Genomic DNA, 136,282 nt, shown 5'->3' on the forward strand with positions numbered 1-136,282 from the left:
GAATGGTTTCCTGAGAATCCCAGGGGAAACACAGACCAGGGCCCTGGAGCTCTGCTTGCGCTAGTCCTGACTTTGTCTTGCAAGAAGCCTCTTTGCCTCTGAGTCTTGTTTTTTTCATCTTCAAAATAGGACTGTTCCAACTAGGGCAAGAGATGTGAAAGCACCCTGTGAACTGTAAAAGATCATGCTCTTGTAGATAATAATAGCGGCTGGCACTGTGAGGTAAAGGATACCTCGAGGTTTACCTGGCGCTCCCAGAGCTTCGTAGACTCACATGACTCTGGACCTCCTGTAATCTGCTCCTGTGCTGCCACCTTCCGGCCAGTGTCTGCAATGGCAGCTCAAGTTCTCAAGTCCTTCCTGCAGCACAGGAGGGAGATCCAGGGCACCTGAAGGCTCAGGTCCAAGCCGTCCTGGCGCTGACATGCCAGGCTCCAAGACAAGAGTGCAAATGAAGGGCCTGGATCCCTCTGCTTCATAGCTCCTTGCCATTTTCAGCCTTACTACCAAGCTCCTCGCATATGCCCTGTAGAAATGCCCTCTGGCCATCTCACATGCCAGCAGCCAGGATAGACCCAGAAAGCAGCTGGTGCCGGAATTCTGAAGCCCAGGCACTCAGAGCATGGTCTGGAGAGGACCGTTGGCTCTAGAAGTCACCCCCGCCAACCCTGCCCCTGGCCCTGTGGAATCAGGCCTTCATCAAATACAAATTGGCACTTGCCGTCAGTACTTGTGATCTAGCTCTACAAGGATTAAATCATGCGCTGCTGCAGCTGCTGATTTTTAATACTCCTTGAAAGGAGTTTAGGGTGGAGAGCAGAAATTAGGAACTTTGTGCTCTGGGAAAAACTGGCAGAACAGGTCTTCAGATTTTTAAGATATTTTTAGGTGCTGACTTTATGAGCCCAATTCTTGTATCTCCTTTTGTCTAGAAAAGCACCAAAATCCTTCATGGTGACAGCTGCTCCTCGTGACTAGCAGAAACCTGCAAAAGATATGTGCTTGATTGCATGTACTCCCCCTTCACCAGAATCACATATATACTGATTTCCCCCTCTACTACTTTGGAGCAGTTTCTCAGCGCTATCTGAAATGTCTCCTTGGATATTGTCTTCATTTTGCTGCCAAATAAAACTTACCTTGCAACTCTCAAACACTGTGCTTTTTTTTTTTCAAGTTACATCTCTTAGGTGGGGGCATGACCTACAGTGAGCAACTCATCTGTTTTGCATGAGACCGTCGGGTTTTGTACTGAAAATTCATGTCAGCAATGAATGGTTGGTCACCCTGTCATGGCCTGAGGGGGCCGAAACCTCTATATCACCACCCTGGGTCAGCCTGACCAACTGAGGGTCAGGGAACCAACTAGCCTCTAATGTGGTAGTGGCCTCCCTTCCCCCAGTGGAGCCTTTCCTCCACTCCTTTCTCCAGCCCCAAGGCCTCTGCCCTAGACTCTAGGTTCATATACAGTCTATGGGTAAAGAGACCCTTCCTCTTCCTTCCCCTCTCAAGGCTTCTGGGGCCTGGGGCCTTGTCTGTGAGGTTGGGCAGAGGAAAAATATTGGGTAGGGAGGGATTTCTGGAATAATTCCTTCATTGTACAAGGAAACCAAGGTCTGGAGGAGAAGAGCCTTGCCCCAGGTCCCTAAGAGAGACTTTCTGTTGGTCATTGGTGGCAACTCATTGCTCTTGTTAAGGGCACCCCAGCCCCATCCCTGGCTCTAAGGCTAGGACACACAGGCCCAGGCATAATCCCATAGTGATTGGCTCAACCTTGAGCTTGTGACCAAGTTAGTCCAATCAGAATAAAGACCTGGGTCTTTATTTTGCAACCAAGAGGAACTAGAACAGGAAACAGACATACTCCCCCAGTGCTCTGCTTAACCAAGACAGAGAGACAGCAAGTGCACAGAAGTTGGTAGCTATTTATTGCACTGAAAACACCAAGAATAAAACAGACACCCCTTCTTCCCCCCAACCCCACAATAGCAGAAAGTTTGAGCAGTGGTCATTCAAGTTCACAGCCACATATTTTAAAAAAGAACTGAAACAAACCCCCAAACAAATAGTAACAAAGATACCAGCACGGGGAGTCTGGCAAATACATCCCCTAAAGGGTCTCCCCTTGAAGGGAGACAGGAGCCCAGGGGTCAGGATCAGCGCTTGCTGGGCGCACACACAGGAGAATGCTTTCCCGTGGGTGTGTTTGCATGCCGGAGCCTAGGACTTGTCTTAGGTCTGGATTTTTTTGCATCTACAGGATGTTTGACTGTCTGGTGGTATTGGGCTCTGGGCCACTTTGTCTGCCAGTCTCCCTGCCTGCTGTCTCAGGATCACGCCATGCCCTGTGGTCCACACCAGCTGGCTGCACACCCACAGGCGTGGCCTTCGCAGTGGAGCCATCTCAATGTGGGGCAGGGACCAGCCTCCACTTCTCCGGCATCCAGAGAGGGGTACAGTGGACAGGAGGCGTGTCAGCAGATAAAAGGCAGGATGCTGGTGTCCTCCAGCTCAGCTCCCTCTGGTGGGGAACCGAGGGGTGAGCAGGGAAAGGACTTTCCCAAGGTCACACAGCAAGTCTGGTCAGAGCTGGGAATGAAATCCTAATAACCCCCCAAACGTGGCTCTTTCCCCCGCAGTCCTCCGCTGATAAGCAGAAGACAGGCACAAAGATGGGGCTGAGGGGCAGCTGGGGAGAGCAGGTGGACTGGCAGGCCCAGAAAAGGACAGGAATCCAGCCAGTGACTCACCCTGTCGATTCTCATGGGTGTATTCAGGGTTCAGTCTTCACCCCAGTGTTCTGTCTGATCCCCCATCAGCCCTGTAACATAGGCTGGGCAGCAATATTAACCCTTTTAACAGAGGGAGAAACTGAGGCTGAAAAAAGGACCAGACTTTGCCTTGGTAATGGCAGCAATCCGTCACCTTTGGCTTGGGGATGGCTGTGGGAGCTGGCAGCTTGCAAGGGAGGCAGACAGTTTTGCTGCTGGGACACTGGGATCACTGGGCCTTACTGGGAAGCCCTCTGGACCTGGGACAGACCAAGTGCCTGCCCTGGGCCTCGGCAGCAGGGTCTCTGCCAAGGAGAAAGGCCAGTGATCAACCAGTTTGGAGACCAGGAGGGCTGGGTAGCCTCTCTCCTGACCTGCGGCCCCTGCCCAGCCTGCCTCACCTGTCTCGGGGGCAAGAGTGCAAGAGAATGGGCCCAGCAGACAGCTCATGATCAGGGAAAACTCAGGAAATACTGGGTCACATCCCATTAGTCCTGCTCCACTCAACACCCAGCATACCCCAGAGGTTTGGAGGGATCAGAGAGATTCCTCCAGATCTTTGGAGATGTGGCTCTTCCTCCCCTAAAATCCTCCAGAGGGGACAGTATCTCATGCTGGCAAAACACGGCCACACAGAGGCCAAAAGCACAGAGAGGCAGCAACATAATTCCGAGTCGGACACTGAGAATACAACCTCTATTTCTTTTTTTGTCCAAAACATGTAGATTGGTTTTGCTGAGTGTTATTTCTTCTTCTTTTTTTTTTATTTCAACATACTTACTGCATATAAAGTCATGCAAAGAAAACAGTGCAGACAGTAGATCCAGGTGGACGTGCCAAGGCATTCCACATCAGAGTCAATCCCAAGGGAAGAGGGAAAGAGAAAGGAAAAGAGAGATGCAAACCACAGCCGCAGCAGGAGGTGTGAAGAGGAGAACTCCCAGTGTTCTTTTTGGACCCGCATGAAGACACATGCTCGTGAACCCCCCAGAGATGGATGGGGGTGGCGCTGAGGGTGGTGCACAGATGTAATGAAATCCTGGGCAGCATGGTAGAAAGGATCTCAGTTTGGGAGGCAAGCAAGATAAAGTCCAGATACTGCCACCCTGACAACCTCCCCCACTCTCTCTGCCCAGATTTGCTATTTCTTTATCAGCACTAACATCTGATGCTTCTCCAGTCCCCAAGGGAACCTGGGGACTGAAATGTCAGAGATCCTTCCCTGTCAGGCTGAGTCCACCTCAGTCCCAAATAACCCACAAGTGACAAAATCCATCTCAGAGATGACAAAAAAAAAAAAAAAAAGACCTAGAACAGGAAAAGAAAAACTACCCCTCAGCCCTCTTCCCACCTCCCTTCCCAACCCAAACCTTCTCACAATAATTTGAGAGGTCTAGTTATTACATAAATATCCATTAACGCGAAATCCACTTACGAAACACACAGAAGTTTGGCTATAAAAAGGCATGCGGTCCGAGTAGAAGCGATACCTAATGGTTGTTTTCTTTTGCCCTCGAAAAGCAATCAGATTCTCCCCTTCGGATATGATGAAGCTGGAATTCTCTAGGCCGGATGGATGGGTGGAATGGGCAGCTAGTGTTGGAAGTAAACATCGGCAGAAGGAAGAAAGGAAGAAGTGGGGGCACCCTGAGAGGATCGAGCCCCCCACACTGAGGGAGGAGGGTCGAGAACAAGAGGGCAGGACAGGATGGGAGAAGAGTTAGGACGGAGGTCTGAGGCAGCAGGCTCCTGACATCTTGCTCCTCTTTTGCCCTCCCCCACAGGGGAGGTTGGTGCAGGGGGCTGGCTGTTCTGCCCTTCCCCAAGGACCCAGAAGAGGGGAGATCAGGGAGGGGATTCTGGCGGATGCCACCTTCCTCCCGGCTCTGCCCCTCCTCCCCAGCCCCTGGGTGAACACGCAGCTGGGACCTTGGCCTCTGGCCAAGGCAAGACCAGGCCAATGACAGCTGGGAGGGGAGTCCTCGGGGCCAGCACCCAGGGCACCTGGGCCTAAGGAAGCCCGACCCTGGCAGGGGACAGAGAGCAAGAGTGACAGGTGGAGACGGGGAGATGTGGCCATTTGCTCTGAAGTCGTGATGGCTTTGCGAGTGGACAGGTTTTCTTGACACAGGTATAAAGGTGATGGTGATAGTGGCGGTGGTGGGATGATGCAGTTGGGGGAATTCCAGCAAAATCCAAGTGGGAGAACCAGCAGCCACATTCCACGACAAAGAGTGGATCTCTGCGGTACAGCGCCTCCAGCCTGGTCCTTCAGCTGCAAGACACGGTTGACACAGTGGGTAACGTGGGTGCTTCTCAGGGCACCATGCCCACCTCCTTGGATGGAGTTCAAGTTGCCTCCCGTGGGTCCCACCCGCAGCTCTTCCCCCCACCCCCTGGGACCCACAGGCCTGGTCTCCTCCCAGTGGTCTTCCCACCTCTGGCTCAGGGCCCGTCCAGCAGCCAGGTTCCCCAGCGTGTACCACCTCCAGATCGACACCACCCCGTTCATTTAGATCGTCAGAAGGAGGGGCTCTTACTGCGGCAGGACGGAAGGCGCCCCAGATCTGTGGAAGTGGACGATCTGCCATTTGCCATCCCGGCGGTGCCAGACGCGAGTCTCTTCCGACTGGGCCGTGCGGGGGATGCCGCCGGCGTCCAGGTACTGCGTGATGCGGATGTAGGCGATGCAGGCCGACTCGTCACCCATCAGGTGGATGTGGGGGTTCAGGATGGTGGTGTGCACAGGCTTGCTGTTCCGGGACCACACTGCAGGCGGGGACGGGAGGGGGCGGAGGAGTTGCACCTGGGGGCCTCCGGTTCTCTTCCTTCCCTCCCCCACTTCTCAGCAACCGCTTCAGCAGAGCACCTCTGCCTGCCTCATTTCCAGAGGAGCGGGTCTCTGCGACAGGGCTCAGCTACCTGGGAGTCAGGGCACAGCTTGTAGATGACTAGATCAGACCCCAGGGGAGATACAGTGGACTTCAAGACAAGGTGAATTCTTCAAACGCAGGGGAACGGAATTGAGAATCATGGTATCTCAGACATAACAGGTGAACGTAGTGTCAGGTGAGCTTAGACCAGAGTCTCAACCCAGATCCCTACAGAGAGCAGGAGAGTACACAAACGAGGGGCTGAACTGGCCATGATATGCTAGATGGCTACAGACCCTGTGTCTCGGGGTGAGGGGCCAGTAGGGAGTGGTGGAGACAGTGGCGAACAGGGCACCGTGTCCCTTCTGAGGAGGCGCCCTGTGGGCAGCCTCCTTGGCGTTTGCTATGTAAGTGGGACTCATGTTGCCACACCTCATTTTTCAAGAGAATCTAGAAATCTGGATTTCTATGTCAATGCCTCAGTTTTAATGATGGCTTTCAAATTTAAAACATCACGCAGACTGTATGAAACATGTGTAGTCAGACACACCTTATGGGCACCTCATTAGCCACCTCTATTCTCAACGTATAGAATTATGGAAACTTGAAGAACATTAAAACTGTAGAATCTTGGCATTGTAGGGATGGTACTGGTGGCCATGGGATGTGGTCGTGGAGCTTTCCAGAGTTAGGGGGAAAGGCACAGCTCTTATAATCATGACAGAACTGACAAAACCAGCCCTCTCTGTGTAATATGTGAGCCACAATTATTACTATCATCATCATCACCAGCTTGGTTTTAGGAACTCTCAATTTTTCTCAGCAAGACAGAAAACAAAACACAGGAAGACAGTCACCTCGGGAGGGGCTGGACAGGGGTCACTAGGATCTTGGGCTTCAGTGGAACCCTCACAGCTTCCCTCAGTGTAGCCCAAAGGTGCCCAAATCCCACAGGAGAGCTCATGCAAAATATAGATTGCCCAGCCCTGCCTTTGGAGATGCCAGTTCAGGAATCTGTCATGTTAAAAAAGCTCCCTCCCCTCTCCCATCCTTTGATTCTGATGCCCAGCCAGGTTTGTGAGCCACTGATTTCCTGAAAAATGTAAAAAAAAATTTTTCTTTTCACAACTTCAGAAAGCATCCAATAATATCTGCACCTAAATATGATCCTCACATTATACCCAAGTTTTAGATAAATGACCCCAAATCACCGAGTCTTGGATATGTAGACTAAGAGGCTTTTATAATTCTGGGCTCTTGTATAGCAAGAGTGAAGAGCTTTTGCATATAAGCTTTGGAATGACCTCAGAGATCAGAGGTCACCCTTTGGCCCTCCCACAAAATGCAAGGAGGCCTCTGTGAGCATCCGCAACAGCATTCAGGGCTGGAGGCTCTCAACACTGTTTAGTTCAATGCATCCATTTAGCAGATCTGGAAACTGAGGTCCAGAGAAGCAACTGGACTTGTCCGAAGCTGGGCCAGTCTCTGAAAGAAATGCAGTAGAACCTAAAGAAGTCAGTCTCTATGTGGGACTGAATTAGGACAATCTAAAACAATCCCCAAAGGGATAGAATTTAGCACCGTTGAGGGCACTGGGCCTTACTGCTGTCTGCCAGGGCTGGGGTCCTGAGAGTCATTTGTAAAGCAATGGTCACCCTAACGTGGCATCTCTTGAATGGAAACTAGGCTCCCAACATCTACCCTCATGGATAGCATGGGAGAAAGGGCCAGGTCCTCCAGCAGGAAAAAGCAGCCAGGAGGGTGAGACTTGCCCCAGGGCAGGCAGTTACCCTGTGTCTTGCTCTTTTCGATCCTTTGATGTGATCAAGTGTTCAAGCCCAGAGTCCGGGGAGCCAGTGTTATGATGGGACTCACTGCCAGAGTTTAGGTCAAGGGCTTACACAGCTTTCCGTGTCTCCTCCCCCTTTTGTGTCCCTGAGTCTTAAAAGCCAGCTCAGCCTGATCTCTGCTCTGTGGGGCTTGTGGTGTTCATTGTGGGGAACCAGCACCCCCCAGAGGACAGACCAGTAGAGAGGTGCCCCTGGTCATCAGCTAGGGAGCTCCAGGGTGGGCGGGACTGACTGTAGGGTCCAGCCACCTCTCTTCACACTCTACTTCTGTTGCTAGCCTTGGAAAAGCAATGTTTGATTTGTCAAAGAAAATGTAACTTCCTTCTTCACAGCTTTTTGGGGGTGCTCTTAAGCCCTTGTACTCTGCAAGATTCCGTTAGTCTGTGTGCAGACAGGAGAGGAATGCCCAGCTCTGGTGCCCAGGTGAGGGGATAACACAGGGAAGGGAGGAGGCACTGGAGGCAGTCGGGACCAGGTTCTGTCACCAACAATCTGGGTCCTTTGGACAAGTCGCTTCCTCTCTCTGGACCTCAGTTTCCCCTCTGTACAATGAAGAGTTGGACTAGAGCCAACTTCAGTTGCTTAAGTACTACCTTTGTTATTACCATCTACCTGTACTTACTTTATGGCAACCCACTCTAGTATTCTTGCCTGGAGAATCCCATAAACAGAGGGGCCTGGTGGGCTACAGTCCATGGGGTCGCAAAAAGTCGGACATGACTGAAGCAACTTAGCATGTGCACATACTTACTTTATGAAAATATTTCCTTAAATCGATTCACTTTATTAATGTAGATACATTTATTTTAAAAGACAACTTTCTAAAACAATCATTAATGAATAACCAGTCTTACAGAATACACTTTAACTAAGCCCAATGAAAATAAAATCAAATTATATAATCCTAGCTCCATGCTCTTTCCTGCAAGGCACCTGGGCCTGAGACCGCTCTCTTTTTGATAAAGAGGTGAGTTAGAAAGTCAGTAGGTATTTAAGAGAGACTGACATTACACTGAGCCTTTCCTCTTGGCAGAGCCAGATGTACTGTTAGAAAGGGACCAACTTGCTCACTGTGTGAACCAGCGCTGTTTCAATGGGTGCCCACAAGCACCGGATCCCAGAGCGTTGCCTCAGTGCCTCCCCTCTGGGGGACCTTGGCCATGCCTCTTCTCAGGGCCTCCCTCTGGGTCCTAAGCTGCATGAGTCTAACCTGCGTGTGCATTGGTTTATCCTTGTCGGACCCAAGGCCAAGGCGAGACACAGACGCAGGCAGAAAGCGCCCTAGGTCAGGCCCAGCCTCAGCCCCCTGACAGCCCCGGGGTGCAAAGCTGCCAGGGTCTCTCCTGCAAAGAGAGGCCTGGGAAGGACAGACATGCGGACAGAGACCTAGACAGACAGGCAGGGCACAGCAGTGTGAGCTTGGTCCCCCTTTCTCCCCCAAGAGTGCATTTCCATGCCCACTCATCAGGGCACCTGCAGGACAGCAACCTACATGCCAGTTTGCAACCAGCTGGTCAGCTGGGGTGGCCACAGGCATTTAGGTGACTGTAACTTGGGGGTGTGCCCCTGGGGGGGGCTCCCTTATCTGTAGAAAGGGAATGAAGTTCTTCCCCAGGCTCTCCCAGGGTCATGGGCAGGCGAGGGCTGGGAGGGCTTGTCACACTGATCCAAGGTCCCCATCTGCAGCCACAGCGGTTGGACGGACCAGGCTTAGGAGAGAGAACCAAGGCGGTACCAAGCCCTGTCCACACGGGCCCTTCCTCCTCACTGGCTCCTGAGCCGCCCCGGGGGCCCTGCCCGTCACCCTGCTGTGCCATCTGGCAGGACACCGAATAGAGCAGACAACAGGCAGCCCAGAGGGAAGGGATTGCTCACGGTTTTCAAAATAGAATCGATGGAAGTCCAGGCCCTCGACCAGGTTCCCCAGGGCCTCGGGTTCGAAGGCCGTCATCCCAGGGTCACACATTTTCCTGGGGGGAGGAAGTCAGAGGAAAGATGGGCTGGGGTGGCCTCTCGGGTGCCCCCTCTAATTCCAGGGGCCTGGACCCCAGGAAGGTGAGCCTGTGAAATCAAAAGTGACAGCACCCACCTCATAGGATCAATGAGGCTGCGGAGGGGACAGGGCTGGGACAGGGACAGTGTGGACGCTGCTGACTGGCAGGTGCTACTGGGAACTGGGAAGCCTGGGTCCAAACCATGGCTCTGCTGCTTACATGTCATGAGACCACCATGCCCCCTGCCCCCTAACATCTCTGAGCAAGAGGGCCATACCAAGATGCCAGCAGGGATAACTCAGCCTGTACAAAACTCTCCAGATTACATCACACCCCCCACTTCAGGCAGCAGATCCGTCCAGAGGGGGCTTTCCTAATCTGTCTTCCTTGGGCAGGGGGACCTTTTCCTTCACTTTAAATTGGCTTCTGTTCACAGCAGGCGTCGCCCTGGAGGGGCGCATTTTGCTGCATTAAATGAAGGCATCCTATTGTTGGCAGCAGCGTCCTCTGGGAGCCGCAGCTCCCTCTTCTGTGAGATGAGGAAAATAGCCATCCAAGAAGCGGCGCCTGGGAGGAAGGAGCCGGGGCGTGGCTGAGCAGGCCCTCTGCTGTGTTGTGTTTAGCTCAGTGCTCCCACTCACGTCTGCTTTCTGGGAGACCCTAATAGCCAGATGGAGGAAGGAAAAAACTGTCTCCCCCATCCCTAGGTCTCTGAGATCGTCTATGACACAACGTGGACCCCTGTGGCAATGACAGTGAAGCCAGGGACAGGAAGTGCCCCAGGACAGACAAAGATCCCAACCTGGGGAGGGACTGAAGATAATGGCGGGGGGCCCAGCCTCATGTGAGCCGGAGCTGTGGTGAGTGCAGGGCGCCCTGCCCTTGTTCTGCCCTAACCGCTCTGTCTTCGTGACTCCAGACAACTCGCTTCTCCACTCAGAACCTCAGGTTCTCCTGACGGATTGGCCAGCGGGGTTGTTCTCAGATCATGTGGGATTCCCAGGATCCTTCCAGATCCAGAGTCCTTTACTGTGGGGCTCTGAGCCCTGACCATCTGGAAGACTAAGCACCACCTCGCTCTCCCCAAGGAACCCCTCTGCAGGAGGTCTCTGGACCTCTGAAGGGACTCAGAAACCATCTGCTGCAGTTCCATTGTAGGGAAACAGGCTCGGTGAGACGAAGGGGCTTATCCAGGGTGACACAGAGTCAGACTCAGCACCACAGGCCCCAGAGGTCATAGCAAGGGGTCGAAACCTAGGCTACAGAGGAAGTGGTATCGCAGAGGTGGAAGACTCGGGGGGTTTGGGTCAACAGGAGACACCTCTCCTTCCCTCCCTCCCTATAGCTTTGTCCCCAGAGTCACTCTCAGGCTCTCGCATCACTGACTTAATTCTTTCCAGGGCCAGATGCAAAATCTGTTCAACAGCGCATTTCCGTGTTTTTATGCAACCCTCAGGGGCACACATGCACACACACCCATGCACACCCCTTATGCACGCAGTCACAAACGTGCATGTTACACTCACGAGTACATGCGGCCTCCGTCTCACACCTGCACCTTCCAAGGTCCTTGTTTCTCCAGAGATAATCAGCAGATTGCTGGGGCTTTGTCACCCGCTGCTGCTGAAACCCTCCCACGACCAGGATGCACCTGGCCCGCCCAGCCTTTGAGAAACAAACTTCAACTCCTGGGCATACAGCAATTACCAGGATCAGGCTGCCCAAGGAGCAAAGCCCACCCAGGTCATTCCTACTTCACCCAACAGGCAAGGGTCATTCTGCCCTTAGTTTGCAGCTTTTGTCCACCAAAAAGCATAGGTGGGGTCTTCAGACCCCGGGCCTTGTCAGCCCTGGCCAAGACGTTGAGGCCTCAGCCCAGAATCCTGGCTCTCCTGGGGGCCCAGTGAGGTCCGCTCCCGGCCTAGACCAGCAAGGCTGAAGATGACCACCAGGGGGCGCTCCAGCCCAGTCTTTGTACACTGGTCGCTTCTCCAAGGGCTGGCCCAGGTGTGTAGCGAATGTGTCATACCATTTGTTTCATATCATGCTATTTTTGCGCACTCTGCCTTATCCCTGGATGGCTCAGAATTGCTTTTTGAGGTTCTTTTGCTCCCTGCCTGCTCACTGAAGTTTGGTTTCCTGCCTGCTCCTGCCCATCTGTGGTCAGAGGAAGTCCAGTGTAGCCCAGGCCCACATGGTCAGACTGAAGAAGGGCCTGCCTCCCTCCCCTCCTTCCCAGCTTATCTCCCGAGGAGGCCCATGTTGCATTGGAAGCCACCCCCTCTTCCCTTGGGGAAGGAAAAGAGTTTTGTTGGAATTCTTCCTAGACAACAAGATAGGAGCAGGAAGAGGAGCAGGACTGAGATATAGACAATTACTGTGAGCAAAAAACTTAATGAAAGCATAAAGTCAGAAGGCACACCAGACTGAATGAGTTCAGCCTGATTCACAGCACATGCAGTGTGAGTGAATGAGGGTCACAGACAAAGACCCCCCAGCGTTAGCCATCAGCGCCCCCGATTCAGGCAGGACATGCAGGATGCACCCAGTCGACTCACGTGTAGGACTCAAAATCTCCATTGCTTATGGCTTCAATCAGCTGCTCTGTCACTTTTATGATCTCTTGTTTCCGCACTGGAAGGCAGGAGGGGACACAGAGAGATAATAGTGATCGTGACGGAGGTGTGGCGCCAGCCACCGGGTCCTGAGCCCTTGCCACGCACCAGCCCCATCCTGAGGGCCTCACATTGTCTCAGCTGTCCTCATGCTGCCCCTGGGTGTCATCACTCCCGGTTCGTGGAAGAAGAAACTGAGGCTCAGAAAGGTGGCAGGGTGTGAAAGTCCCCTCGACCACAAAGGGCAGAGCCTGTGTCTTAGTTGGCAGCCTCTGCTTCCAGACAGCGAGTATGGTTCTGGCTCTAGGTCTGATTTGAACCCAAGTCTTGACTCCAAAATACACCTTTTCCATCACCTTGTTTTGCCACCTGAATCCAAGCAAGGTTACCTGTGACGATCACCACCAGCAGCCAAAAACTAGAGGTTCCCCTGTGGTCCAAACCGGGGGCACTAAGGAAGGGCTTAGGGCTTATTTATCCCTTGGATCTGGGTGAGTTTTTATTCCATTTGCATACCTACAAGATTCAGGCATGAGCTTTCCAGAACTTTCCAGGCATAATGAATCCCAGTTACTGACACCTGGCCTCCCCTGTCTGCCACTGAAACACCACAAACAGCTGCTGTCTTTCCGGTAGAGGAGTAGATATCAGTTTTCTTATTAGGTGTGTGACGTTCTGTGCCCTAGCTTTCCCATCTGTAAAATGGGGATGCTATCACCTCTTATACACTCAGTGCTGAACAAGCAGTGTAAAGAACCCAGGCTTCAGTATCAGCTAGCCTTCATCTGAATCCCAGCCTGGGTCGTTATCAGCTGCTCAGCCGTGGGCCACAGGTTGTTTTCCCATCCATCATATGGAGACGATAATGCACTCATCCCAGAGTTGTTATGACTACGGGATGAGACGCTATGCCTGAGACACTTGGATCAGAGCCTGGCGCACAGTAGGTACACACCGTAGGTCCTGCTTCCTATATCCTCCCACATGCACTGTTGTATCTGCTCCTCACACCCTGGGGGTGGGGGGAGGCAAGGCCAGTTTCCTCCTGTTTGATACATGAAGAGACCAAGCCTCAGCAATGAAGGAACTGGAGTCACATGTCCCGGCTTCCAGGAGGGCTGTCCTGCCAGAAGCCTGACTCAGTTTCCCGGGTCCTCCTTCCCTTCTTCCCCAGGCTCAGGCTTGGCCTCAAACCTGGTCAGTGAGCTGGCTGCAGCCTCAGGTGAGATGGGGGACATACTGCCGGGCACCGGGCCGGGAGCGCGGGAAGGAGGCTGCTCCTGTCAGAGCCCTTGACCCGGCTGCCCCTCTCCTCACCAACTGCAGGGGCCACCCTGGCCCACCTCACACGGGGAGCTCGCCTCAGGCCCAGAGGACACAGAATCACAGAGCACCCGAGCTGCAAGAACCTTGGCGACTGCAGACTCAGCCTCCTTATCCAGCTATTGGGCAAACAGAAGCCTGGTAAGAGGTGCGGCCCGCTCAAGGACACAGAACATCCCGGGTGTGCAGTCTGGCTTCCAGCGCAGGGCCTTTCCCAGAACCTGGGAGCTCCAACATGTTCCCTGTCACTTTGGGCCCATGGCCTGTCTCTTCCCCAACTCAAATATTTAATATGAGCACTGCAAAGGCTCACTGGCCCCTGGAGCAGGCCTGGCTCCACAGACATTCCTTGCAGAGCGAGGGAGCGTGCCAGAGTCAAGCCTCGGAGCTTGAAGCCTCCCAGCACAGCTTCCTATGCTGCTCACTCCGCGTTCAGAGATGAGCTCCAGCCACACTGGAGGCGACAGGTGAAATCGTCTGCTCTGGTGTCTGTGCAGCAACAAAGCCATATTCACTGTCTCCGCTCCCCCGCACCCCCCACCACGTGCCCCTCAGGGCAGGGCCTGGTGCCCAGCACAGCTCTTGGCACGTGGTGAGTGCTCAGTAGACATAACCATCATGGAAGTTACCATCTCCAGTGTCAGCCACCACAGTGAGCGACACAGTCTTTATCTCCTGGCTCCTCTAAGAATCACCAGGACTGGGAATGAGTGTCTTAGACCAGGAGCTCTGCTGGGTGACCCTGTCTTGCCTGGTACTGAGACAGCCAGCATGAATGAATGGGTAGATAAACCAAATCAGGGTCTGGGGCTGCTGTCTTTGCCTTGTCCCCTGGAACTGCCCAATTTGCCTAGTGGCCTCTGTCCCTTGGAGCCCAACAACCCAGTTTCCTGGTCAAGCTAGAGACTGAGGATGGAGAGAAACACACTGCTATCAGGAGACACCTCATTCCAGCCACTCCCACATGGAATCACAGTGACCCCGCAGGGCAAATTCACAGGCTCCTGGCAGGCCCTGGGGCCTGAGCCACCCCCCTTGCTTTGTCTGCACGGCTTTACATGCCCTTCCCGCTTGACATTCCATGAGCTTCTGCTTAACACTCTGTCTCCTGTGGGCTGCTTCTCCCCAGAGCGTCAGAAAGACTAGCCAAGTGGTCAAGGGCACGGATTCTGGAGCCAGACCCTAGCTCTACTACTCAGTAACCATGTGCCCTTGGGCAAGCTATTTCCCCCTGCCTCAGTTTCCCGTATGTGTAATGGAGCTACTAATAGTACTTACCTCATAGGGTGGTTCTGAGGGTTGAGTTAAGAATATATCAACGAAAATAACTAACACACATATGGTCCTCACTCAGAACCAGCTACTGTTCCAAGCCCTTTATATCAAGTCATTTATGTAAATAATGATGCATTATGTAAAAGTGTTGAGAGCAGTGCCCAGCACTCCATAACTGAAAGCTGTGATTATCCTCAGTGGAAAGCTCTGAATTGGAAGTTCCCCCTGCGGACAGCCTCTAGCCAGGCCGGGACGCTTCCCAGCAGCCTGATAAGTGATGCTTCAGTTTTGGTTGAAGCTTTGGAGCTTGCAGCCTGCCTAGGAGGCCACCACACTGCTGGAGAGCATCTTCCATTTGCACCCATATCCTTCTTTTACAGTAAAATCTTCCCCTAAAAGCCCCTTAGTTTCTGGGGCCCTGCACTGTGTACCTGATATCCCAGACTTTATGCCTTCCACCTGCCAGCCTGTTCTTCTCAGGGCTGAAAGCCTCCAGCATGTGGTTTGCAGGATCTCACTCAAGCTGTCTATCTATTCTTCTGGGGTACTTAGGCTATTAGATGCTTCTGTGAGTGTGAGCACACAGTCCTTGACGTAGCTTGAATATTGCAGAATTTCAGGCCTAGGGTAGCACTCTGTATCCCCTCCCCAATTCTGGACACTATACCTCTATTAATGCAGCCCGAGACAATGCCTAACTTGGCCTTCAGCCACGTAGGACACCAAGTTTGCCAATGGTTAAAGCCTGGCAGGCGGGAATCTCCCTCGCTTCACTCTCTGAGACCAAAGATCTGGGACTCCGATGCTCCTTAGATCTGGAGAAATTCACTCTTGCTCTGAGCCTCTCTCATGTCCTCAGCAGATCCACTGCTCTATGAAAGATTCCTCCAGCAGCTGCTCAGTAGCAACTCTGGCATTTTTAATCTTCTAGGCATTCACCCAGACAACGAAGAGTGTTCCCTCATAGCTGGGAAAGCTGAAGCCCCAGAGAGGTTAAGACACTCTCTCAAGGTCACACAGCACATGGCGGCTGAGATGAGATCAGCATTCCTGGCTGAAATTTCCCAGAATGTCTCTGCCCAGATTCGGAGGCAGCTCTTTGGAAAAGTTTTTAAGAAGCTGACCAGGAGAAGGAGGGCGGTGGGGAGGAAGCCTAGCAAAGTCCTGTGCAGCTCAGAGGGTGAGAGGCCTGTGTATTAGCCTGAGGGGCTCTGAAATATTCATGTCCCCTTCTTTGCTCAGGGGGAAATGTTCCCTGGAGGATGACATTTCTAATTAACTTTAATGTTAGGTCAGAATCCACCCTACCAGCTGCTATTCTCACTTAGTAAGAAGACTTAACAAATTAACACCAGAAAATGGTTCTCTGGAAATTTTTTCTGAGGCCTGAAGAACCTGGGGGAGGCACAGGGCTCCTCTCTCCTGCCAAACAGCAGGAGAAGCTCCTGGTTGGGCCAGCATCTTTTCCAGCAGACATGGCCCTTTACATGTATGGAAACTGAGGCAGGAAATGGGCTCCAAGTCCTACATTAATAACACTGACATGCCCTTTCTCTTCTCTGGGCTTCAGCCTCCCTCTTTTTATTTTATTTATTTATTTTTGGCCGTGCAATAGGCATGTGAGATCTTAGTTCCCCGACCAGAGATCAGATCTATGCCCCCTGCAATGGAAGTGCGGAGTCTCAACCACTGGACCACCAGGGCAACTCATTCCTCCTCTCTTTAAAAGGGACATAAATGAACTAAAATTCAAGACTTCACAAATGTTCCCATCCTGATATCTCTAAAGCAGAGGATAATGATTGTAAATGTCAGGCCTTGGGGATACAACCCAGAGCCATTACTCCAGGTGGAAAATGTCTTTAACAGGTCTGCACATTGCACATTATGTTAATAGTGCATACAAACTTTACATTCTGTTTCAAACATTTCTCTGTCTGTTTAACATATAAACATTTATCTTAAAATAATCTTTGAGTAAAACTGACGCTCCAGGAAAATGCCGCATGGCTTCCAGTCATTCAACCATAAGCTCCAGTTTGAAAGAAAAGAAATTAAGATTTATTAAACAGTGACCATATTTCAAGCACCGTGTAAGCACTTTAGACACAGCCTCTTGTTTCATCTGCACAGCAGTCCTCTGAGCCTGGTGCTATTATCGTCATCTCTTTATCGTTAAGGAAACAGAGGCTCAGAAAGGTTCAGTAAGTTGCCTAAAGTCACCCAGCAAATAGACTCCCGTGAACAATCACAGGGCCTGTTTGCCTCCACAGACCGTGTCTGCTCTGAGACCAGGATTATGAGGCCACCACCAGCTCCTCAAAACACCCAGCACCTACCTCTTACCACTGGGACAGGGAGCCTCAAATACAGCAAATGTCTCAGAAACACCCTCTATTGCCCCACTACAAACCTATGGAATCAGAATCCACAAGAGAAGGGCCAGGAATATGGTTATAAATCATACTTGAGGGGCTGAGAATGCTGGCCTGATCCCAAAGAATTTTTCAAGATAATGCATTTTGAAGGCTGTCCCGAATGCCATGGTAGAAACTTGATTTGCTCTGGCACCAGGCAATGGTTGTGCAGTGACCACCCCCCACCCCACCCCACTCCCAGCTGGGAATGCCCAGAGAGGAATACACACAGGGTGGGCCTAGTCTTCCAAACATCCTGGTGGAGTTAGGAGGCAGCCTCACAGGGTTTGTTGTGTTAAAACTGCCTTAAATCAGCCTGAATGGCAATGGTGCAGAATATGTATTACATAAGAAAATGCTCTTTTCCTCATGACTGTATTCTTTTAGAAGCAAGTCGTCTAAACTCCTGAAAATATCTCGACTGGTGCCACTGTGATCTCTCCAGGTTGGTGCTGTTTTTCTAGGTCTCAGAGACTGCCCAGGCATCTCAGATACATGCCCGAGTGTGAGAACCCCCAGCCTTGCTGGGTCTCCCTATCTTGGGGCAATAAGGAGGGCCGGGTACAGGCAGAACAGCAGGACATCACTGACTCATCCAAGGACTTGGTGCAGATGTCAGCACCCCACCCTCCCTCCTCTAAGCTCCAAGCACACTTGCCACCGGGCAAGGCCTCCCCAGCCAAGGTTACAGGGCAGGCCCTGAGGTGCACTGCCTGGGTTCATATCCTAACTGTACCATTTATGAGCTCTGGGACTTTGGGCAAATTTACTCAGCCCCTCAGGTTCTGGGCTGTTGAATGGGGTTAATCACAGTACCTTCTTCCTAGGCTTGTTGTAAAGCTCAGGTGAATATCAAGCAGTTGAAACATGTCTCGCCCACAGCAAGTGCCCCATAAAAGACAGCCATTCTTATTCCTGTTGCCATCCTATTATTTCCTCTCTTACTATCAAATCCCACTTATCTGGGGTCTTGCTCCCCCTTCCATCTGAGTAGGGTGAACACTATTAGTCACTGGCTACAGTAGCCCCTGCATTTTAGGTTGATCTTTTTTTTTTCTGGCCATGCCAAGGGGTATGCAGAACTTCCCCAACCAGAGATCGAACCTGTGCCCCCTGCATTGGAAGCGCAGAGTGCTAACCACTGGACCACCATCGGAGTCCTTGGGCTGGTCCTAGGCAGTGTTTCCCATATTCCAGTTTGTTGAACTTTCTACATTTCTGCTTTCCCTTTCTTTACTTTGAATTTTAAAAATCAACTCTTTTTTTTTAAATTTCTAAAACACTTCCAAAGGAAAATGTATACTAAATTTATGACTTGACTATGTTAATTTTTTCACATTGAATTAATTTAATACATGTTAAAGTCAACATGTATTGAAGTCAACATGTAAAGTCAACATGCCATAAGAAAAGTCCATCCAGGTACCACTAGTGGGCCAGGCACACCATACAGGGAAATGCTGCCCCACAATGTACCCAGCCTATAGGGAGCAAACTAAGGCTTTCTGTAGAGAAACAGGAGACAAAGTTGGCCTAGGGGCCCCTCCAGGCAGGAGACTGTCAGTGAAGGGGGCCCACCAGGAGGCCTGGGAGCCCTGATGCTGAAGGCAAGGCCCCTCCTACCTTTGGTGTCTTCATCCTCAATGGTGGTATTGGTGCTCTCTGAAGATTCCTGCCAAAAAGAATACGGGAGGTGGTGAGGCACACTTTCTGAGCAGAAAGAGGTGGGGTCAGCGGGGAGCTGCCCCAGCTGCCTGATGCTGCGGCCCCGTTTCCGTAAGCCTCATCGGCTCTGCCGTCCAGGTGCTGCACTGAAAAATCCCATCAGCCTTCCAAGCCTAAGGAGGGGACGGGCCCAACTCAGCAGGCGGCTGGTGGCGGGAGCGGGGTGAGAAGGAAGGGGTGGATGCACGGAGAGCCCTGGCCTTTCTGGGAGGGCTGGGTGGGGCGGTTGGGGGGGCGGCTGTCCTGAGCCCTGTCTGCTGGAGGGAGCAGAGAGGGGGTGTGGAGGGCAGAGAGGCACACAGTGGCCACAGGATGGGGAAGGAGTACACACACTGGCAGGGGAGGAAGAGAGAGACGGGGAGGCCCAGTGTGAGAGAGCCTGGGCTTTTCAGGGGGAGAAAAACCACACAACTGAGGGAGACAGCAATGGAGTCAGAAGAAGAGGGATGTGGGCCATGCCACCACAGGAACCCCTAGACAGAGGCAGGGGCTGGTGGCTCCTCTGCCACCGGCAGGCCCTGGGTTGCCTCGCAGAAGCTCAACAAGGGCCTCCACAGCTTTGGCCAAACCAAGCCTCCCAGCGGCCACAACTGGCACAAACCAAGCCCTGAGCTGAGTTCCAGAGCCAGGGTGGGGAGAAGCGAGAAGCCACGGCTGGATGTGGGATGGGGTTCAAATCAACCTTTGCTTCCAAGGGAGTTCCCAGGTCTGCTGTCAGGCTGCTGGCCTGGGCCATGGAGTTGGAGGTGTCAACAGAAACACACCAACAACACGCACACACAACACACATATTGTCACACGAGGCACACGTACCAAGCACGCCCTGAGCCCCCTCTCCCCGCCCCGGGTTCCCATTGCAGCCTGCAGGAGGGAGGCAGGAGCGAGGGTTCGAGGCCCAGGATTTACCGGCGTTTGGGAGACGGCAGACACTCACCATTAACTGAACGCTGGAACTGGACTTTCTTTTCTGGAAAAACAAGGAGAAGAGATGGGACAGGAAAAGACACAGCGTGAAAACGGCAGGGAGCAGAGGAACGAACAACAGGGGAGGGTTGGAAGGAGGATGGGCCTCGGGGTCATTCTCTGTGGTCCCTTGCCAGCCACAGTGTCGGGACAAGGTCAGGGCCACCAGCAGCAGCTGACCCGGCAGGGACAGTCCTCTCCAGCCCAGAGTTCTGGAGCGTTATGCACAGCTGCCTGGGTCTCAACAACCCAACCACCAAGCTCCAGGCCAAGCCTCTTCTGGACCAGGGCTCCCCTTATGCCAAACTGGGATGTGGAAACAAATCCTGGGTCTCAGATACTAGTTGCCTAAGGCCTCCAGAATCCAAAGCTCTTGAGGGACAAAATGTCTGGAGACCTTTTGTCTCAGCTCAGGTCTGGAGATGAGGCTCAGTGTCTCCTCCTAGGCTCCCCCTGTGTCTCTGCTGAAAGGACCCCACTCCTGATTTGGTTGAGTGTCACACTCAGGAAGCTTGTCCAAAATACACATAACCAGGCCCCCTCTCAGGAGTTTGATAACTAGGTCTGCATCAGAGCCTGGGCATATTTATTTTAAATGGTGTTCCCAGGTGATTTCAAAGCAGAGACAGGGGTGGGAACCAGTCCCCTAAGTGACCTCAAAAATCCTGAGGGTCCTCCCTTCAGCCTATTCTAACTTTGCAGGGATTTGTCATGTGACCTGTGGGAATCAAGGGAAGGAAAGAGGAACATGTAACTTATCTTCTCCCTCTTTCAGTTCTAAGCTTGGAGTCTTAAAGACTCACACTCATAGGAGTTTGCAGGTCAAGACTGACACGCATCGCACAGGAGGGAAACTGGGGCTCAAGGTGGCTCAGATAGCAACTAGCAATGAAGAGGCTGGAACCCCCGATGCAGGCCCTCTGCCCTGTCTAGGTCTTCAGGTACCCACAGCCTGATGGCTCCTTATGGCTCATCCTGGAAGCACTTACATCTGAGAGGCCAGGAGGCTGCTCCCTGAGCTGCTCTGTGTGGGGATCAGCAAGGAGACTTGAGATGCCCTCTGGGTAGGCCTTTGCCAGGGGAGGCCCTGGGTATTCTCTGAGGGTCCTCGGGTCTAATTCTGGGCTTTCTGACTCCAAGATCCAGGAGCCTGAGATCCTTTCCTCTCCACCCAGGGCCTCTGCAGAGGTGGCCAGGGTGGCTCACTGGGCTTTCCCAGTGTTGGTGCTCACAGCCCCTGCTTCTGCCCCAGCTGGCCTGGGTGGTGTGACTTCCGCACCCGGCAGCCAGTCCTTCCTCCCCTCCCCTCTCATCTCCTCCCCTCTCCTTTCCTCCTACTCCTGGCTGGAGCTGGGCCAGGCACAGTGCGTGTTGGACGGGACAGGCCCACACAGCTCGGCTGTCAGCAGAAACCGGAGAATGGCATAGGGGCTAGGAGGTTCCAGGTGGGACACGAGGGGGGAACACAGAGCAGAGACTGCGTCAGATTCGGACATACAGTTACAAGATGGGACATGGAGGGGTGGGGTCATGACGCACGGATGGGACACCAACAGGGGCAGTGAGTGGGGTTGAGGGGTGGGAGCGGCAGCCCCTCTTCGTGGAAGTAGTGGCCTAGTAGTGGCTGGTGGGACAGGGGGGCATTGCTTCCTGGTAATGGAAAGACTCAGTTTTCCTGAATCACAAAGATGATGATGATACTAGTAATAACCCCACACCAACCAGCATGTTAGTTTCATTTCAAAGGTGGGCTGTCACCAGAAGTAGAGTCACATCTCTTAGACCCACATGGAGAAGATGGTTCTAAGGTTGGCAAGGATAGTAGAAACGGACGATGGTCAAAATTAGCCTTGAAAAGCCCTTAAAAGCCTATAAAGTACTGTATTGTGTCATATCTTGAACCAGCCAGTTTTTCCTCCAGCGTTGGAACCAATCAGTGCTTCTTCAACTAAGCTCTGAGTGGAATCAGTGGTTTGTCTCTAGGGACTGAGCTGGAAGAGGAATGTATGTTTCCCACTTTGGCTGAGCACGTGTTGGTTACCAGAAAGCATCATGGTGTGACTCTACCAGGCCCGCCCCAGTGGGAGACCCTCACCAGCTCCCCAAAAACAGCTCTTCTTTTGCACAGATGACAGAACTGATGACCCAGAGCCCCAGGCGAGGGAACAGTGGGGCCCAGGCTCAAAACCCTGGCTTCTTGACTTGAGGTCCGGTTTCAGTCAGAGTAAAAACATGAATGGACCTCCCAGAACAACATCTTGTAAGCCAGCTCCTGGGCCAAGCCCCTTGGGTCACTCTCATCTTCCTGATAGACGTTCCCCCTCCTTCATCCCAAGCAGTGGGAGGAGGCTGAGCTGCAGAGAAAGGGTCGGGCCAGGAACAACCTTTGTGTGTCTCTTGTTCCACACCCAGGCCACCCTGAAGAGTCACCCGGGGTCTGTCCTGCTCTACAGGGAGCAGAGGCGCGCTCTTCAGCGGTGCCCGCTGGAAGGTCCTGCAGTGGCCAGCCAGAGCCCTGCCATGCTATAGGATGTCCTTGCCCTCAGACAGCCTCTGCCTCCTGGCCACGACCGGAGAGGAGCCAGACTGGAGCTCCATTCCACGACCTGGCCTGAGGGAGGCCCTGACCAAGACTTTGCCAGAGTCATACCCGAGTACCAAGCAGACCTCGGCAGCCCTGTCTGGGCCCCTCCTCCCCCTCCTCCTACATGGGCCTCAGCCTCATATCCCCCAGATAGGATTTTTTCCATGGCACCCAGCGCCCCCAGTGTCTACACACGAGGGCCAGATTGAGCCCCAGCTGCTCCATGCCTGTCCCCCCCACACTGCACAGCCCTCGATCACCCTTTCAAATCAGAAGGGGAGGGGGTGACTCATGGGTAACCCCAGCAAGTAAGCCAAACTCAATCCTGGATTCCATTACAGCATCTGGGACGGATGCGTGTCAACTTTGCAAATTAGGCTGGCTTTAGATCTGTGGTTTCCAAATATTTTTTTGAGCAAACTTCAGAAGAAATCTTACCCAAAAATCCAACACATAGAGCAGAAAAGATAATACCATTGACTAGCCTCTCATGTGTGGGTCTCACACGCCAGGACTGTGCTAAGTCCTCAAAACACAGTATCTCAGTACATCCTCACAAACAGCTCTGGGAGGTGGGAGAGCCTTTCTACCCGTTGCTTGAACAAAGAAAGACAGACTCAAGAGATTCAAATAATGGGCCATAAGCTCACCCAGGCTCTCTCAACCACTGAGATGGCTGGTCCATGGAGCTGTTCTGGCTGAAGTAGGTGAGCAAGACCCAGCCCTCTCTGCTCAGTCTCCCACTGTTTAGTCCCTCCCCAGCTGCTGCCAGAGGTGCCTTCCAAGAAGCTTTGGGCTCCAAGGAGTTTCATTTGAAAATCATGGGCTTTGACTGATAACCAAATAATTACATATTCCTCCAGCACCCAAGATGAGAAGAGAAAATGATTTTTTGTTTGTTTTTAAAACTGAAATCTTGGAAATCATGGAGTTCACATCGCCCAGCTTCCCCACTGTACTTATGGGGAAACTAAAGCCTTCAGAGGGCTAAGAGCAGAGAGAAGGCCCACATCCTGGCTTCAGGCAAACAGCCCAGTACCCTCCATGCAACCCCTGGCAGATCAAAGCCAGGGGCCCGAGACTCTACATGCCACTATGAACCAAGCCATGAAGCCACCAGACCACCTGGGTGGCTGTGTTTGGACAGCATCCCACACCTTCCAGTGTTCTGGGCATAGACCAGCCCTGGGGCCCTTGGCCAGGCAGGGCTCTGAGCCCAGAAAAAGGCAGGGTCTCAAGAGAGGAGAACCCACAAGGCGAGCCAGTGGCAGGGGAGGAGGGAGCTGCAGAGAGCAGGGGACCAGGCCCCAGAGAGCAGAGGGAGAAGAGAAAGGAGGGAGGGATGGGTCAGTGGGGTGTGGAGGGAAGCAACTCGGGCATCAGGGGTGGGGACGGGCATCAGGGGTGGGGACGGGGCAGGCCTGGGTTGGGAGTGGGGTGGGGTGGGGGTATGGGAGGAGGGGATTCTTAGCACTGAACCGGCAGGCCTTGATGGGGGTGGGTACCTCTGGATGTCAAAGCCTAGAGGACTGGCTGTCCATCCCCTGCAGGCTTTGTAGGTTGGACTGGGGCATGCACTGGGTCAGGGGCCCATTCCAGCCAGCCCACACCTGGGAAGGAGGAGGTCACCCCTCATGACATCTCTGTCCCTTCTTTGTGCCCTCTCACTCACCAGTCCTCCAGAATCACAGAAATCTCCTTTAATTTACCCTTATGCCCACCCCAACCCCAAGCCACCTTCCTCTCCCACCCTCTTTCAACCCTCCCTTCCCCCACCTGCCCCCATCCATGCTGGTGGAAGGGTGGGCACAGAAGCCCAGGTCTCTGGGTCTGGGGACCCCAGGCTGCATGGGTGAGCGCATCTGCCAAGAACCCCGTTGGCAAGCCTGGCTCTCACCCCAGCCCTGCAAGCCAGGCCCTGCAAGCCAGGCCCTGCAAGCCAGAGGCAGGCCCTGCTGAGCTGGCTGGGGCTTACCTTCACACCATCGTTCTTCTTGTTTCCCCCACTCTTCCCGCCTGCAGAGGAGAAAAAGTAGAGGGTTACCAATACCAGGCAGGGCACCAGGGCCCACAGTGCGAGGAAGAGCAACATCCACGGGCCGTGGAGGACACCAAGCCGCAGCAGCTATGTGAGGAGACCTCCTCCTCTTGCTCTTCTTCCTTGTGGGGTGGCCCAGGGACTGCCGGTGGCCCACCGCGTAGGGGTGGGCCTGGGCTCCCCTTGGTTCTCAGCAGTGTCAGGCGTGACCCTTTGGCTCCATGGGTTGAGGAGGTGCCCACTGTGCCCCAGACCGTGGGAGCGCTTTCAGTCTGGGGATTCCCTCCAGATCTCGGTCACCACTCGTGCTGGTGGTGGCCAACCCGGAGGCCCGGCTCCCCAGCCCGGGGCTGGACGCTCCCTCCCCGCCCCGGCCGGCTCTAATTTTAGCCCCATGCTGCTGCGGAGGTCATGTGTCAGCCCTGCCTACTCACTCTGGACAGCTGCGGGCTGCATTTTGCTGGTGATAAGAAGCAGATGCCCCCCACCCCCCCGACTCCCTGCTCCTCTGGTGCCCACCCCAGCCAGAGCACCCATTCCCTGAAGAGGCCTCCCCATCCTCAAACTCTAGAGCTCTGCGCTGGGGCTGGCCATCTCCCTGGTGGCCAGGAAAAGCAGAGCTACAACTCCCAAGAAGGCCTCACCTGGCATTTCCCATTTCCTTCCTTCTCACTTGCTGGTCAGAGCCCTTGGAGAGGGCACCAGGCAGGACAAGGCATGGACGCCAAGCCCTGCGCAGCCTGACTTCTGGCAGCTCCAGATCTCAAGCAAATGGCTTTACATTAAATGAGACACAGCACTTGACACGTACGCAATAGATGCTCAGTAAACAGTAGCCGTGCTAAATCCTTCACCGGGTGAGAGCAAACTGGGGAGGAGGGGCGGTACTGAACACTGATGCCCCGGAGGTTCAGAAGGATGGAACTCACAGCTGGTCCAGCCCGCCAGTCATCCTCACATTCCCACCGATGACCCCTCTCAGACTCTTGTGCGTTTTCCCTCTCTTGCCAAGTTTCCACCTTGCAAAGAAAGTTGGGGGTGGGGTACCTCTGTATCCCAAAGCCGAGAGGAACAGCTGTTCCATCCTCCGTGTACTCTGTGGGCTGGACCAGGATACACAGCAAGCAAAGGGAGGACTTGCCCCTCATGCCTCCAAGGGCCTCCCCCCTTACTCCAGCCCGCTATGACAGGACTGGGGGTCCCCAGAGGCCACATATTCTAATTTTCAGGAGATTTTCTGTGAAATCTCCTGGTTTTTAAATGCTGGAAACTCTTCCCCACTGTCCCCCCCTCAAAAAAAATTTTTTTAAACACCACTGGCCCCACAAGCACATGGAGAGAGAGGGAATAACTTATGGGCTCCATTTTGTGAGCTCTGGACTAGAGTGCCCAAGGGGCCCTTCAGTTGTTAAAAAAAGACTCTGACTGCCTGGGTGGCTCATCTTTCAGTTTAAGGAACTGCAGGATCCCTGTCTGGGGAGCGCGTGGGAAGGCAGATCTGGGTGGTGGGGAAAGCCCAAATCTGAAGTTCCAGGGCCTTCCCAGGCCTGGGTCTTATTCTGCCAGCTGGTTAAATGGGCAGGTGGACCCTCTCAGAGAAGCCAGGCCGGCAGCTCCCAGAGCCAAGCCCTCGTGGTGGGGCTGGCCAGCTGTCCACAGCAGCCCTCCCTGGCCGGCCCCGGCACCAGCCCCAGCCAGAGGGCCCCTCGGGTGAGCTTTGCTATATCTGCTCAGCTGCCCTGTCAGCCATCCTGGGCTCCCCAGGGAGACGCCTCTGGCTGGCGCTGGCCACGGCACTCTCCAGCATGCCAAGGAGAGCTTCTTGCTAAGCCCTGATGCTAATCCCTTCCCCTTCTCTCTTCGGGGCCACATGCCACAGTTCACTGGGCCTTCCCTCCCTTAACCAGCCTGGCTTTGACCAAGGCCAAAGGCTCCTACCCTGGGCTCCTTGGTGACTCAGCCTAGTAAGAGCACATGCTCTGGACTGGTCACACCTGCCCTGAAAGTTCCCTTTAGCAGCGTGACCTGGGGTGTGTCAGAGTTGACCTCCCTGAGCATCTGCTTCCTCATTCAGAAAACAGGGGTGGCAATCGCCTTGTCACAAAGGCCACATGAGGGAAAGCATGGGAACTGCTTGGTAACTGTGGGGAACAGGAATGCCGCTCCTCCTGGGCCTGGCTCTGTCCCTCCCACATCTGGATCCTGACATATGGGGAACCTCCCCACAGCTGGCCCAGCCTGAGAACCCAGCACCACTGTGAGGTAGGGAAGGTAAGGGTTAACGTCTAACCCTTCCTTGTGGGCCCTTGGCTTGATGATCTTTGACCTTTACCACTTCTGCAGGTGGTATCAGGTGAGCTAAGCCCTTAGTGACTGAATTCTCTACAGCCCCCATCTCCCCAGGCCTTTTGGCCTGAGGGCACTCAGACACCCCATCCGACAATGGCCCCACCTCCTGCAGGATGTATGTGAGGATGAATCTGAGGTCCTACCACCTACCAGAGAAGTTCCTGGTGGCCAGCATAGTGGTGAGGATGGCTCCCTGCAACAGAGAAGAGAAGGCGGTTTTGGGGAGAGGAGGCCGGAGGTGAGGGGAGAGGAGAGACAGAGATGGGAGGGGTGGGGAAGGAGAGGAAGGGGCTCCATTCAGACACGAAAACCTTCTGAAGCTCCTTGCCCTCCATTTCTCCTATCCCACAGCCCCGAGACCATCCCCGCCTCCCGGGAGAAGGGTGAGACAGAGGTGAGCTAGGCCTTAACTGGCACTGCTTAGGGGATAGGGCCATCCAAGGAGCAGATATTAATAGATCCCACCGGCCTGGCCAGAGGTGGTGGATGTGCTCAGGCACACTTGTCGGTGGAGGTTCCTAAAGGCCAAGGAAGTTTCCTGCTGGGCAAGGACACTAGGCTCTGCACCCCTCAGGTCTCTCTGTCTCCATCTCCTACCTGGATACAAAGCTCCCCACTCTAGTACTGGCTCATCCCCCTCTCTGTAGTTCCTGGGCTCAGAACCTTGGAGGATTAATGAGGAAAAACCCTCCCTTATCAACAAGGGGGCTGGAGACCAATGGCCAATTCAGATTCTCTGAGTCCAGCGGTCCATGATTTTAAGACTCCCTGATTGTGACATTTTGAAACTACATCTATGACAGCTCCCACTGGGGGTTGGGGGTGAGACTCAGTTCCTGTGGCATCACGCTCACCACCACCCCCTTGGCCCATGTCCCTGTCCTGAGCCACCATACCAGACCTGGGGGCAGCTGGTGAGGAAGTTCTGAAGGAGCCAGGGCCTCAGCATCTGTCACTCAGCATGCTGATGGCTTCTCTGTTCCAGCCAGCTGGGGGCCCCTCGGTCATCCTTCCTACCTGCTCCCAGGGCCCCCGGCAAGGTCCAGGACAGGACCTGTCGCAGCCCTGAGAACACACAGACCTGCTGAGAGGCCGGCGGCTCAGGGCTCGCCTCGGGCACACTGTGACTTCCTCGGGGCACAGCCATCAAGTCCCTTGGCCGCTCCTTTCCAGTGGTTGGCAGTTGGGGTCTCTCACCCCTACCATGGTGGCACATCTTTCCTGGAAACCTCTCCCTGCCCCACTGAAACACTTGCTGTCCCCCAAGGGGTCAAGCCCATGCTTCCAGACTTCTGCACAGGCTATTCTCCGTGTCTAGAACACCTGCCCCATCTGACTTTACACTGTTAATACCTGCTTATCCTTTGGGATCTCAGATCAAATGCCACTTGCCCAGAAAGACTTCTGGGATCCTTCCCTAGTCCATGCAGATCTGTTCCCCTCTCTGTCCCCTCTGGCAGGCTGTCACAGCACTCACCACTGCCCCGTAATGTCCTGGTCACTGGTCTGTCCTCGCCACCGCTCACTGCCCAGCCCAGACGGGCAGCAGTCAATAACGCTTGTTGACTCAGTGAAGGAAAGAACTAGTAAGCGGGTCTCTTGGCCTCTGTGCAGACCCAGGCCAGCCTATCCCCTTGTCTGTGGGGTATGGAGGACGAGGACCTGCTGTTACCTTCAGTTTTCTCCTGGCGTTGAACTTCTTCAGGCAGTCCACGGTCTCCTGTCTGTGCATGCAGGAGGCCACAGTGGACCGGTGCTGAAGGAAGTAGGGGAGAGGTCTGTGAGTGGAAGGCAGGCCCACCTGAGGTCCCCCCACTCCCAGAATATCCTGTGGATGGGGTGGGTATCTTGTGAAGAACAGTTCTCTGTTCTAGGGCATGGTATAAACATCCTGGCATGAGACATTTGAAGCCAATAGCTCCCCCCACCAGTCATGGTGCCAACTCAGAATGCCTCCCACTGACACTCTCCACCTGAGAAACACAGCAAGGTCAGTCTCTTGGAATAAGCCCCCTCAGCCCCAAGCTGGGCATTAGGGGCAGTGGGCAGGTCCAGGACTCTGTAAGGGCCTTAATCCTGAGGTCTGGAGGGATCCTCGGGAGGGGCTTTGCTGAGGAAGGCTCACCGAGATCCAGGGGTGCTTGAGGGCCTCAGCGGCTGTGATGCGTTTGGATGGGTTGATGGTCAGCATCTTATTGATCAGATCCTTGGCTTCCGGGGTAACGGTGTCCCATTCTGGTGATGGGAACTGGAAGGGGCAGAGGGGCCAAGTTTGCCCAGCCTACCCCAGGCCACCCCTGCGATCCCCCAGCCCCTGACTGGCAGGGGAGCAGGCAGGGGTCCTACTGCCCATCCATTTGGGCATCCACAACCAGGAGGAGTTGGGGCAAGGTCCCCTGACCCCGGGACAAATCAGAGCAATGGCTGGGGCAAAGGAGGCCTCCCTCTGCTCTTCTGAGGCCATTTCTTATCTGGAGAGCAGCAGGTCAGTGGTGACAGCCCAGACTTCAGAATCGGAAGGTTGGGTTCAAGTCCCAGCTCAGCCTCCTGGGCTGTGTGACCTTGGACAAGTCACCTTGGACATGTGACCCCTCAAGCTATCCCTAGAGATGTTGTAAAGATTAAATATGATGTAAAATGCATGGCACATGGCTCGATAGATATCAGCTGTGCAGAAAAGCAGTATACTTGGTAGGCAGAAGCATGGACACCAAAGCCAGACTGCCTGGGCTCACTAAAGCCAGCTCTACCATTTCTTAGCTATGTGGTCTGGCCAGTTCTTTAACTTCTCTGTGCCTCAGCTTCCCTATCTGTAAAAAAGCGGTAATAACAGTACCTATGTCATGACTGGTATGAAGATTATAATAATAGAAAGCATTGAGAAGACTGCTATGTGTGTTAGCTATATAACTGTGTGTGTATAACTATGGAGAGATAATCTGGCTTCTGGGGCCTGCCCCCTCTATATCTCACCCTACTTTGTTCTAATTCTGCCTTCTGGGGCCCCATGGACTAAATCTCCATCGCTTAGCTGCTCCAGTCACTAGCATGGCCAGTTCATTGTCTGGCCCCAGTCAGCCCTCAGGCTCCACCTGCTGGTCACCCCCACCCCAAAGCTAGAGAGTGGCAGGAGGGCAGGAGGGAGGCGTCCTTGGGTCTCTGGCCTCACTGGCCCTTGACTCTCATTGGATGGGGCCCAGGGGCTGGCAAGGAGGCTGGAGACAGGAGCACCACTCACATCATAGGCGCCAGCTTTGATCTGCTGGTACAGGCGATGCTGGTCCTCATCCCAGAACGGGGGGTACCCCACCAGCAGAATGTACAGGATGACCCCTGGGGAGAGGACCAGGAGAACCTTGAGCCCCAGGAGTAGGAGTGATGGGGGGCACATGGAGGAGAGTGACGGGAGAGGAGGGAGAGGGCACCAGAGGGCAGGCAGCCAGGGGGACAGAGGGGCCTTCAGATGGACTCACCGCAGGCCCACAGGTCCACGGGCTTCCCGTATGGGTCCTTCCGCAGCACTTCTGGGGAGAGGTATCCGGGTGTCCCTGCGAACCCTGCTCCCCAGACACACAGACAGGCAGACACATACACAGAGGTTGGCACGTAAGTAACTGGGAGCAAGGTCCTGCTGGAAGAGGGATAAGGCTTCCCTGGAGATGGGGAAAACACCCCCTGCCCCCAGAGCCAGCCAAGGGCTGGAAGCCCTGACCGGTAAGACAGCAACACCTCTAGACCAGGGTGGACAAGGACACAGTGCGCTGTCGCCACTTGCCTTGAGGGCCTCACGGTGGAGCCACTGATGCATCCCAGGGTCCTTCCCACCTGCCTTGAGGGCCTCATGGTGGAGCCACTGATCCATCCATCCCAAGGTCCTTCCCACCTGCCTTGAGGGCCTCATGGCAGAGCCCCTGACACATCCCAGGGTCCTTCCCACCTGCCTTGAGGGCCTCATGGCGGAGCCACTGATCCATCCATCCCAGGGTCCTTCCCACAGGGCCCTGCCTCAGAGTCACAGATGTCTGGCAGAATCCTCCCTGAAGCCTCCACCAGTCAAGTGCTGGTGATCCTCAAGGTGAAAGGTCCTGGCCTGTCAGCTCCAGGCTGAGCTGAACCCTCACCCTCTCCCCATTCCATCCAGGATCTGGTCCTGGGGTGGCAGGAGGCCTATCCCTAACACTGGCTTTGCCCTAAGTCCCTTAGGTAGGTCCCTTTTCCTTTGGGGCCTCAGTTTCCTCATCTGTAAAATAAGGGATTAGGGATTTCTATCCTAAATACCTCCCAGCACTGTTGGGAGAACTATTTAAAATAATGGACACCCAAAATGTTTTGGTAAGTTATTTTGAGAATAGCTCCTATTAAGGAGTATGTATGCTAAGCAAGACTGAGAACTTTCTATGCCTGATCTCATTTAATCTTCACACAGTCCCAAGGAACATATTTTATTATCCCCATTTTATAGACGAGGAAATGAAGTCTCAGAGAAATGACTCACTCAAAGTCATACACCTTGTAAATAGCACAGTCAGGATATGAACCCAGAGCTCAAGCTCTTAACCACTGATCAACATTGCTCACTAAAAAGTATTCCCAGATAGCTGAAATGACTCAATTATGCCAAAATCTCAAGAGCACGCTGGGTCAACTGACTCCACCCCTTTTAATTTCCTGTAACCTGTTCTTAGATTCTTAGCCTCTGTTCCTCATCTGTAAAATCAAGATGATAATCTAGCACCCAGGCTGCTGGGGAACTCACAGAAGCCTCCAGCCGACAGTGTTGGATGCGCATGTGAAGAAGTCATGTACTGTTTTAATGGAAACCCAAGTCCCAGGCCTGGACCCCAGGGAGCTAGGATGGGTGACAACCACTGATGCAAAGAGTCTGGGTAAGGAACCCTCTGCTCCCTGAGCCCTGGCTGGAGCAACAGCCACCTCCAACCAGCCCCCGCTCGGGCAGAGCGTTCCTAGAGGCCCTCGTGTCAACTCAAGGCTGGCTGTCAACACCCCTGCCACCCCCTGCCCCCACTCACCAAACCATGCCTGCTGCTCGCCCTCTACCTCTATGGCCAGGCCAAAGTCCGCCAGCTTCACTGCAGCGCCCTTGAGCTTGGAGGCCAGCAACAGGTTCTCCGGCTTCCCAGGACCAGAGAGAAGAGGAAACGCGAGAGAGGAAGAAGTCAGGGGAAAGGGAGCAGATTCAGAATCTCACCTCCAGAGGTCTGGGTTTTCAGGAGGAGCAGCTGAGCGATCCATAGGCTCCCTGCCCCTGCCTCCCTCCAGCCCCAACCACAGGACCCCTGCACTTCCCAGAGACGGGACTACTCCACTGCAGTCCTCCATCTGCTGCAAACGGAAGACCCTTCTTCAGCCTGCCAAGCCCTCCTTCAGCTTCCAGCAGGGTTTGGTTCTGGGGCTGAGGAGGAGTGGGGCAGTGCTTCTCCTATACGCCAGTCACTGGGCTAAGGGTTTCGCATGCATCGTTCGATTTGTCTTCCCAACAATCCTTTAGGGTAAGCACTCCCCTTCTCCAGTGGCCTTCTTACATCCTCAGAGACAGTCACTCTCGTTCCACCTCAGGGCCTTTGTACTTCCTGCTCCCCTTGCGTGATTTGCTCTCCCTCTGAGCTTCACAGGTGTGGCTCCTTCTCATCATCCAGCTTTCACCATGTCACCTCCTTCAAGAAGCCCTCCATGACTACTCTAACTAAAGGAGGAGTTCCCCAGTATCTTCTGTCTTAGCAGCTTGTTGTTACCTTCATAGATCTCATCACAATTTCTAAGTGTTTTCCCATTTATGTGCTTATTCATTATCTGTCACCTCTGTGCAATATGAGTTTCTGTCCACCAGTGTATCACTAGGACCTAAAACAGTGGGCAGCACATAGACGGCACTGAAGTATGAATAAAAATAAGGAAACTGGGGTTCAGAGAGGTTAAGTCACTTGACCGAGGTTACACAGCTGGTGATGATAGAACCAGATCAAGGCACAGTCTGGCTAGAGATGTGCTCTGAGCCCCTCCAGGCTGGTTGCTGCAGGACCTCCTACGTGCCACCTGTCCTATGGAGGCATGAAGGCTGCCATCTTCTGCTGAGTCTGAGGACAGAAAATCCTTCTCCTCAGGACAGAGAGGTACTAAGAGTGAGGACTTTCCATTTAGAAAGGCCTAGCTTCTGATCCCAGTGCTGCCATTCTATGCTATGGAACTTGGGTAAATTCATTTCACTTCTCTGGCCTCAGTTTCTTCTACAAAAGTGAGAATAATACCTACTTCATGGGGTGGCATATGGATTAATTGCAATAAATCCCTGTAAAGCACTTCCCAGTGTCCTACAAGTGTTTGATAGGCATCAGTACTCATACTTTTCGTTTGTAGATGGGGGGTGTGGGCTCCCAGTCTCTGCAGACAGCTGGTTTCCTCTGACCCGCTTTCCCACTAGAACTTAGGAGGGGTTCCACATCCGACCTTTCACTGCCCAAAGCTAGGCAGGACACAAACAAGTATAGCTTCATCTGCTCCTGGTTAAGGCCTCTTTGGTCCTCTGGGGACTGTGTTCCCAGCATGTCCTGGGTCTTGGTAGCTGTTCTGCCCTGATTTGATGAATGTGCCACTAATTAATCTACCCAGAGTGGCCTAAATTTGTGCTGCCTCTCTCCCTGTTCCTCCTCTCGGATAGGGGCTGTGGTTATAATGGGAACAGGCCCCTGGGGAGAGCTGCCCTGCAATCTTGCCCGAGACCCTCTCTGCGTGCACACTTGCCTGCGGGTCTAGACTGAGACGTGGGGAGCTCACCTGGGCTCGGGTGCGGAGCCACATATGGCTCGTGACCGTCAGGGGTGAGCAGGGGTTCTGGTCAGAGCCCTGCACCCCAGAGAGGGGTCTGGGCTGACAGGAGGAGGGCCAGGGAAGGGCTAGGACAGGGAAGGCTTGGGAATTCCACTGGGGGGAATGGAGAACAGCCTGCAGAAGCCTCAGGAGCTGCTGCAAAGCCACCCACGTGCCTCCAGGGCTGCTCTGTGCGGGGGGCTTGACCTCTGTGTGGCCCCAAAGGGTAAAACGGGTTCACAGGTGAAGCCCCCACCATGGGGAAAGACTGGAGGAACATTTCCTAACAGTTCAAGGGGCTACCCCATAAAAAGTGAGTTCATAGTCACTGAAAGTCAAAAAGCAGACGGTTGATGGACACCCAGCAGGGTCACCTAGAAGGGGCTGCTACAGAAGCAGGTGGTTCAGTCAGTGGCTTTTTAGCCCCAGCCCAGTGAAGGCAGGGGTCCGGGGTCAGGAGGCCAGGGCTCCAGCCCTAGCTCAAGCACAACTGAACTGCATGTTCTCAGGGAAAACCCCTTGGACTCTTTGGGCCGTCGTTTCCTGCTCTGCAAAATGGAGATGATGTTAGGCAACTACCAGTCACTGATGCTGCGAGGCCCAGCAGAGGAGCATCATGAAGTTGTGCTGACTGGCCAGGCTGTGCAGCCAGTGCCAAGCCTACACCTGCTTCTGCTTAGTCCTGCTCATCACTTCAAGTGGGAAGAGGCAGGACTTGGAAGGCCTCAAAGCCTGCTTTCCTACCCTTCACTCCCTTCCAGAGACCAGAAGCAAGATTAACAACACCTCTACGTTCCAGGCACTGTGCTGTCTCCTTTGACATCCTCACTGACCCTGGACCGAGGTTGCTATGGCAACCGTCACTATAATGAAGCTGAGGCCCTGCAGCTAGAAGGTGGCCTCGCTGGAATCTGCACCGCCCCCAGAGCCAGCCTTGGCAGTCTAGCCGCCTCTCACCTGGCCTGGGACAAATCACCTGAGGCTGGGAGTCGGGAGACCTGGGTCCCGGGTCCAGGTGTTCTACCTCCCTGAGCTCCGTTTCCTCATCTGAAGAACGGGGAAAATTTTTCCCACGCAGCCCAACTCAGGAAAGCTAATGGGGCCATGATCATAGCCCCGGCTCTGCAGGTTGAGGGAGGGGCTGGGGTCACATGAGCCGGCCGCTGGGGTGGGGGTGGGGGCCACTCACCTTGAGGTCCCGGTGCACCACCCCCATCTGGTGGCAGTGCAGCACAGCCTCCAGGATCTGCTGGATGCAGTGACTGGGGGGAGAGCAAGAGGGGTGGGTGAGGGCAGGCCTCCCCGGGAGGCCCCAGGGCAGAGTGCCCTGCCCCCAGGCACCGCAGCCAGGCTGCACCTCTCACCCACCTGGCATCCGCCTCACTGTAATACTCCCGGGCCACAATGTCTTCAAACAGCTCCCCGCCGGTGACGCTGGGGAGACAGGCACAGAGTCACCCTCCCACAAAGGCCCCAGGTGCCGCGTCTTTTGGAAGTCTCCGGGAAGCTAAGGATGGGGCCCAGGGACCTCAGAACCTCAGCCCCAAACAGAGGGGCCCCAGAGGCCACGGGGATGCCCCCTGATATAACTCCCTTCCTGACTTCCAGTCCACCCTCCCCTCCATCCTCGGCCTTCTCCTCCACCAGAGCCAGGCTGAGGTCAGGACTGGGGGTGGGACACTCAGAACATGTCACTATGATTCATCAGGCTCTTGGAAATCCAAGGGCTGGAGCTTTTTGTTGCTGTTGTTTTTTAATAGACTTTTAAAAAGAGTAGCTCTAGGTTCCCATCAAACTGAGCCGAAGGTACAGAGATTTCCAAAAGCCCCACTGCCCCCCGCCCACTCCCCGACCCCAGCCATGCACAGCCTCCCCCACTGTCTCAAGTGCTGTTCTTTACAGATGAGGCCGAGAGCCACTGAGGCCTCTCAGTTCGTGATTGCTTTTCATTCAATTGCCTGGCTTTAAAAACTTTAAATTTATTCTGAAAGGAAACTTCATAGCACCACTAGAAATGGAAAACCAGCATCACTGTCCACAAATAGAAGCAAAACTAAATATATGATGATGAAAGTTAAAAGTGTTTGTTGGTATGTCAGGAAAACCAGCCTGCACTGCTTGGGTGGCAGGCCTACCACATTTTGGGAAACTCTCTCAGAAGAGAGAATTCAGCCCAATCTGGGGGCTATGGGGACACTTCAAACCAAGGGACCCAGTGAAGTCACCCCTGCCAGGGCTGTCCCCATCCCCACTGGGCACCCCAGGGTGAGGCCACACTTACAGGTCAAAGATCAGGTAATGGTGTCCCTCCTCAGAGATGCTGTCATGGAGCCGGACTGCAGGAGGGACCAAGGTAGCTGGTTATGCAGGACACAGGGCTCCCCACTCACCCCCTCTCACCCCTCAAATAGCCAACATTCCGATTTCTCTGAAAGTCACTGAGCTCAAGCTGGTTACCAGGTGCTTTGACAAAGCATGAACCAAGGCTCACCTTTGTTGTTGTTTAGTTGCTCAGTCATATCTGACTCTTTTTGACCCCATGGACTATAGCCCGCCAGGGTCTTCTGTCCAAGGGATTCTCCAGGCAAAAATACTGGAGTGGGTTGCCATTTCCTACTCCAGGGGATCCTCCCAACCCAGGGACTGAACCCACATCTCCTGCATTAGCAGGTGGATTCTTTACTGTCTTAGCTACCAGGGAAGCCTCCACTGATTTCAGGCATCACCCAAAGAAGCCTGAGCATAAAGACAAAAGACCCCAGCTTTGGTCAGAGTTTAGACCCCTTCCCTCTTCAACCTTCAGTTTCCCTGCTGGGCAGGCCAGGGTCGTGGGAAGAGCCTGTGACTCAAATCTCTGCCACTTGCTAGCTGTGCGTCTTTGACCAAGTTGCTATACCTTTCTGAGCCTCTTTCCTTGCTTGGAGGGCTTCCCTGGTGGCTCAAATGGTAAAGCGTCTGCTTGCAATGCGGGAGACCCAGGTTGGATCCCTAGGTTGGAAAGATCCCCTGGAGAAGGAAATGGCAACCCACTCCAGTACTCTGGCCTGGGAAATTCTATGGACAGAGGAGCCTGGTAGGCTACAGTCTATGGGGTCACAAAGAGTCAGACATGACTTCATTTTCCTTGCTTGGACAATGAGAATGAAACTGCTGGAATTGCAGGCTTGTGAGAATTCCATGAGGCACGTAATCCATGTTGACTCAGTGCTGGCCCTGCGCTAACAGCCCTCCTCCGCTTCCAGGTCTGAGGAGATAACAGAGCTGGTGGACGAGGGAATGACAGCAATCCCAGAGTTCTGGCCTGCTGAGAAACTGCCATCTTTTCATACCTCATTTACCAAGAACAGAGGCAAAGCTCCCAGGAGCCCAGAGCTTCCAAAATTACTCCCTAAGCTTCTTTCAAAAAAAAAAAAAAAGAGGGAGAGCCCAAGGCCTGGGGCTGACTCTAGGGGGCCTGTACCCTGTCAGCCAAGGGCAAGTTCTCCCAGGTCAAGTTCATGTCCTTCCCTGTACCACAACCTAAACAGGTCCATGGGCAGCGGGGAGGGTGGGCTCAAAGAGTTATGGTACATCACACAATGGAAAATGTTAAAATAATGCAGCGTTCTTTATTCACTAGTTTGGAATCATATCTAAATTTTGTTGTTTGGTGAAAGAGCAAAGCAGTATTCACAGTCCTTTCTAAAAAGGAGGCTGCATTTCAGCTTGGGTATGGCATTCGTCTCTCTGGAATGATCGAGCGATGTGGGCACTGCGGTGGCCTTGGGGAAGGGAATTAGAACAGCTGGAGTTGTGGGCGGGTGAGACTTTTCACTGTGAGCCCCAGGGCCATCTGAATTTCTGCCACATACAATATTGAGTCCCTTAAAGCATATGGCCCTCATGTCGCTGTTCAGTTGCTCAGTCGTGTCCATCTCTTTGTGACCCCATGAACTGCAGCACGCCAGGCTTCTCTGTCCTTCACTATCTCCCGGAGTTTGCTCAAACTTGTGTCCATCGAGTTGGTGATGCCATCCAACTATCTCATCCTATGTCATCCCCTTCTCCTCCTGCCTTCGATCTTTTCCAATGAGTCAGCTCTTCACATCAGATAGCCAAAGTATTCTCTGCATAAAGTTTGGAGAGTGGGTGCCTCCACGGATGGGGACCCGAGATGGAAGATGAAGGGATACAAATTTAAATAAAATATTTTTTAAAATCTTAAATAGAATATATTTACAAATAATGACTGAAAGATGTTTTTAAACTATTTTAAAGCAAAACTAACAAAAAAGATCTTCATGACCTGGATAATCACGATGGTGTGATCACTCATCTAGAGCCAGACATCCTGGAATGTGAAGTCAAGTGGGCCTTAGAAAGCATCACTACAAACAAAGCTAGTGGAGGTGATGGAATTCCAGTGGAGCTATTTCAAATCCTGAAAGATGATGCTGTGAAAGTGCTGCACTCAATATGCCAGCACATTTGGAAAACTCAGCAGTGGCCACAGGACTGGAAAAGGTCAGTTTTCATTCCAATCCCAAAGAAAGGCAATGCCAAAGAATGCTCTAACTACCGCACAATTGCACTCATCTCACACACTAGTAAAGTAATGCTCAAAATTCTCCAAGCCAGGCTTCAACAATATGTGAACCGTGAACTTCCTGATGTTCAAGCTGGTTTTAGAAAAGGCAGAGGAACCAGAGATCAAATTGCCAACATCCGCTGGATCATGGAAAAAGCAAGAGAGTTCCAGAAAAACATCTATTTCTGCTTTATTGACTATGCCAAAGCCTTTGACTGTGCAGATCTCAATAAACTGCGGAAAATTCTGAAAGAGATGGGAATACCAGACCACCTGATCTGCCTCTTGAGAAATCTGTATGCAGGTCAGGAAGCAACAGTTAGAACTGGACATGGAACAACAGACTGGTTCCAAATAGGAAAAGGAGTACGTCAAGGCTGTATATTGTCACCCTGCTTATTTAACTTATATGCAGAGTACATCATGAGAAACGCTGGACTGGAAGAAACACAAGCTGGAATCAAGATTGCTGGGAGAAATATCAATAACCTCAGATATGGAGATGACACCACCCTTATGGCAGAAAGTGAAGAGGAACTAAAAAGCCTCTTGATAAAAGTGAAAGAGGAGAGCGAAAAAGTTGGCTTAAAGCTCAACATTCAGAAAATGAAGATCATGGCATCCGGTCCTATCACTTCATGGGAAATAGATGGGGAAACAGTGGAAACAGTGTCAGACTTTATTTTTTGGAGCTCCAAAATCACTGCAGATGGTGATTGCAGCCATGAAACTAAAAGATGCTTACTCCTTGGGAGAAAAGTTATGAACAACCCTAGATAGCATATTCAAAAGCAGAGACATTACTTTGCCGACTAAGGTCCGTCTAGTCAAGGCTATGGTTTTCCCAGTAGTCATGTATGGATGTTGAGAGTTGGACTGTGAAGAAGGCTGAGGGCCGAAGAATTGATGCTTTTGAACTGTGGTGTTGGAGAAGACTCTTGAGAGTCCCTTGGACTGCAAGGAGATCCAACCAGTCCATTCTGAAAGAGATCAACCCTGGGATTTCTTTGGAAGGAATGATGCTAAAGCTGAAACTCCAGTACTTTGGCCACCTCATGCAAAGAGTTTACTCATTGGAAAAGACTCTGATGCTGGGAGGGATTGGGGGCAGGAGGAGAAGGGGACGACAGAGGATGAGATAGCTGGATGGCATCACTGACTCAATGGACGTGAGTCTGAGTGAACTCCAGGAGTTGGTGATGGACAGGGAGGCCTGATATGCTGCGATTCATGGGGTCTCAAAGAGTCGGACACAATTGAGCAACTGAACTGAAAAACTAAGTAGCCTGAGTACGTATAATTTAATCCTGGTTTAATTTTTTAATCAACATTTTATAATAAAAAATTTCAAAATACAGTCAAGTGAATACCTATGTACATACCACCTAGATTCTATTATTACTGTTTTCTCATATGTGTGTGCATGCTCAATCTTTCAGTCATGTCTGACTCAGTGACTCCATGGACTGTAGCCTGCCAGGGTCCTGTGTCTGTGGGGTTTCCCAAGCAAGGTTACTGGAGTGGGTTGTCATTTCCTACTCCATTTCTTATATATGCCTTACTATATTTCTATCCATCCCTTCGTCCTTCAATCTATTTCAACTTTTAAATGCATTTCAAAGCAAAAATAGACTTTTGAAATGTATGTGTGTTTTGAACTGAGCATCTTATATTTTGTGTGTGCAGAATCTGAAAGCTCTATTTTGGTTCCCTGCTCAGACCTCCTGTAGGAAGATGGTGCAGCCATCCTGCAGCTGCTGGGGGGTTGGCTAACCATGCGCAGGTGCCCTCCTTCTCTGGAGAACTGCCCACTGCTGATGGAACTGCCCACTTTGCCCACAAGATTACCAACAGCCTTCAGGCAATGATGAACTAATGTGGGGAGGCAGAGGCCATGCAAAGGGCCAGTCTGCCTTAAAGGAGGGACAGCTCCAAGACAGGGTTTATGTTCCAGAGGCCTCCACACTGCACCCTTCACCTGGGATCAGGTCAGAGTTAGACTTGACCTGAAGCCACATCTCTGCTTGGTTCCTTTCCCCTTCCTCCATCCTGCTTCTCGCTATCCTTGCAGGTCTCCCCTGAGAGCACGCCCTCATGTTCCCACACACACCTGAATCCTTGCCTCAGGCTCTGCTTGTAGGAAACCTGACCTGATATGTTTAGATGTACTTAGGAAGCTACAGACATCAGATATCACATGGAAGTATATATTATCAATATTAGCTCCATATGCTGAGATTATAGGAAATACTTTAAAATTATTTGTCTTATCATTTATCTACTGTAAACTTGCTTTAATGGTGTAACAAGGTAAAGTTTTGAGAAAGACCCTTTATTCCCAAAGGATTCTTCAGGATCAAACTCCTTCTCCTCTACTCTGCTCAGGTGTTTGAGGTTTTAACTCCTTTTTGTGTGTGTGTGATTGTGAGAATCTCTGAGAAGCCAAGCTGCGTCCAGAAGCATCTCAAGTAAGGGCTTTTAGAACCAGGTCAACAGCCATTTGGGAGGAGCTCCAAGAAGACTAGGGTTCCCTCTGGCCAGAAGCCTCAGCCTCTTTTAGAGAAGGTCCTCGGGGCTCAGGGAAATGGACAGAATGGGAGAGGTTGTCTCCAGAGCTTCCTCTAGCTCCGATGGTGCCTTTGTGCTGATTTTGAAGGCTGGCCCTCTGAGCAGGGGGATACGGGCTGGATTCCAGTCCCCACCTGCGGGATGATCCTGGAGTTGGCTTCAGTCCCCAAGAGGTGGCTAAATCTTGGCTCAGAGCACAGGAGACAGGATTCCTCATTTCAGTGCTGTTTTCATGCATAAAACCTCTCTTCCTGTGGTTGGAGGCTGCCCTGAGGAAAAACTCAGCCTAGAGCCCAAGAGAGGCAAGGATCCCAAGGCTATGGCCTGCATGGTGGTGCCACTACCTGATGGGGAGACTGGCATGTCTGTGCCCATGGGCATTTGTGCTGCCACTGTCACAGAACAAACAAATCTGGAGCCTAGTTTTCATTTGCGTAGCTGGATTCATGAACTTCTGACATTCTGTCCTGTTTCCAACAGTTACCATTTCTTTCTCAGAAATTGAAGGGTCATACTCGTTCCTCCGGCCACTGCCCCCCAACAAGACACCCCTGATGGCCACAGAAGGACTGAGAACATGGGCTTTGCAGTCGACTCTCTGACTTTGCTTACCAGCTCCACCTCTTAGAAGCTGTGTGACTTTGGGCAAATTATGTAACCTCTCTGAGCCTCCTTTCCTAGCAGCAGAGCCAATACCACTACACTGGACTGGTATCAGGAGTTAATTCAAAGATGCTAGTAAGGCTCTCAACACAGTGCTTGGCACTAGGAAAAACTTAATAAATGAAGACATCGCCATCTTCCTCACTAACCTCACTTCCCTCTGCCACCCCATATCACCTGCTAAACTCTCAGGTTATCTCCTCCTGCTCCTTGGGTGGCTTTTAAGGTGGGGGTAGGGGTCCACTTCATCAGCAGGTGCTAATGGTACAGGGAGCAGAGTGCTGTCCTCCCTGAAGCAAGATCTAGGAGGGAAATGCTTTGTGTATGGTACAGCTTGTTCACCCTGTGCTGAGCCAGCAACCTTCCTGACTTAGTCCCTTAGGGCTGGGCTGTGGCCACACACAGGCAGAGAGCAGTGAGCTTGGCTGGGATCACTAAGCAGGTTGAATAGTCCAGTTTCTTTGGGCACAGACCCACTTCTCAGGTTCTATAGCCACATCTGGACTGATCTGCTCTCTTTTAGACAGATTACAACTACTTTGAACTGAGGTGCTTGGAGGCTCAGAAAGTGATACCCTCCAAGGACCCTTCCAGCCTTGACAATAGCTTTAGGTTCTTCTAAGCATCTTCTCGTTCTGGATCTCAGCTCCGCTCTCTACTTCCCTGTCCATCAGCTACCCGACTCCTCTCCCACCCTCATTTCTTCCACACGTCCTCAGAGACTAGCAGAGGCCTTGGCACATGGTGGGGTCTCGGATGTCCTTGACATCAGGTCAATGAATGAAGGAGTCATAACTCAAGTGATGATGATAATGAAGATGATGGCTGCCATTTCTGAGATTCTACCACCTGCCAGGCTTATGCTAAGTACTTTACTTGCAATATATCACTTAACCCTCACAACAGTTCTAGAAAGTGGGTACCATGATTACCCTTATTTCACACTGGAAAGTACTAAGTCTGAGAAGTTCATAGCCTGCCCAAGCTCAGATACCAAATAAAGGGTAGAACTGGGATTTGAACCCAGGTGTGTCTGACTTAAAATTCCATTTTCTTAACCAGCATATTATATATAGTGCCCCAAACGAATGACTCAAAATCTTGATGGCTCAGAGGAATGAGAATCATACAAAGATTCAGGCAAAAGGTAAATCTTTCAGTAAGGTTGTTCTGTTGGAGGGTGTAGATTGAGAAAAGGTGGAGCAGCTAAGTGATCCAGGCCCTTCCCCGGGGCCTCTCATTGTGCTATGCTTTGTTTGATCATCATAAGCCTACAAGGTATCTATCATTCCCATTTTCCAGATGAGAAAACTGAACTTCAGAGCAGTTAAGCAACATGTCCTGGGTTACACAGCAGTTAAGCAGCAAACCCAGGATCTGACTGTGGTCTGTCAGCCCCAGAGCCCATAACTTACTGCTCGCTACTAGAGCTGGGAGTGAGCGACTGAAGGATGGGGAAGTGTTGACCGCAGACAATTGCAATTGCGCAGTGGCACAAATACACACCCATCTCCCTCTTCCAGGATTAAAGGGCTTTCTAAGAACCATGGAATTCTAGTCAAAGACCACTCATGACTCCCTCCATTGTACAGCTGGGGAGCTGGAGGCAGGCCCAGATTGGACAGGAATTGCCCATGGTCATAAGCAGGTCAGGGGCCAACCAGGGTGGCTCCCCGCCAGCCGCCTTGCTGCCCCTTCTCCGACTCTAGCCCCAAGCCTCCAGCTGCTGTCTGTGCAGCTCTGCTCCTTTCCCCAGGCACGGGAAGGGGAGGTGCTTTCTGGGTATAAATAGAAGATGGAGATGCTACTCTTTTGCAGAGGAGTTAACTGTTGGGGCCCTGGACACAGAGAGATGCTCCCCTCCTGAGGGAGAAGGCGTGGTAGCTGTCAGAGTTGGAATGTTCCTTACAGAGCACCTAGATCTTGCTGCTCAAGTGTGACTGGTGAGCCAGCAGCTTTGGTGTCACTTCACAGTGTGTTAGGAATGCAGACCCTCACGCCCCATCCGGACCCACTCAGCTAGAATCCACCTTTTAACAAGATGCCCAGCTGGTCCAGACAGCCCTTTCCTTGCAAAGATGGGAGAAAGCGGCTCAGAGAGGGTAGTGCTCCTACCCAAGGTCACACAGCCATTCCCTGACAGAACTGTATCTAGAATCTGCACTCCCTCCCCATCATGACTCAGAGCCCTGCCACGCAGTGAGACAGCCCCTCAGCTGTGCAGGGACGGGGGAAGGGAGGTCAGGCAGCCAGCTGCTATTTCAGAGCCATCCTGCCTGCCCTGGGCACAGCCACTCCATGCAGCCTGCGTTCAGTCCACTCTGGGGCAGGGGCCACCTTGGGGCTGGCTTGGAGAGACCGGCACTGCAGGTCCCTGCAGGTGGGAAGGGCCACGGTGCCAGGCTGACTCAGCATGGGGGTGGGCTTGGGGAGTGGGCTACACCGGTCAAGGCTAAGCCTGGCCTATTTTCATCTCTCAGAGCTTCGGAAGTTTTCCTGAAACAGCTTTTCTGAAGGAGGCTGCCGGCAGCGTGGGCTGGGAGGAAGGGCCCCTTCTTCACCTTCCCCCCAACCAAGCTGCTTGCGGAGGAGTATGGATACCATGAAAGACACCCCCTTTCCCACCTCTATTTGCTGCCATCCCCAAGAAGAGAGCAGCCGCCCCCTTCTCTCAACAAACACCCACCAGGGCGGGCAGGGGAACTGGGCCAGGTCCCACCCACACCCCTCGCCCATCCCCCAGCTCACCGATATTGGGGTGCTTCAGCAGGCGGCAAATGCGGGCTTCACGCTCCAGCTTCTGGTGGTCTGAAACACACAGATGCCCAGATGAGTCCAGGGGAGGGAGGCATCTCCACCCACCCCATCTCTCCCTCCTCACAGCCTCTAATGACCTCTCCCTCCCAGGGCCTGGGCAAGGTCGCCTGGGCAGAGCCTCTGGGTTCTCCAAGAAGGCAGTGAGATGCAGCGGAAGAGAGAGACCCAGGCTGCAGTGAGGCAGAAGTCCTTTCCCCGCCCTGGGTCTCGGTTTTCAGGGTTCTCAACCGAGGGGCATCTCTTGCCTGTATCAGAGCCAAACTCCAGGCAGCTTGGAACACCCCCACCCCACATCAGGCTCTGACTGCCCTCCCCCAGCCCTGCCCCTCCCACTGCACCTTCTCCAGTGGAACTGCTGAACCTCAGCTCTCCAGGCACGCCCTGCCCAGCCCTCTCACTCTGGGACCTTCGCACATGCGATTCGCTCAGCTTGGAAAGCTCCCTCTCAGCCTCCCAGCTGCTCTGCACTGGCCATCACTCACTCTTAGCCATCCTTGGATGTCACTCTCTCTGGCAGCCCACCCTGATTGCCAGCTGCTGGGGTCTCCACCTCTGCATTCCCAGGGCCCCTAGACAGCACATGCCGCTCTGTCTCAGGGATGTCGCTGTCCCTGAGGGCAAGGACTTGGTCTCTGTTGTACCCCTGGCATCTACCTAAATCCCTGGCCCATGGAAGATGCTCAAGAAATAAATGAACGGGCTTCCCTGGTGGCTCAGCGGTAAAGAATCCACCTGCCAATGCACGAGACGCAGGTTCAATCCCTGAAGGAGGAAGATCCCACATGGCCTCAGGAAGATCCCACATGCGGAACTAAGCCCCTGTACCGCAACTATTGAGCCTGTGCCCTGGAGGCTGGGAGCCACGACCGATGAAGCCCAAGGGCCCCAGGCCCACGCTCCGCCACAAGAGAAGCCACTCAATGAGAAGCCCTCACACCACAATTAGAGAACAGTCCCCGCTCTCCGAAGCTAGAGAAAGCCCGTGCAGTGATGAAGACCCAGCACAGCCAAAAGTAAATAAATAAATACAATTTTTAAAATACATAAATAAAGAGGTGACTAAAGCTAAACCTTAAAAAAAAGAAGAAATAACTAAATGAAAGAACAAATCTTCCTAAGGGAGTAGGTATTCTCTGCAGGAGAAGGGTTGTATTAATTTATAGAAGATGCCTACTGTGAGAGAAGTCAGCACCAAGGACACAGAGAGCCCCAAAGAATCTACAGGGTAGTGGGGGCTTACCCAGAGATCTCCCACCTGCTTCCTGGGACTTCTGTCCAAACCCCCTAGATTTCCCTGCCCACCAGGGAGAGAGGCCTTGTTCAGGATCTGCACCCATGATCTCTGACTCTGAGACTGCTGAACACAATCATACCCGTGACCCCATTCAGTCCTCCTGATAAGCCCGGGCTGTGGGCATCACTGTCCCTGTTTTGATCATTTTTCAATTTCCTTTGTGGTGCTTTTCTCACAGTTTGGTATTTAATGCCTTAATTAAAAAACAAAACAAACCCAGCAGTATAACAGGAGCCAGTCACAAATACAGAATATCTACTGTGTGTCAGGTATTGTGCAGAGCATTTTATATGCGTCTCAAGCCCTCCCAATAATCCTCTGAGGATAATACTACCATTGTGCTGGCCTTACAGAGAAGGAAACAGAGGTTCAGAAAGGTTAAGTATCTGACTCAAAGTCACACTGCAGTGAGCAATGGAGCCATGCTTTGTATCCAGGTAGTCAGATTCCATGGGTGAGCAGTAAAACCCTGTCAGGGAGTTCCCCGGTGGCCAAGTGGTTAGGACTCTAGGCTTTCATTGCCACAGCTCAGCTTCATCCCCTGGTAGGGGAACTGAGATCCTGCAGGCCACGTGGCACGGGAAAAAAAAAAAAAAAAAAAAAACCACTCAAAAAATAAATTAAAAAAGATAAAACTCAAAACCCAGTGCTGTCCTGTTCTCTACACCCTGACTCATCACTATCATCTCCATCTGCCTCCTATTCCCGAGTGGGAAAATTCAGGCCCACAGGAGGGAACTCACACAGACACTCAGTGGTGGAGTCAGGACTAGAACCCTGCTCTCTGAATGACCCCTCCAGGGAAGGTGGGCACCAGGGATGGTGATGAGGAGGAAGAAAATCCCAGCCCTGTCCCTAGGCTGCCCAGCTCCCCTGTCCCTTCCCCTCTCTGTTAGTGGAATCACCAGCTGTACTCCAAGCGCTGCAGAAACCAAGATCAATACTGAAATGTGGCTTTTCCATCAGCAAAGCAATTAAGTCCAATCCTCTTTCAGTAGAGTGTAAGCTCCACTCCCCAGCTGAAGGCAGCTGCAGGCTAGAGGGGGCTGGCTGGCCCAGCTGGGGGCATCCTCATTTCTCCTCCCTCTCTGTCTCCTTCCAAATCCTTCAGGGTAGGGAGGTGGAGGGGAAGGAAGGCTGATTCCCAGGCAAAAGAGGGGGATCCCCATCCAGAGCTGGCCAAGAGCCCTCAGTGAGCAGAGGATGACTGAACCCTCCCCAGCTCCAGACCCTGCCCCCCACCCACCATCCCCAGCAGAACCAAAAACCAGGCAACTCAAAGTGGGACCTATCAGAGGGGATGAGGGGACTCCTGCCTCAGGCTACACATTCAGGGGACAAAGGACCTAAACCCAGAATTCTGATGTTTTTCTCCAGGTAAGGTCACCTGGGAGCAGAGTTACACTAACAGGATTGAAAGAAGAAAACGCTGGTCACACAGCTTTAAACATGTGACTGGTTACCAGACGTCACTGCTGGAAATGCTAGGAACTGTTTTCATAAATCTTGTAATCATCTTGTGCACAGTACAGTTACACTGCATTGCAACCTTCAGTGCTAAAAGCATTAATTTGTTGAATGTGAACATATACTTTATATAATAATTTTTGTAACTCTGAAATGTTTTCATTATCTAATATGCAGGGAACCTCAAGAAATATAGGCGCTGAGTTCCTCTTCACCTTTGAGGCTTGCTCCGTTAAGCAGTCTCTTGACAAAATCAAGGTAATCACCAGTGTGGTCAAGCCTTGTTACAACTCAGAACTTTGAGGAACTACTCTTAAAGGCTCCCCCCAGCCCCCCAGTCAATAGTTAAGAGGGTAGCCAAGGACTTCTTATTAAAATAGAAATGAGATCCTGCCTTCAAACTTTCCAACAGCTTCCTAAAGTACTTATAATACAATCCGAAGTCCTCAAAAACATCCAGAAAGACCCTGCAGGGTGCCGAGTTCTGCCTCCTCTTGGCCTTGAAGCTCCCCCCCCCACACTAGCCTCCTTTGTGGCCTCAGGCACTGCAAACTCCTTCCCACCGCAGGGCCTTTGCACCTGCTGTGCCCTCTGCCTGAAATACTCTTCTTGGGTCTTCTCATGGCTGCCTCCTTCTCCTCAAGCAGGTCCTAGCACCATGTCACCTCCTTAACTTCCCCAGCTGCCTTTTCCTCCAGCCCCATCACACCCCCATTACCCTGTCTTATTTTCTTTGTTAACACTGATCACTACTTGAAAATACCCAGCTTACTGGTGTGTTTAATGTTCTTTTCAGTCTCCCTGCCTAGAAAACAGGTGTGATGACAGCAAGACCTTGACTGCCGGTTTCTGCTATGTTCCGAGGACCCACAGTCATAAGCAGCTTGTCCAAATTCCCATACCCAAGAAGTAGCAGAGTTGGGATTTCAGCCTATGTTCATAATTACTGTACTGTATTGCCTCCTATTTTCATAATTGAGAAATCAATCCATCCAGTTCAGTGTAGTCCCATGATGGTGAGAGATCTGAGAGAAGCTAGTCTGCAGCCTCCTGCTTGGTCACCAGGAAGCCTTGCTCCCAACACCCATTGTGATAGATGCTTTGTGAATTTTCTCCCTCCCTTCCTGGGGGCAGACTTCCAGGGTGTTGGGGTTAAGGGGGCCAAGTCTGCCCAGAGCTCGGCAGGCGGTGGGTGGGTGGGAACTCTGGGGAGAGGTTTCTGGGGCCAGACAGGACCAGCAGGGCATGACAGGGCAGAGCAGAACCTGGGGAAGCCTGAGGGCTCTGCCAGCAGAGTGAGTGGGCTCCAGCAGGTATGTGGGCAGTGGGGTTCTGGCTAGAGGCACAGGAGCCAGGGCAGAAAATAGACCTCTAGTCTCAGAACAGGAAATGTTCCCTCCCTCCACAGGACTTCAAAAAGCCTCCAGATCCTGGGCAGTTGGAGAAATAACCTGGAGGACCAAGAATGGGGAAGGGGTGGGGAAGCAGATGAGAAAGACAAGAAAGATGCGTCTCACTGCCTCCTTGCACACTCCCTTGCATAAACCTGAAGCTCAGGGACAGCTGAATGAGCTCATACCATGCTTTCCACCTGGTGTCCTGGGACTGGTCATTAGGGAGCCGAGGAACTAACCCCTCAGTGCTCAGGTGGACAGTGAGGCTTGTGGAGGTTGCTGGACGGGGGCCAGTCACCTCTGGCAGCACTAGCTAGGTCCATGTGCCCACCATCCCCTAAAATGTTGATGAATTCTTTCTGTTTGTCTGCCTGGTGAGGCTGTGGCTAGGAAGCTTCCAGAGCCCCTGGCAGGGAGTTAGCGCTGAGCATCTCCTGGCTGTTGCCACTGCCGACAGGACTTTGTAAAGGCAGGAACTGGGGGGCCTCACCTATTGAATCCCCCACCCTCAGGGGTGGGACTGGGGCAGCTGTAGCTTTCAAAAGGCTCCCAGGGGGATTTGGCAGGGATTGGGACAGGGAAACATTTTTACCTTTCATTTCATGTCTTTATGGCTTCTTGGAATTGTTTATAGTACGAGCATTTTATATAAAAAGAGTAGTTTAAAAATACACACAAAAATCATCTCCCAGGTTTGGGAGCTGCTCAATAAAAGAGGCTGGCCCCATGGGAAAGGGGAAGCCATGGCTCCCGGTGTGGGGGTGGAGGACGCTCCGGGGGGCATGGCCCCTGCTGGGAACTGCCAGAGTCACCCAGGAGTGCCAGCAGGAGAAGCTTGGAGTGTGTTGCCAAACATCCAGCATTAAAACGCTCCCCGCCACAGGCCACAGGAGGAACGAACAAAGAAACCTGCTAAAGGAAGCTGGGAGAAAAGCATCGCAGTTGGCAGGCTTCTTTGGGAAGGTTCTGAGACCCTCCCCCGAGCCCCTCACACTCACCAAGGCCTGGGAACCTTCCTCCCAGGAGGTCAGAGCTTTCTTAAATCACCAGAGAGGGGGCTTAGCAGTTACCGCACAGACCAGAGTCTATACTCCCCCAAACCCTTAGTTACCCTCCAGAAAAGAGGCGATGCTCCTTCCATCCCCCCACATGTGTTTCTTTCTGTCTCGTGCTTGTGTGGATGTGGCTCTGAGACTGTGCTGAACAGGCTCAAGATCCCCCAGCATCCAGGGAGGACCCTAGTTCTTGATTCTCCCTCCCTGCGGGGGGGTGGCAACCCAACCTGTCACCCCAAGCCATGGCTCTAGCCCTGCCCCTGCTGTATCTCAGGGATTGGGACATCTCCCTTGACCATCTGTGATATAAAACACAGAGAGGGCACTGGACAGCCACTAGTCACACAGCAACGGCCGGGCGAGTCCCGGCATCTGCTTGTGAGGCAGTCCCACTGCTGGCCTTGTTGCCTGCCCTAGCTTCCCGCCCCAGGCTCTGGCCCTGGACCTTCCGCAGGGCTCGCCCTTCCGCACGAGCATTCACACAGGCTGTGTGCCATGGCAGGCCCCAGTCTTCAGAGGACTGCCGCCACCCCAGCCTCTTTTCCCTGCAGGATGTTGATCTGTCTACGGGGGAGTTCGGTAACTGGAAAGTGCCAGGCTCCCAGCATCGCTGAGCCAGAGACATGAAAGGCAGCAGCGCACGGTGAAACACGGAGCCTGCTGGGAGGCCCGTGGGGCCCAATGTGAACATCCTGTACCGGCCTCTGCGAAACCCACACCTGCTGGGCCCTGGCCCAGACAGCTGCCGCTATGCCAGACAAACACCTGGACACTCTGCCAGCCCGTTCCATGCTGCGCAAGCCGTGGCTGCACAGCCCCCTCCTGACCTGCCTCACCCACCAGAATGCCCCCCACAGCTTAGGGTCCCTAAGGCAGCTCAGACCCACTCTTCAGGGTGGAGATCTTCGAAGACAACCTTTCCCACTGTGGTCACCACCACCACCACCCTAACCACATGCTAAGGGCAAGAACATAGCTTCAGAGCAGGCACTCCGAAGGTTAAAGTCCATACAAATTACCGGTATCTTGTCAAAATGCAGATTCGGATCCCTTACATCTGGAATTATGAATTTGCATTCCTAACAATCTCCTAATGATGCTGATGCTGCGGGTTTAGAACCACGTTCAAATTAGAATTACCTGGGGATCATTTCCAAAAACCCAAGTCACAGCCCAGACTAATTAAATTACACCCCTGGGATGTGGGATCCAGGCATGAGGAATGTCTGAAGCTCTCCAGGGGATTCCAGGCTGGGAAGCCACTGTCCAAGGGAGTATTCAGGAAGCAGAAGGTGGACTGGTGCGGTCGAGGCACAGCGCACCTGGTGTTCATAGGACCCGGATATGTCAGGCGCTGTCCCGGGTGCTGGGCACGTACAGGGAATGAGACCCAGCCCCACCTTCTTGGTGCTTATGGTCATAAAAGAAGATGAATAGTAAACAAGGTACCAAACCAGTAAACGGGATACTTTCTCCACATTGGGAGAAAGCCACAAAGATAGTAAACAGTAACAAGAGACATAAAACGGGGAGGTCACCCTCAGATCTGGGGGGCAGGGAAGTCTCTCAAAGGATGTGACATTGAACTGAGACCTGAAGGCTGACAAAGGGCCAGCCTTGTAAGGAGCCAGGTGAGAGCATCTAGGCAGAGAGAGAGTCAGGCGCAGAGGCCTGGCAATGAGAATGCAGGTGAATGGCAGAACAGCAGGGAAAGGAGGGCCTGCCTGGCAGCTTAGTCTTTACCTGGGTGGGTGGATGAGGGGTAGAGAGCCTGGCCTGTGAGAGGCTACGGCATCCAGCCTAGATCCCCTAAGAAGAAATATGGAAGAGTCTATTCTCATAGTACCCACAGGAAGAAGAGCCCCCACCTCTGACAGCAGCATCACCCAGAAGGAGAGACCCAGGTCCCAATTCTAACCCAAGGGATAGAGGGAAGGATGAAGGGAGGAGGGCGGGCCGGGCATGGATCTGGCACCTACCTCTGGCCGAGAGCTTCTTCGTGTTGATAATCTTGGCAGCATATTCCTGGCCGGCCAGCACCTTCACACACCTGCGCACCACTGAGAAGGCTCCCCTAGGACACAGGAGGCAAAGAGGGTGAGTGAGGGCCCAAGGGCTGTGTTCCCAGGAGACACCACAGTTCACACAGCTGCTCTGTGCTGGGAGGGAGCCTTCCCTCAGGGCTGCTCGAGCTCGTAGGGGCTGCTAGTGGCATACCTTGGGGACAGAGCAGGCCTGGAGACCCATGGGAACCACTGGTAGTAAATTGTTAGGAACTTGGCCTCGTGGGAGTTGAGCTTTGTCCAGTCATATTAAATTAGGCTCGACAAATTCTAAAGCACTAAAATCATGCAATGTTAGAATCACAGAATCTAGGTCTCTGGAAAGTGAACCCACTCCAGTGTTCTTGCCTGGAGAATCCCAGAGACGGAGGAGCCTGGTGGGCTGCCATTTACGGGGTCGCACAGAGTCGGAAACGACCGAAGCGACTTAGCAGCAGCAGCAGCAGCAGCAGCAGCAGCAGCAGCAGCAGCAGCAGCAGGTCCCTGGAAGTTTTCAGTGTTCTATTCTTTGCATAGTTAACACATTGACATGGTTCAAAGTTCAAAAGATACAAAAGTGTGGATAGTTAAGTGACTCCTTCCCATCCCTATACCCCAGACTCCAAGGTCCCCTGCCCAGAGGTGGCCAGTGTTACCAGAGCATCTTTCCATAGATACCTTCCCCCTCCCCCATGTAAATACTGGACACTGCATGCTGCTCTGTACCCTCTTCTTCTTCAGAAAATTTTTTTAGAGATCCTCCTTCTATATTATCACATAAAGAGTTCTCATTTAATCATGTGGCTGTCCTGTAATTTACCTAGCCAGTCCCCTATCGACAGGCAATTAGGTTAGTCCCAGTCTATAGCTATGACAAACGGGGCTGCAATGCCTAACCTCATATATGTGCCTTAGAATTACATTTCCCATGACTTCCCTGGTGGCTCAGATGGTAAAGTGTCTGCCTACAATGCAGGAGACCCAGGTTCGGTCCCTGGGTTGGGAAGATCCTCTGGAGAAGGAAATGGCAACCCACTCCAGTACTCTTGCCTGGAAAATCCCATGGACGGAGTCCATGGAGTTGCAAAGAGTTGGACATGACTGAGCGACTTCACTTTCACTTTTCATGTATACAAGTGTCTGCAAATAAACTTCTAGAACAGGTATTATCTGGTCAAGGGTAGCTGTTGTTTTCCCCTGGAGAAGGGAATGGCAAGCCACTCCAGTATTCTTGCCTGGGAAATCCCATGGACAGGAGCCTGGCAGGCTACAGTCCATAGGGTCGAAAAAGAGTCAGACATGACTTAGTGACAAAACAATACAAAGGTGTTGTAGGGTACTTCTGAAAGATAACAAGAAACGATCCATCTTAGAGATGTACCAACGTTCATGCTAATATGTGAGGGGACCATTTCCCTCGGCCTTTGTCAATACAACATGTGATCAAACTTTTATATCTTTACTAGTGAGATGAGCACGGCGACTCAATGTAGATTTAATTTGGAATTCTTATATCAAGAGTGAAGCTGAGCATTTTTTTCATGTATTTTTAGAGGCTCCTGGGTTTTTATCTTCAAAATATTTGTGGCTGGAAGAACTTGAAGCAAGGGCTGTGGGTTTCCCAGCTCATAGGAGACAGTGTTACCATGTGGAATGTGCCCATTTTCCACATTATTTGATTTTTCAAGAAAAACTACAAACTGGATATTTTAGTGACATTTCCCAAATTTTAAATACTGGTTGCCGCTGCTGCTGCTGCTAAGTCGCTTCAGTCATGTCCGACTCTGTGCAACCCCATAGACGGCAACCCACCAGGCTCCCCCATCCCTGGGAGTCTCCAGGCAAGAACACTGGAGTGGGTTGCCATTTCCTTCTCCAATGCATGAAAGTGGAAAGTAAAAATGAAATTGAAGTCACTCAGTCGTGTCTGGCTCCTAGCGACCCCATGGACTGAAGCACACCAGGCTCCTCCTTCCATGGGATTTTCCAGGCAAGAGTACTGGAGTGGGGTGCCATTGCCTTCTCCGTTAAATACTGGCATCTTATTCCAAAAAGTTTAGCTCCCTGGGTCACACAGGAAATTTCCAAATCTAATGCTCTGCGACAACCTAGAGGGGTGGAATGGAGTGGGAAGTTCAAGATGGAGGGGACATATGTACACCTGTGGCCTGATTCATGCTGATAGATGGCAGAAGCCAACACAACTGTAAAGCAATTATCCTCCAATTAAAAATAAATAAATCAAAACAAACCTAAATGTAATATTTTGCCAAACAAAACTAGTTTGAGGGCTAGATCTGGCATCTAGGTGCCATGTTATACCTTCTACTACAAACATCATCTGGCGCAACCCCTTCACATCACAAAGGAGGATCCTAAGGGGCCAGACACTGCCCATGGTCTGTGATCGCCCTGACCACAGGCTAATGGCAAGGAACAAGTCTCCTGTGCAGCCTTCTCCAGTTTTATTGTGCATATGAATTACCCAGGCATCTTGTTAAAAGGCAGATTCTGATTCCTTAAGTCTGAGGCAGAGCCCAAGACTCTGAGCTTCAGGTCACACAGGCGGTGCTGTGTTTTGAACTCAGATATTTGCAGTCCCAGATTTTTGGCTTCTCCACCCAGTGAGCCTGCCGCTTGCGGGCCTGCACACCCAGGTTCCTGACATGGCCATGCCCCACCATATCTTCCAAACTTTGATCCCCTCTCCCAAGCACACAGGCAGGTCCCAGCTACACAGATGCAGCTGATGGGAGCAGGGGCGGACGCTGGCAGGCACCGAGGAAGCCTGCAGGCTGGCAGAGATGCCTGTTCTCACAGGCCCCAGGGCGTTCTGTCACTGGCTTCGTGTCTGAGCAGCATGAAGGGAACAGGTGGGAAACTGGAGAAGGATGAGGAAGGAAGATCTGGGAGGTGGGCTAGAGGCCAGGAAATATGACCTTGTAGGAAAGCTGGCAAAGACCAGAACTCATGGGCATAGCTACAGACCGTCGTCTGGCTGGGGGGCTCTGCCTGTCCTCCACGTGGAGGGAGCAGCCCAGCGGGTCTCCCACCCTGAGAAGCTCCCTCCCATGACACAGCACACCACACCTCCCCCGCTAGCCCAGGACCACGGCTGCTCGTCCATCCACTAGACAGAGTTCCTAAGGACCAACAGGGCCTCCATAAATGTTACTATAGGAACAGGAGGTAGATTTAAGTGAGAGGGACTGAATTTAGGCAGGGAGAGGGCGTCAGTCTGGGGTGTTAGGAACAGGAACAGGTACTTGAGGAAGGTGCCCACCCTACTCAGACCGGGACGTTCAGGTTCCTGCCCAGTGGGAGGCCATGATTCTCAGAAGCCCCAGAGAAGAGAGCATGTTTCAAATGGCCCCTTCTGGCAAAGATTCTGAGGATTCCAGGGAGAAGAGGGGCAGGAAAGGAGGGTTTGTCTCATTCACCGGCAGCTAGCACATGCATGGGGCTCTGTGCAGAGGCTTAACAGGCTCCACGAACCTAGGCTCTACCTCAGGAACTGAGGACCTGAGAGCCACATCTATCAAATAAGAAAAGTCATGCTTGCTGAACTTCCTCCTCACAACCCAGTGTCAAGCTTTTGTGTAAATCCCAGGTTCTAACCCAGGTGGCTCTGTGGCAAAGAATCCACCTGCCAAAGCAGGAGATGCCAAAGACGCAGGTTCGATCCCTAGGTTAAGATCCCCTGGAAGAGGAAATGGCAACCCAATCCAGTATTCTTGCCTGACGAATCCCATTGACAGAGAAGCCCGGTGGGCTGCACTCCACTGGGTTTCAAAGAGCCGGACACAACTGGGCACACACGCACGTAGAAGGAGGGGTTCATCCAAACCGATTCAGAGAACACCAGACTCGCGCAAACCCAGAAGGCATACTCCCTTCTGATGCACCTTCACCACTAAGCTCCTTGGTCCTCACAACAACCCTGCAAAGTTGCGATTTCGATCCCCTGTTTTTTCAGGACATGAAACTGAAGCCTCAAGGGAGCAGGCATATTCCTCCCGAGGCTGTGACAAGAATCCAGGTTGCTTGTTCTTGTTCTCCTGACTCCACCAAAGGCAAGACAGTGTGACCCCCAAAAGCAGGGGTTCTGGGCTTACAAAGCCCTGTGATCTGATTGTGACTGACCCCCAGCTATGTGATACTGAACTTGGCACTTCAACTCTGTTTCCTCCTATAAAATGGGGGCAATAATAATACTTTTGTCCTGGGTTTTGGGGGGAGATTAAGTGAGGCAGCACACGCGAAACCCTGGGCACAGTGCCAGGGCACACTGATCACTGATGGGGCGAGGAAATGGTCTGGGCCAGGGAGCCCATTTTCTACCTATGAGGCCTCAGGTCTTCATCCACGAGTGGAAAGGCTCTTCCCTGCCAGTTCTGGTGCTGGGGATCAGGGCTGGGGGGTGCAGAGGAGATTCTGTAGCAAAAATGAGAGTGTGGGCAGCAAGATCGCAGCCCTAACTTCCTCTCTTTTTAATCTTTTGTTTTAAAAAAGGCATGTTTCTGCATTCTCGTCCTGTGGGAGCAAGTGGCCACAGCCCAGCAGCTTTGGCAAAAGGAAGAGCCAGCCCACCCCTCCCACGGCCCTGAGTTGAGCAGGTGGCCAGTGGGTGGGTGGGCAGAGCCTGGAAACAGGACAGGGCCGAAAAGGGGAGGAGGCCAGGATGGGGAGGGCAGAGTGGGAGAGAGTGACCAGAGGTCCAGGGAAGAAGGGATGAAGCCTGCATAGGAGGGCCCTGGCAGGTGGGGGATGTCCTCGGGTAGATCCTGGGTACAAAGGTTTCAGGGGCACATGTCTGCCCACAAGTGTGCGTCAGCAGCCTGTCAATGCCCTCATGTATGTGGTGACACGTGCCGTCACCCTGGGTATGTACACGTGTTAGGAGAGGGTCACAGAATCTGGGCAGGGAGGAGTGTGTGCGAGATAGACAGACACTGGAGGGACAAAATCTCAGATCTCAGCCCTGCTGGGAGGTCTTGGGGAGGGGTCTGCCCCAGTGTGGGCCTCACGGGTTTCGTGGGGATTGGTGTGGGCATGAGGCTAAAAAGCATAGAGACCTCTCCACCTTCAATATTCTTCATTTTTTTGGTTGTGCAACACGGCTCGTGGGACCTTAGTTCCCCAACCAGGGATTGAACCCAGGCCACCCAGTCCTAACCACTAGACCACCAGGGGATTCCCTCCACCTTCAATATTCTATACTAGAGCTGTCCAACAGAACTTTCTACGATGATGGAAATACTGTCCATCGTGACAGACGCTAGCCTCCTATGGCTATAGAGTATTTGAAATGTGGTTAGTAGGACCGAAGAAATGAATTTTTCATTTTATTTCATTTCCATCATTATAAGTGGCTAATGACCATCAGGTTGGATTGTGAAGTTCTATGTGGATAAGAACCAGCAGTCCTGAACCAGACCAACCAGAGTGCACATTGTGGTCCAGCCGCTTACTAGCAATTTATTTAACCTCAGTAAGACTATTTTCCTCCCCTGTAAAATGTAGGTAAAGACTAGTACCCACCCTGAGCAGTTGTTTCAAGGATTCAATATGAGACTAAGGTATGCAGTGGGTTTAGCCCAATCCTTGGAGTGTAGTAAATGCTCAGGAAACAACGCCTTTTATAGGCATCATTATCTCCGAAGTGATGAGAACAGCTGGCATCATCAGAAGCAAAATGGACCTTGTTTGCCAAGCTCAGGAAAGAAGCAAGCCAGGGAAGGAGGTATGTGGGGACCATCGTGAGGGGATGGGGTGCTTCCCCAGGCCCAAGCAACCTGCCCTTGGGTGTAAGCAGGCAGGGAGGCAGCACCTGGTTCAACAGACAGACGGGAAGGGCGAGAGCACGCTGATAGTGGGTCCATCGTGGCTGAAAATGTGGGAACATGCTAATGGGCCGTGAAAAGCAAGATTTACACTGGGAAATTGCTTTTCCGGCTGCCTGGCAGGCACAGTGTCCTGGGAGTTGCTGGCTGCCTGCCCACAGGAGGCTCATCACCCTCTCTGGCCCGAAATACCCCAAAATGCTGACTCGCAGTAATTCCAAACACCTGGGGTCCTCACTCAGCTTGGCTATCAGCTTGTTTATCCTTCCACTTGAAAGATGGACACAAGGAGCTACAGCCCCACTTCCTCCTGGGCCATTTGTGAGAGGTATCTGCTACGCAGGGATGGGAAAAGTTCCCTGAGACCCAAGATCAGTTACCGCCATCTTGCCCTCAAGGCAACTTCCCCACCTTCACTCCAGAGCCCGGGGCATGCCTATGGGTATCAGCAGATGGGGACGGACACAGCTCATGACGGCACAGTCCCGGAGCCAGACACGGCTTACGACGGCACAATCCCGGAGCCACTCTGCACTTCTCGGGGGTCTGACTATCAGGAATCTTGTCTGTCTCTAGGGTTTTCCTTTTATTGGCTGCTTCCTCAAACACACCCAGGACTCCCTCATTCTGGAGAAATAAACAACCATCCTTCCCCAAACTTGAAAAGCTGAAAAACCAGGAGCCTTTCTCTCGACCCACAAGCCTTGGCCACTTCCTTCCTCCTCCTTCCTCTGCTGCCAAACTTCCAGAGCAAGTGTCCGACATTCGCCGCCTCCTCTTCCCACCTCCCACGCTTCATGAACCCACCACAATCTGGTTCCCACCCCCCGCTCCCTGGAAGAAAAGTTGTGCCAGCCCCGCCCACCCAGTGCCCCCCACCCCCACCCCTGCAGTCCCCAGTGGGCCTGATCTGCCTAGCCTGCCCCACGACAGGTGACATTTGGCCCCAGTGGCTACCCAGTTTGAGGCCCATCTTCTCTCTCATTTCTGGGTCACCACATTCTCCTTGGCAGGGCCCCCCCCCAACTTATTTTCACTTCTTCATCCCCCTTCCATCCCCCTCTGAACATCTTTACTGCTTGTTCTCTCTCCACCCATCCTTACCTCTTCCCCTGCCATCCCTTCTACCCAGGACCATTAAGCTGGGATCTCTGTGGAGGCTCTGAGCATTCGTGAACATCCCTAAAATTTTAACTAAATTATTCTGGGTCTGTGCATTGTTCTGTAGAGAGGACGCATAGTTTTCATTAGCTTCACAAGGGATTCTCTGACCACCACCACTGCCCCCGCCCACCTCCCCACAACCCCGCAAAATTATGAAAACCACTGAGCGTCACCCAAGGGTGAAATGTGCTTCTACACAGCCATTCCTCGCTTCAGAATTCTAGTCCCAAATTTCTAGCTACTCACTAGAAATACTATGTGATCGGCACCTCTTAATCAAAGTGCAGTTTTCTCTCTCCAAATCGCACCACTCCGGGTTAGTATCCCTAAGCATTCTACCTCTCTGAGATGAGCTGGGGTGATTTCAGAAAGTGTCTGCTCAAAGGTAGACAGACCTGTTACCTGTGAGAGGATTAACTTGTAATACTTCCTGGTGGTCAGTAACTCACAGTCCAGGTTAGCTGGTCTGATCACTTGGTACAGAGCAAGGCCTGGGGGCATGGGACCCGCAGCAGATGGGGTTTGAATGTCTGGGGGAAGGCGCAGAGCTGGGGTTGGTCGCTGGAGCAGCCCCAGTCGAGGGGCCGGAGTGTGGGCCGCAAGGAGCTGCAGCCGACACTGCAGTAATATCTTGCCATTGAGGTCTGCTCTCTCCCCATTCTACAGTTAAAGAAACTTGAAGAAAGAAACTTGAGGCCAAGACTGTGAACCCAGGAGTCCTGAATCATCATCCATTGCTCTTTTCAATACCCTAACCTCTCAGACTCCCGTAACTTGGGGTCCACAGATGGGCATTAGGGTGGGGGGGTTTGTGGGAAATGATATGCAACATCCTGGGAGTTGGAATGAGTGTGCTTTGGGGGGTGACTGTGGCTCATGCGAGATCCTCTGAGAGCTTCTAGATTCCTCAGTTAAAAAGCTGGGGTCAGATTTGTTCAGAAATGAAAGGAACATCCTGTTTGCACAACGTGTGTGCGTGTGCTAAGTCACTTCAGTCACGTCCGACTCTTTGCGACCCTATGGACTGCAAAGGCTCCTTTGTCCATGGGATTCTCCAGGCAAGAATACTGGAGTGGGTTGCTATGCCCTCCTTTAGGGGATCTTCCCAACCTAGGGATCGAACCCATGTCTCTTATGTCTCCTGCATTGGCAGGTGGGTTCTTTACCACTAGAGCCACCTGGGAAGCCCCTGTTTCCATAACACCCACCTCTATATACTTTAAGCAAATCCCTTCACTTTGTGGGGGCTTCAGTTTATCCATCTGTGAAATCAACGGTTGATCATTTGTAAGCCTTCTCTCTTTTTTTTTCTTTTTAAGCAATAGTATCCTTTCTTAATAAGAAACAAACACAGCTATGCAGGTCCCCAAATGGCAAACAGAGCAGAGGCAGCAGGGGCTGGGGACTCAGAATCCCCACTGCTTGGTTTTCTCTCTTTCTTCTCCCCAGCTCAGCATAGCAGCTCTTCCCCAAGCTCCACAAACTAGCATTTGAGAGCCAGGAAATCCTAGGACCTTTTCCTGAAACCACACATCCCTCCTCCTCTCCACCCCAGCTGCCGCCGCCCACTTCCAGACTCCAGCCGTCCCGCACTCCCAGGCCTGCCCCACGCCAACCCAGCAGAAGCCTTGCTGGGGACACAGAAGGCCTGGGAACCCGAAGAGTCTGTTTGCTGCAGAGAACATTGAACCAACAGAAGTTCCAACATGTTCCTTGTTTGGGCTGTGCCTAGGTTTTCTTGAATGGGTTACAAAAAGGAAAATTAAAAAATATATATCCACAGAGCTTGGTGACAGGATCATAGCAGGCAAAACAGGGGGAAATGGTGAGGGGCTGCTTTCTCCCAGCTTCAGGGAGCCTCCTGGCCTGGCTCCAATCACATGTACACCCCAAAGACTTTCAGAGAGAAAGGCTCCAAGGGGTGAAAAGCCAAGAATTGAAATGCAAAGAGGCTGAAGGGCCCAGATCTCATGTGTCACTGACTTGTGTGACCTCAGGCAAGCCCCTGACCCTCTCTGGACCTTATTTCCCCATCCCTAAGACAAGGGAGCACTCTTCATTCTGATATTTGTATGCAACTGAGGCTATTCTGACCCCTAAACCATCTCCCACTTTGTGCTTCTAGCAAAGCATCTTACCAGACAAGGACAGGGATGCAGGCAAGGAGGGAAACAAGACCCAGCAGTGAGAAGAGGGCTTCCACATGTGTATCTGCTGGAACAGGGCTCAATATTTCCCAAGACCATGTTCATCTGCGGGGAGAGGGTCAGTTCTGACAATGAGAATGTTCTTTAGGTTGAACTGAAATCTACCTCCCTATTACTCTAGACATGTGGCCCTGCTCTGCCCTCCAGAACCATACAGAGCAGTCTTGTCTCATCTCTGGGGCTCAAGATGTCCCTCCAGGGATAAGGGGAGAGGATATACCCCTGAGGGGTCTCTTTTCTCTGCTAAAGTCCCCAGCTTCTTGGCCCACTCTCACCTGATTTGGCTTCCAGACCTTGGCCATCCGGCCCACCTCCCACCCCTTCTAGACATGCTACAGGTTTTTAATATTCCTTCTAGCCCCTAGGTATCCAAAAGTTGAAGGCAAGGATTTCCTTGCTGGTCCAGTGGCTAAGATTCCATGCTTCCACTTCAGGGAGCGCAGGTTCAATCCCTAGTCAGGAAACTAAGATCCTGCATGCCCCATGGTGCTGCCAAAAAAAGGAAAGTTGAAAGCAACAGAGAATGCCTAAGAAGAGTAAGACCACCAACCCCCTGGAGCTGACACGCTCCATCAAAATACACATCACAGAGACTTTGCCTGTGCTGTTCCCACTGTAAGAAACACTCTTCCACCCTCTTCCCTCTGACCAGCTCTTACTCAGCTTTCACTCCCCAGTGTCACTGCCTCAGGGGAGCCTTCCCTGATTCCTCCATCACCCCAACCAGTTGAGGTCTCTTTGTAGCTTATAACCCCATGTTTGTGCTCATAGCCTTTATCCAGTTGCATTTAAATAACAATATCTGAAGTGATTTAGTTAATGTCAGATTTCCACTAGATCGTGAGCCCCAGATGGGCAGAGATGACATAAGTCTAGCATGTGGTACCTGCTGGGCTCAGCCCAAGGCCAGGAACAGAGTCTATGCTCAAGAAATAGTTGTTGAGTGGATGCAAGGGTCACAGACTTGTTCCTCCTTTTATATGATGCTGAGACATCAAGGCCGTCAGTGTTTTCTAGCACAGAAGGTACCACCAGCCTCACAGCCCCACCTGACATCTTGGTGGGCAGCCAAGTCCTATAGGGACCTAGATCTAGTGCCTGGGCTGGGTCTGAGCAGCCTGTGACATGCTGGGTGGTGGGGCAGAGGTTGCGCCAGGTTGGCCTGGGCTGGGAAGCTCCCTACCACACCACAGAGAGGCTCGGAAAAGACCATGACACATCAACGTGTGTGTAGGAGGGGTGGACGGTGGCCAAGGGACCAGCGCACAAAAGAGGGAAGGAGAGAGAGAAACAGGGACCAGAGAGATGCAGCGAAGGACAGAGAGAGAAAGACAGCAAGAGCAAGAGAGCGAGAGCAAGGGAGAATGAGAGAGAGGTGGTGGCGGCAGGGGGACAGTCCGGAAGCCTACCAGCATCACCTTGCTCTCCCTGCACTGGGAGGTAAGGCTCTTGCTTGATGCCCTGTTGGAGCCAGTGTGTCGGCACACACATCCATATGTACCCGTGTGTGCGTGTGTGTGTGTGCATGCGTGCACTAGCAACAGGATGCAGGCACTGCGTTCCAAGGCTGTGCCCTCACCCTCTGGGGGGGCCGGGCCCCCAGACTGCAGGGATGCTGGCAGCAGTCACTGCGTGCCTGTGCAGGGAGGCGGGCAGGCGGGAGCAGGGCTTAGCAGTGTCAGTGTGTCTCAGCCTGTGTGGGGCGGCCGCGTGGGGGCGGAGGGCTGCGGCAAGCACCAGAACATGTGCGTGCCTTCCGCTCCGGTGGCTTGGAGGAAGAGTGGGGGAAGGCTGTCCCCTTCCCTTGTCCCACTTGCCCCCAACTTCCCATCCTCAGCTGCTGGCCCCTGAACATCACCTGGCCCCCTACCCTGGCTGCCGTTGCCCCAGGCTCTTCCTGCGGCCTCGGGCAAACTGCGTCTCTCTGGCTACTGGCTCCACCATTGATGCTGTGAGGAGACAACGTATATGGTCCTTCCAGCTCTGGTGTTCAGGAAGCCTGAAATTTCCCACAGGTGCCTTTCACAGGCAGAGGCTAAAGAGGGTAGCAACTCTAACGGTGCCTTCCAGCATCTGCAGAAGTGCTCTGATCCCCAATTCACAGATAGTAAAGCTGAGGTACACCAGGGACAAGGAATCTGGTGCAGTCAATTAGAGGCAGAATCATGATGGGAAAATAAGTGACAGTTCAGAGTTCCCTCATTCGCAAGGGCACACCCTTCTTCCCTGGAAGTGTTCCCCAGGCAGGGCACCACGAGGGGGCCCCCTTAGTCTTCTCTCGATATGAGCAGTGCTGGGGACCTATATGCAAGCCTGAGTGCTGCCACCAGTCCCCTGAGCCAGGTCATTTCACCTTCTCAAGCCTCAGTCTGCTCATCTGTAAAATGGGAGAGTGAGTCCTCTCCCTCCCTCAGGGGTGAGCTAGTGGGTGAAGTGCCACACTGGCCCCAAAGCACTGTGAAGGTGACAGGTTGTCAGAAGCAAAATAAAACACAGTCCCGTCTTTGCAGGGGATAGTGCCTTATGGCACAGGTATTTTCACCTCTCCAGTATTACACCTAGGATCCTCCTAACAGCCCTGCCAGGAAGAGAGTGGGATTGAGAAACGCATCCTGCAGATGTCAGAGCTTGTGTCCAAGAGCAAAGGAACCTAAGCACCCAGGACCCTTGGCTTCCCCCCCTCCACCCCACCCCGGAACAGGGAGCTGCCTCTGGTCTCCAGTGTCCCCCACTGATCAGCCAAGCCTGAGCCTTGTTCATGATACAAAGCCATGGGGGCTCCAAAGCCAGCTCTCCCCTCTCCCTCAGGCAATCTTGCTGGCCTCTGCAGCCCTTCCCCCAGCTCCAACATCACCCTTGAGTCAATTTCAGATCCTTTTCTAGAGAGAAAAGACTGGGTTGCTGTTCTCTCTGGCCTCCCTCCCTTCTCCCTCCCCTTCTCAAGTAAAATCTCCTTCCCAGGCTCTCTCTGTACAGCCCAGTGATTACACAGGCTGCAGGGTAATTCTGCCTCCCTAACTAACCTCTCCTGGGACTGGGATTCAAAGCCCGGAGAATGTCAAGGGCTAGAAGAGGCATCCTCTTTCTCTATCTCCTGGAATTCACCCCTTCCTCCCCCGGCTGCCCCACCCACCCAGGGTCCTGGTCTTCCAGAAGGTTGGGTCTGCAGGGAGCTCTGACCCTAGCCCCCAGGCCCACTCTGACCCTGGAGCTGGGGGTGCTGCAACCTGCCTCCTGCCTCCAAATAAGCCTCTGTGCTCCTAAGGTCTGGGCTTCTGTTTCCCTCTCCCATGGGAGGAAGGAGGACTGGAGGGGTCAAGGAAGGAGGAAGTGAGCTAGTCTCTGGGTTCCCAGAGACAGCCCCACCCCAACCCTCTAGGGAAACTGGAATCAAGTTCCTGGCTTATGTGAATCGTATGCTGCAGTGGGACCTCCATCCAGGAGCATCAAGAGGCCCCAGAGCACTAATTCTGACCCCGACCCCTCAACCCCCTCAGCTGGCTGCCCCCTAGGCGGGGCAGGAGCCCCTCCTCTGACATCCTCAGCCAGCCCTACCCTGGGGTCCTCAAAGGCCTGCAGTCAGGAGCCAGGCCTCATTGGGCAGGGTGCCAGGAATCCCTCAAGAGGCTCGTGTCCTCCTCCTGTCCTTCTCTGCAGCTAGGAGGCCAGGGCCCTGCAAAAGGAGGTCAAAGGCCCCCATGGCCCCTTGGAGGGTCAGCCTAGCTGCCTCTGGCAATCATCATGCTGGTGATCTGAAGTGGGCTCCTGGAAATGGGAGCGCAGCTTCCAGGTGGTAACAACGGTATCCTGGCTGGCTGGGGCCTTGGGTCACCCCTTGAAGGGTGGTCTCCATAGGCATCTGCGCTGCTCATCCTGACAGAAGAGGAGCCTGTCCCATCCCAGCCAGCCCGGTGGGTGAGGGGCAGGGCTTGGTCAACCCCTTCTGCCAAGCTGGGTAAACTCCTGTTAAAAAGCAAAGCCCTGGCAGGTGCCAGCCCCCATTTGAGGGCAGTGGTGATCTCAGGGTGCCACAAGTGTCACTGTGTCTTCATGAGAACCATCTCACTTCATCCTCCCAGTCCCTCTTTGTCTCCAGGTTATAGGTTGTGGGAAACAGGTGCCATAGTCTGTCCAGTGGTAAGGTCCGGGCCTTGCTCTCTGTGCTGAATGCTGCCACTACCTGGTCATTTGGATTGAAGCTTCAAGTGAATCAGGAAAGCCCTGCCTCCCCAGTGATGCACCCTGGCCTTTTAAACCCAGGTATCAGAGGGGTAGCGCCTCATCTTTTTTTCCAATACAAGCATCCTCAGGCCCCATCCTTAGGCTTCCTGACGTCTGGTGAGTCCTGACCTTGCCCGCACCATTTCGTAGGTTCGAGCATTTTTCTAGGGAAGATAGACTTTCATCAGATTCCTGGAGGAATATGTGACCTTAAAAATGTTAAGAGCACTGGTAATTGTGGAAGGAAATTGATCAGATTAGGCCTGGCCTTGCCTGCCAACCTCAGTCTTTCTGCCATGGTCACAAAAGGGCTCCAGAAATTCTGCCCATGCCCTGATCCCTGCAAGAGCCCTGGCAGATCGTGGGGCCAAGAAGGCTCGAGAAGGCTCTCCCTGCCAAGTCACCACCAGACCACCCAGTCTTCATGATAGCCATCTCCACTTAGGGCAAAACAGCAGCTTTATAAGCGCCTGAGTCACATCTCAACTCCATTCCACTGCACTCTGTGACGCAGTCCTCCCAGAACTGAGCCTTGGTCTCACCCTGAAAGGCAGCACCCAGCTGATCAGGGAATCCTTGGCTCCAGTGGATGCCGGAACCCAGCTGAGAAGGGGTCCCTGCACAAGTGTGGCAGACAGCCTGGGTCCTCCAGAGCAGCCCCAAACATTTCATTCCTGCTGTCTACACCCCACCCTCAGGACAAAAACACACTCAGAAAGACAGGAAGTCTGCAGACAAGAGTGAGCACACGTCTGCACATGGGTATGTATCTGTACAAGGGTCTGGTGTGTGCCTATAGGTGTCAGGATAGCCTGGTGTGCAAGTGTGTGTGTGCATGTGTGTGTGCGGGCAGCCTACTTGTACACAGTCACGGGCCCACCTCCCACACACATGCAGACACCAGCCTGAGCTCGCACATGCCTTCAGCAGCCACACTCCCACCCAAGTCCATGGGCCCAGGCCTCAGACACACACACATAAACCTTCCCAGGGGTATGGCCCCCAGTCCTCACAGATGTCCATATCCAGACCTCACAGGGACACCAGCCAGCCCAAATCCCACCTGCACATCCTTACACAGACATATATTTACACACAGCTGATGTGCACACAGCTCCAACCATGTGTACATAAGTGACGCATGTATGCACCTTCGTTCTCATGCAAATCAGCCAACGGACCTCCTTGTGCCACTTGCATCCCTCCACCCCTGCAGGGCACACTTGCATTTTCAGGACCTCCACATAAAGCACACAGCAGTACCTTCCCCCGGGGCACGTACACATGAACACTTGCACACCTTTTCAGTGCACGCAAGTGTACCACAGAGTCAGTGCTTACACAACAACACACATCAAAATGCACCCTTGCGTGTGCATATTCAGACCTTACAGCAGCACATATCTGCCTACAGGGTGCCTCTCCCCTGCACTCCTGCTACTATACCGGCGGCCACCCAGGGCACTGGAGCTGCATTGCCCATAGGGCAAACTCTGCCTCCAAACTGTACCCCTGCTGTGGATCTATCTCCAGATGCTTCACAAACCTAGCTGGCGGCACCTGGGAGTGCTCCCCAGACACTCCACAGTCCATGGGGCTATCCCAAGGGGCTCTCCTCTCCCTCCCCCACCTCCTCCCATCTTTCTCTCCACATCCGTCATCAAAGGCAGGAAATGAGCTCTGAGGCTGGACAACTTTGACGAGGGACCAGAGCTGGTGCACCCTCACATCACTAGCCCCTGCATTAGCAGAATCCCCCCTCCCACAGCTCACTGACTGTCTCTCCCCTCCTCCCAACACCCAAGAAGTCTCAACAGGGGCTCATTTATTAACCCTTGCTGTACCATTGCTCTCACCCTTGGCAGAGCTGTCAGGGGGAAGGAGGGGAGGGGCTGTGCTTATAAGGAGAAGTCGGCCACTCCGCACAGCTGCTGTAGGTGCCTAAAGGCAGGAGGAACTACCCAGGAAATGATGAGCTCTCTGTCACCAGAAGTAACCAAGTTGAGGCCAGATGGCCACCTCAAGAAAAAAACTCAACAGGGGATTCCAGCCTTGGACTCAGCTGACTGGGAAGAACCCTTTTAAATCCTGAATTTCTGCCAATCTGTGTGTGCCCAGGTCATGTGCAGTCGTGTGTGTATGTACGTGTTTGCATGCACAGACACTGCCATGCACTGTCAACCCTTCACCTCTACACACACACTCACGCAGCTAGCCTTGGCACAGCTTGGCAAACATGCCTGTGCCCAACTCTAGGCACTCTGCACATGCAAGCACCTCCAAGCACATTCAATCTCCCTGTGTGTGCACGGAAAGCAGTGCAGGTGCCCCCCACCCATGATGTTGAGCCCCCTGAGCCCTCCAGGACTCTCTGAGCTGCAACTCACTTTCCTAGTTCCTCGAAGAGCTGGTACTCTTCCGTGAAGCGGGTGCAGGTGATGGTGGCCATCCTGGCGCTGGGCGGGCAGGCGAGGCTTGGGGCTGTAGGACCGGGACTGGAGCGCTGCTGCTCCCAGAACTAGGGGCCACGCGCCTGCCCGTGCTGCCAAGTGCGAACTGAGAACCGGCTTGACTGACGAACCCCGGGCTTCTGAGCAGAGCACTGTGGCTGCTCACAGCCTCGCGAGCCTTCGTCAGCATCCAGGTCCCCATGGCAACCACCTCCGAAACGCCCTGTTCCCGTTGCCCCGGTAACTGCCTCCCCAACACCTGCCTGCCTACCACTGCAAAACCTGCTCCGGACGCCCTGGCCCTACCACACACAATACTGCAGGCCTGTGTGGGCCCAGGGGTGGGTGGACCCAGCACCCCCAAGGTGATGGACTTAGGGAGGGGCTGGCAGAAGGGGAAGACAACAAACTTAGTCCACAAGTGATCTTCAGTCTTCCCACCACCCCCACTTCTAACTGTGGGGCCCTTGTAACAGACAGGATGGGATTAAGTGGGGCAAAAAGGCAGTTACCATGGTAACGGCCAGTGGGTGCCATGTTCCGGATGGTCCCCAGAAAAGACAGGAAGCAGTTACCCTGGCAACTTCATCTCCTCTGGAGAGACAGGTATTGCCCCGTTGCCCTGGCAACTGCCAGGTTCTAAGGTTTACAGGGAAACGATGGCTAATTCATTGGGATCTCTCTCTCTCAGTAGATCACTACAGCCTCTTTAACTATCTCTCTGCTCCCCTGTAATTTTTTTGCCTCTGCCTCTGTCTTTCTTATTTTGCTCTCCCTCTCTCTGTTCTTTGCCACCTTGTCCATCACACTGGCACTCTAGCTAGGGGCAGAAGTGCAGAGGAACTATCAGGGTTCTGGAGGGAACATCCCTGGCAGCCCACTCATCCCAGCCCCTCTCAGCTATGACAGTCAGCTGTCCCGCAGGTCCCCTCCGGAGGTCTCTTCCTTAGCCACGCTCTTAGCCCAGGCCCCCGGAGGGGCCATGCAGATCTGGTCTCCTGGGGCTCATGTCCCAGTTTCTGCTCGTGCTCCACGTCAAGGTGAAAGAGGCGGAAGCAGCAGTGGGGAGGGGAGCATGGCCTGGCTTGGAGGGGAGTGGTCATGGACCTGCCCTAAAATTCTCATTCCCAAATTCTGTGGGCAAGTTCCCTGCCAACTTCAACTCTTCAGGGCAGTAACCATATCTATGGCCCCAAGATCTCACCCCAAGACCTGGGGGGTTAAGAAGAAAAAGAGCTGGCATTTAAAGATCTGAGTTCAATTCCAGTCTTAACATATATTGACTGTGTGATGCTGGGTAAGTCACAGCCCCTCTCTGGGCCTCTCGCTCCTTTTAGCTACCACTGGAAAGGAAGGCTGTGAAGATAGAGTAGGCTGAGAGCTGTGGAGGCCTTTATGAAGTATGTAAACATGAGGCCTCTTTTTAGTTTCTAGAAGCGGCAAAAAGAAGCTCTAAAGTGAGACAATGACTACTTCCATCACTGCAGCTTGAACTCAGAATCTCGGACCCTCACACCCACCTCCTCCATTCAAGCTCCCTTTGCAGCCCTCCATGCCAGCACTTGCCCACAATGACCACACAATAAAAGGATCCAGGATCCCAACTCTCTTGGGTTTCTAGCCCAGCCCTCCTTCAGAATCTCCAAATCGCCTTACTGGTCACCTCACTTAGTAGACACATTATCTGCTTGTTGGTAATCCCCAACCCCAGCAGATCCCTGACTATACAACCCTAGGTCCCCTAGGGCCCCTGGGGAAATCTGGGTACTCTCCAGTTCTGTCCCTCTTCCTGGGCGAGTCGGGAGTGGGAGAGAATTGATGGAGTTGACTCTGATGCAGCCACTTCTTCCCAGGAGAGAAACAGGAGGGAGGCAGAGAGGAAGGAGGGGAGGAGAGTCAGGGAGGAGGGGGTAAATGGCTTAGCCACTAATTGCACCATTACCACCTTCAGAAAAAGGAAAAACCACTCAGTTTTGTTTCTGTGCACAATATGCTTCCCGCTTTGCCGCCAACGTTGCAATTCAGAGGCAGAGAAGAGAGGCCTGTGCTCAGGGGCTGCACAGCTGGTGGGTAGCGGGCAGGGCACAGAATATACATCTAAAGGCTAGAAGCGATCGCAGGTGAGCTGAAGAAAGGCTGCACTGCCACCCCCGTATCCCAGACCTGCTAGCCTGTCCCCAGGAGGAGACTGCTTCCACACGTGAAAGCACTGGAACCACCCTTAGCGACCACCGAGGGCACTTGAGTCATTACCCAGAGGAGAGGAGAGGCAGCGTTGGGCAGTGGTTAGAGTGACTCCATGACCTACAGGCTGTGATTGGGGATGAGTAGCCTAGCTTCTCTGTGCCTTGATTTCTTAATCTGCAAAATAGAGCTAACATTCCCTAACTCCAAGGCTGTTCTAAGGATTAAATGAGATGAGCACAGTGTCTGACATGCTGTAAATGCTCAAAAGATGGGAAATGATTCTTAGGAAGAAATTCAAAAGTCACTCCCTCTTTATACTGCTCCCTCTGAATCATGGAAGGACAAACCACACATCACTCCAGGTGCCATTCTCTGAGTTCCCACTGGAACTGAGCTCAGGTTTGGATATCACCTTTCCTGTCCTGGTTTGCAGCATTCCTGCAGAACAAAGGACTGGGGCAGGAGAACAGGCCCAGCATGTCAGGTACTAACTAACTTAAACGCTGCTTTAGAAATTAACAAACAGAACAAAAGGGAATTGTGCCCCGAGGTTGTATTAATGGGGGTCTAATGTTCTGAATAAAGGAGATAATAGTCCAGCTTGGCTTGGAGCTGGCCTGAGCCTTTCCCCTCTCCTCAATCCTTCCTTGCTCCCCTTGAGCCCTTCCTTCTCAGATATCGCTGTCTTTCCTCTTCCTTTTTATCCCTTTTCCAAGTTTCTGTCTCCCTTCCTCTCTTTCTGTCAGTTTCATTCGTTTTCTTCCTCCCCGTGCTGGCCTGTGCACACGGTCCTAGGGGGTGGGCAGGACCCAGGCTGTAGGGTCCTGATGTTGCAGAGATGACTGGAGAGGATGGAGAAGGAGGAGGAAAACAGAGAAGAGGAAAAGGTCTCCTTGGCAACTCCTTGTTATACACACACACACACACACACACACACACACACACACATACTCACAAACACATCTCCAAACTTTCAAAGGCCTCAAACATGGGTGTGGGCACTGCCTCAGACAGGCAATCCCCATCCTGACTGTAACTGCCACTCTGCCGAGGAGGCACGACTGCTAATTCACTGCTTCCCCTGTGCCCAAGAGGCTGGTAGCTGTGCCCAGTGGTGGCGGACAGTGAGGAGCCAGCCCTGCCTGCATGGTGCTGAGCGCACAAGACTCTGATTGCATCAGGGGGACTGTTTCTGCCAAACTCCCCATTCCCCAGGGAAGTGGCAGGCAGGAGAACCCGCATGTGCACCACCCCCCAGCTGCAACTTGCATGCAGGCCTGCTTGCCACAGCCTGGTGGCAGGAGTGGATGCTTTGGAGGGTGCTGAGCTTGGCTCCTACACACTAGGACAGGGAACAGGAACACAGGCTGTGCACGGGCAGCAGGGCCAAATTCCCGGGTCACAGCAGTGGGTGACAGCTGACTCTCCTACATGAGCTCACACACACATGCCTGAGTGCCTCAGGGTCCTGCAGGGCCTGGGCGGGCACCATAGAAAACGTGCCATCCACACGGTCCCCGTGAGGCCTGTCCCATTAAGGGCAGTGAGCATGGGGGCAGAATCAGTGGAAAGTGGGCCAAGAGAGCAAAGAGCCTACAGAGGGTCTGGGTGGAGAGTGATCTGGTTCGTTAACTGCAGTGAGTAATGCCAGCCTTGCACTCAGAAGGGAGAGGAGGCAGGGGTCAGGCCCTGTACCTTGAGGTGTCCCACAGAGGTAGCACAGCTACTGGGCCCAGGTTTGCACAGCCCAACCTGCGGCTTGCGGACCCAAGTTCTAGTCCTGCCGTTGGCAGTGAGTGCTTATGGCAGTTCTTCTTTCCCACTGAGACCTCCGTTTCTTCCTGAGAAATGTAAAGACAAGATGTTCCTTCACTGACTCCAAGGACATGAAAAATAGTTCTTTCCACTTTAGAGCCAAGCCCTGTGCTAAGCACTTTACATATTGCACTATTTTTATACCTCACAACAAATGTCCGGGAGATTGGTACAATCATTGCCTGCTTTGCAGAGATGTGGCAAGACCTACTAGTCGAAGATTTGGTTGACTTCAGCACCCCTGCCCTGTTTGTAGGACTTCACTAGAGCTGGACAGGCCCAGAGTCAGCCCATCCCCTTATAGACAGGGGACTAAGGCCCAGAGAGAGGAAGCTGCCTTCATGCAGTCGCTGAAGTCAGGAGCTGTCAGGATGACAATCCAGAACACCTGACTCCCACCACAGTGCTCCTTCCCTTATCCTCCTCTGCCCCCCTCTTTCCTGCAGTCAGGGCTACTTGCCTAGGTCCCAAGGTGCCCAATAGGCACCAACAGAAAGGAGGACATGGTGCCAAGGCCCAGCAGGGGATGTGCCCAGAGCCCTGCTCCTCCAGCCAGGTTGGGGTTCTCCCCTGGATCCCAGGGGCCTGATCACCTAACCCACCTGGCTGGCAGATCTGTGGCTGTTTGGTCCAGTCAAGGGGAAAAGAGGGGAACTGTCTGGCATCTCCAGGCCCCACTCCCCTCAGATCTATGACCAGGGAACAGAGCTGCCCCTGGTCTGCCCACCCTTCTACCCCTCCCCGCCACAGGTACTGCAAGCATCTGCCTGGGCATGCCATCCAGAGACCTGACACAGAGTCCAGACCCAGGTGCCCTGGCTGCAGGGGAAGGTAGGAGCCATAGGCAGTAGGAGGAAGGGGACCGGGCAACATGTTCCTCGCTGGGCGGAGCAGAAGCCATGGCAAGCAGGCTGAGCCTCTCATCACATTGCCCTGAGTCCTGAGTTGCTCCTTATCCTGAGACCCTCCACCAGTCCTAGGCCCCAGTCAGCTACCAGCACCCTGGTTAGGTAGGCTTGGGGTTTGCTGTGCCATGGACAGGGTCACAGGCTGAACTTGAGCGGGGCTCCTGGCCTGTTTGCTGGTTTCTGGGTTGGGCAGGACACTGAGGCTGATGAGCTCTAGGCTGGGTTGAAGATAAGATCAGGCCTCCTTCTCAGGGCAGCAGGAACGGGCACCAGCCCCAAGCCTCCGTCCCAGGTGGGCTCTACATGTTTAGGGCCCAGTGGGCCACAGAGGGGATGCCTTGGTGCTAGGAACAAGTAGAAATAGGCCTTTTATGGTCCTGCACTTGTGGCCACCAAAGGCAGAGAAGTAGGGCTAGATGAAGCTGGAGGCGGGGCTGCTCAGACAGAGCCAACTCAGCACACACGAGAGGCCTCTGCTCAGCTGGTGTGAGCCTGAGGAAGCAAGGGAGTCCTGGCTCCATACCACTCTGGAAGGGCCCAGCCTGCACGACTGGGACAAGGGTCCTGCAGGGCCACGATATCTCAGGTAAGTGGCAGACCATAGATGAGCCAGCCCTGGGGTATGCTGGACCTGGGACTGCAGAGTTCCCCTCCAGAACAGGCAGAAACGCTGCGGGTGGCTGGAACCCAGAGGCCTCAGCTGGTTGTGGCCCCTGAGTAATCACAACCCAGGCATTGACATTCTGGAGACAGAGAAGGGTTCTGGTCGAGGGAAGCCAGAATAGGGAAATGAGAGCAGGGTTGGGGGAAGGGGCCCAGAACATGGAGGTCACCTCCACTGTGCAGCCCCAGCCGGACCGTCACTCCTGGGCTCAGCCACACTCTGCAGTAGGCCTGCCGCTCTGCCACCAAGTCTTGAACCCCTCTTACTGCACCGCACCCACCCCACCCCACCCCACCCCACCCCACCCGTCCCGCTCATCCACATGCTGACGAGTCCTAACAGGCCTCCTTTGCCAGAGACAAAAATAACTATTTTCAAAATTCACAGCAGGGCTTTCGCCTACACACGCTGCACGGACTGGAAGCTGAAGGGAGATATGCAGAACGCAGTGTGCAGATAGAGGCCGCTACCCAGCCAGCGAGCCCTGAAACCCCCACGCCCTCCTCCCCACCGCCCAGCCCGTGTCCCCCAATACACACACGCCCAGTGGTGCCCAGAACACCTAGGGGGTGGGTTCTCAGTTCATTCACTGTACACAGGGACAGTGAGGTCCAGAGGGGGCCCGAGGCCACACAGAGGATCTGGGGCAGGACTGGGCCAGAACCCACATGTTCTGTCCCCTGGACCATACCCAGGACCAATGGTGAGCTCACACCTGGCCCAGGACGCACGTGCACACACCCACACCAGCTCACAGCACTGCAGCCCTCGCTTCTGTGTTCCTGCATTTTAATCAAGTTCACGGGTTCCTCTACAACCATTACTGCGGCCGGTTCTCTACAGGCCTGTGAGGTAGGCAGAGCCAGGGCTACCATCCCCTTGTGCAGGTGTGGAATTCGAGGCCCAGGAAAGAGGACTGGGCGCAAGGTCAGAGCTGAACCCAAATGCTCTGATGGTTGGCGTGGGGCTCTTTGCACAGTTGCTTCCACTACTTTAGATCCTGCAGCAGCTAACAGCCAGGCCCAGTCCTCCCCTTCCCTCCCAGGAAGGGGAGCTCACCACCACCAGTCTGTCCCCAGGACTGGCCCAGGTCTCATGAGGAGCCAGGAAGGTCCCAGGCCCCTGCACCTCCAACCTCAGTACTCAGGGCATGGCTTCAGACAGAGGTCAAGATCGTCATGCCTCAGCTCGGGTCCAGGCCTGGAGCTGCCTCCGGGTGGCCCCTCACCCTGGAAGTACCACAAAGGTTCAGGGTTCAAGAGCAAGGCCTTAAGTGAGCTAGGCGGTGACAAAGTCGGTGGGAACTTCACTGTGGTCCCAGGCACCAGATCCACACCACAGAGTGACAAAGTCATTAGAGCTCATTCTCCAGATGAGGGAAATGAGGCTCAGAGAGCTCGTGCAGATCACCAAAGGTCATAGAGCAAGTCAACAGAGGCAGGACTGGGACCCCGGGCATCCCAGGCTTGTTTATTCTCCCCCAAGCCCCAAACCAAGCTACCCACCCTTCAACTGAGAGACTGTATGGCCCCCATTTCCCTGAAGAGGAGGACTTGACTGGAAGCCCCTCCCTGGTGAGGAACAGGGCCAGCTTGCATGGGAAAGTATCTCAGCCCCACCCATCAGATCCGATGGGACATCAGTCTGGTGTTGAGTTTACGGAAAAAGGATCTCAGCTTGCAAATCTTGCATTTTTTCTTGCGTCGCCCCCTGGACTGGCTTCGAGCCCTGCCTTCCTCCTCTTCTTCATCTTCTTCCTCATCACTGGCCCAAGGCCCCCATGCACCCCCATTAAAGTCAGGATGGGCCCGGGGATTCTCAGCTGGGTATCGCACAGGGATAGCTGTGCGGTTATAGTCCACCAAGCGGGCCAGCAGGGCTCGGACCACATCTGGCCGCTGGCCAGCGAGGTCCTCCCGTTCGTAGGGGTCAGCACTGATGTTGAACAGCCACACGGCCTGGCGGGCACTGGCCATCCTCTCCAGGTTCCACCAACTGCCAGGGAAGGCGGCCAGCGTCTGGGGTGGGATCCAGTCGCCATAGCCGGGGTCTCCCGTCAGCAGCTTCCACTCGCCCACGCGGATGGCGGCCTGCACGGCGGTATTCCAGATGCCGAAGCCGCCCTCCAGGGAGCCGTGCCGGGCATGGTTGTAGAGTGGGTCAATGTTGTGCAGAATCTCCGTGCGCGGTGAGGCCCGGCCCTCACTGATGGCTGGCCACACGTCATAGCCATCCAGCCCATCAGCTGCCGAGGCAGTGCCCCCTGCCAGAGCCACCAGGGTTGGGTACCAGTCAGTGATGTGCACCAGTGCCCGGCTTGTCCGTCGCTTTCTCTTGAGTAGGGGGCTATGGACAAAGCCCAGGCCCCGCACACCCCCTTCCCAGTAAGTGCCCTTGCGTCCTCGCAGCGGCCAGTTGCTGCCCCCCGAGAAGGTCTGGCCGCCGTTGTCACTGGAGAAGATGATGACACTGTTGTTGTAGAAACCATGGCGCTTGAGGGCCCAGGTGATGTTGCGCACGGCCTCATCCATGCAGGTCACCATGGCCGCGTACTTCCTCCGCGCCACATTGCCCATGGTGCGGTAGCGGTACAGGTACTCGCGCGGGGACTGCAGAGGCGTGTGGACCGCCTGGAAGGCCACATAGAGGAAGAGGGGCTGCCGGGGGCTGTGGCTGGCTAGGATGTGGCTGACGCGCTGGGCATAGAGCAGAGTGGAGTATTGGCCGCTGAGCCCCCAGGCCACATTCTCACCCTCGTGCAGGTCGAAGCCGCACACCCCTGGGCCATCACAGTTGTCATAGGTGTAGTAGTCCACGTTGCCTGTGAGCGAGCCCAGGAAGGTGTCAAAGCCCCGGCGCGTGGGCAGGCACTCCTTCCGGTAGAAGCCCAGGTGCCACTTGCCCACCATATGGGTAGAGTAACCCAGCTCCTGAAGCTTCTGGGGCAGGGTCACCTGGTCCAGGGGCAGACAGTTGGGCTGCCGAGGGCGGATGATGGAGTGCTGAAGTCCTGTGTGGATCTGGTATCTGGCAGGAAGAGGAGAGGACACAGAAATCACTGGTGAGGCAGAAACCACTGTTCTGGCTCCCCAACCTCCAACACTCACTCCGAGGTGAGCTCAGGTCCCAGCATTACCCGCAAGAAAAGTAAAGTAACTAGTGCTGTGCTGTGCTTAGTCGCTCAGTCATGTCTGGCTCTTTGCAACCCCATGGACTGTAGCCCGCCAGGCTCCTCTGTCCATGGGGATTCTCCAGGCAAGAATACCGGAATGGGTTGCTATGCCCTCCTCCAGGGGATCTTCCCAGCCCAGGAATCAAACCCAGGTCTCTTGCAGTGCAGGAGGATTCTTTACCAGATGAGCTACCAGGAAAGCCCAGTAGGTATTATCAAATGTGCCCAGCACTTCGAATGCATTAGCTCACTGAACCCTCAAAATCAACTGAAGCAGGTATTTGTCATCTTACAGATGAGGAGGTTGGAGCCCAAAGTGGTTAAATCACTCAAGCAGTATCACACAGCTAGGAAATTGGGGAGTTAAGAGTTGAACCCAAGCTAATCATGACAACAACAATAACAAAGGCTGGTGCCAGCCACTTGTATGCTCAGTATTGCGGTGCTATGCCCTTTATAGGAATTATCTCACTAAATCCTCACTTTAACCTGGGGGAGGGGTGCCTATCATTATTATTCCCATCTCCCAAATAAGAAAACGGAGGCTCAGTAAATTAAATCATTTAGCCAGCGAGTCACACAATTAGTAATTAGAATTGGGATTTGTATCCCCAACAGTTTGACTCCAGATTTCAGGGTCCCTACATTCTAAGCCACTAACTAGTCATGGGGTCTAGAGCAAGTCCTCCTCTCATAGATCAGTTCAGTTCAGTCGCTCAGTCATGTCTGACTCTTTGAAACCCCATGAACTGCAGCACGCCAGGCCTCCCTGTCCATCACCAACTCCAGGAGTGCACTCAGACTCACATCCATCGAGTCAGTGATGCCATCCAGCCATCTCATCCTCTGTCGTCCCCTTCTCCTCCTACCCCCAATCCCTCCCAGCATCAGAGTCTTTTCCAATGAGTCAACTCTTCACATGAGGTGGCCAAAGGACTGGAGTTTCAGCTTCAGCATCATTCCCTCCAAAGAAATCCCAGGGCTGATCTCCTTCAGAATGGACTGGTTGGATCTCCTTGCAGTCCAAGGGACTCTCAAGAGTCTTCTCCAACACCACAGTTCAAAAGCATCAATTCTTCGGCGCTCAGCCTTCTTCACAGTCCAACTCTCACATTCATATAGGACCATAGGAAAAACCATAGCCTTGATTAGGTCGCTAAGAGTCGGACACGACTGAGCGACTTCACTTTCACTTTTCACTTTCATGCATTGGAGAAGGAAATGGCAACCGACTCCAGTGTTCTTGCTTGGAGAATCCCAGGGACGGGGGAGCCTGGTGGGCTGCTTTCTGTGGGGTCGCACAGAGTCGGACGTGACTGAAGCGACTTAGCAGCAGCAGCATTCCCTCTTAAAAGTCCAGCCCAAATGTTACCATCACTATAAAGTTTCTCACTCAAAGAATGAGCCACTTTTGCTTCTGGGTTCTTACAGCATTAAGTACAAACCTTCACTGGTCCCACTTAGCCATAGGATTCTACTTGGCTGTACATACATGTTCTTGGGCCCAATGATATTTAATGAGACTGCCCCTTACTCCTCTTTGTATTCCTAGTGCTCCGGAGATGTTTCAAGGACACTCAATTACTTATGAAATGAATGAATGAAGAATGACTCTCAAAGGATTTCAGAACCAGAAGGGACTCAAATCATTTTCTAGTTTATTCATCTCAACTTAAAAAGAAATTAAGGTTCAGAGGAAGGGAAAGACTGTTTAAGTTCACTCAGTGGTCAGGAGCAGAGCCAGGACCTGAACATAAAGCCAATCAGAGTCCCCAAACACAGGCCCTTTTCTGGTAGATTAGGCTGCCACTTCTTTCCCCCATGGAGGCCCCAGTTAGCTCATGTGAGGAGTGAGCTGGTTGGAATGGGACACATGTAAAAACTGTCCAGCTCGCAGATGTTATGAGACCAGTTCTCAGGTGCCTGCCTGCAAGTTTATGTGGCCCTGAGATCCAGGTCACTCACACAGGCTAACACCCTGAGGTAGGAGCAAACGGTGAGCAGAACTCTTCATTCCCCATTTATTCATTTCTATCCCATTTCTTCTTCTGTGGTCAAGGGGCCCATGTTATCTGCTTAGAGTGTCGCCGTCACTCAAGCTTACAAACCCCAGCCTAAGTAAGAAGCCTGGAACTTCACAAGTGTATTAGAACCCCAGACCTTTTTCTCACTCCCAGGCATCCAAGTTAAGCCAGTCATGACCTAAATTCCTGATACCTTTAAGCTGGTCACTGGGGTGCATTTTTCTGTTTTGGTTTCCTTATCTTAAAGCTGTTTTGGTTGTCAGCTATCATTAGCTACTACTGCCATTTTTAACACTATAGGCTGCACACACTATTTCACTTACTTTGCCTAAGTAACCTCCAGTGAAGACTGTTATTACCTCCATTCCACTGATGATAAAACTGAGGCTCCCAAGAGTGCAGCAACAGGCCCAAGTTCAAGATGGCTGGCAAGCAGGAGCACTGAGCTTTGAGCCCAGGTCTCAGTAACTCACACTTAAAATCTATCAGTGATGTGGCCTCTGCAGACCCTGGGTTAAGCTAATGAACGATTAGATTTGATACAAGAAGTACCCAAGGGCCCCGAGTGGCAGTAGGCCTCTTTTTCGCAGAGGCTGGACACCATAGAACCCTGCTTGGTAAAGTGGGTGGGCCAGCTAAGAGTCACTAGTCTGTCTGCAAGTGAGTAACATGGGAAACTGGCTCTCTCCAGCTTTACCAAACACGACTGGATGCACTAACAAACACTAATGAGAGTAGTCAGCATCAGTCAGATGGAGCCAGCTAGCTGCAGGGGGCAGAGGGCAGACACTGCCCGGCCACGCTCAGCTAACTCTGCAGATGAGGGGGTGGGGAGGTGGCAGGGCTGGAACGCTGCCCTGCATGCTGCTCATTTCCCTGCTTAAACCAAAAGTCATCTCTCGGAGAGAAAATGCTAACTTGTGCACCACTCTTGGGAATGCAGATTCCTCCTCCCTCTTCTGGAAGCCGGCTAACATTGGATCTTTACTGTAGCCCTCACCCCCAACTCATACACTTGAGCCCCTTCCTCTTTCCGATTCTCTCTCTCAGTTCCTAGAGCTAAATGCTAAGTGCCAGGTTGAAGAAAGAAAAGGCAACTATTTGATTCCCAGCTCCAGGGCCCCTCTAAGCACCTGGCTTCTCAGACTTCTCTCCTACCCATCCCGAACCTGGGCACAGGCACCGAGTTTGGCCCTCCCTGACTCTGTGACTCAGTTTCTCCCATCCAGGAAACAGGAAGACTATGGCTCTGGTTTCTGAGATCATGCTAGTGGCTTCTGGATGGAATTTGGGAGAAAGCACGCCTTGGACCCCATCCAAGGAGGATTAGCTTCAGCCTTGCCAAAGGATTTTCTCCTAAGTGGCCAGAGTTTGCCTTCCACACACCCACCTCCTGTTTCCCTGCTCTATTAATCCTGTAATCCTACCACCTTGCCTGTGGACAACTCCTTACAGAGAAAGCAGCACGTCTCCTTGGGGCTTCCAGCCAACTTGGGAGGATTTTGCAGATGAAAAAACAGAGGCTTTGAGAAATGAAGCAACTAGCCTAAGGCTACACAGGTCAGGCATCCTGTGTGCGCCTTTCTCCTCCACCTATCCATTCCTTGGCTTCTTCCCAATGTCATCATTAAACAATTTGGAGGCCCTAATCCTTCCAGTAACATTGTGGCTGCCATTTATTGATAACCAAGCAGCCTATATGCAACTGGTTCCATCCTCATCACTCTTTTTCAAGATTAAAAACTGTTCTTCACCCCATTATATGGACAAGAAAACTGAGGCTTAGAGAAGTTACACACCCTGCTCAGGGCCTCAGGGTATGTAAATATTAACAGAAGCAACATTCAAACCTAGATGTCAGAGGCTTCCACGTTCCTCTAACAAAGAGATGATCAGATATCTCCTTCACATGGTATGGAGTCTAAATGTCCTAGGACATCAGAGGGATTAGATCCCCAAAGATGATCCAACCCATTCAGTGTACAGGTAGGGAAACCGAGTCCCGGAAAGGGCAAAGGTCTTTACTAATGATCACACAGTCAACTGGAGACAGAATTGGCTGTGAGCCGGGGCTTCCCAGCTCCCAGTGGTGTTAATGTCAGTACAAAGTGAAACCTACAGCTGGGTTTATTTGGGGCTTGGACCGGCATCAGTGGCTTGGGTCATGCTTACCTGCCGGTGAGAAGTTGGCTCCGTGAAGGCGTGCAGATGGGCTGGATATAATAATTCTCCAACTTGACACCCTCGGCTGCCAGGCGGTCCAGAGTGGGGGTTTCGATATCTGAGCCATGGTAGCCCACGTCGTGGTAGCCCTGGTCGTCGGTGAGGATGAATATGATGTGGGGAGGCTGCGGTGGAGCAGCCGAGGGGTGCTCCACGCCAGCCTCCGCGGGCGCGTCGGCCACCAGGCTCGGCTTGGCCCAGTCCCAGGACAGGTAGCCGAAGCCGAGCAGGCTAACTAGAGAGAAGCCGGTAAGGGCGTGCATCGCCATGCCGGCCCGTGCGTCCCGGAGCGCAGCGCTCCCAGGGCCTCACCGCCTCGCGCGCCCAGGGCGCACGGCCCGCACGCCCGCCGGCTGACTGGCCCGGACGCTGCTAGAGCGCTCAGCGTCCCCGGGGGGCGACCCAGCGGTCGGTCCGGGACTGGCTGGACGATGAGGCCGAACCTGCGCGGCCGCAGCGGGGCGCTCTGAGGAGGTCAGGCCCGCGCAGTCTCCCGCCGCCCCAGCGCCCGCCCTGCGCCGCTCGTGTCCCTCTCCCCTAGTTCAGCCAGGCCAGCCTGAGACACGGTGTGGCGGCTCCCAAAAAGTGCTCTCGACCATCCTCTGACTCCCCTCTTCGTTCTAGCCCTTGATTTCTCCCGCCTCCTAATTTCTCTCGCCTCTGCTTTCCCTTTCTCCTCCTCCCGACCCTCCAGCCCCCGGCCCGGCCTCTCGCCCCGCCCGGAGTCGGGAGAACTGTAGGCTCCCCTTAGGGAGGTGGGCAGGACCCCAGAAGAGAAGAGGGGAGGGAGGCACTGGTTGGGCGGGTCTGTGGGGGACACCGCGGGAGAGAATGAGAAAAAGTTGTAACATCTGCCGGGGCCGAGCCCCAGGTGGAGGGGCGGGGCGTCCAGCGGCGGCTCCGCCCCCGGGCGGGAAGCCCAGGCCGACTGGGCCCTCCGGCTCCAGCCTCCGCCCTAGCCCAGACTGGGGAAAGGAGGAAGGGGGGCTGCTTGGAATTCGATGGAATGGCTCTGGAATGGCCTGGTCAGACATTCCTCGATCAGGGAGTCTTAGCTTATCCGAGCGCCAGTCCTGGAAGGGATGTGCATCATTTTCTATTCCAACCGGGTCAGTCCGCCACTGGAGACACTGAGGCCTGGACGTGGCCAGAAACTCGTCTAAATCACAAACAAACTGGTGGCTTCTTCCCCGGGGCTCACAGTGGCTGTCTGAAGTAGCAGTAGAGACAGCAGTGGAGAATAGGGAAGGCTGTGTCACTTGGCTTACCTCTCTCCTCAACCTCTCCCCCTCCTCATTCTTCAGTTGACAGCTAGACTGGCAGCACTAATATCCAGAGGACAGGAGCTATTGTACACATCTCATTATCCCCAGGCTCCAGAAGCTCCATCAGTACGGGTATCGCTGGGATGAACAGATGAATGGGCCTCGAGGGTCACCCAGGCTAACACCCACTCAAAATCTCTGTACCAGGGAAGGCAAGCTTGGGGGACTCCTGGACCAGGCAAGTATCACACATGAGTCAAGCAGAGAGGCTGCTGTGTTACCAGAGGAAGGCAGCAGGCGCATGGGGCAAAGGACCTCAGCCTTGAGTCCAGCTGACCTTCGTTATGCAAGAATGTGGACCAGTGTTTGCAGATCTTCTGATTTTCCAAGAACACCCAAATCTAGATTGTTATGAGAAATATTCCGATTGTTAAGAGCTAGTAATTCGTTTAAAGCCAAATCAAAGCACTGTACAGGCCAAATCAAACCTATCAGGAGGGACTGCCCTGGTGGTCCAGTGGTTGGGAGCCTGGCTGCCAATGCAGGGGACATGGGTTCAATCCCTTGCCCAGGAACTAAGATCCCACACGCTGTAGGAAAATTAAGCCCTTGTGCCACAACTAATGAGCCCGTGTGCTAGAGCCCACAAGCTGTAAGAAGAGAAGCCTCCACAATGAGAAGCCCAGGCACCACAAAGAAGAATAGCACCCGCTCTCTACAGCTAGAGAAAACCTGGGAATAGCAGCAAAAAGAGTCAGAAATAATTAATTATTTATTTAAATAAGAGAAAGAGAAGATTTGCATACTGCTGTCTAAAGCTACTTCCAGCTTTTCAAGGACTGGCTCCCATCAGTTTAAAAAAAAAAGTATAGGGAATATTTTAGGCCATTGGGTGCCTGTTTGCACCTTCCGCTCTGCATCATTGTTTTCTAGATTTTAACGAGGCTGTATTTTTTAATGGGAGAACTGAATTAAACAAAACTAGTTAGTGTTTTTTTTTTCCTTGTTTTTTACTACCGGAACTTCAGTCTTTAATATGCTGATCTCCAAAAGCTGTTTTTCCCAATTTTATGTAACCAAGGACCCTCTTTTTCACAGAGCTCCTCTAAGAGCCAGTGTTTTAGGAACTTTGACATACAAAGACTGCCCAGGTGGGTCTTCTCTCCCAGCATCTTTTCCCTGCCAATATTCTGCTGTGATCCCTTCTCTTTTCTTTAAAACCACTGTGTGTGGGGAAAGAAACCAGACCTCCAAAATAGCAGCCCAAAGTGAATCTGCATTTCGAAATGAGGGCTGCGTGGGGCTGGCCACTCCTGTTTGCTCAAAGCCCCATATTTAGGATGACCAGATTTATCAGAAGGGAAAACTGAGCCTGTTGTTCTGGCAGAAGAAATGTTGAGGACAGACAGGAAAAATACAGCGTCCTGAGGGGAATGCTGCTAAAATGGTGCTTCCGGAGGCTTCGGCCTGAGGCTGTCCAGGATGTCAAAGTGGGACAGGTCACAGGAGGTCAGATGGACTTGGGTTTTGCATTTTTTGCATTGTCTGTCCCAGACCTGGGTTCTTGGTTCCTGAACTGACCAAGTTCCTCCTGAGAAATGGCACAAGGAGAAACAGCAAGGGGGATGGGGTGGGGATGCAACCTTGAAGATACAGATCCAAGGAGGCCAGCTCACAGGCTGCAGATTTCTGTGGGGTTGCCATAGGGACAAGACAAGCAGAATTTCTGAGAGTTCAAGACCATGGACTCTGATATCATGCTGCTTGAGTTCAAATCCTGTCACTTATTTGGGGTTAGGCCTTGGGCAAATTACTTGGCCTCCCTCAGCCTCAATTTCTTCATCTGTAAAATGGGATGATAATATAAACGCAATACAACACTGTGCTTAGTAAATGCTTAGCTCGCAGTAAGCACTCGATGAATGTCAGTGGTTCTGATGATTGTTATCTGTGCTTCTGAGAGAAAAGATTGAGTCCTGTGGGTGCAAGTTACTGGAAAACAGATTTCAGGCCAATTTAAGGGATTACTTTTGTAGGAAATCTGGCAGCTTGCTTAATAAAAGGATGGCAGTGATGGGTGAATCACCATGTGAAGAGGAGTGGGTGGACTCTTGTTCCCCAATATTCACATTTAAGAGTACCTTAGTAATCACTGGAACCCACAGTGGCTTCAGAGGGTTCCATCCTTGCCTCTGATATTCTAGAGAAATAAACCCTGACCCTCAAACTCTTCCTTTAATGCCATTATACAACTGGGTCAGGGTGCAACATTGAAACTAGACATTTCTAAAGGCTCAGAGATGACAAGCGGGGAGCTTAATACACAGAGTAATGTGAATCCAGGTCATGTCGCTTTCAGAAGGTGGCTCACTCTTCTCTTTGTGTTCTCTACCATGCGCCTACCTGCCCTCTTTCCTAGGACAATGTCCATCAGCACTGCCCCCATCCAGGTAGACTCTCAGGAACTCCAAGATGTCTCAAGTTCAGACCCAAGAAGTAAGGCTCAGAGAAACAGAAATTCCCTCTCCAGCTAAACCAGCCTTTGCAGTTTCTAGTTGAGAAGATGATTGACAGCAGAAATATTCACAGGGGAAATCTGCTCCCCTATTCCTATAGGAGCACACCTACCCCATCAACCCCAAAAGACAGCTATATGAAAACCCTACCAGAAGCCTAACACCCGCACACGAAATGCAGATCAGATGTGGCAGGCGTGTAGTGGCGTTACTTGTGTCGGAGATTTCCATTGATAAAATCAGACTTCAAAAAGCTCTGAGCTCCTCATTATTGGAACCAGGCAACAGGGGGGGAAGGTGCCCATCTGTCCAGGAGGTAATAGGAAAGATTCCTGAACTAAAATGGAGACCAAAACTGAAGGACTTTAGGAGTTCTTTCCAATTTGAAATTGTTATACTTCTAATTCTTTGTCTCCAGAAAATTTAGGATGTCAAGATATAAAGGTGAAAAACAGGTCAGTCTTTTTTTGTGGCTTTGTCTTTCATTGCTGTGCGTGGTATATGTGTGTGTGCATTTGTGGAGGGGTGTGTGTATGTGCGTAGGTGTGTGTGTGTATTACTGTAGGGGGGATGTGTGCATGTGTGTAGGTGTGTATGTTATGTTTAGCCATCTTTGAACTAAAATTACCTTAGTACAGATATTATTTCCTTCTGATTTAATTGACCTTGGCAAAGATCTTATGCACAGATTATGCATGCTGTCATCCTCTGCAACTCAGTTTGTCTATGCTGGACCAAATCAAGGATCAAAAGAAAACATAGAAGGCCTCTGGATAGACAAAAATGTCACAGAGTTCAATCCTTTAACTTGGAGCAGAGCTCCCCAGGCCTTCCTCACTCCAAGCCTGCTGACTCTTACTTCACACACAATTCTTACAAGGCTAATGATTTCATTTGTCAGCCCAAGTATTTTGGGAGCAGCTCGGAGGGAATACATAAGAAGGTGGCAAGAGGCACCTGCCTGTTTCATAGTAATACAGTTTCATAGTGAAAACATTAAGGAGAAATAAAGGAATACACATAAAATCAGCCTGATAAATTCCACAAGCCTGAGAGTTTGGAGCCATCTGATGCAGAAACAAAGAGCCATATCCACCCAAACAGAATCAAGGGCATCACCAAATCACAGCTGAGCACAGAAGTAATGATGGGTTGTCCTCCAGAGTGTCAATCCTGTTCAGGATCCTCTTTTTAAGAAAGCTAGGGAAGGCATCAACTATTTTTTCCCATCCAGAATGGTTACTATGACAAGTTCATGGTGTAAGCTCAGCTTCAGCTTGTAGAGGATCCTCCCGGAAGTTGCAGGCTCAGGAGGCACTGCCTTCTGTAGTAATTCCATGGTGATGAGGGTGCTGCACAGCTCTGATACTGGAGATCAGGCTCAGCAACCAGGGGCCAGTATAGCTCATCCGCCTCCTGCCTCCTCCTCACATCTCTCAGATGCCAGCATTATGATCCCTGCACGTCAAGCCCCATAAGCCTCTGCAGCTTGAGAGGGTGCGTGGTACTCGTCCAAGAAGCCGGTGGGAGCACGGAATTCCACTCCAGGGGCTGTTTCTGATAGTTTGCATTGTTCAGTGACCACTGGTTCTTGCTTTAACCCCTATGCTGTCAACTAGTGCATCATTAACCATAATTCATTAGTGTTAATGGTAAGGTCAGAGGTGTCTAAGAAAGCCAAGCTGGCTACCATAGGAAAATGTATTGCCAGGGCCCCAGTGAAGTGTGTGTAAGGAGTTCAGGTAAAGACTAGCCTGCCCACGTGAGCCAGTCTCCCTGGTGGGCAGGCTGAGGGGCAGCTGAGGCCCAGTTCTTGCTGGATATTACTGTGCTGGGGCAAAATGGTTCTGGGAGGAAAAGTGCTTTCCTCCTTCATGCTGGGGCACCCCCTTTAGCATTTCCGGGGGAGATACATTCCCCCAACTCCTGCTTCCAGGACCTCCTGGTGGTCTAGCTGAGCGCCCCTTGCCTGTCAAGATCCTGTGTTAGACATCTGAGCCTGGAGTGGCAAGAGCCCATGCACCCAAAGCCCCTTGCTTTTAACCCTTCACAGGGCCCCAGCCTGGGGCATTTCAATGGCTCCTTTCTCTGGCGCTCAATGAAACATTCTTCCGAGCAGATTATTGAAAGCAGAGCTCTGGGTACACAATGGGCGCTCTGTGCTCACAGTTGCTGCCCAATCTGTTTGCCCAGCCCGACTGTGGCCTTGCCTCTCCGCACACTCCCCACCCTCCACCCCCCCGACCCCGGCCCCACCTCGAGGCCAGCTCAAAGGGAGGCCATATGAAAGGACTTGTTCTCCGCCTTCTCAGAAGTTCCCGCCGTGGCATCCACCAGCCTGGGGAGAAGTTAGTCTAACGGGTCCCAGGACTGCCTCCAGCCCACCCGTCCATCTGTCTATCTGGGGTTCCTCTCACTTTGATGTCCAGAGGCTTCTGTCTTCACTGATCAGCTGGTTTCTCTTTCTCTCACATACACACGCAGATATGCACACGTGCACACACATATGCACACACCAGATGGGACTTTCCAAGAAAGAGGCGAAGTCTCAGACAATCAGATAGAGCGTGGGGGCCACTGAAACCCAGTCAAATTGGGGGGTTCCTGAAACAGAGGATGCCAGGCTGCCCACCAGCACTGCCACCCCCTCCTCCCAGCCCAGGGCTCCACGTTCCTTGCAGGTTCAGGAAAGGCAAGAGCATTCGGGTTAAAGGTAAGATGCCAGAGCCAGACTGCCTGTGTTCCAGCCCATCCCTTCCATTTGCTAGCTGTGTGACTTAGTTATCTGAGTTAACCTCTCAGCACCCCAGTTTACTTATGTGTAAAATGGAAATAATAATAGTACCCAGCTCAGAAGGCTATTGTCAGGACTATAACAGACAAGGCAAGCGAAACTCTTAGCACAGTGCCTGGTGCATAATAAGCTCTCGAGAATGGATGGCTATTGTTATTATTGTTACTATACTTAGATTCTATTGTCATTATATTTAGAGTCTATTCCTACAAGTGTACAGCCTCAGGGACAAAAATCCACATTCCCTCTAAGTCAAGTCATTCCTCTCCTCCAAAACATTCAATGGCTATCCACTGACTGCAGTAAAAAGAAAAGAATCCAGCTCCCTCGGTCCAGCACTTAGGGGGAGAACTTTGATCTCCCCCTACATCATAGTCACTGGATACATGGAAGGTAAATGAGTACCATCACCATATTTCAGTTGTCATCATCTATTGTACTACTTGGAGAAACTGGCCTTTAGCCCAAATGTATAAGGAGACTCTGCCTGGGGAGGGGGGGGGAAATCCCTAAATGATTCCCAGTTTGAAGTTCAGAAGTTAGAATAATAATATCTTGTGTTTATTAAACATCTACTATGTGCCTGGTACCATGCATGACACTTTACATCCATTATCTCATGCAGTCCTAAGTGAAGTGAAGTGAAGTCGCTCAGTCGTGTCCGACTCTTTGCGATCCCATGGACTATAGCCTACCAGATTCCTCCATCCATGGGATTTTCCAGGCAAGAATACTGGAGTAGGTTGCCATTTCCTTCTCCAGGAGATTTTTCCATGCAGTCCTATGATGTAGGTAAAATTATTACCATCATCTTACAGATGGAGAAACTTGAGAAGTAAAGAAAGAGTGGCTCAGACAGTAAAGAATTCTCCTGCAATGCGGGAGACCTGGGTTCTATCCCCGGGTTGGGAAGATCCTCTGGAGGAGGGCATGGCAACCCACTCCGGTATTCTTGCCTGGAGAATCCCATGGATGGAAGAGCCTGGCGGGCTACCGTCCATGGTGTCACAAAGAGCCGGACATGACTGAGTGACTAAGCACAGCACAGCACAAGTCTTTTGCTCAGGGTCACACAGCTGGGAAGTGTCAGGATTTGAAGCTAGGTCTAAAATCTAATGACTGCTGTCCATTCTCCCTCCCGTTAAAGACACTAGGTCCATCTATAGTGTCTTCACTACCATTTTCCCCTTTGCACGTGAGTGGTCAAACGCCAGCTCTCCCAGTGTACTGGAATGCTCTGGTGGCCCCAAGGGCTCTGGGAGGTCTGAATGGGCCTGGAAATGTCACAGATACATACTCTAGGAGGCTCCCTCACACCAGCATCCTAGGTGGGTCTGGCTCCTGAAGGTTTTCACCCCTCAGGCCTCGAAGGGGAAGGGAACCACCCGGCAAGCCTGCTCTCAAGCCTGTTCCCTGCCCTCAAAGCCCCGTCTTTGAGACCCCGCTGCCAGCTCCAGTAGCTTCAGGATGCCCCAAAGCCCTTCAAGGCACAGGCTTCCCCTGGCTGTCTGTCTTCTCAGACCCAGATGTCACCTGTCAGCTCTGCTTCCCTGTGAAACAAGAGCCAGCCTCTCAGGGCAGCAATCTTGCTGGGCTTTTTCTTTTCGGGGACAGCACAGCACAGCCCCCGCTGCCTCCTGGCCTTGGCTAGACAGCTCTAAGGCAAGAATGCGCACTAATGACAGGGACAAGGCTTGCCTCTGTTCCCATGGCAACTGCTGCGCTCTACTTAGTCAATCACTTTTTGAAGCTCCTGCTGGTGTGAAGTTATTTTGCAAAGAAATGCTTAACTCTTATCCAGGAACTCTGCTTTGGGTCTTCAGATCCTTCCAGGTCCCTTATAAAGTTGATTTTCTCTTTCCTCCCTTTGTTGGAGTCCTTTCATCTTTAAAGCTCAGCTTCAAATCCCACCTCTTCTAAGAGACCTTTCCAGATCCCCACACCCCTCCCTTCCCCATGTGGAGTCAATCTCTTGCTCCCCACACTCCCCTGGGGCGTGTTTATGGCTTTATTAGATCACAGCCTGCCTGTTTCACAGTTATTTATGTGTCTCCTTCTGAGCCCCTGGTGAGTGATCAGCCCATAGTAGGTGCTAAACAAACATTTGTTTGAATTTATTTGAATTTCCCTTTCAGGGTTTTTTAAAAATTACTATTATTAACAGTACAGGCCATTACTAATAATCCCTTATGCTTGTAAAATTATTTACAGTTTATATATAGCTTCATGCTTGAGGGCACTGCTTTAAACCCCAGCCCCACCCTTGCTAGCTAGCTGTGTGACAGCATACAAGCCTTGGAACAGCTTTCAACTATCAGTAAAATGGATTGTTGCAAATATTAAAGTAAACGTGTAAAAGGTTTACTTAGCACAGGGCCTAGTGATGCCTCAATAAATGTTAGCTATTACTATTTTTGTGGTCTCATTTGGACCCCACAAAAGCACTAGGAAGGACACACAAAAAGACTGAGGCTCAGAGAGGGAAAGAGTTCCCCAAATGTTCAGACATCAGTCGAGTTCTATGGTGGGCACCTGCTGGCTGCCTTGGAGCCATTTTCCCCTCTCCTGGAGCCAGAACCCAGATTTTCCTTTGCACAAATGCTTCCCAAAAAAGAAAAATTATTAATTTTTTTAAAAAAGATTATTTCCTTGGTGGTCCAGTGGTTAAGAATCTTTCTTCCAGTGCAGGGGACTCAGGTTCAATCTCTGATCGAGGACCTAAGATCCCACATGCCATGGGACAACCAAGCCCGTACTTAGTTGCCATAACTACAGAGCCCGTGGGCTCTAAAGCCCCGGGGCCACAACTGGAAAGAAGCCCATGCACCACAATGAAGATCCCACGTGTGGCAACTAAGACCCTACACAGCATCTCTTCCCCCTCTGCAAATATTTGTAAGTTAAAAAAAAAGAACTACTCTTCCCCACTGGTGGGTAAACTCCAGGGGCAGGCTTGGATAATCAGAGCATCAGATGTCCCCCTGCCACAGGGATGGACAAGGGATCCAAGTCTGTCCAGCGAGACTTGATTCTTAGATTTTCATTTGAATTTTTGATAAGATAGTCTCTTTTTTACTGGACTGTAAGCCTGGACCTGCCTGGGGCTAACCCTAACAGAGAGGAAAGCAAAGCGCAGAGGCAGACAGATCCATAATAACAGCATCTGAGCATCTGAATCCTGAAGCCAGAACCACCCTTGGGCGTGAGTGATGTGAACCCATACGGTCTTCCTGGTGCCAGTTTGCGTTGATGTCTGTCACTTGCATCTGAACAAGTACCAGCTACTGCTCCTCCACACAGAAGTCAAGGATCTCTTCATCCCATTCATTCACTTGAACACTTATTGAGCACCAACTGTGTGCCCTTCACTCTGTTGGCCTGAGGCTACAGGGGTGGACAGGACAAATGACCTGGCCCTCTGGGAGTAAATAGTCTACTGCCTTCCCACTTCACATATGACTGAGGCTCAGAGAGGGGGATGCCCCAAAGTATGTGCTGTTCACAGTGATTTAGGGGATCAGGGTCCTTGGGTGAAGCTGGGCAGGGGCTGAGGCAGGCAGCTGGGACCTGTCAGTTATCAGCAGGACTGGTTTAGGAAGTCATGACTTTCTGCTCATCCTGGGTCAAAGCAGGAAGGTTCTGGGCCGGACCTTAAGTTGAATGTAGAGGCTGAAGTTCTAGTCCCCTGTGTTCAGAGATCCAGACAGGGGACAGTTTTCTGGGAGTAGTGTGGCTCTGAGGTCTGAGTTGGGAGGATTTGACTCCCACGCTCTTGGTATAATGGATAACCTCTCCTTTTGAGCTGGAACTCTGATTGTTAAAGGTGCTCCAGCATCAAGATTATCTTGGTAGGATAAATCTGGGAGAAGGCTTCTTCTCCCAGGAGTTTTCACCACACTTTTCAAAGGGAAGGGCCCTGCTTTCCAGCCGAAGCTGAGGCTAGTTTTTCTACTTTATTTGATGACTCACGCCTGGGAAAACCCAGTCTCTCCAGGGCTGGGCCCCTTGGGGAGGCTTCGATGTCTCGTTGCTTAATTTACACTCAGTTTGTTTTATCTGTCTCTGGCTCATCTGTGTCTGACATGGGGTCTGGCACACAGTAGGTGAATAAGTTTTTCTCAAATGAATGTTTGTGGGGGTTTTTTAAGACTGAGAGAGCGCCTGTTCTGAGGCAGATGGACCATAAAACGAGTACAGCATAAGCTTCAGGATCCCTTGCTGGCATGAGCCCTTCCCGAATCCCCAGGAGGGGCCCTGGCCGTGTGTTCACATGGTCATGTGCTTCCGTGAAATTTGCACAAGTCATTTTAACTGCAGTGGGCTGAGATCACTGACTCCACTCTGACCTCCTTCCTCACTGTCATATTTTCCTTGTGTCAGGATGGCTGTGGCATTTTGGGGTCTGGCTAAAGGGAAGGTGAATTGGGGAAATATTTAGTCTGCGTCAAGTGACTGTGTAGGTTCCATGTACAGGTAAGTCAGCTGTGTATTGAAATATCTTTGGGACCCTCTTTCTGTCCATGGAGGCCATTCACCTGTCCAGATGTACAGGCTCAGACCTCACACAGTGATGTGAACGTGTCCCCCCATATCTGGCCACAAAAGTATGTCTTAGAGAAGAGAAACAGTTTGAAATCTAAAGGGCCAGAAACTAGGCTATGGAAAATTCTTCCAATTACCAGGCCTGCCTGGCCAATTGTAAACAGAGGATTTAGTGCTCAGAGATACTTAGACACAATGGAAATTATTTCTTGTCAGGAATATTCTTTGTCATACAGTTTATACAATTAGAAATGTACCATAAACTTTTATTTCCTTTTTAAAAAAATTTTATTGGAGCATAGTTGTTTTACAAGATTGTGTCAGTTTCCGCTGTACAGCAAAGTGAGTTAGCAATAGGCATACACATTTCCTCTTGTTTTGGATTTCTTTCCCATTTAGGCCACCACGGGACACTGAGCAGAGTTCCCTGTGCTAATACAGCAGGTTCTCATATGAAGAACAGTATGGATGTTCCTTAAAGAGTGAAAACTAGAACTGCCATATGACCCAGCAATCCCACTCCTGGGCATACACCCAGCTGCTGCTGCTACTAAGTCGCTTCAGTTGTGTCTGACTCTGTGCGACCCCATGGATGGCAGCCCACCAGGCTCCCCCGTCCCTGGGATTCTCCAGGCAAGAACACTGGAGTGGGTTGCCGTTTCCTTCTCCAATGCGTGAAAGTGAAGTCGCTCAGTGGTGTCCGACTCTTAGCGACCCCATGGACTGCAGCCCACCAGGCTCCTTGGTCCATGGGATTTTCCAGGCAAGAGCACTGGAGTGGGGTGCCATTGCCTTCTCCAGGGCATACACCCAGAGAAAACCATAATTCCAAAAGACATGCACCCCAGTGTTTATTGCAGCCTTGTTTACAACAGCAAGGACATGAAAGCAACCTAAAAGTCCATGAACAGAGGAACGGGTGAGGACGATGTGGCGCATACATACAATGGAATTTTACTCAGCCATGAATAAAAAGGAATGAAATTGTGCCATTTGCAGAGATGTGGATGGACCTTTTATTTCCTTTTGATGATTATCCTGTTGTCAGTGAGTCGAGTGGTGTCCCTCCAAAAGGACATGTTGAAGCCCTAACCCCCAGTACCTCAGAATATCACCTAGTTTGGAAAAGGGGTGTTTATAGGGGTTCTCAAGTTAAAATTAGGTCAGTAGGCTGGGACCTACCCCAGCATGACCAGTGTTCTTACACAAAGGGGAAGTTGGATACAGAGACACAAGCAAAGGGAAGACCCCGTGAAAAGATGAAGGCAGAGATGGAGTGAAGCATCTGCAGGACAGCGCACACGGAAGATCGTCAGCAGAGCGCCAGGGGCCAAGGAGGAGGCCGGGGCAGACTCTCCTTCACGGCCCTCAGCAGGACCAGCCCTGATGACACCTTGATTCGGACTTCTGGCCTCCAGAAACGGGAGGCAGTAACACACTTCTGGCATTTAAGCCTCCCAGCTTGTGGCGCTCTGTTATGGCAGCCCATGTGTCACGCGAACTAAGACACCCATGGAATAGGATTGGACAGAAGACCTGTGTCTCTAGGCCACCAACCTGGAGCAGTACCACAATCAGTGAGTCCATCCTGTGTGAAGTCCTGTGTTTTATGCATTCCAACTACCAGAAATTAAAAAGTACGGGGGACTTCCCTGGTGATCCAGTGGGTAAGAATTCACCTTCCACTGCAGGAGATGCTGGTTTGATCCCTGGTGGAGAATTAAGATCCCACAGGCCAAGGGGCAACTAAGCCCACGTGCCACAATTACTGAGCCAGAATTACAGAGCCACTCTTTCTTGGTTCAAGTTAAAAAGTTTTGGAGACTTCGTGGCTATATTATGAATGGGAATGTAAAACAGTGCAGCAACTGTGGAAAACAAAGAGCAATGAAAGATCCCACATGACGAAACCGGGACCCAACACAGCCAAATAAGTAAATATTTAAAAAGAAGCAGAAAGAAAAAAACAACTAACCATGAAAGAGGAAAGAGTGATTACCTTTCTATTTTCTCTATAGAAAGCGGTGACAAAGTCATTTTCCTAAGATTACCTAAGTAATTTCCTAAGTTTACCTAAGATTGCCCCTGTGGCCTGCCCTCATCCCCTAAATACTACACCACTCAAGCCATCCAGAACATTTTCCCATTATCCACAACTAGGACATACCCCAGAGGCCCTCTTCCTGGGGCCAGTGTGTGTTCCCCAGATACTATTTAGAAAAGCAAGCAGGTGGGTTCTGTTTCCAGATCACAGATTTGAGACTCTGGAGAATGAAGGGGTCTGAATGGCATGGAGCCTACCTCCAAAACCACCTTTCCCCATCACTCTTCATCCTTTTTCCCCACCCAAAAAACAAAATCAGAGTTATTACTCTTAGAACCTGAAGGAACATTACCTTCATCTTTGGCCATGGACCCACTGTCTCAATTACCCTGTGAAAGGCCATCTAAACATTGGCAATTCTGGGTTTTTCTTTCCACCTTTCCCTCCTCCTACCGCCCCCATCCCATACCTCCCCCCCCCACCCCCGGTCTGGCCTCTAGCCTGCCTTCAGTTTTCCCAGCTTCTCAGTGTCCTCAGGAGAACCGCTGCCCGCTTCTCCCCTCTAATCCACCTCCCACCCGCCCTTACCACCAGCCTTCTTCACTGACTCTCATTATAGGACCAGCCAGGGTCACGTTTCCTTAGGGTCTGTCTGGGCTCTTGGCTGAAGACCTGGGGAGCAGCAGGAGACTTTGGTTGCGCCGTTTGGCTTCAGGGTTCAGGTGGTATGTAGTGTCTCCTCATGTAGAGGGCTAGGTCTGGGGCACCCTCAGCCCCAGGGTCTGGGGCTTGATGTCTCATCAAGATTCTGAATGCAGCACTGAGAAGAGGGGATCCGTCAGGACATTTGAGGGCACAGAAACCCAACCTGCCAGTGCAGGCAAGGCTTGTGTAACCGTGAGAATGGAGGTGGGACAGAAGGAAGCTTTGGGGATGACTTGCAGTCTTTCCATCTTCTACCTTTCCCCTTCCGTGGGTGTCATTTTCATATCCCCAGACTCATCAGGAAGAGACTCAGAGCTGCTCTTTCTTGGTTCAAGTTAAAAACATCCTGGAGACTTTGTGGCTATGTCATGGATGGGAGTGTAAAATGGTTCAGCCACTGTGGAAATCAAAAAGTTAAACAGAATTACAATATGACCTAGCCATCTCATTCCTAGTTATATACTCAAAAAAAACCTAAAAACAGGAACTCAAACATACATTTGTACATAAATATTCACAGCAGCACTATTCACAGTAGCCAAAAGGTGGAAACAGCCCAAATAGCCTTCAAGGGATGAATGGATAAACAAATTGTAGTAAATACGTACAATGAAATAGTACTCAGCTGTTAAAAGGAAGGGAGTTCTGATACATGGTACAATGTGGATGAACCTCAAAACTAATATGCCAAGTGAAAGAATCCAGACACAAAATTTCACATATTATATGACTCCATCTATGTGAAATATCTACAAGAGGTAAATCCATAGACAGAATGTAGATTAGTGGTTGTTAGGGGAATTGGAAGGGGGAAATCAGAAGTAATTGCTTAACTGGTATAGGGTTTCCTTTGGCTGTGATAAAAGGGTTTTAGGTAGATAGAGGTGGTGGTTGTACAGCAATGAATTGAATTGTTAACTCTTATAATTTTACCACAGTGAAATTTAAAAGTCCCAGAGAAGAGCTCTGATTGGCTTAGCTTGGAATAGGTGCCCACCCTGGCCAATCAACAGGGACTAGGGATCGATCTGCAGAAAGAGGGCAACTCCCATTGCTTGTCACATGGTTGCAGTCTGGAGAAGTTACACTTCCTGAAGAGGTGGGTGGCAGGGTGCTCTTCTGAGAAAATGATACTTTAGTTTAATAAATAAAAGAACCTTTAAAGACTAGTGCTAAAAGAGAATTGGAGAGAAGCTTAAAGTCTGTTTATAAAAGTAACATGCTCATTGCATATACTTTAGAAAACCCTGAAAAATATTAAGAAAAAATAAATATCACCATAATTGTCATGACTCAGAGATTATCACGGTTAACATTTTATATATATACATATAGATAAATATGTATAAATATAGATATCCTCCAGACCTTTTTTTAATGCATTTCTAGCTATAAACACACATATATAGATAAAAATGCCTTTAATGCTTTTTATTCTGTCTCCTGTTTTTTTTTCACTTAATCTATTTTGGACTTTTAAAAATGTCATCAAATGTAGATTCATGCCATCATTTCCCATCATTTTAATATCTGTGAGCCATGACTTTTGCGTGGGTTTCTGAAAGGCTCCTTTGATGAAGTGGCATTTGAACAGGCCGTTGAATGATCAGGAGGCAGACACAGCAGCCAGGGCTTTCTCAGCAGAGGGAACCGTATGGACAAATTCAAGTCCGTGACCATCCACTCTGCCCACTAGAAGCAGGCCTTTGATGAGGGAGACAGAGCGAGGAGGCAATTTTACCAAAGTCATGCAATGAGTTGGTGTGAAGAGGCCAACAAGTCCAGGACTCCCAGCTCCCAGCTCAGGGCTCTGGCCTCTGTCCAGTCCTGTCCAGCCTCCTCACACCGACACTCAAGGCCCCACATCACCTGGCTCTCATGCACTTTCATTATCTTCACGGCAGATGACCACGGGACATGGATCATGCTTTGCTTTTTGCACAGACAAGGAAGTTCAAGGCCCACTGAGGCTAGGGCTGTCTGAGGTCACGGAACTGGAGGGTATCAGGCTAATAGCCCTCGTGGCATGTCAGTCCCGGGACTGGGGCTTGGCGTGCACTCCACCTGGAGACCCTGCCTCCTCCTCTTGGAGCCATGCCTGTACCGCCCCTGAGTCACAGCGGCCAGCCCGCCGGCCATGAGTCAGCAGCATTCTTCAGGGCTGAGCGCACGGCAGCACAGCCACAGGCCCTCCCCTGTAACTCGGGGCGAGCCTCGCGCATCCTCTGGCTAGCCCGGGTGTGAGAGCTAGCTGGGTGAGTGGCCTTGGGTCACAGCCTGACGGCCTGGGAGCTGACCTGTAGGGGGGCCTCAGGGATTCGGATGACTCAGAGAAACCTCAGCTGCCTCGGTGCTGCCCGGAAGCTAGACACTGACCCTGTGTGCTCTCAGGGAAGGGGCCTGGCTGGGACACGAAGTGGGAGGCAGTGAGAAGATTCTCTGACACCCCCTCCACTCCTCTTTGGTCAGGTTACTCCCCACCTCTGGGTGCAGGGGGAGTGAGGGATGTTAAGAGCACAGAATTTGTCATTAGACAAACCCGGTTTGCAGCTGGAGCTGCAATTCTGCCTCTTTTTCACATGTGACCCAGGCAAGTCCCTTAACCTCTCTGGGCCTCTGAAAATGGGAAGACCAGTCCCCACCTCATAGAGCTGCAACAGGACTAAATGAAATACTGTATATAATGCACTCAACGCAGTGCAGGGCAGAGAGAAAGCACTTAGGAACTGAATGCTATTATTAAAAGGATTGCAAATATTATCCAAACTGTTTTCTGGCATTCTTCTTTTATTCATTCACCCATTCACATAACCAATATTTATTGAATACTTACAGAGCTGAGAACAGGGCTTTCCAGAGACTAGAAGTCATCTTGTTGCTGATGTTCATGGTTGAGACCTTGGCTGAACAAAGAAAACGCAGATGTTGACAGTAGGCATGGTCCCCACCATCATGGAACTTACATTCTAATGGGGGAAAAGTGACATCGTAAGTAGGCAAACAGATAATAAATAAGAAAGTGATAGATATGGTTGAGGGTGATTTAGGGAGGCCACTTAGATGGAGTGACCAGGGGCGACCTCTCTAAGGGGGTGACGTTTACCTAGATGAGAAGGTTGAACTGTGAGGGGCCAGCTTTTTCAAGAGGTAGGAGGGGGAGCGCTTCCACCAGGGCGAAGGCAAGGGTGAGCCCCGGCACCCGGTGAAGGTCTGCTGGGGCAGAAAGGGCAAGGAGGCGGATGAAGCTGCCAGCGTGGCAGGACCTTTCACGCTGTGTTAAAACATGTTCTTTTCTTTCTAAACGCAAGTCTATGACTGTGGGCTAGGGTTCCAGGGCAAGACTCCTGAATGCCTGAATCAGAACTCAGCTGGGAGGGCTTGTCCTTTTTCCCCAGGGGACAGCCTGTGTCCTGTCCAGGATGCTGTGACCCTCAGCCCTCCCAGCACCAGCCAGGGCCTCTCTGGAGCAGGGAGACCACAGCAAAGCTGCCCAGTGCTGACTATTTCTGGCGGGGGAGGGGGCCGCCTGGGCCCAGCAGCTGCATTCCTGGAGCAGATCTGCCCAAATGGTTGGGCCTGAGGAATGCAGAACCACCCCTACCCCAGACACAAGGAGGCTTTTCTTGAACAGGCCCCTGGAATGAGGCTTTCCAGGGGCTGGAGGTCACTGGATTTCTGCTGTTTATGGTTAAGACCTTCGCCGAGCAGAGAAAACACAGCTGTCAGCCAGAGGCCCAGCACAACACCTGCAGGGAGGGACCCAGGCTAGAGAGGGGAGGGGGCTGCCAGACTCGCCTGCTGCGTTGAGTCTCACTGGCATCTATGTGACTGTCCTTAGCAGGAATGACAGCCTGCTGTAGACTCCCCTGAACCCACTTTAAAGACAGGGAAGCTGAGGCCACTCAGCTGGATCATAATTGCTCATGTCGAGAACTTATTATGGGCCCGCATTATAATAAGAGCTTGACCAACATTTCCCAACAGCCCTGTGACGTGGTGTCTCCTATTGCTGACATTTTGCAGATGGGGAAACCGAGCCTTAGAGGGATCCCATTACATGCCTGATGTCAAGGAACTGTTAAGTGGAGGAATCTGGATCTGAATCTAGGCCTTCTGACTCTAAAGCTCCCTCTGGGATTTTTTTTTCTTTCTTTCTTTTTTTCCTGGTCTTGTTTATTTACTTAATCTTTTTTTCTCCAAGGAAACTTCTTATTACTACTATTAATGAAAAACCCATCTCAGGCAAAGGTAAAAAATGCAATGAGAGCCTTCCCTGGCCCCAGTGGCTAAAACTCCATGCTTCCATTGCAGGGGCATGGGTTCTATCCCTGGTCAGGGAACTAGGATTCTACATGCTCTGTGGCATGGCCAGAAATTAAAATAAATAAATAAAGAAAAATAAATGCAACAAAAATTGAATAATATGTGGGGACTTCCCTGGTGGTCCAGTGGCTAAGACTCTGCACACCCAGTGCAGGGGGCCTGGGTTAGATCCCTGGTCAGGGAACTAGATCCCGCATACCGCAACTAAGAGTCCACATGCCGCAACTAAAGATCCCATGTGCCGCACTCGACACAGCTTAAATAAATAAATTAAATATTAAGAAAAGCAAATAATGTGAGGAAAGTCTAACTAAATACTGTTGCAGTCCAAAGATCTGAGCCTGAGAGTTGCTCTCAAATGATGAGAAGGAGAGATTAACACGTGTCAGGTAGGTGTCTGTGACACACTAGCGCTGAACGGAGGCTTTCTCCTTGAAAGAATCTGAAAGCTAAAATGAGAGGGAAAAGGAAGCCTGTTTTTCCCGGTGTGCGACCCAGTCCTTTAATGCAGCTTGGCTATGTGCTCCTCATTAGTGCCGTTCACCAAACATTTCTGGATTTTTGCCCTCCAGGTTCAAGGAAGGATGACATCTTCTGGTTGCATTGTGGTTGGATGGGGCCACACGACCAGTTCTGGTCCTGAACTGTACATTATTTGAGGCTGGAACACTTATTTGCTGATTAAATGATCCTCCAATACTCTCTTTTCCAGAAAGCGATTGCCTCACAGCCTAGGTTCCTGAGTAAGGACCAAACCAAGGAAAGTGAACACCTGGCGGAACCACAGTGAATAGATAACATAGGCAAGAAACAAGCCATTAAGGCTTTCAGGTTGTTCATTTAACACAGCACCACCTAACTCTCCTGACTAATACAGCGTGTCGCCCAGAAGCATGCTGAAGATGCAGTGGGGGCTTCTTTTCAGAGCCCACAGCCTTAATCCCCATGCGGTACTGACACTACCATGCCTTGGTCTTCCTTATGGAAGGCTCTTACCCTCACCAGGCCTCCCTCCCTGGGCTCACTGCTTTAGGAAACTAGTGAAAACAGACTTTTGTCCAAAGTGCCCTGGACTCTCCTCCTCCCAGGACTTTGCTTGTCTGTCTGTCTCTGGCAGGAATAATACACACCTCCACCTCTGCCCCGGTCAGTGTCATGGCAAAGAGACAGACTGCCTATATCTGGATCCAGGCTTTGCTGATTGTCAGCTGTGCGGTCTACACGCATCACTTCACCTCCCTGGGGATGTTTCCGCATCTATAGCATAGACATGGCAACAGAACTCTTCTACTTGCATAACTGTTGTGAGGATTCAAAGTGGTAATATATGTAAAACACAAAGAACAATGCCTGGTACATATGAAGATATTTATAAGCATCAAGCTATCAGTATGTTCCCTCTTCATTGGAATCCTGCCCTGGCCTTGCTTCTGGCTTGTGCATGAAAGGCCTGGGGACCCTCCCCCTTATTCCTGAGGGTTCTTTTGAATACTAGGTGGAAAGGCTGGACACCAAGCACAAGAGTTAGCCAAGGCTCTCATAACAAAGTACCACAAACTGAGGTGGCTTAAAGCAACAGAAATTTATTCTCACACAGTTCTGGAGACTAGATATTCAAAATCAAGGTATCCACAGGGCCATGCTCCTTCTGAGACTCTGGGTAAGAATCCTTACCTCTTTCTAGCTTCTGATGTGGCCATCGGACCTTGGCCTTTCTTCGAGAGCAGGAGCGTCACGCTAATCTCTGCCTCTGTTCTGGCACAGGGCGTTCTCCTTGTGAGTTGTATCTCCACAGGGTGTTCTCCATGTGCTTGTCTCTCCTTTTTTCATAGAGGACACCAGTCCTGTTGGATTAGCCTACCCTCCCAAACCAATATGACCTCATTTTCATTTGATTTCATCTGCAAGAATATTTCCAAACCAGGCCACTTTCACAGGTACTGAGATCAGGACGTCAACATATCTTTGGGGGAATGTGATTCAACCAGAAATGCCAGGAGTCGGGAGACATGGCCTCTTGACCTCTGACTTCCCCCATGGGACCACAGGAACTGGGACGCAGGTGAGCGGGGAGCTTTGGCTGGGGCATGAGGACACCTGCTTCGGCTCCCAGTGTGACCCTGGGCACTCCCCTTCCTGGCCTCGTTCTTCTTCGTGGTCAGACAAGGAAAAGCACCCAACCAGGTTCTTGTGAGACCCGAATAAGGTAGGAGGTGGCATGAGGGGCCTTCCCACCTGAGACCCCATGCGCAGATCAGAAGATTTCCTGACTGCTCTCCCATCTTCTCCCAGGAGCTGGGCAGACTTACCACGGTGACAGCTTTTCTACTGACTCTGCTATTTAGATGTGCCCTAGTCAGCCCCCCAACCCTCTCCATCTCCAAGGTTCTCTCATGAACTCACCCTTTCTTCTCTTCCTTAGTTCAGTTACTTGGCTCCCTAAGTCTCAATTTCCTTCCCTGTAAAGTAGGAGGATTAGTTGCCACCTCATATGCTAATTGCAAGGATTAAATTTAGAGGCAATGCAGTTAAGTCAGCACAGTGCCTGACACATGGTAAATTGAATAAACATTCATTAATATTGATTTGATCATCACCACAGGGAACCAGCGCATACAACATAGAGACAGTGCATCCGAGTCATTGCATCTCCCCTTAGCCCTGGGCCTTCATTCATGCCTTCATCCGCAGCCTTCGATGCGGCCCCCTACTCAGTGTCATGCGGCCCCCTACTCAGTGTCATGTGGCCCCCTACTCAGTGTCTTGCTAGGCTTCTAAGAGGATGCGTCTGGTGTTTGGAAATCGTGCTAGCTGGGCTTTCTGAGAGGCCTGGGGAACGACTCCCCTCTCTCTGGTTCTCAGTCTTCTCACCTGCACAATGAGGGTTTGAGGCTGTGCAGGCTCTGGGAGACCCCACCTGCTTTCCTGTTGGGTGATTCCAGCCTGAAGTGGTCCTTGAGGGTACTGACACTGACCAGGAGCAGTTGAGGATGGGCACAGCAGCAGAGGCTCAAAGGCCGGGACTCCTGCTTCTGCTTCCTGCCCTGCCACTGGCATGCTGGGGCAATGCCTTCCCCTCTTTGAGGGTCTTTCCTCCTTCATCACAGATGAGGCTGGCTGGGATGGAAGCCCTTTAAGTCTGTCTTTCTACAGCTTAACAACCAACCACTTTGGAATATGCCAAGGTTGCCCTTGCCACCCAGCCTTAATACCTGCCATGCCCGCCACCAGTAGCTCCATTCCCCCGAGTAAGAGTGACACACCACTTCACTTCATTCCCGTCTCCAGGAGTCAGCAAAGTGTCCCCTTCCCAGCCTAAGACCACACGCGTACACACAGCCCTGACACTGTTGTTCCCTAAAACATTTATCCTTACCAGACATTGTACCCTTACTTGTAGCTTGCTGTTTCCCAGGTTCCCCCTCTAGAATACAAGCCTTATAATGACAGGGACCTTCTCCATTGCATTCGACACCGCACCCCAGGGCCTAACATAGCACTAGGCACATTGTAGGTGATTGATATACGATGGAAGGAAGAGAGGGAGGGGTAGTCAAGACCACCGAAGAAACCTTTTCTTCCTCACCATTGCTGTTGCTAAGCAATATTTTTTAGCTCGTTTTTATCTGTTCAACCAATATTTACTGCCGGCTGGCTCTGCCCGAGGCGTGGAGCTGAGCCCAGGGGATATGGAGGTGAACTTGATGCTCCAGGGTGTCCACTCCCAGATCTTACATGCTGTGAGGAAGAGCCAAACAATAAACTCGGCTTGCAGTCAGTGCGAAAGCAGAGAACAGAGCGCCAGGCGACAGTGGACTGAGGTCAGGCTTGGGGCAGACGGGAGCCAGAGAGAAGCTTCTCAGAGAAAGGGACTTGGGACCCGCCTGGTCACGCAGGGGATGGGGAGGAAGGCCGGGGGCTGGGTCGCCCATGTGGACCATGGCATCCAGGGACAGTGCTCAGCCGTCCCAGCTTGGGCCTCCTCTACCTGTGTCCCTGAGAATCCTGTCTCCCTGGCCGCCTGATTGGACCTTCCTGCCCCGCAACCAAGACCAGGCCCTCTCTCTACTCTGCACACACGGTGGCCAGGTCCTTTCTGAGCTGTTCCTGTCTCATGGTGGACTGGCAGCTGCCTGATCCGCCCCCACTCCATGGAGCGCTTCTTCCTTTCCCTCATTTGACACACAGGGGGTTCAGGCTCTGGACCCTCTCCCTGACCTCGGCACTGCTACAGCTTTCAGACTGGGCCCCTCTCTCTCCAACTTCACCTCTGGGGTGTCATCTCTCTGATTCCTTTCTGCTCTTTTCTCTCCTTACTCATCTCTTCCCTTCCCCTGAGTCTCAGGTGCAGGCCCACGTTTCTTCCCAGAGTCTAGACCTGACCGGCCCCAGGTTATGTTGAAGGATATATAAGGAGGCCATTGCATGCAGGAAGAAGAGGAAGAAGAAGGCAAAGATGGAAAAGGAAAAGAAGGAGACAGACAGGAAGAGGAAGAGAGGGGCTGCCCTGGTGGCTCAGTGGTAAAGAATCCTCCTGCCAATGCAGGAAGCACAGGTTCGATCCCTGATCCGGGAAGATGCCAGGGAGCAACTAAGGCTGCAGGCCACAACTACTGCACCTGTGCTCTAGAGCCCGGCAGCTGCAGCTACTGAAACCCAAGCACCCTAGAGCCCATGCTCCGAAACAAGAGAAGCCCATGCACCACGAGGCAGCGGCGCCTGCTCCCGCAGCTAGAGGAAAGCCCAGGCAGCAGTGAAAATCCAGCACAGCCACAACAAGCAAAGAGGCAAAAAACTGAATAACTAGGTAAAAAGTCTTTAAAAGAAGAGGAAGAGGAGAAGTGCTCCCCTGCACCCTGTCCAAGCATCATCTCACTGCATCTCACAAGAGCGCTCTTGGCGGTCCCATTGTACAGACGAAGGCCTGCAACATTGGCCTTACCTTAGTAGGTGGTTGAGCAGGGGCTCTAAGCCACGGTGCCGGCACCCAAGTCCTCTGTGCCACCTTTCCCTCATGCCTTTTGGAAGGGCAGAGTCCACCCAATCTGCAACCCCATAGTGGGGCTTGCCCGGGCTGCCAAGTGAGCCAAGGGCCTGAACCTTCTCCAGGGAATCAAGCAGTTTCCCCTGATGAGGGAGTGGGATAAGGCTGGAAGGTGAACAGAACCATAGAACTTGTCAAGTTTGGGTAAAACCTCTGGGAAGGGAATTAGGCGGCCAGCCCGCTCTCTGGATATTTTCATGAATAACACTTACAACAGCTACCATGTATCTAGGACAGGCACTGCCCTAAGCAATTACACATGCATCATCTGGCTTGATTGTCACAAAAACTACTATCCCCAGGACTTCCCTGGTGGTGCAGTGGCTAAGACTCCACCCTCCCAACACAGGGGGCCCAGGTTCAATCACTGGTCAGGAACTAGATCCCACATGCTGCAACTAAAGAGTTTGTATGCCGCAACTAAAGACCTGGAGCAACCAAGTAAATAAATATAAAACAAAACAAAACAAAACAAAACTATTACTGCCACTTTGCAAATGAAGAAACCGAGGAGAGGAAAAGTTTTATCCACACAGCTATTAAGTGATTGTGTTGTAAGTAAAACTAAGAGGCTCCAGAGTCGAACTCTTAGCTCAACTGATAGTATTTCTCAGGCACCAACGTGGCCCTTGCACACAGAATCTCCTAGGCTCATCCCCACTCCACGCTGAAACACAGGAGGAGAGAGGGACCGGTCATCACAGCACAGACACCTCCAGGCCTTGTCCTCAGCCTTCTGATCGTTTGTCCTCCAGACCAGAGGCTGTTTTCTCTGTGATGGGTCTGGATGCCTTTTAGAAGGAAAACACAATTTTCTTTTCCACTCAACGAGCCCGTGTTTCTCTCCCCTACCTCCAGCCCCACTGTTTATTTCAGCAAGGAAATGGCCTTTGAAGTCCTTACTTCTTGAAAGCTGACAGGGAGAGGGAGGCACTCCAAACATTTAAAAGCATGTCCACATTTGGGTTGGAACATGGTATTTTTTAAGGGATTAATGACAGTTTTTGGAATCCACAAACCCTGGTGCTCCTTCAAAGTGAAAAAAAATAAATAAATAACCTCTTGAATATCTCGGCTGTCAGGGTCTGGGGGAAAACCCCGCTGGGGCAGAGAGCAGTGCCAAGTATGTTTTTAGGCAGAATGAGGCAGAATCTGATGAAGAACGGCTCCAAATCTGGTCCCAGGGGAAGATGTCATAGGTCTACAGCAAAATGAGAGTAAGAACAATGTAGTTTTCCCTAAAGCTTCAGTCACTCAGTTTAAAGAATTGTCTTTTATTCAGGAGTTATGCTCTTCCTGCTTTGTCTAGTATCAAAAAGTTCTTTGTGGAAATCATGGCTATCTTAAACAATAGTCTTTTAATAGTGTATTTTGTAAAAGAAAATAGCTGGCAATCCTATTTCAGTCTCTTTTTTTTTAAAAAAAAAAGCTTTTTTTGTGTGTTTTTAAAATTATTTTTATTAAAGGACAACTGCTTTACAGAATTTTGTTGTTTTCTGTCAAATCTTAACTTGAATCAGCCGTGAAAGTGAAAGTGAAGTTGCTCAGTCGTGTCCAACTCTTTGCGACCCCGTGGATCGTAGCCCACCAGGCTCCTCCGTCCATGGGATTCTCCAGGCAAGAATACTGGAGTGGGTTGCCATTTCCTTCTCCAGGGGATCTTCCCGACCCAGGTTCCCTCCCTTTTTAACCTCCTTCCCATCTCCGTCCCCATCCCACCCCTCTAGGTTGATACAGAACCCCGGTTTGAGTTTTAAAAGCTTTTTATTTTGTATCAGGGTGTAGCCAATCAACAATGTTGTGATAGTTTCACGAACCGTGAAGGGACTCAGCCTCCCAGTTTTTAATTAAAAATGTTTTTTGAAATGTGTCTGGTTTATGAAATCCCAGGTCTGAGGAGAGAGGAAGATTTGGAAGCAAGCAGTCACAGTATGAAGTGTGAACCTCTTAGGGACCTCTGTGATGGTCCAGTGGTTCAGATTCTGAGCTTCCAATGCAGGGGGCGTGGGTTGGATTGAGGTTGAAGAATTAGGATCCCACGTGCCACGAGGCCAAAAAGAGAGAAAAAAGAGCAAGAAAAAACGTTTGTGAGACCCTGGAAACAGAGACTTCACAAGACACTGGCCAAGTGTTGAGGAGGTTCAGGGGAGGTCTCTCCAGATGTAGATTCTAGGGAAGGCTTCTTGGAGGAGTGGACACTGGCCTAGGCCAGGAAGGGCAGGGACCACCACACACTCAGGGCTGAGAGAGGGCACAGAAGGACCAGAACCACAGAGGAAGGAGCAGAAAGGCCCTGAGAGGAAACCTGCCCAGCCACGGGGCCCCCCGAGTAGCTGACCTTGTGTGCTCCTCACGACAAGCCTGCCAGCTGTGTACTCCAGGTATCCTCATCTGACCCCTCAGGAAAGGAAGGCACAGCAAAGTTAAGGTCACATGCAAGGTGGCCCGAGAGTCTAGCTCTTTCCTTTCTGTGCTTTTGCTTTCTATTCCATGGTGGAGTTAAGAGAAAGCAAAACTCAGATCTACAGTATACCAAATTGTTCATCAATGGTTTACCTGGGAGATGACACCATAGGTTCTGTATAACTCTTTTTAAAAATGATAATAATAATAATGACATGTGAACAGCTTTAATTATAGTAAATTTTCATTTTTTTTTTAAGGTTTTTATTCTGTGCAGCATGTGGGATCTTGCATCCTTGACCAGGGATCAAACCCATGCCCCCTGCAATGGAAGCACAGAGTCTTAACCATTGGACCACCAGGGAAGTCCCATAGTTCATTTTTAATGTAAGTGTGAATTTCTTTAAAATAGAAAAGAGCTGGGTGCTTTGTTTCACTGTTTTGGTGGTTTTACCAGTAGGACAAGAAGGTTTATGGAGTTTCCTGGCCATTCTCTGAGCTTCCCTTCCAGGATAGCTTGGCTCCTCTGTCTGTCCTTCCCTCTGGCTCCAGACCCTTTCCAGCCCCCTTACAGGGCCCCAGCCTGGCCCTGGCATATGATTAGCTATCAGGACCACAGTGTGTTGTGATAAAGCAGAACCTGTAGACCAGTGGGGAGACCGCAGTTCTAGGACAGGAACTAGGTCTATTTCCTGCTCTGCCGGGAATGTGCTGTATGGCCTAGGACAAGCCCCTTTCCCTCTCTGGTTCTGATGTTATAGTGGGGCCCTTTCATACAGAGTGGCCCACAGCAGAATTAGTGCAATGGTCAAGGAGGCAACCCCACCCACCAGATCCTGTCCTGAGTTTCCTTCTTTTCCACCAAGAGCAGAGAGGGAATGATGCAGGGCAGTCTGGGGAAAGGCAGTGTGGTACAGCAGGAGGAATGCTGGGCTTGCCTTCTGGAATTCTAAGTTGGAGATTCTCCATGTGGATAGAATCTAGAGCATTCTACTCCAAATTCTCTGTGGCTTCCAACTGCCCTGAGAATAAACCCCAGTTCCTCGCAATGTTCCTGCATGACCCATCTCACTTGCCTCCTCTGCTCCCACTTCTGCTCACTGGCCCCCTGCCTTTCCACTAAGCTCATATACCCTCAGGGCCTCTGAGCTGGCTATTTCCTCTGCCCAGAACACTTTTCCTTATACCTTCACATGGCTGCCTCCTTGAATCTACAGCCCCAAATGACATGCCACTTCTCAGAGAGGGTTCCCCAAACTCCAGCCCCATCCTATGAGCCCATGTCTGCATCCCTCCCCTTCTCCCTCCCCATGACAATCAGCATTGAGCCAAGAGAGACCTTCTGTCTGATTCCAACTGTGGCCTCAGTGCTTAGACAGTCAATAAATATTTGATGAATGTGTGGGTGATCAACTAGAATGGGCCTCGATTTTCCTATCAACACAATGGGAGGGTAGGTATATCTCAGGAGTTCTGGCCGCAGACGTCTTTTTGAACATAACGCAGCTTAGGAATCCTCTCCCCAAGAAAGCGCATTCACAATAATTTGCAACAGCTTTGGGGAGAGGGGTCCTCAGTATCTCTGATATCTACCCCAGACTCCCTGATCTTGCTGAGGTTTTCAGTTTGGGAAGAGAAAATAATGAAGATCAAACAGCTCTTCCTCTGGTTGCAAAAGGCATTCAGGATTTGGTGCTTGCCTTCTATGGGGTTTTTATTTCCTCATTTGGAGGCGAAAGTGCCCCTCAGCACCCCTCTCACTCTTGCCTCCACCTCCTGGCAGTGCGGGCTCATTATGCTTGCTCTTTGGTTGGCCTCCCTGGTTCCTTCTGGCCCTTTCGTCTCCTGTTCCTGCCGCGAGGATCTTAAGGCAGCAGACTCAGTGCCAGCACCCACCCACCTACCCCCCCCCACCCCTCCCTGAGAAATAGTCTCCCTTAACGTCAATATGGTCCCCCATCTATAAAAACCTTTCAACTTCATAAACTCGTAACTGCAGAAATCTGTCCAAACATTCTGGGGCGGTTGTAACTATTGGTGTTGGCTTGAAGACCTGAGCTGAGCTGCCAGGTCTTTAATGGGGAAATACTTAACAGTCCCAACTCAGGGTAACGGCCAGAGAGGGCGGGGACCCTGCCGCTGGGTGCCAAGGAGCCTGAACTGGCCTCCATGGGACAGTGGACAAGACAGGCTGTGGAAGGATTTCTCGGCAGAGTGAAGTTGACTTAATCCTGTTACCTTTTGCGGGTGTGGTTGAAAGAGCCCGAGAGGGGTCAGAGGCGGCGGGACGGCTGTCAAGATTGAGAGCTTAGCCAGAGCTGAACTTTTATGTTGAGACCCATGTAGCCAGACAGATGAAAAAGGCACTTTTTCTCTCCCGGGCTGGGGCGTGCTGTCTTTTCCATGATTAATGAAGGGAGAATGGCTTAGACACTCCTGAGGGCCGGCGGTGAGGAGAAGTGGTCCTTTTTCCCTCCTCCTCAGGCGCCTGTCTGGAAGACGGTGGAGGCCAGAAAGGGTCAGGCGTGTCGCTGGGGGCTGCTACTGGGTCACCTGGAACTTGGGCAGGAATCCACATCACGGAGCACCCAGGGCACCTGGTCCCCAGGTGGCTGCGGGCCACCTCAGGAAGAAGAGATGCTGCAGCCCCAGTCGGGCAGCTACAGAGAAGCAACTGCCCGTGGCATTTCCCCTCCCACGAGCCACATGAAACACTTCCCGGGGAGAGGGAGAGAGAACGTACTTGGGGAGAGGGAGAGAGAACGTACTTCAGAAGTGGGTGTGAAAAAGTTGGGCTGGCAGATGAGGTGCCCCCCACGAGAAGGGGGCAGCACTGTGGCCTTGGATCTCCTGGAAAATAGCCTGAAGGAGTTCCCTGCAGTCTGGTCATCAGGAGAAAAGGGCTCATTGGCTGTATGGTTAGAGGAAACGGCTGCCTCCATGATCCCTACCAGAGACCCCCATCTCCCTACTGTGTGAGGAAGGGCTGGGACCTGGATGGGACCGCACTTAGTGCCCATGGCTCAGTAGGCAATTCTAAAAGCAAGGCACCCAGAGGCACTAGGTTGAGTCATCACGTCTGACCTCCCATGTGGTCCAGCCTGTTGCCATAGCTTGAAGCCCCAGTTTTCAGGGCAGTTGGCCCCAAGCCAAGGAGAGCCCATAAATTTCCAGTCCCGGGAGAAAGGAAGGTCACTTTGGCAGAAGCTGGGGTGTAGGGGTCTTTCTCAACAAAGTGATGAATCACAGCTCTCAAGATCTTGCTTTGTTGACATCCTGGTTCCCACTGAGATCCTCCAAGACATCCTTGCGATGGAGCCCTTCCTTTTCCAGATAAGACCCTGGGAACTATGCTTGCAGCTCTGGGCATCAGGAAGAGTGTTGGTTGGTTTCCTAACTATTGGGCAGAAGAAGAAATTGAGGCCCCAGAAAAAAGCTGAGCTAGAATCATAAAATGGATTTTCCCTTGGCAGGCATTTGGCAGCATTCTGGTCTGGCAGGTGAGGCCTCTGCAGCTCAGAGAATGGAGAGGACTAAATATGCCCCGATTCCCCCACCTACACCCCACTGCACTGCATGGGACCCCTGAACATGGCCTCCCTTTCCTCTGCTCCCACCTCTGAAGGGGTACCAGCAGTCCAGCCCTGTGCAGATGTCCCCCCAGCTCCCAGCAGAGGCCGGGCCTGGGCCAGTGGAGCCTCAAGAAATTCATCATAAGACTTCCCTAGTGGCACAGTGGATAAGAATCCCCCTGCCAATGCAGGGGACGTGGGTTCGATCCCTGGGCCAGGGAGATTCCACATGCTGCAGAGCAGCTAAGCCCAAATGCCCTGGCTAATGAGCTCCCATGCTGCAGCTACTGAAGCGCATGCGCCCTAGAGCCTGTGCTCTGAGACAAGAGAAGCCCCCGCAGTAAGAAGCTTGAGCACCGCGAGTGGAGAAAGCCTGCATGCAGCAATGAAGACCCAGCAAAGTCAAAACCAAGCAAACAAATAAATATAGAAGTGCGTATATGTAAAAAATAAAATGTAAATTTAAAGAGAGAGAAATTCGTCATAGCTGAGAAGGAAAAGAAAGTCCCAGATGCAGGGGCAGGAGTTAAGAGAGCTGATTTCAATCCCAGTTCCCTGTTAGAAAGTCCTATGACTTTAGGGGACCCTTTTCCAAATATTCTTAATGTTTGAAGAACATGTTGTGTTTTACAAGGCTCTTTCACATATGTTATTTCATTCTATCCTTAATCTCTAGGGACCTCAGTTTCCCCACATCAAAATGAGGGAATTGAACCAACAGATGGCTTCAAGGCTCTCTCCTCCACATGCAAAGATTTTGTGAGAGACTATGTTTTATAGTATCTCATATACTATATTATTCATTTTAGGGTTTATGGTTCTAAGATTCTGTGTCCTGGGATTCTATAATCCTGGGCTTCTAAAATTCAATGGTCTTTGATTCTGAGAATATGTGACTTCTTTTCCACGATTTCATGTGTCAGTATTTCCCACCTTGACTATGTAGGTTATATCTGCAAGCCACCTGTATTATTATTCATTTAGTATTTTTCTTTAAATAGACTCTTTTTAACTTAAATGTCTTTAAAATGGAAACTTTATATCACTACCGCAAATGGAAAACCAGTCTCACCTGCCATAAATAGGAGCTAAAAGTAAAAATAAATACCATAAAAACAATGTTATTAAATTCTAACTAGATACTGTTGCCTGCCAAAGGCTCCAAGCCCAAGGCCTACTTTAAAAAAAAAAGATTTTAGTATGTGTGTATGTGTATATATACGCACACACACACACACACACACAGAGGCTAGCAAAGCTTAGAGAGGTATTAAAGACATGTTAGCATCAAATTAAAATGGTATAATGAGAAGGCCTGAAAATATAATGGAATTTTTCATTTCATTCTCATTAAGGGATTCAGTGTGCAGCACCGTCTCTGGACATCACCTCTGTTCATCGCAGGAGTGAGTCCCTTTACTGTTCAGATCTCCTGGCCCTGCTCTGTGGATGAAGATGTTGGGAACCCTCATCTGCCTGGCCATACACATATATCATCCGGAGATAATTGACCTCACTTTTCCTGTTGGTTTCTTTATGAGCTTTATGCGAGGTCCCCTCTACATTACTGCAAAACCAGGCCCTCAGCTTTAGGCCTGGGGCTTTCTCTGCTCATCTCCCTCTGGCTAAGAAGGGGGAGACCGGAAACCCTCAAAGTGAGCTACCTGGAGACTGCTTGAGACGTCCGTGGCCCCGAAACTGGTGGCAGGACTCAGCCAAGCAGAAGTGTGCCAGCTTCATTACAGGGCTGAAGACAGCTGGCTGGGCTTGTGGGTGATGACTTTGCCAAGAGGGTGCAGGGAGGGCAGGCACTGACCCAGTAGGGCTGCACCGCTAGAGTCAGGGAGGGTGAGGGGCTGTGGGAACTGCCTGGCCTGTTCAAGGCTGTGCTCCCCTTCCCTGAGGCTGGCTGCAGAGCTAGGGGCATCAGGCCAGACCCTGACCTCTAGGACTGCACGCATGCTCAGTGGCTCAGTAGTGTCAGACTCTTTGAGCCCGCTAGGCTCCTCTGTCCATGAGATTCTCTAGGCAAGAATGCTGGAGTGGATAGCCATTCCCTTCTCCAGGGGATCTTCCCAATCCAGAGATCAAACCCATGTCTCTTGTGTCTCCTATATAAGCAGGCAAATTCTTTACCACTGCGCCACCTGGCAAGTCCTGACCTCTGGGGAGGACCGCAGTGGGACCTTGAGCAAATCTCTCCTCCTCAGTGGAGTCACTTCTGCCTTGCAAAATCAGGATGGATACACTGCCTCTGACCATTGTGTCTGACTGCTTGCTGGCTCCCAGCTGTTTGCATCTCAAGTAAATGGCTCCTGACATTACTGCTATAGCAATAATGATTATTTGATCCTCTTGATTCTTTGGGGAAGAATTCTTTGGGTTGAGCAGCAACTCTCTCATTGAAAAGGTCAGTGTGCTGAAACATATAAATGTTCTGGTACAGGGAAGTGCTTCATAAATTTGGTAACAATTATGCTTTCCTGCTGGGCCCCCTGGTTCCTGAGGACAGCATCTGTCTCTGAACTGGGCTCGGCTTCTGCAGCTGGCAGCATGACAAGTTCTCTGTGATGGTGACCTTGACCTCACATCCAAAGCAACCTCTCTCCAACTTCAGAGCAATAAATGAAAAGCCAGGTGGCCTTCCTCCCCGCTCCCTTCACCCTGCGTGTGTTCCCGCCGCTTGTCCCCTGCCTTTGCTCGTGCCTTCACCCTCGTCTCTGCCCCTGGCTTAATCCAGCTCTCAGGACCGATCACCGAGACTAACATAAGGGTCCTGGGTGGACACCTGACTCTCTGATTACCTTAGGGAAGTCCCATGGCTGCTGTGGGCCTCAGTGTCCCCATATGAAGCAAAGCATTGAACTCAATGTCCTCTAGGTCCCTTTTGGTCATGCACAGGGAGTTGGAATATGCAGCAGTGCCCACCACAAGAAGAAAGTGATCCTGGCTACTCTGACCCCCTTGAATCAACGAAGATCTATCAGACTTGCAGTCAGGAGAATGGGGACAATCAACTCTATGGCCTCCAAAGGTTTGTAGCCATCACCTCTGCAGGCATCCAGAAGACACGGCCATGCCTGTATTTACCCTCACATCCTCAGCCCAGAACAGTGTTGTTGTGCTGAGCCCAATACATAAAAACTGTTTTGTGAATAATAGTCAAATGAATGCATGTATGCTTGAAAAGTGGCATAAGGTTATTATTAGAAACTGAAGTTGGAATCAAATGAAATCAAGTTAGGGCTCCTTAACTTTAAGTTCCAAGGAGAGAAGCCCCTCATTCCTTCTGGCTTTTCCTCTAGGCTCAAACTGCTACATCAGCCCACTCCAGGCATCTGTTGGGTTGGGGGGGCGGGGCAGGTTGTGGAGGGTGCGGTGAGGAGGGGAGAAGGGAGGGAGAGAAAGACTATTAACTTATTTTAGCTAAGTAGAGAAGACTCAGACTTCCCTGGTGCCTTAGACGGTAAAGAATCTGCCTGCAATGCAAGAGACCCGGGTTCGATCCCTGCGTCAGGAAGATCCCGTGGAGTAGGGAATGGCAACCCACTCCAGTATTCTTGCCTGGAAGAGTTCCATGGACAGAGCAGCCTGGCAGGCTACAAGCCATGGGCCTGCAAAGAGTTGGACATGACTGAGTGACTAACATACAGAGAAAATCAGATCTACAGGCCTCCTTATCCTGCTCACTATTCATTCATCTATTTCACAAAGATTTCTTGAGAATGTCTGTGTAGTTGGAGCTATGTAAACCTCAGTGGAGGACAGATGTGGAGTTCAGTAAGTCAGAACACTTGATTTTTAGCCCCAGCTCTGACAGGCACTCTGACCATAAGCTGGTAGTTTCTCCTCTTAGTAACCTTAGTGTTCTTATCTGTAAAATGGTGATGGGGGAGGGGGAGCGGATTAGACTTGGTAATCGGAGAAGGCAATAGCAACCCACTCCAGTACTCTTACCTGGAAAATCCCATGGACGGAGAAGCCTGGTAGGCTGCAGTCCATGGGGTCGCTAAGAGTCGGGCACAACTAAGCGACTTCTCTTTCACTTTTCACTTTCATGCATTGGAGAAGGAAATGGCAACCCACTCCAGTATTCTTGCCTGGAGAATCCCAGGGACAGAGGAGCCTAATGGGCTGCCGTCTGTGGGGTTGCACAGAGTCGGACACGACTGAAGTGACTTAGCAGCAGCAGACTTGATAATAACTAAGACTCTTTCCTTTCTTATTATCTATAACCAAAGTCTCAACCTGTGAGCTACAGATTCCTTGGTGAGGAGGATGGGGAGGAGGGCAGAGTGGTTTTTTTTTTTTTTTAAAGAGATCTGGGAAGTCATCAGTGCATCAGGAATTGTCTGCAAACTAAATACATGAAGTTACAACTCCTTCACATGTGTTGGATTAAGGAGAAAAAGACACTTTGCAAAAGGGTTTCATATGTTAAAACGTAGAACCTCTGATGTGAATGGCACAGGCTCTAGTCCTGACTCACGTGAGATTTGCAGTTTTACATTAAAATAAACTCCAAGTCACTTGAGGACAAGGAGAGAAACAGACGCAGGTCCTGAAAGTCCAGAGACAGAGAGACCAGTGATCTTCTGGAAGCCACAGACCCCACTGGGAATCTGAGAAAAGTACTGACTCTTCCCCTGTGAAAATGCATGCCAACACCAAATTTCATACACAATTTCTTTTTTAAAAAACTGAGTTTGGCTGCACCGGGTCTCAGCTGCAGTATGTGGACTCTTCACTGGGGCATGTGGGCTTTTTAGTTGTGGCTTGTGGGATCTAGTTCCCTGACCAGGGATCGAAACTGTGCCCCATGTATTGGGTAGGTGGTGGGGTGAGGGGGTGGTGGAGTCTTAATCACTGGCAGGGAAGTCCTCATATACAGTTTCTTGGTGATCAAGGGCCTCCTAGTTCATTTGACAGAATAGAGGATAAGAACTCTTGATTTAGATAAGCCTGTAAGCAGAAGGCAGGTGACTCTAGAGAAAATTCTTACATTGAATTCTGGAACAAGAGCAGCACAGGACTTATTGGAGAGGCTAGAGACGCATCAGGGACAATGGCTTAGGGACCTGAGGGGCCAGAGAGAAGGAAGGGGGAAGCCTGGGTGAAGTAAACCATGAGCCCTCTTCTCCTGTTCCTTTTGTTAGACAAGGCAATTCTGTCCGCTGTTTTGAAAGACCAAACTCACAAGCTTCAAAACATAAATGAGCAGAGCCTCTTAAATCACTGGGGAATTGTTTATGAACATAATTATTGGATTAAATTGTCTTCATAATAAACAGAGACTGGACTGAAAATCTACAGCCTCTGTGATTGGATATAGAACAGCAGAGTATCAAGAAGGGCCCCTGTCCAGATGAGACCCCCTGTTCAGAGGCAAGACCCCCAGCTGAAAAACTCTTTTTCCATTTTCATGAACATGGACCTCCAGGTGCTAGAATCTTGATGGGCATACAAGATTTAAAAGGTGAAAATATGCTTTTGATCCTTCGGTGGTAATCATTTTAAAAGTCATGGCCAAAGCAGCCAGCACTACTATTACACCCAGCAGTCTCGTGGCAAAGGACAAAGGACCCAATGGCCAAGTGAAGTTTGATTGAGGCTGTTTGGCAATCAAGGGCATAGACCCCCTGAGTGGCTCTGGGGGTGGGTTGGCTGGAGAGGAGGGAAGAAGTATGTACCGCTGAGAACAGGTTTCTCACACTTCAGTTTGTATCTGAGTCGCCTGGGTACCTTGTTACAATGAAGATTCTGATTCAATAGACCTGGCGTGCAACTGAGATTCTGCAATTCCATTAAGCTACCAGGTGATGCCACTGATGCTGGTTCTCAGGCCACAATTTTGCTGGCGAGGTCTCAGATAACAGCTGTGACTGCCAAGCATGGCTAAGCCTGTGAACTTTGCAGTCAGACAAACCTAAATGCAAATTCTAACTTCTCCATCTCACTTAGCTGAGTAACCTTAGTTACTCAGCTTGTTTGAGATTCAGCTCTTTATCTGTGAAATACAGGTTATAAGGAGTATTTCCTTCATTCAACAAATATACACTTGGCATCAGCTCTGTGTCAGGCTTGTGCTGGGCCCTGGGGACACAGTGGTGAGATAATACAGGCTCGGTTCCTGCTGTCATGGAGCTGACAGCACTGGAGATGATGGATGTGAAGGACTCAGCATCGTGCCTGGTACATGGTAAGAGCTCAACAAATTACATCTATTTTTACCAGAGGAGAGGTATCATCAATTTCACGTGCCCAGGAAAGAGAACTCTTCTGTTAAATGCTCACTGCTTGAAAGGATTTGAGATTCATTCTGCTATCCTGGGGACAGAGATGTGAAGAGTACATGGTCTGTCTCCTTGAGGACTTCCTGGTTTAGTGGGAAGATAAGCATTTAGCCTGAGTGGCCCCTGTAAGCCGCCCAACTCTGCCCAGCAGCGCAAGTTAGATAGAAGTGGGTTTACTCTGCTCATGTCCTTGGTCCTGAACCACCAGACTCCACTCAGTCCTCCAAGCTGGCCCTGGCTCTCTTGACTGTCCCACTCCCAACTTTAGTTTCCTTACTCTGCTTCCCATTTATCTGTTCTTTGCTCACCTCTTTGACTTGAGAAATGCTATTTCCCCTCAGTAAGGATCCTGACTTCACTCTTGCTGTGCCAGCCAGACAGCCTGAGAGCTCCCATTTGGAGCCAGGCACCCCCCACATGGACCTCCCTGTCAATCTAGATACCAGTGTTGTGGGGTTCGGAGTGGGGAACGTACAAAGATTCAGAATGCTCTGGAAATCTGCATGCTATCCTCGGGGGAAGGCCCAGCAGAGCCGGATAGGCCTAACCAAGAGGTTGGAGTTCAGGCAGGTGATGAAAGAATGACAGCCACATCCAGGGGGGCCTGGCTTTCAGGGCCCCACCCTGTGCCTTTTACCTGACACAGCCTTCACCACTGTGGGGTTGAGTCAAGGCCAGTGAGAAGACGCGGGGCAACTTCAAGGAGCAGCCAATGACAGGATAGCCAGAGGCAGCCTTAGCCTTTAAATGAACTGCAAATACAGGACAGAGGCTGTTTAAGAAACCATCATGTGCGGCTCTGGGCCCTGAAGACACCATGAGGAGCATGGCTGAGTCCCTGCCCTTATGGAGCTTACAGTCTAGGGAAGAAAGCCACCCAAATGGCCGGGTGTTTCAGTACAAGGCAGTGGGCCCCACCATGGGGGACACACAGAATTGGTGAGTGACCAAAGCAGACCTTCGGTGGGGACTTCAAGGAGCAGGAAGGTGAGGCAGGGAAGGATGAAGGCAAAGAAACTTCCACGATGGGGAACAGCATAGGTAAGGGCTGGTCCATGTGCCTCCCATGAGGAGGGTGAGGAAGGGGGTGTGCTAAGGAATGGGGCCACGCACAGGCTGTGAAAGTTTGACCACTCTAAGGAGCCTGTCACTCTCCTGGGGGCAACAGGGAGTCAGCGTATGGTTCTGCAGTATGATCCAGCAGTACAGCTACCAGCCCCCTTTACAAATGGGGAAACCTAGCCCGCGAAGGTTGGTAGGTCACTGGCCTGAGGTCACACTACTAGAAAGTGAGGGGCCAGGGTGCAACCCCAGCAGTCCAAGGCCTGAGCCTACACTTTCAAGCTCATTGCTAAGTACGTCCGCAGATAGAAATGCACATATGTTAAAATTAACTAAAAAAAAATTTTTTTAAACAACTGCACCCAGAGCGTAGGGCTCAGCCAGAGGCCGTACAGGCAAACCCTATTTAAACCCATTTAACAAGGAGCCTCTTAATGATCTCATTAGCCCAGACAAGACCCTTAGGAAACTTGAGGCGAGGCCCTGTTTTTAAATGGGGCTTCTTTGAAGTGGCCACCACCTGAAGCAGCCACCTGAGAGAGTGGGAACAAAGCCAGCCTGTGAGGCCTGCGCCCGCTCGGGCTGGCGCCATGGGGCTGCTCGCACGGCAGGACTTGGCCTCTGTGTGGCCCAGGATGCCCTTCGGGTTTCCATTAGCTCGCTCCCAGCTGCCCTCTCCATAGGCTCATTCGGAGGGGCGACCTGGCTGGCGGCACATGAGGTCATGCATCACGATGGTGACACCCAGAAGGGACCTGTGGCCTTCTCTGGGCCTCACCTTCTGAGGTCTGGACTTCCAGACTCCTCTGAACCCTGGCCCAGATCATGACAAGAGATGCCCTGAGTGTGGGCTCACTCTGACCCCTGGCTCAACCTCCACCTCCTGTATCCTCCAGTTCCTTTCATCAGTTCTCTCTTTCTCTCTCTCTCTTTTAATTCTTTTTCTTAAATTAAAAAAAAAAAAAAAGTATTTATTTGGCTGCACCGGTCCTAGCTGTGGCATGCCGAATCTTCGATCTTTGTTGCAGCCTGAGGAATCTTTGGTTGTGGCATGTGAATTTGTACTTTGGGCATGTGGGATCTAGTTCCCTGAGCAAGAATCAAATCTGGGCCCCCTATATTGGGAGCATGGAGTCTTAGCCACTGGACCGCCAGGGAAATCCCCTCATCAGTTCTCTTGTTTCTAGGCTGACACCCCCCTTCCCTTCCAGCCGCCCCAACTCTGATTTCTCCACAACCCCCTCCAGGACGGGTGCCTGATCTGCCATAAGAGCATCTGTGGAGACCCCAGCCAGACATTCCCCCTTCCACATGGATGTCTGTTTCTTGGGCCAGCTCCAGGTTCTCGGGGCTCCCTCTCCCTCTAGCTGCATCCAACGTGAAGCGAGGGGAGGGTCAGCATCCAAGCAGGGCCTGGCCACATGTGTTGGAGCTGCCCCAGCCAAATCTGAGGGTGACTGACCTTCCGAGAAGCGAGCACCCAGCCTATTGTTCCACCATGGGGTGCAAACTCCAGACAGGCAGAAGGAAGAGATTCACCTTTCCAGAACTGCACGCCGAGCCCTCCCAGCAGGCTGTGGCTGAGGCCCTGCCTATTAATAGTCAAGCAGCTGTTTGCCTCCCTGAATGAGACTCTTTATTGCAAGCTGCGTTGACAAAACAGATCCCGCTCCTTCCTGCCCAGAATATTTGGGGGTGGAGGGGCCGCAGGGAGATGTTCCTTCCTTCCAGGGAAGTTGAGAAGGTCAGCAGTGGAAAAGACCTTAACGGTGACCCCCTCTCAGCACTCGGGAGGCCAAAACCAAGCTCATTACCACCATTTCCTTTGCCCTCAGCCATGTTCCCAGCTCCAGCCAGCAGACCACTGTTCCCCCAGTATTTCCTCAAATTCTCTCCCCTCCCTTGTCCCAGTCCCAATCTAGAAGCCTCAGAGTCAAGACCTCGAGTGACTGCCTCTGCTGACATCCAGGCTCTCACCTCCCAGGCCTAGGCCCCTTCAGTCCACTGTGTCTGTGAATCTCAATGCTCTACCTCAGCTCCTGGCCTTTGCACATGCCGTTTCTCCTGCCCTCTTCCCATGCTTAATGGTCCCTTAGGTCTTGGCTTAAAAAGAGACCACTTCAGGAAGACTTGTTTCCCCATACCCAACTCAGTATGCTTCGTGCTCTGCTAAATCTTTCTCCTTGTCTGAAGTTCTAAGCGGTAGAGTGGGTGGTTTGTTGTTGTTGTTGTTGTTTTCATTGTATTTCTCCACCACCCACCAGGACACTATATAACACTGAGCTGAATTAAAAAAAAGAGGGGGGGAGCATGTGAATTCTTCCTTCCCCTCTCTCCCCCGACAATGTCACCCATCACCACACCCTGTTAATTCAACCTGATTGAGAACAAGAGATCTGGACATGGGCCGCCTGGGTTTGAATCATGACTCTGCCGCTTACCAGTTGAGAGACCTTGGGTAAATCTAACCTTGCCAAGCCTTCGTTTCCTCATCGGTAAAATGCAGCCAGCCATAGGGCCTCAGAGTAATTGTAACAGGTCAATGAGAAAATGCTTGTAAAGTGCTGAACCCAGTGCCTGGTACGTTCAGCAAATGTTGTTAGCTGCAAAAATAACTGAACTCAGTGCTCCATTCACCACAGAACCTTTCCTCCCCTCATTAACCACTGTCTATGATGGCGGGCTACAGCCCATGGGGTTGCAAACAGTCAGACATGACCGAGCGAGTAATTGCCTATGATGGCTGGTGTTGCATAGCACACACTTTGAGACATGCCTGCCTTGGCTGACCCTCCTCCTGTTGAACAGGTGAGGGAGGCGAGGCCAGAAGGAGCAGAAGAAAGAGCTGTGACCCTCAGAGTGAGATGCAGGGGTGTGTCTGCGTCTGAGTCTCAGCCTGCACAGCCAAGTCCGTGGCCACCTGATGGCCCAGCAGCCTGCTCAGCAACCCTCCCAGGTTAGCCCCAGGCCCCAGAGGGCCCACAGTCTTCACATTGGAGCAGCCTGAGCATGAGTTTGGATTCCCAAAGCCCCTTGGGGTACCTAAGGCATGTTTGTGCCGGGAGTTGAAGGGATTTGTTTCTTCTCTGCTTGATGGGGGTAGAGAGGTGCCTGGGGTGGGGTAGAGGCAAGAAGAAGGAAGGAGGCATTCATTCAAGCCTTGGAGCCAGCGCTCTCTGCTTCCAGGAGGCTGGCTGGTTGCTCCTGCTCTGCTGGGCCTCACAGACTCTTAAACCATCTTCAAAGAGGGAATGCATACGTATCCCTGCCTGGTGCAGGATTTTTCAGTCCCCAAAGCACATTTACTTAGATGATCTCACTTGATCTCTTAGTTGCCCAAACTGTGAGCAGAATAAGGGTCTCCCCAACATGGCTGCAGAGAAGGCAATGGCACCCCACTCCGGTACTCTTGCCTGGAAAATCCCATGGATGGAGGAGCCTGGTAGGCTGCAGTCCATGGGGGTCGCTAAGAGTCAGACATGACTGAGCAACCTCACTGTCACTTTTCACTTTCATGCATTGGAGAAGGAAACGGCAACCCACTCCAGTGATCTTGCCTGGAGAATCTCATGGACGGAGGAGCCTGGTAGGCTACAGTCCACGGGGTCGCACAGAGTCGGACACGACTGAAGCGACTTAGCAGCAGCAGCAACATGGCTGATGGTAAAATTGAGGCTCAGAAAAGGCAACTACTTTGCCTAAGGTCACAGAGTGGGTGTGTGGCCATACTGAGGCTGGAGCCTAGGTCTCCTGGCTCGGCACCCAATACTCTTACTATTCCACCTGGCTGTTGATCAAGGCAGGAAGCAGAGTGTTCTCTGTGGTGTCACAGACCCAGGTCCTTTAAGCAAATAACTCTAGGCCCATAAACATATGAAAAGATATTTATCCTTATTAGGATTCAGAAAAATACAAATTGAGACCTTTATGAGATACAATTTTACATCCATTAGATTGGCAAAAAAAAAAAAAAAAAAGGAACCCGACAATGCCAAATGTTGGCAAGGATGGGGATCAACCTGATGCTTTCTGCTAGAAGAAATGTCTGTGGGGATAAGTGATTTGGAAAATGATCTGTTATCATATTTCATAAAGTTGAACAGTCACTTTCTCTACAACCTAGCAAGTCTACTCTTAGAGATATATACTCCCAGGTATTTATTCACCAATGCTTACCATTCCGACCCCACTGATCATTAAAATTTTGAAATAATTCCATGTTGCTATTAATAACCAACCAATATTGACTGATAAATAGCTACTACTCTGAGTCTCTCCCCAGTCCCTTGACCACATGATGCTCTGTGCACTGGCTACCCCAGCTCCTACCCTGGGGACCCCCCTGGCCCCCGCCAACCTCTCCAGGATCCAGCAACTACCAGGGTAACACCTGGCCTCTCAGAACACCTCCAAGACCAGGTTCCAGGTCCATGGCATTCATCCTGATTACTCAATGCCTTTATTTTTCCAGTTGTTTATTATTATTATTATGTACACCCTAGAGAAACTCTTTTCCACATTCATCAAGAGAAACGCACAGTTTATTCATAGCTCAGTGTTCTTAGTAGAAATAACAACCACAACAACCACAATAACAAATCAACTATAAATAACCTGATGCACACGGACAAGAGATGCCCATCAGAGCTTCTTCCTCCAGCTGGGTCAGAGAAGCTGCTGGGGGCTCAGGCAGAAAGAGGAGCTGGGCCCACACTTAGTCGGGTCCAGGCCCCATCAGATGGTCATGCTGGATAGCAGGTGCGAAGCTATCTCTCTGGGCCAGGTGCTCTGTGCCTTTGGATTGTATCTTATTTACCAGCGGAGGAGGCAGTTACTAGTCTGCATCCCATTTTACAAGGAGGGAAACCAACATGTAGAGAAGAGGTAAGGTGCTTGTCCAAGGTCACACAGTGTGGAGCTGTGGTTTGTGCTCTTGTCTGTTTGATTCCAAAGCCCAAACTCTTCTTAAAAAAAAACAAAAAAAACACACCTTTTATTTATATTGGAGTATAGCCAATTAACAATGTTTTGATAGGGACTCAAAGAAGCTCAGCCATACACATACGGGTATCCGTTCTCCCCCAAACTCCCCTCCCGTCCAGGCTGCCATGAAACACCGACCAGAGTCCCCTGTGCTGGACAGTAGGACCTTGAGCCCAAACTCTTCTTCACTATTGCGTGCTCATCACCGCAGACTGGAGGTTCCTGGGATGTAAGATATTCTCCACTGGGGATCCCTCGCATCCAGCCCAGAGCCTGACATATGGAATATACTCAGCACAGAGACTCAATATAATCAATCAATTGATCAATCAATCATCCTGTTGTGTCTGACCTCAGCCTCTGGGCTGGGCTTCACTCTTTGCTTACCACTTGCCGGGTCCCTCAAATTCAAGCCATTTCTGCCCTGACTCCTTTGCTTCCTGACCTCCTAGTTTTGAACAGGGAGTTGTGAGACATGTCTTCACTGAGATGCCTCTCTGAATCTTTTTTTAAAAAATATATTTATTTATTTGGCTATGTCGAGTTTTAGTTGGGATGCGAGGGCTTAGTTGCTCCACAGCATGTGGGATCTTAGTTCCCTGTGAAGAAAAAAGTGAAAGTGTTAGTTGCTCAAGAATACTGACTAGAGTGGGTAGCCATTCCCTTCTCCAGGGAATCTTCCTGATCCAGAGATCGAACCCAGGTCTCCTGCATTGTAAACAGATTCTTCACCATCTGAGCCACCAGGGAAGCCCCTCAAACAGGTGTCCCCCTGCATCGGAAGGTGAATTCTTAACCACTGGACCACCAGGGAAGTCCCATACTTCCAAATCTTTAAAAACAAAGAATGTGATGCTAGCCACACATGCCTTCATTCTCAAAACATTGATTGAGCACCTACTGTATGCAAAGCCCTGAGCTGAGCTTGGAGGAAACAATATTGACTAGACATGGTCCCTGATTTCTGAAGCTCAAAGCCTGCCCTGGATGACCCTGACCCTGAAACCACATCTCCCAGAGTAGCAGGTGCTGAAAATGAAACACACACCCAGCTCCGTGGCCCTTCACCGCAGCCAACTGGTAAATCAAAGTGTCAGGCACTACAGGGCTGGTTTGGGTGTTCTGTCTCCCGTCCGACCTTTTGCCTAAGGAAGAATTTGCTTTTGCTCCAGGAAGAGTAGTGTGATTGTGGGGAGTTCAGTGTGCTCATTTATTTGTTTTGGTTTCCTTAATTCAATCTCTTTAACAAATAAAAATAAAGACAGCGTGTTTGCCCAAACAGTGACAGGCCCCCTCTGAGATGTTATTATTACACTTTCCAGAATTAGAATCACACCATCACTGCTAATGGCCTAGGTGCCCGGGGCAATGGAGGAGAACCAGGTGAAGTTACGAGCCTGGGTTCCTGGCCTAGCTCTGCCAATAATTGATGTTGAAAAAGTCATTTCACCTCCTCCCGCCTCATCTCCCTCCTTCATGAAATGAGAGGGCTGAACACGCTCATAAAGACTGAACTTTCACATTTACTCTCTCATTTTGCCTTTGTAATATCCTGTGAGGAAGGCATTTTGATCCCTGTTTTATTGATGGAGAAATTAAAACAGAAGAGACAGGAGAGTCCAGGTGACCCAATCAATCAGAGGCAGAGACAGGACTCACATCCAGGCTCCCAACCCTTGCCTGGCATCCTCTTTTCTTCACCAAGTTTCTGGTACTAGAGTAACGTCCAGATGCCTTTAAAGATCCTAAGAATATGTCAAGGGATCTTGACCGTGGGGCTCTGCAGACACAGAATATAAGAACCTGCTCAGTTTGATCTATATGAAATCCTTGTTTTATTCAGTGGGCTGTGGAATCCTTGATTCTCCCAGTGCCCATATGATCGTAAACAAAAACACCAGCACGGGTATAGTCACATGGCCACGCAACATTACTGGACAGACAATCAGATGGTCCAAAAACATAATTTTTAATTGTTTTAGATTATCACTGGGATGAACATTCAAAAAGTCATACAGAACTGGTGGAATGACCCACCCCAATTCGGAGATTTTGTCAGGCTGCCTCCACGTCTCTGAAACACCCCTCCCGGTTCTAACATTCTTTGAGTCTCCCTGGTAACCATCTGCTGGTGGAAATGACAATTAAGCTGTTCAGCAGCCTTGTTCACTTAGTTCCCCCATTATGGCTCTGTGCCAGGGTCAAGAAGGCCTGAATTTATGCACCTGCAGCAACATGCCAAGGGAAGAGGAAACCTTCCAAGGTTAGGGATATATGTCTCAAAATACCGAGTACAAGAGGCCTAAACCTGGGTGGATATCATTCACTCATCCACCACCCCCCATTCACTAATCCATCATTCTTAGAACATTCACTCCCGCCTGTTACATTCCAGGTCCTGAATTTTAGAGAGACAAGATAAGGTAGGAAAACAAAAAGAAGGTTTACCACTGTGTGTATAATGCGCCACTATCAATGTCATGTAAACACACATATGTATATACTCAGCAGTAATGTTGCTTCCTCCTAGGAATCTAAGGGAGGGGTAAGAAGCTGGGAGATTTACTTTTCCCTGCATCCTTTTTGCACCTTTACAATTTTGCATCATGAGTATGTACTGCCTACTCCAGAAATCAGTTTCAAGGTAAAAAGTGTTCCTGACTGCCATCCCAGTGCTCTGGTCATCTCAGGCTGAAACCTCCATCCGTGGTGGTAATGGTGTCAGTGGTAGTGCTTCGGGGTCAGTAAGTAGGATGAATAAATAGGCATCTTCTGGCCTTGTTGACTACAGCTCTGTGGCCTCATCCAAGAGGCTGCTGACCTGAGAGGGCTCTGCCCATCCACTCCCAGCTTGATCCCACCCCCGCAGGGTGCTGTACCCAGGATGGAGGTAACAGGGGTAACCCCTCTGCTGTGGCCTCAAGAGACCCACTTGTGTGGGCGTCATGTGGTCACGTGTGAGTGAAAGTCACCCGGCCCGTGTGCCCCTTTCTTTCCCCAACAAATATTTCCCTTGGAACCATCAGATGCCCTCCCAAGTCTGCTGGCACGCTGAGTGGGCTGCTTTCGGCCGCTGTGGTGTGCGTGCTCCCTCCTCTCCTGCCAGAACCAGGAATGCCACTCACTCGCGTCCCTGCCTCCAGAGCTGCTGAGCATGGTCCAGGGCCCAGGGGTGGTAGATCTGGATTCCCCATGGTCCAGTTCCTCCAAAGGTGCAGCCCCACTCTGAGATGTACCAGTACTTAGACTGGAGGAGACTGTGTTGATCCCTTTGGGCCAGACAAGGCAGGGGAAGACACACTGGACGGGTCTCAGGGGTCAACTTCTCCAGAGACTTTCCTCACTGAGTCCTCCGTGGGGGCCTCAGTACTGCGTGCCACTGCCCCCCCCCCACCACCTCCAAAGAACTGGAGACTGTCCTCATCCCTAGTTTGTTATTTATTTATTTATTTATTATTTTTGGCTGCCCTGTGAGTCTTGCAGGATCTCAGTTCCCCAACCAGGGATTGAACCCTGTCCATGGCAGTGAAAGTACCGAGTCCTAACCACTAGTTGTTGTTGTTCAGTCACTAAATTGTCCAACTCTTTGCAAGCCCGTGGACTGCAGCACGCCAGGCTTCCCTGTCCTTCGCTATCTCCCAGAGTTTGCTCAAACTCATGCCCATTGAGTCGGTGATGCCATCCAACCATGTCATCCTCCGTCACTCCCTTCTCCTCTTGCCTTCAATCTTTCCCAGCATCAGGATCTTTTCCAATGAGTAGGTTCTTCACTTCAGGTGGCCAGAGTATTGGAGCTTCAGCTTCAGCATCAATCCTATGAATACTCAGGGTTGATTTTCTTTAGGATTGAATTCGCCTTCATCCCAGTTTTAAAAGTGAGGAAGCTGGAACCCAGAGGTAAAGTAACTTGCGCCCAAGTTCACCTATCCCATAAACCTCTCAGGTTGAATTCAGCCCAGTTCAGCCCAGCTGGAAAAGCCACCCACCTCTCACTCCACCACAGCCTCCCGAGGGAACACTACACTGGAGAAACAGGCTCGGCTTCTACAACCAACAGAAGCCCAGACCACAGAGGAAGAGATTGATGCTGCTGGTTATATTAAAATGTAAAACCCTCGTGCATCAGGACTCCATAAATAAAGCAAAAAACAAGCCACTGACTGGCATAAGATAGTAACAGCAGACCCAGGATTAGAGCCGTCACAGATCAATAAGAACGACACAAACAACCCAAGGAAACACAGCCCGGGATACAAAGGCAATTCACAGGAGAGGAAATCCAGAAGACCCATAAAATGATGAAAATCTTTCAGCTCCAATGATCAGAGACATACAAATTAAAAAATATAAAGGAGAGGCATTTGGCCCCTCTCAGACTGACATAAATTCCAAAGTCTGAAGATTGCAGCTTCAGCCTAGATGGGGCATGGGAGAAACTAGCCAGACTCTCAGATTCTAGGATGTCCACAGCCGTGTGGTTTGTACGGCCCAAAACTGGAAACAAATGCCCATCAGCCAAAAAAAAGATTAATAAATTGTGGTACCTAGAGTGAAAAGGATTAGAACAGTGATAATGTACCCTGCAGAGCTCTGCACATTAACGTGGATAAATTTCAAACAAAATGTTGAACAAAAACACGTTGCAGAAGGCAACGTACAGTATTATATCATTTACGAAAACTTGAAAAATCTGCAAAGCAAAACTTTACGTGTTTTATGAATACATACATACATAGCATAAATATGAAAATGTGTACAGGAATGATTCACAGCAACCTCAGGGAATGCAGTGGTGACCCTCCGGGCTGGGGCAGTGGGCAGGGGTGGGGAAATGGGGTGGGAAGCTCCGGTTTATTTGTGATGTCATGCTTCACAATCTAGGTCCCTGGGAGCATGGTATGTATTTGGCCCTGTATTTCTTCATGTTAAATGTTTTATAATAAAGAAAAACAGGGAGCTGGAAGTTGCTCCAGGGTCAACTGTCTCCCAGGTCACTAATTTCTGTTAGAAAATCCCATCTGAAATGTATCCTAGTCACTGCTCCTAATTCTGCTCCTTTAGGATCCCATGCGAAAACCCAACTATTGATGGCATCATCCAAATTGGCTCCTGCCCTCAGCAGGCTAATTGTTCAGGCTGGCAACTGCAGAGAGAAACCCACATCTCCCAGCCACCCCTTCCATTGCCACCCTCCTCCACCCCTCATCAACCCTTCCAGCCCTCTCAGCAGATGGCTGCTCGCACAGCATGTTCTTTTCTGTGGAAAATCCTTAAGAAGCCCAGAGGCAAAGGAGGCTCAAAAAAATTATGTTTGCCAGTGGCATTCTCTCTGCAGACTCTGGACCAGGCTCAGTAAGGGATACTCAGTGGGAGCAATGAGCTAGGAGTCATCAGGACATCTGTTGCTGAGTTGCTGTGTGACTCTGGGTAAGTGACACAACTTCTCTGAGCCTTGGTGTCTCCCCAGGTACACTGAGGGAGAAGCAAACCTAGGAGCTTCAGCAGGGACTGGGGAGCTTTGTAACACATGGACGCTGGAGCCCCAGAATCAGAAATGCCTAAGGTGGGGCCCTAGAATCGTCTTTCTGAAGAATTTTCCGGTGATGCTGATGCCTGGGCAAATCTGGGAATCCTTAGATGGTCATTCCAGGTTGGACATCCACGTCTGTGAGCAAACGCTAACCACCTTGCTTTTTCTCCCATCCCCAGTGCCTTCCCGCATCCTTGTTAATCATCACCCTGAATAGTTTATGCCAAAACAGGGTGCTGGGTGAGAATGAGGGAGCAGATGAGCTCTCAGAACACAGCCCCTCGCAGCCTCCCACTCCTTAGTAACTGCAGGGAAGCTGAGAAAGCAGGCGGGGAGGAGGGCAAGAACCCTACCCTCCACGGGGAAAGGAAGGGCTGGTGGTGGGGCCCCGGCCCGTCTGCCGAATTCCTGCCCCTCCACTCCAAGACCCCGCACCCCAGCTCCTAGAGCAGCTCCTTCTTCCCCGCCTCCACCCCCAGCGAGGACAGGAGTCACTGCAAATCACAGAATTCTAGAACATCAGAGGCAGACCAGTGTTTTCCCAATTGGAGCCATTCACCGTCATCTTACTACCTGTACTATTATTTAATTGATACCTTCTTTTGCATTGACTCACTGTTTTTTGGTTTTTTTTTTTACTTGAATGCCTACTTTAGCCCCACTTTAAGCAATAATATCTGTGAAATAACAGGTTTGATGTGCTAGTTATTTTTTTGGTCTAATACACTTTAAAATAAATACATAATGATTTCCATTTTTAAATGTCCATTTATTTCTCTCCACTTTTCAGAAACATCAAACCAGTCCATCCCTGTTGTTTTACAGAGATGCAGGGAGACGCAGGGAGAGGTGGCGTTTGCCACTGTTCGCACCACCGGATGGAACCTCATATTTCTACAGGCATACACACTGGAGAGACTAAGGGGTACACACCACAGTGGGGGGTGGCACGGGCTCCAGGCACCCTGGTGACCTTGACCTTTAGCGAGACCTTCCTTTGGTTATGCACTGCCCCCTCCTGGCCGGTCCTTCTGTAATGTGGCTCCACCTGGACGGAGCGACCTGGAGGGCAGGCCTAGCTGCATTTAACGATGCTGAGATGAGAAGCTGGGATAGTCAGGGAAGGCATCACGGAGGAGGTGGAATTTGCCTTTGGCTTTGAAGGATGAACGGACTGGGATGAGCTTGAATGTCTATTAGGAAGCTGTGATAGGTCCCATGGTCAGTGGTTCATCTGGGGGAGGTTTGGTAAGCAGAGGAGTAGTGTCATGCCAAATGTGGTGTGAATAACAGACAAGGAAGGGGTACTTCCCTGGTGGTCTGGTGGCTAAGACTCTGTGCTCCCAGTGCAAGGAGCCTGGGTTCAATTCCAGGTCAGGGAACTAGGTCCCCCATGCCATATCTGAGATCCCTGCTGCAGCCAAATAAATAAATATTGTTTTAAAAGATAAATAAAAGGAAAGGCAAGAAGAGAGTTACAGGGGAGAAGAGCATGAGGGCAGAGACTGCCTGGAGGGAAGAACAGTGTAGCAGTGGTCCAAGCCAAGAGGGATGGGGCCTACCTCTGCCCCTGTCCCACTGGGGACCCCTCCAAGTCGGTCCCTACCACTGGGCTTGTACTTTTATGGGCAAGAAGAGACAACTGGATTCCTTGCTCTCCAAGGACACTTTCAGCTCTGAGAAAGAAAATCACATAAAGAAGAAATTATGCCGATGAGACTGTGGTTTGTTACAAGCCTTTGGGCAGTTAATCTGGCTTTAGCTATTAAAATAAACCCATGCATCTCCTCTGGCCCACTTTTGATTCCATCCTACAAAAACTGAAGCTCCAGTCTGTACAAACGTATTTACTAGGCTGTTTTGAGTGGCACCGTTGTCTCGGCCAAACAACTAGAAGGCACTAAACTGTATCATGCTGTCTCCTGCCTCTGTCAATTGCCCCTCCGGGGGCTGGCTAGGGCACTCTGGCAGCCAGAGCCTGTCCAAGGCGTGCCACTCCCTGGCTGTGTGGCTGAGGCCTTGACCTCACTGAACCTCAGTTTTCTTACCTGAGGGCTGTTAGGGACTTCATTGGTGGTCTAGTGGTTAGGGCTCCATATGTCCACTGCAGGGGGTATGGGTTCGTTCCTTGGTCAGGGAACTAAGATCCTTCATGCTGTGCAGTGAACAAAATGAGAACAAAAATGGGGCTGATAACTAGCTCTATGCTTCCTACGGTGCATCCCATAGGCTTATGGTACCCACTCTACAAATGTGAGCTGCTACTATTACTCAAAAGCCCGTGGCCGAGCCAAACATCTGGAGAAACAGCTCCGATATGTTATTAACTGAAAAAGCAAGTTGTGGACTTTTGTGTTTAGCATGACCCCTTGTGTAAAACAAAAAAGAGAGAGTGGACTAGGGAACAGAAGCCAAGGATGCCTGGGTCTGTCTGCAAGGAAGTACATGAGGCCAGGCCCCTGAACTGGTTGAAGTGGGCTGAGTATAGCGAAAATTACTGAAAGCTCAGCCTCTCTGTACACTGGTGCCGAATCAAATCTCAGAGACAGCTTCGGGTGAAGCAGAAAAGGACAGCTTTATTGCTTTGCCAAGCAAAAGGAGACACACAGGTTTCTGCTTTGAAAGACTATGTGTTCCAACCCAGGAGGAAATTTTTTTTTTTGGCCGTGCAATCCAGCACGTGTAGTTCCGAGACCAGGGATCAAATTTACACCCCCTGCACTTGAAGCACAGAGTTTTAACCACTAGATGGCCAAGGAAGTCCCCAGCCTGGGAGGAAATGATGAAGGTGATATACCAATGGTTCAAAGGTGAAGTCTCTGACATGTGAGCAGGGCTTAATCTGATCTCAGTTGGCCTCCAATCTTGATGAGATTCTCTGGTCCCTTTAACTTTGCTGCTCCTCTCTTAATTGGCAGCCATTCAAATCCGCCCTTTGGAACTCAGGGAAAGTCATGGAAGCTGGAGTCTGGTCTATAAGAAACAGGAGACAAAAGGGACTTTGTACCTGGGAGCCCCACAGGGCCTCACTTGGGTGTCAGGAAATGGGATGGGTCTATGGCCGTACCATCCAAAAGGTGCCTGATTGTGTCTGATCTCAGAAGTTAAGTCAGGCCTGGTAAGTACTTAGATGGGGGGAAGTGCACTGGGAATGAATGAAAGAGAGAGGATTAACTCAGTCTTTATATATCTATGAACTGTTTGACTTGTTACTTCAGCAATAACTTTTCAATCTTTTATAAGCTTTAAAAACTCCAATGAGACTGAAGGAAAAAAGAAACAGAGAAGCTGTCATCCTAGAAGAGAGAAGAAAGCTGTGGGAAACCAGCTGGCCCAAGTGACTTGGCCCAGGGAGAACCCATGGTCACAGTGGATAAGGGGGCCAACTTTGGGTGCTGGAGGCAAAGGGAGCCTCTCTGGAGAGTGTTTGTGTTGGTTTTAGTCCAGTTTCTCCAAAGAAGAAAAGAAAATTTGAAGATCAGAGAAGGCAAGAGATTAGCCCAAGGTCACACAGCAGTGCCAGGTCAAAAAAAGCAGTTTCCTGACTCCTGGCCCAGGATCCTCTTCCTTATATTGAGCTACCTCCCACCTCTGTGCAGGAGCCACTTTTGCTGGGAAAATAAGGGAGTAGAGTCCTACCTGTTTAGCTTCCTTCCCTTCTATTAACATTCCTTCCTTCACTCATTTCCTGAGTGCCCTACTCAAGAAGTCAAGATAACCCAGGCATACTGCTTACCCTACCCAAGAGTCACTCACAGTTGAGTGGCCTGGAAGCTTCTGGCTTCTAATGCTAAGAAAGACATCTTTTTCTAAGTGGAAGAAAAATGCTCTGAGGCCAGTTTTGTGTGTGTTTTGTTTTTTTCTTTTTTTCTTTTTAATGCACTGTTTTGTTTGTTGCTGCCTTAATTATTGCCATGTTATATTTTATCAGTTTAATGTTTTGATTTTATGCTTGGGCCCCCAAGGCAGTTCAGTGAAGGGTATGATTTGGAAAATCAAGGAAATAAAGAAATTGTCCACAGATGAGGCAGCCTCCCAGGAGCCAAGGACAAAGCATAAGTGCCTAAAATGAATTTTATTAGGAACAAAACAAAAACAAACAACCTGTTGCCAGACAAAAGGTATTAGACTGTCTTGGTTTGGTTTTTATTTAATTTAATAACAATTCTCCATTTCTCCCAAGGTCATACAAGGACAGAAGACTCAGTTTCTTCTCCACTGACTTGTAGAAGCCTCCCACATTTCCGCTTCTCGGTCTATACGCGCATGTGCCCCGTCTGCTCTGCCCTCCTCTTTCCCTCAGGAGGCAGGCTGTAACCACCCTCTCATTGGCCAGTATTTATAGATTAAGGTTGGGAATAATGCAGCCAACAAGAGAACCACCAGTTTGCCTTCAAGGAGTTTACATTCTACTAAGGCAGGCATTCTTAACTGGGGCCATAATGCCCCACGGGGCTGAAACTGGTTCTTGGAAGGGTTAAAAAAAAAAAACACGTTGATCTTCCTAATGATTTTCGTGTTTATCACCCTGTTTGCCCTCTCAGTGAGAAGCCCCACCAGCCACCCAGTCAGTGGCCAGGGCATAGTCATCAATTTGAGCTGCCAATCCTCTCTGAGCTCAGGCTCCTGGTAATTGGCCTTGTGGCTGCCCAGTGCATGAAGGCTTCCACTCTTTCCCTGAAAATGGACTGCATCTGTCTTCACTTTCCACATTGCCCAGCCTAGACACCAGGGCCCAAAGGTTAGGCATCTATTTTGCCAACATTTTAGACCCCTATGCCCTTTTCTCCACCCATCCAGCACAGCCCTGGGCCTGGATAAACCTCACCCAGGACTTTCCCCTGCTTGTACGTGGGTTGGTGAGCCACAGTGGGGAAATCCCCCAGCCAACAGGACAGGACACACTGGGGTTGTCAACACTGTCAGGCATTTGAAATTTTGTGGGCAAGTTTGCTCTTCTGAATGCACACTCTCCTCCTTCCTTCAAACGTCTCACCACTTCTCTCCCTCACTCTCAGCAGACCTTGCCTCCCACTTTGCAGAAAAAATAGAAGCTGAAGATGAAATCTCCCTTAACATCCCACTACAAACCTACATCTACATCTGCACCCATCCTCTCTTTGTTCCCTCTTTTGGTTTTAGAGAAGTCATCCCTCCTTCTTTCCAAGACCAGCCCTTCCACCTACGCGCCTGATCCCATCCCCTCGCGCACGCTTGTGAACATCGCTTACTGCTTGCCTCCCCTCTTTCCCACACCCTTAATTAATCTCTCCCCTCAATCTGCCATCAGCCTGAAAACAAACTCAGGTCTCTTCCACCTTCTAACATACCTCCCCTCCCCCAACACGAGACTTCCCTGGTGGCTCAGATGGTAAAGCGTCTGTCTACAACGAGGGAGACCCGGGTTCGATCCCTGGGTTGGGAAGATCCCCTGGAGAAGGAAATGGCAATCCACTCCAGGACTATTGCCTGGAAAATCCCATGGACAGAGGAGCCTGGTAGGCTACAGTCGATGGGGTCGCAAAGAGTCGGACACGACTGAGCGACTTCACTTCACTTCCCCCAACACACACACATACACACACACACGTACACACACACGGAGCCGTCACAACATCTCTCCCCTCCCCTTTACACAAATACTTCTCAAAAGACCCACTGCCTCCCTCACCCCTCCTTCACTCATCAGATCGCTGCGATCTGACCCTCTCCATCACTTTCCACAAATAGTATTCCCTAAACCCACCACCAACAGTCCCCATGACTGTCAGTAACTGAAGCCACTGGTCCCATCCTCATCCTTCTGACCTCTCAGAGCATTGCCCCTTGACTCTCCCCACTTTCCCAAAACTCTCAGCTTCCTTCCCTTGGCTTCCTTCCCTAGGCCCACTCTCCTGGGTTTTCTCCCACCTCTTGGGCCCTCCTTTGCAGCCTCTGCAGGTACACCCTCATTTTCACAGCCACAACCTGTGGGTGTGCCTCACAGCTCCATCCTGGGGCACCTTCTCTTCTCTCTGGCCAATCTGGGCCTCCCCCACAGCCACATGATCATCTGTCTCCTGACAACTTCCCATCCTCGTGTGCTTCCAAACCCAGGCCTATGCAACATCTACCTCCAGGGTCCCAAAGGTCTTTCAAGCTCAACACGTCTAAAGTGGAACTTGCATTTTTCATGACCCCCTCCACAGCCTCCCATCATCACTCACCCAAGCAACTCCTCCCAGTTCACCTTCAGGTTTCCCCATCTCAGTGAAAAACCACTGCCTGTTTTCATGGAAACCTCAGAGGTCATCCTGACACTCACTCTCCATCCCCTCCATTCCCACACATCTCTTTGATGATTTTACTTCCTGATACCTGGAACCTTCCACAGCCCTCCACCTGTACTGCCATCAGCACCACCCCTGTGATAGTCTCCCCGGATGCCTGCCTGCCCTCCTAACCCTAACCTGTCATCTTGCAGCTACTCACACACACACACACCCCATTCCACTCTCTGCCTACAGGGGTCACATTAAAATGCAAATGTCATCCTATCCTTCTTGGACCTACACTGTCAGTGGCTTCCTAAATCTCTGAGGATGAAGAGAAAGATTCTCGATACAGAACCTGCCTCTGCCCTCCTTCTAAACTCCCCAATCCCCCTGCGCTCCCTCTGGGCCCTGTCATGAAGGCATTTTCTCACCTCTTCTCTCAGTGGTACCTTCCACCTCAGGCCCTTTGCACAGGTCCGTTATTCTGCCTAGGATTCTTCCCCCTACCCCACTCTCCCCTCACATAGTTCAGAGGTCCTCACAAAGATCACTTCCTCAGGGAATCCTTCCCTGACCCCCAAGCAGAGATAGATCCTGTCATCCTGTCAGATGATTTCATGGTGACGGCTAATGGACACACAAGTGCAGTACTATTCTTGGAAATTTTCTGTGCGTTTCTGCTTAGAACTCATTTACTCCTCATGGCAACCCTATCAGGTAGAAACTATAATTACCTCTATCTTATGAGTGAAGAAACTGAGGCACCAAGAAGTTATGTAACTTAGCGAAGGTCACCTAGTTAATAAGAGACAAAGCAGGAGTTTGAACCTGGGCAGAATGACTCCAGCATAGCTTTTAAATACTCCTCTTCCATAAGAAAAAAACTCTATCCTTTTCTTTTCTACACTTACTCACCGCTTGTAACAATGTATTTGTATGTGTTTAATAACAAAAACAATATAAATAACAAAATGCATGTAACAAATTATATGTATTTGTTAGGTTACGTCTCCCCATTAAACTATAAGCTCTGTTGGCGTGGAGACAGTTTTATTTCCAACAGTAGTTGTTCAATAAATATTTGCTAAATAGCTGAATGTAGATTAGTCTCCCCTCTCTTCCTCACTTACCATATTCCATCAGTTACCTGGTCCTGTCCCTATTTCTTCCTGGAGCAATCGTTCCTAAGCCTAGGGTGGTCAGGTATGTGCTTACCCCGTATCCTAAAATTGGACGGAAAACGTTATGTGTCTGTACACCTTTAGAATTTTCTACAGCAAACGTTAGGTGCTTCTTGCTCTCTTCATTTTCTCGATGGACACATGAAGTTAAGAACGGCTGGTTCAGGACTTCCTTGTTGGTCCAGCGGTTAAGAATCTGACTGCCAATGCAGGAGGCATGAATTCGATCCCTGTTTTGGGGGAGCAACTAAGCCCGTGTACCAACAGCTACGGAGCCCATGCTCTAGATCCCACATACCATAACCTCTGACGCCCTAGAGTGCCCTAGAGCCCCTGATCCGCAGGAAGAGAAGCCGTCGCCACGGTGAGAGGCCCAAGCACTACAACTAAAGAAAGGCTGCGGGTAGCAATGATGGCCTAGCGCAGAAGACCAAATAAATAAGGAGACCCAAATAGATAAATAAATGAACAGCCAAATAAAAAATTTAAATATATGTTAAAAGAAAAAAAAGAATAGCTGATTCAAATATTCCCCAGCCTAACTCACCCTCTCCCTGCCAATCTCCTCTCCACAACTACAGCACCCTCTCATCCAGTTTTGTTCTCCACAAATCCATCCTCTATGCGTTGGTCATAGCAATCTTTTTTTTTTTTTTTTGGCTGTGCTGGGTCTTTGTAGCACGAAGGATCGTCAATCTTCGTTGAGGCATGTGGACTATTTAGTTATGGCATGAGAAGTCTTAGTTGTGGCATGCAGTTTTTACTTCTCTGACCAGGAATCAAACCCAGGCCCCCTGCGTTGGACCACCAGGGAAGTCCCCATTGCAATCTTTAAAAAACACAAACCCAAGTCACCCTCCTGCATAGAATCAGACAGACACTGGCTATTGCCCTTGGAGCAAAGTGCAAACTCTGACCAGGTGGAGCGGGTGTTGAAGGCCCTGTTAACTTGTCCATCCTTCTGCGTCCACACTGGTTCGCTCAACCCTCCAACTCAACAGTCCAGCAGCACAGACGGCGTTTTATGTTTGGGTTTCCTGGCCTGTACCGGAGTGGTTTCTCCTGTCTATATTCATGCAGTGCCCTCTGCCTGGGATGCCAGCCCTCTCCTCTGCACCTAGGAACTCCTATTCTGTCTTAAAGCCTCAGCTTAGATACCCTCTTGGGGTTAGGGGCCCCTCCTTTCTCCCATAGGCTGTGCTTGTCCCAGACAACGTGCAGAAGACTTTGAACCATAGTTGCTCGATTACCAGCCTCTCTCTTCCCTGTGAGCTTTGAGGGCAGCTGCCACATCTTATATATCCCGCAGGCCTAGCCTAAGCGCTTGCCGAAGGTATGGCGCTCAATAACTATTCAATGAATGAATGAACGATGACAAATAGCACCGGTTCATGCGTTCTAAAAAGATTTGCGAAATGATTAAA

General features: G+C 51.3%; 2 protein-coding genes and 1 long non-coding RNA gene across 3 annotated transcripts; 1 reads left to right on the forward strand and 2 right to left on the reverse strand.

Annotated features, from left to right (window-relative positions):
• Positions 1–3,501: 3,501 nt before the first annotated feature.
• CAMK2A (calcium/calmodulin dependent protein kinase II alpha) lies at positions 3,502–44,202 on the reverse strand. The gene is made up of 16 exons (XM_069589963.1): positions 44,149–44,202; positions 35,884–35,938; positions 34,971–35,036; positions 34,792–34,864; positions 31,808–31,910; positions 30,251–30,334; positions 30,016–30,110; positions 28,903–29,025; positions 28,450–28,533; positions 26,928–26,970; positions 24,366–24,406; positions 18,742–18,790; positions 12,047–12,122; positions 9,370–9,464; positions 5,312–5,540; positions 3,502–5,046 (listed from the first exon to the last, which is right to left on the reverse strand). Exons 4-16 carry the CDS (start codon positions 34,816–34,818, stop codon positions 5,043–5,045), a joined length of 1,053 nt encoding a protein of 350 aa, XP_069446064.1. The 5' UTR covers positions 34,819–34,864; positions 34,971–35,036; positions 35,884–35,938; positions 44,149–44,202; the 3' UTR covers positions 3,502–5,042.
• Positions 44,203–72,719: 28,517 nt separating this feature from the next.
• LOC138441434 (uncharacterized) lies at positions 72,720–93,431 on the forward strand. The gene is made up of 2 exons (XR_011257345.1): positions 72,720–72,850; positions 91,864–93,431. It is a non-coding gene; the product is annotated as an uncharacterized lncRNA (long non-coding RNA).
• Positions 73,701–81,249, reverse strand: ARSI (arylsulfatase family member I). The gene is made up of 2 exons (XM_069592429.1): positions 80,297–81,249; positions 73,701–75,955 (listed from the first exon to the last, which is right to left on the reverse strand). Exons 1-2 carry the CDS (start codon positions 80,614–80,616, stop codon positions 74,551–74,553), a joined length of 1,725 nt encoding a protein of 574 aa, XP_069448530.1. The 5' UTR covers positions 80,617–81,249; the 3' UTR covers positions 73,701–74,550.
• Positions 93,432–136,282: the final 42,851 nt, after the last annotated feature.

Source organism: Ovis canadensis, chromosome 5 (assembly GCF_042477335.2).
Source record: "Ovis canadensis isolate MfBH-ARS-UI-01 breed Bighorn chromosome 5, ARS-UI_OviCan_v2, whole genome shotgun sequence".
NCBI classification, from domain to species: domain Eukaryota; kingdom Metazoa; phylum Chordata; class Mammalia; order Artiodactyla; family Bovidae; genus Ovis; species Ovis canadensis.

Bases quoted from the DNA above. Each gene is read 5' to 3' on its own strand.
- CAMK2A (XM_069589963.1), bottom strand. From the start codon at position 34,818: ATGGGGGTGGTGCACCGGGACCTCAAG. The intron at 30,335-31,807 runs GTGAGTGGGGGC...TCTGGGGAGCAG, and splicing joins CGAGCAGCAGGCATGGTTTG to GGTTCGCAGGGACACCCGGA. The intron at 29,026-30,015 runs GTGAGTGGTGCT...TGCCCCTTCCAG, and splicing joins TCAAAGCTGGCGCCTATGAT to TTCCCATCACCAGAATGGGA.
- ARSI (XM_069592429.1), bottom strand. From the start codon at position 80,616: ATGGCGATGCACGCCCTTACCGGCTTCTCTCTAGTTAGCCTGCTCGGC. The intron at 75,956-80,296 runs GTAAGCATGACC...TCTTCCTGCCAG, and splicing joins AGCCAACTTCTCACCGGCAG to ATACCAGATCCACACAGGAC.